General features: G+C 30.0%; 8 protein-coding genes and 1 non-coding gene across 10 annotated transcripts; 5 read left to right on the top strand and 4 right to left on the bottom strand.

Moving 5' to 3' along the window:
• The first annotated feature begins 675 nt into the window (after positions 1–675).
• On the top strand, positions 676–9626 carry LOC130817786 (tRNA (guanine(37)-N1)-methyltransferase 1). 2 transcript variants are annotated; one of them, XM_057683679.1, is made up of 9 exons: positions 676–1700; positions 3046–3144; positions 3641–3760; positions 3862–4028; positions 5554–5624; positions 5961–6103; positions 7442–7553; positions 9069–9181; positions 9296–9626. In XM_057683679.1, exons 1-9 carry the CDS (start codon positions 831–833, stop codon positions 9446–9448), a joined length of 1848 nt encoding a protein of 615 aa, XP_057539662.1. In that variant the 5' UTR covers positions 676–830; the 3' UTR covers positions 9449–9626. The 2 variants fall into 2 exon arrangements, 1 of the variants encoding a protein (XP_057539662.1); XR_009043854.1 differs by having other exon boundaries at positions 679–1700; positions 7442–7558; positions 9296–9331.
• Positions 9627–25580: 15954 nt separating this feature from the next.
• On the top strand, positions 25581–27734 carry LOC130818685 (uncharacterized). The gene is made up of 3 exons (XM_057684844.1): positions 25581–26082; positions 26213–26335; positions 27459–27734. Exons 1-3 carry the CDS (start codon positions 25654–25656, stop codon positions 27732–27734), a joined length of 828 nt encoding a protein of 275 aa, XP_057540827.1. The 5' UTR covers positions 25581–25653.
• Positions 27735–40363: 12629 nt separating this feature from the next.
• On the bottom strand, positions 40364–40437 carry TRNAI-AAU (transfer RNA isoleucine (anticodon AAU)). Its single transcript has one exon. It is a non-coding gene; the product is annotated as a tRNA-Ile (tRNA).
• Positions 40438–42230: 1793 nt separating this feature from the next.
• Positions 42231–42869, bottom strand: LOC130818684 (zinc finger protein CONSTANS-LIKE 9-like). Its single transcript, XM_057684843.1, has 2 exons — positions 42557–42869; positions 42231–42472 (listed from the first exon to the last, which is right to left on the bottom strand). Exons 1-2 carry the CDS (start codon positions 42867–42869, stop codon positions 42231–42233), a joined length of 555 nt encoding a protein of 184 aa, XP_057540826.1.
• Positions 42870–50172: 7303 nt separating this feature from the next.
• Positions 50173–54601, bottom strand: LOC130818683 (uncharacterized). The gene is made up of 4 exons (XM_057684842.1): positions 54270–54601; positions 50657–50789; positions 50471–50545; positions 50173–50397 (listed from the first exon to the last, which is right to left on the bottom strand). Exons 1-4 carry the CDS (start codon positions 54599–54601, stop codon positions 50173–50175), a joined length of 765 nt encoding a protein of 254 aa, XP_057540825.1.
• Positions 54602–58151: 3550 nt separating this feature from the next.
• On the bottom strand, positions 58152–59708 carry LOC130817685 (calcium-binding protein KRP1-like). Its single transcript, XM_057683532.1, has one exon. The coding sequence runs from the start codon at positions 59351–59353 to the stop codon at positions 59000–59002; it is 354 nt and encodes a 117-aa protein (XP_057539515.1). The 5' UTR covers positions 59354–59708; the 3' UTR covers positions 58152–58999.
• Positions 59709–68928: 9220 nt separating this feature from the next.
• Positions 68929–88606, top strand: LOC130818682 (uncharacterized). The gene is made up of 15 exons (XM_057684841.1): positions 68929–70359; positions 71254–71352; positions 72354–72523; positions 72794–73004; positions 78364–78607; positions 78733–78883; positions 79387–79676; positions 79798–79866; positions 81940–83255; positions 84527–84625; positions 86301–86464; positions 86592–86802; positions 87049–87289; positions 87376–87526; positions 87789–88606. Exons 1-15 carry the CDS (start codon positions 69084–69086, stop codon positions 88092–88094), a joined length of 4998 nt encoding a protein of 1665 aa, XP_057540824.1. The 5' UTR covers positions 68929–69083; the 3' UTR covers positions 88095–88606.
• A 9847-nt stretch (positions 88607–98453) lies between these two features.
• On the top strand, positions 98454–99229 carry LOC130817656 (calcium-binding protein KRP1-like). Its single transcript, XM_057683488.1, has one exon. It carries the CDS (start codon positions 98770–98772, stop codon positions 99112–99114), a length of 345 nt encoding a protein of 114 aa, XP_057539471.1. The 5' UTR covers positions 98454–98769; the 3' UTR covers positions 99115–99229.
• A 6087-nt stretch (positions 99230–105316) lies between these two features.
• LOC130818078 (NAD(P)H dehydrogenase (quinone) FQR1-like) lies at positions 105317–109025 on the top strand. The gene is made up of 4 exons (XM_057684111.1): positions 105317–105593; positions 107422–107515; positions 108238–108500; positions 108591–109025. The coding sequence occupies exons 1-4, from the start codon at positions 105571–105573 to the stop codon at positions 108820–108822; spliced, it is 612 nt and encodes a 203-aa protein (XP_057540094.1). The 5' UTR covers positions 105317–105570; the 3' UTR covers positions 108823–109025.
• The last annotated feature ends 1378 nt before the right edge of the window (positions 109026–110403 follow it).

Below are 110403 nucleotides of genomic sequence, written 5' to 3'. Positions count from 1 at the left end.
CATGTATTATTATTTCTAATACTTGATACGATGTTTGGTCTTCCTTCTATTTGTTGTGATATAAATAGGAAGGGTGTGCACACTAGAGTTACCTGAGAATGCTCTGTTGCCTTAAATTATTTGGAGTGATGACCTCTTGATGAAATGGTATTGGGGTAAAGCCTCGGTTCCCTCAAATTAATAATTGGATATATGTGTTGACATTATTAATAATCAAATTAAGTAACTGGCCAGTTTATGTGATTATGTTGTTTTCACAAATTGATTTTTAACAGTTATATATTATTTTCTAAAATTATTTTCAACTTAATTATAATTTATTTTCTTAAACTATTTTTTTAAACTTAATTGTTTTATGGAATGGAGTTAGAATTACTCAATAATCTGATTTTAGTAGTCATATCTCAGTTTTTGCCGGTTATTAATCGCATGAGGTTTGTGGGGTGAGGTTCACAAGAAACTAATTTTTTATTATATATTTTTAAAAATATTGTAGGTAGGTATTAAGAATAATGTAAGTAGATAATTAAAATATTAAAATAAATATTAAAAATATGATAAATAAGCATTAAGAATAATATAAATAGACATTAAAAATATAATAAGTAGACAATAATTTTTAATGGCTAGAGTTACTAACTCAAACTAAAGATATCTCAAGAGACTAAACGCTTTCTCAACATTTTGCATTTTCATTAACATTTGACCATGAGTCCATCACCTTCATGACCGAAAAGCATATGCTTCTATAGGCAAGCTCATTATCCATATTTTGTTTTCCCGGGCAACTCCATTATTGCAGTTCCACCATTTCTTCAACTGTGATACTGATGATTTCAAAGAAGCTAATGCTTCTTCGAAATCACTCCTATTTTCTCAATCGTTCCAGTTTCTTCCCAAAATTTCTATATTCACATTCTTCTTTCTCGCTTGCTGGCACTGTATCAACTTCCATAACTGTAATTTCATCCCTTTCCGTCTCTTATGGCCCTTCTCTGCAAAAGGGTACTATTATTTCCAAAACCCATCAAAACCCATTTCTAATTACTCCTCTTAATACCACACAAAAACCCCAAATCAGCGAAAATGGTGAAGAAATCCCATTTGAAGAGGACCAATTTACTCGGGTGTTTGAAATTTCTGCTCTTAGGGTTCCTTCCGAGAAGTGTTATGAGTTAGAAGGTAGACTTCGTGGGCATTTGCTGAATTGGGCGCGTATTCCGAATGTTGCTAGGGTTCCTGGGGATGAAATTGATGGAGAAATTCAACAGTTTTTGACGAGAAAGGAAGAAATTGGGGATGAAGACGGGGTTTTGAAGGGTGTGAGTCGAAGAATTGATGGGAAAGCTGATGGGGATGGGGAGGAATTAAGTGGGGTTTTGTATAGGGATAAGCTTGTTAAGGAGTTTAATGTTAAGGGTTTTGTTAAGTTTAGGAATTTAGCTAAGATTTCGAGACCCAATAAGAAGAAGAGGAGGAACGAGGGGCGCCGCGACGAGGATGGGGAGAAGAGGAAGAGGAAGGGGAGTGTCATAGTAGAGGTTGTGGAAGAGGGAGAGGATATTGGTGATGGTGATGATTTGAGTGGGTTATTAGGGGATGAGTTTAAGGGAAGGAAATGGAAGGATTCTACAAGGTTGTTGCTTTTAGATGAATATTGTGCTGGGAAGAATTTTCATGAGCTTCCTGAAGCTGTTAAGGTGATGATTTAGCACTTTTATTGTCATTTAAATTCAATAAGTGGTTCCTACATAGATGGGTTTGGAGCAGCGTAACATGATTCGCCATTTAATTTATTTTTGAATTTATGATCGCTTAAAATGACCCTAAATAGACAAAAATTGATCATAATTCGCTTTTTTTGATTTGCTATTGACAGTGGTCTGGAGTCGAGTGTATGCAGCTTCACTGTTGTTATGAATAGCAAAGACGTTGTTTTTGATCGACTTATTTACTGTCATTTCATTACCCCAATGCCATTAGTTGTCGTTTCATGTTCTGTTTCTATATTGTTCTTACCCCAATGCCATTAGTTGTCGTTTCATGTTCTGTTTCTATATTGTTCTCAAGTGGAAACATTGATCTTTGGTTCAATAGGACTTTCTATTAAGTATTGAAAGTGATTGTAAAAAAAGTATTAGAACCGAACCTAACTTGTTTGAACTGAACTTGTACAAAGAAAGTAGTGGAAACTTGAATTTGTTAGGGAGGGGCTTATGTCACTACAAACTTGTGCGAGAAGTGTAGGGTTGTAAAAAGTGGAGAGTGGAATGTTTGTAACTAAACACATAGATCTTTGACAATGTTTGTAAGTGGTCTCTCAAATTATTAGTGATTAGAATTGATGCCATTGACTTTGCTCTTTATATTGCTCATGGTCATGGAATATATGACGTGACAACAACAGCCAGGTCATATGTGACATGAAGTCCTTAAAAATTTTGATGCCATTGACTTTGCTTTTATATTGCTCATGGTCATGGAATTATACTTATCCTCGAATCACGGATAGAAATTCCCTTAAAGTTATATGCTTTTATCTTAAGGATTTATCTTCAATTTTCAAATTGTTTAATATGAAGATTTTACTTACTCTTGGACCGTCTTGTCTGGAGGAGCAAAATTATGAGCTGATTTGGCTTTATGATTTATAATGGAGGACTCGCCGTATAATGTGTGGGTTAGAATGTGAAGGTTTAACTCGTCCTTAAATGTATTATATAGAGTACAAAAGACCAACTACTGAAAAGTCCCTCTCATCCTTTAATATTCTGCAATATTACTTTTGGATATACATCTATCTGTAGTTGGGTTCTATTACTAATTGGTCTACTTTTCCTTGTAAATTTTGCCAAGAGATTTTTCTCTTTCACGTGATATTTAGTGCGGTTGTGCTTTAGTTTGTTCTTTCAAAGTGTATTTCCTTTCTACTGAACTTTCTGGAATATATCCTACATACCCTTCTTGTATAATTTATATTTGCTTCGAAGGTATGAAGTTATTGGAGTTCAGATTTTGTGTAACATTGCTAACCTCATTTTGCAGGCAGTTCTTAATGAAAGTTCAAGTGAGGTTACAAGGTTAAGCTATGAGCTAGTGAGGTGTAAGCTGACCTTGTTGTATGATTACTGGTCAAGTGATGAGGTACTCAAACATTATCTTCAAAAGTGTCTGCCATTATTGTCTACTTGATTTTGCCTCAAATTTTCTTCTTAAGGTCAAATTTATCTTGAGTTGATCCATTTGTTGTTTGCCTTAAATTGGGATGATTTCATTGGGATAATAAGCCATATTACTCTCTGGGAAGATTCAATAACTAGTATAGTGTAAAAATGCGGTCACATTCGCGGTAATGACACGGTGATCCGGTTTTCATCCCGCCATATATTGGTCTAAATCATGAGATACTCCTTGATTTGACCTAAAATGCTTTTTTTTACACCTTGACTACACGGGTATGGTCGGTGATTTTGAAAACTTGTACAAGCGGCCGATACGATACGAAACGTTACATATTTAAATGAGCCTGACATTTCTCGGACAATTTTAATCTAGTGCTACCTTGGGACATGGCTTATATGATTTTTGTTATGGTGTACTATGAGTTACTAACCGTGATTAGTGAAAAACTTGCCTGCAGATCTTAAGGGCCTTGTTGCCGAAGGACATGGACATTCCTTCAGCTTTTGAAACTGTTGGGCATATTGCGCATTTTAACTTAAAAGATGAATATTTTCCATACAAAAAAGTTATTGCTAAGGTGATTAATGGGATTCAAACTATTTGCCAGTCTTTTGGGATTAAGGCTCTGACATTGTTGTTGTTACTTTAACTTTGTTAAGTGATAGCTTTTGGTTTCAGGTCATTCTGGACAAAAATAAACCAAAGATCAAAACAGTTGTAAATAAAATAGAAGCTATCAGTAATGATTACAGAACAATGGAGCTAGAGGTACTAGCTGGTAATCACTCCCTTGTTACGACTGTCATCGAGAATGGATTGCGTTTTCAAGTTGACTTGGCCAAAGTGTATACTTTCTGCTCCTGGCATCTTATCAACAGTCATATCTGTTTCTTTTGAATTTATTATTTCGTGATGTGCACACCTGCTTTTAGTCGTATAGAACTTCTGATTTCCGTAACATGCTTATTTTTTTACATATCCGAGCAGATTTTGGATTTTTTTTTCAAATTACACGTTATTCACATCATTCTTCTTTTACGCGTATAATTTCCACTGTTCGTCCTCTGGTTATCTGTATACGAGTTATGGTTGTGATACTGCAGTTGATCTGTTGTAGAATTAATTAGTCGTTTAGGCTCGGCATTCCTCTGCATCCTTTTAATAATTGGAGGTGCCTATACCATGTGAGATTTTTTTGAGGAAGTTGATCCAAAACTCTAAACAATTTATTGTTGACATTTAGTTACCAAACGATATTGACAAGTGTTCCTTTGAGTCTCAGTAAATTATCTATCAAAATTCAAACATCACAGTCCATGGATGATCTTGCAATTGTGAACACCAGCTAAAGTATGCAGTTCCCTTCATTTGTCTTTGTCTGGTTCATTGACTGAGCTTATTAGTTGAGGAAGTGCCAGACTGTCAGCTGTGAGCTGCTGCTTACGGGATAAAAAGTTACTTTGACTATTGATTATATAATGCTGTCCAGAGTGTATCTAGCAGCTGAGTCTGATTACTTTATTGTCCTCAATTTTGAATTCAGTTTGATTTTCTGTGTCTCGCCTTTTGTGAATATTCCTCAATCCCAGCTCTCAGAGTGACTCCACCTAGGAATGGAGGTTTTCTTGCAAGTATTAAGTGTTATTAGCCGAATTTGAATTTGTACTTAAAAAAAACTATTGTTGTTTTGTCAAAAATAATTGGATTTACTACAACTTGCAAGTATTTTGTAATACTATCCATTATAACTGTCTTTCACTTAAAACTATCCATGCCATATTTGTTGTTTTGTCAAAGATATTGGATTTCTATAATAATATAGTAGAAATTAATTAATATTGTTTTCATATGATGTTTTTTGATTCTGAACTAGTATTGTTTAAGTTATCTCTATCATGTTTTCATTATTGACCATTTCTTCAACCACAATGCCGAAGTCTTAATCATACCAATATGGGTATAAGTTGATGTTAAACATATGCTATTTTTTCTTCAAAAAAGTTACTATAAAGTTGATGTAAAACATAGGTGGTGAAGTAGGTGCTATGAAAAAGTCTAAATTTGTGTTCAATTATATTGTAAAAGTTATTAATAGACATCAATAAGATTGTTGTGTTATCATTTTGGCTAGATTAGTGTAATACTATATTCTTTTCTTAGATGTGATATATTTCTGCTCTCCGTCATTAATTTTGCTTTTCCACTTTTGCTTGCTACGGTTGCTTGTATGACTTTGCCTTAACTGATTTCATTGTTTTTTTTTTCTTCAAGATAGTTTTTGTTTCAATTATAGATGATTATTCTGTTTTTAAATAATAATCATATTCTTGTATAGTCAATATAAGTGATACCTTGTTTGGTACTATGCAGCTACTGGAATTCCAGGTTATCAACTGAAAGACAAAGGCTCATAAGTTGCTTTACCAGTGACGATGTATTATGTATGTTCACTTCACAATAGTTGTCTCAAAGCTTTAAAAGTTTGTTACCTTTTTCTGCTTATTTAACCTAATTTTCTTTAGGGCTGATTCTATATTATCATATTCCTTCCACTGTGAAAATCTTGATGTAACTTTATAGAAATTATCGTTCATTTCTAATCAATGTCCATTAGTATTTTGAAGAACTGTCTGTATTTGATAGGTATAGTATTGAAATCCGGTTCGATAATAGAGGGTGCTAATTATCTTTTTTATTTTTGTGTTAATTGAAAAAAGATTCTTAAAAAAGGAAGTTCACACACTCACTATGAAGTTTTTTTCTCTCTTGAATTACAGGTGATGTTTTTGCTGGAGTTGGCCCAATAGCTTTATTTGCAGCAAAGAACGTTAAACGTGTATACGCAAATGATCTGAATCCTTGTGCAGTTGATTATCTTGAAAGAAACTGCGTCCTCAACAAGCTAGATAGGAAAGTTAAGGTATTGTATCTGAACTAGTAGCATCTTCCCGGCTCTTATCCTTTCTCTTTGCCACCTACCTTCTATGTTCTTTGAATGTGAACATTACCTATGTGAGTATCATTTTTCCACGGAATGATCCTGCTGATTTGAATGCTTCATTAACAAGTTATGAATTACAATTTATGATTTATGTCATCCGTGCTGGTAGTTTGGGACGATGTTTCAACATCATTGGAAACCCCTTCTCCCTCAATTGCTGGAAAAAAGAGTATAGAGTATACTTCAATATATATTATGTACATGATTGGGCCCCTATCTTTATGTCAGTTTAAAATCGCTTCTTATTCCGTGAATGGTATCTGATAAAATTTCACCATGATGTCTTGTTCTAAAAAAAGTTTTATTACAATTTTATGATATTTTTAAAACACTATAGATGTCATAGTGTTTATTACTTCATCACTAAAATTTTTTGGAAACAATTTTCGGAAATTGGACCAATTAACGACTGTTATTCTCTGAGGCTTTATAGACCTCAGAGGTGTGCTTCCAGCACCTACAAGTTTACAACCATATCCATTCCAGACTTTTCCCTTTGTGGTGGGCGGTTTTCATGATTCTCCTAGGAGGGTCACTAAACTAAATCATGTTTTTTTCATGGCTCAGTTAACTTCATATGCTTAAACGGCATAGAGAAGTTGCACAGTCTTCATGTTACCTTTTCTTGGTGCATAAAGATATATGATCACCGGGTTGGCTTAGAGAAGTGGAGGAGGCTAGGTGAGAATCGAATCTAGGACCTTACTTGTGAAAAGTGGTTTTGTCTTCAATTGAGACAAGACCCGATTTAATAGTTTTTTGATTTTGATTTATGATGAACTATAATAAAATGATCCATTCAATTACGTGCATGTCTGAAATATGTGAAGTTGTACATTATGTTTGTAATCTAAGGTTAATCGAAAACAATCTCTTTCTTAATACAAGGGTACGGTTGCGTACATCCAACTCCCATTTATTCTACATGGGTGAGAGCGATGGGGTGGCTTTGGAGTAATGCAACTCTATTGTGTAATGCTGGTTTTTCATTGCATAATATGCTTGATGCTATTAGCTGGATGTTCATGCACGGTGCACATGATATGTGTGTTAAATCATATACCTCTTGTCATGAGTGTTTCTTAACCTTGTTCATAATCAATGACCATTTTACGCAACGTTTCTTGTACTTCGCAACCTGTGTGTTCTTAATTTACCATTGCATTGTGCTTTCTTTTTTTCTTGAATTAATTGTGCTTTATTTCTACTAAAGAACATTTGGGGGACTGCATTACTAACTCTTATTTTTGTGTATAGATATATAACATGGATGGGAGAAGGTTTATCGAGGCTATATTCACGAGCGACCAAATCCCTTATGTTACACAAGTAATCATGAATTTGCCAAATAATGCCGTGGAGTTCCTAGGTCTGGTAACTTTCTTTAGACGGAATTAGTTTGTTCTTCACTTACATGACCTGTTGAAGTCATTTTCTCATGTATTACATGTGCTGATGATAAACATCATGGAACAAAAATCACGATCATGAAAAACTATGGTTCAACTAGACGCTGGTTGTTGACTAAGGCACTTGAGCCGCCTTTAGAGGTCCTATAGAGTTAGCCGTAAGGTATCAGCCGTGTTAGACTCAATATTGCTCATAGAACATTATAGTTCACTTTACAACACTATAGTAGTCTAGATTTACATAATGTGATCTAAAATCTAAGTAATCCAGCTTCTGTGAATGAGGAATCTAATTAATAAGAATAAGCTAGTGCTCTTTTTTTGAATCTATTAGTTCCTTAGATTTAGGAGGTGTTTGGCAAAATTGTTTATTTAGCAATTTTAGCTTATTTTGATACATATAGAGGGTTGGGTGATCAAACCATCTATGCTAGTGTTTGGTAAATTAGCTGGTTGAAACAACAACTTATTGTTATGACTAAGTTGTTCTTGAACAAGCTGCTCATAGCAGCGAGTTTGGAATCAGCTAGTCAAACCAATCAATAAAATTATCTGGTCAAATCAAACAATGTAATCAATCGGAGTTAAGATAGGTTTATTCTTGATACGACATATTATGAAAAAAGGATTGCTGTTAAAGTTTCTTTCAATGCTGCTTAGGGCGAGTTAATACAAGAAACGATATACTGTAGGGAGTGTTGGTCAAGTTGACAAGTATGAATGTATGATAACCTCCCAACTGATAGCATCACAGCGTTATGCTGCTCGGTATTATTCTCTGTATTTTTGTGATATTGCATCGAATTCAACCTTCTAATTAGATATTTCCTCGGAAATTCATTTTTGTAGTCTCGTAATTTAGGATTTCACATTTATATAATAACCCAATATGATAGGTAGTTTATGTCCAGCCCCTATGCCTGCCATAGCTTAAGTACATGTATATTTTGAGATACCAAAACATTACTATTTCAGAGAAGACAATTGCTTCAACCCAATTTCATTCATTATTCTGTTCAAAATATTCACTTCATGCTTTTTAACACATATTATGTTCCTTATATTAATGGGGTGAAACTGTGAAATGTTTATATTCTTTCGTTTTGGATTATCATCATCATCACACCCAGTGTATCCCGCTCATAGGGATTATAAGCTGGGTCTGAAGAGGGAGGAAAGACAGCAATCCATACACCATAAAGGAGGATGCTGCCAAAGAATCCCCCGACTAAATTAAAATGACTTGCTAATTTATGTGCACTTTTTATTTATGTGAAATTGCTTATGATGTTTGCTATCAAGGGAAATGTTGTGTACATTCGACCCCTTAAATCCCGTCTGGGTCTCAACTACTTAATGGCTTGGGGTAACAGAATTTTAGATGCTTTTAACACTTATTTTGATCTATTGATGTACTCTCATTATAATGACTTCTGCACTCTCCGTTTACCCTTTTCTTACTTTCCTTATTTCAGACGCATTTCGTGGGATTTTCAAAAACGTACGTAAGGATAGAAAATTGACCTTGCCAACAATCCATGTTTATGGATTCTCAAAGGCAGAAGATCCCGAGTTTGATTTCCACGAGGTTTGTCGTACCCCATGCATTTATCTCTTGCTAAGTGACTTCATTAGCCTCATTATATCTCGTTTTCTGTTTCGGTTATCATTCATAAATTTCTCTCTTAACATGAAAACACAGCGGATAAGAGTGGCGTTGGAAGAGGCGGCCGTTTCTGTCGATATGCGACGTGTTCGTGCTGTTGCACCCGGAAAATGGATGCTGTGTGCCTCATTTGTACTTCCTGAGAAGGTGGCTTTTAGCAAGGAGATGGATAATGTAGACTGTAAATAATCATCTAATATTCCAAAATTAATTAATTAGTTATAGGTCAATTTGTATTTTGTTGCACATTATTTTCCCATAATTAATTATTTGCTGTAAAACTACTATGCAATACACATAATAATGGAAATTCCCCAGGAAAGTTCTGGAAGTTGTGGCTTGAAAGAGTTCAATTTTATTGATTCACCTTAAAAAAAAGTTATCAGTAGAAATAAGTTTGAATAGTAAAATTAATCAGCAAAAAATTAGTTACATTAAAGGAAAATTAGTTGAATCAGGAAAAAATCTGGTAAACTAATCAGGGTTTTATTTGTTTATTATTATAAGTTGATATTGTATGACTATGAAATCAATGGACGTGTTCTTCTTGGCTTTTTTGTTTTTTATATTGTTTATTTTGGAGGTAAATAGATTAAAGTTCTTTTTTTAGATGGTACCACTTGAATTTAAATTATCAGATAAAAGAAAAAATCTTGAATCACTAAATTAACCCATGATTTTCATATTGGTATTTTTACTACTTTTTTGTAATTCAAATTTTTTTATAGCTTTATTTATTTTATATTAATAATCCAATAGTTTTCATAATTCTCATTAACAAAACATTTTTTGCAATTATTGACAAAATTGAATTTACAAGTCTTTATTAAATTACTTTTATTGACAAACAAACCAATAAAATTATGAAGTAATGATATTAAGAATGCAAATTTTTGTTCCTCATATCAAATAATAGAAAATTAGTCAAAGGTTTTTGTATAATAATATGATTTATTTTTAATTATAGAGTTTATTTTGAATTAATAATATCAAATTTTCCTTAGAAAAGTATATACATAAAATAATTAAATATAGGTTAAATCTATTATTTTTTGATTCGTTTGAATTTTGACATTAAATTCGATTAAAATGTAATGGGTCATCATTTAAAAATTTTGAATCCTTAATATGTGACTTATTTGTAAAAATAGAAAAGTAGGTCAAAATATAACCAAATATGAACCACGTATGATCATATGATTCATTATTCCTATTTTGTCATTATTTAATTTTACATCATCACTTTTAAGTTGAAACTAAATATATTTCACGCTAATCAATATTTGTTTTTCAAGTCAATATTTACTCTTTGAAGCTTATTGAGGTCTATTAAATTATAAGAAAGCAAATAATTTATAAAAAATTAAAATTATTTTATTTTCATACATCTTTATAATAACAAGACAAAAAATAGTTAAAAATTTATTGATTAGTTAAATCCATTTAAATATGGTTACACCCCAAACAACAGTGACTCAACCATGATTAGAAAATGACAAAATTTTAAAATAATAACACAATTTAATGATTTAACAACACATTAGCTATGTCCTCAGGCAGAGAGTAAACAAATTTTATTAATACGTGAGAGAATCACATATATAATGTAATTAGTAGATTAAGTGATTTATATATGACTCTTAGAAACCCTAACAAGAATAGAATTTTAGAAATTACTCCATCCCCGATCATATGTGAAATGAACAGATAAAAATATAACATATTATCACAAAAATGTAACGATGGGATTTTATAATTTACAATTTTCCAAATGAGGGTTACATGTAGAGGTGTGTTCCATTGGATCAATTTCAGGTCAGTTTCGGTGGGTTCAAAATCAGTCTTGTGTCCAAACATTAAATTTTATATAATTTAAACTCATTTGAAGTTGGATAGACTCAGTTTTAATTATAAAGTCGGATAAAATTATTAGGTCTATTTTATATGGAGTATGTTTTAAACTTAAAATGCAAGAAACATATGGTATGACCAGTTGATGATCACTATTGTTGTGGGTTTTGAAAATGACAGTCTAAACTCTCAATACAACACAAAAAGCTAAGGGTTGGTTGGTACACTCAGAAAATATCAGTATTGCAATCCTTAGTAATATTACAGATTTATATTTTAGACATCGAATATTTAGCATACAGATTTGTCACTTAAATCGACGGTCATCATTCCTCTTTACCTTTTGATCTTGTCATCTCATAAATTCTACAAGTACTTGTGGACCCCATTTCAGTTGCTGTCTTTTTGTGATCAAAAACTGCAATCAAAATAGCCTTCTCAGTTCTCCCTCTCTACCAATCAAATGAATTACTAATATGTACTTACGTAAATCTATACGAGAGCTTTTAAAAATAAATATTATAATTTTAATGGGACGGATGGAGTATATAACATAGTGTAAAAATACGGTAACGGAACGTTGATGTGGTAACGGGATTAATGCGATTATCATATCGCCTATCGGTCGAAACCATAAGGATATCCCTTGATGCGGCCCAAGAGGCGGTTTTTTTACACTTTTATAACGCGAGAAATATCGATTCGTTTGTTTTGAAAACCATTATAACGCGGCCGATATGAAGCGATGCGGCCTTGTTTTTACTCTATGGTACATACAAAGATTAAAAAAATATATATAAAAAGCTGTAAATAGAGAGGATGAATTATATGAGTGATATTAAAAGAGAATTTAAATGTATGATTGAGATTAAAAGAAAGTGTTAAGGTTAGTTTTCGAATATAAGGAAATGATAAATTGAAATATTCTAAAATAAAAATTGATGTAAATTGAGTGTGACTCAAGGAGTCTTTTGCATGAAGGGTAAAATAGTAATTTAAGTTTTAATGTAGGAGTAGGAGCATATCTCAGTTCAGATCCCAAATCTTAATGACATTTCAGGAACGAGACAACATGTAGGAGAAGCTTGGATCTCTGGTTAGTTGTTACTCTCACTCCAATATTGTCTTATACTCCTAAGAAAAAAAAAGTTAGTTTTTAGTTTGTTACACCTTTTATTTTAATCCTTGTAATAAAATTGCTATATTTTTTTTTAGATATATATTTTTAAGAGTGATTGTTTATAAGATTTTTTTCTTTTAACTTTTTATTATATGTTGTTATGTATAATTCAAGATAAAAATATCAAAATAACGCAATAATTTGCCTAAAAAGAAAATGTAGCAAATATAATCGATTAAATATAATATTTATTAAAGTACGTAACATATTAGCTTAAATTTTTTATGTAACTAGTCCATTGATATGATATTTATATTATATGTGATAAAAAACTCTCATGTAAGAAGGCGTAATGGAGTATATTCCATAATTTTCTAAATGATGTTCCCATGTGGGGAGGCATATTAGAGCATAGCAAATATACCAAATTCAATAGGATGAAAAGAGTATTTCTTTTACCCTAATAAATTTGCTATATTTAATTTCTAATTTAGCTTATCTAACCCATTTTGTTAAACTATTAATTTGTTTTTCTTTTTATATTTTTAATCTCATTTGCAAATTTAAGTTTTTTTTTGTTCATCTAGTCTTAAACTTACCTCTTTTTATTTTTTGTTCATTAATTAATCAAACACTGATAAATAAAATTATTAAATATAAAATAATTTGAATGTGAGAGTAGTATTAAAATGGTGGGCAGACAAATTAATAAGCAAAAGGATGTGAAAATAAAGTCTTATTTCGGTTGAAGAGTAAATATGACTTTTTTGAAAAATGATATAAAAGAGATTTTGTTTGAATGGTTTAGCAAAGAAAGGAGAAGTGGTTTGACATAAGTTGAGTAAAGGTGGAATTAACAGTTACCCTAATTAATCTTATAGTTTGTCCTTGTGACAATCTAATAGGAAGCACATTATTTCTCACCTACTCATCATACCTTAAATTAACTACTCTTGCTTCTACAGATTCTTGTATCCACACTTTATTTTATTTAATGGCTTTAAATTTTAGTTGCAAGTGTGTGTTATGCATTATTTTGCCATCTTTAGTTAAGTTAAGATAATGATATCCAACTTATTCAATGTGTTTTATAGGATAAATTAACAAATAAACCTTCATTCTTTTGTTAATCTTTCGGTTTTTGATTGTTGGAATTAAATAATTTTCATGGTAATGATTCTTATTCACGACCACACGTATATTTTTCTTTAAGTGGTGATGGATAGAAAATAAATTTTACAAAAAAATGATTTGAGTATGATAAACATAGTCGTAAATCATCATCCTCGTCATCATATTCAGTGTATTTCACTCATAGTAGTTTTGAGTATGATTTTGGGAGGAATGAAGCATGACATATTCTACTCTTATTAGTTAAGGAAATAAGGAGCTTAAGCCGGTGAGACTCTTGACTCGAGACAGACTTGCAAATGAAAATAAAAGACTTAGAACATGCTGTACAGATGACAAAGTAAGAGATAAGACAAGTATAAAAACTAAAAACATAAACGAAATTAATTTAAATATAAAAACGAAAAACAATCATAAAGGCAACATGGTCGTAAATATTGTCAGGTAACTTTCCAACCCAAATTACTTTTATTATTATATTCACCAATTAATACCAGCAATCACGCGGATCGTTTAGCCCATTTTGCAATCTCTAATAAATTTATTAATAGTGTATTTATCTATTAAAATTGTCCAATTAATGAAAATATGGTTTCATTCTCAATAAAACCAAAGCAATATTGTTGTTTATCATGTCTCTTAAATGATAAAACTAGACATGATTCTCATTGGATTTGCTTGTGTCATGAAAAAACACTAGATTTCTCATAAAACTCAAACAAAGTATTAACTCAACAAATTAATTTGAAAACTTAAGAATGAATTTACATGAAGAAGAATTGGACTCACATGACTAACCTAAAAATGCAACACACTCATAAGCAATGTTTGAAGGGGCATGGCATGGCTTTCCATGTGAAAGAGTTGAGGTCCCCACATTTTGGCAGTGAGGCCCATTCAATTCTTAGTTCTAATTAGCAAATATCTGCTTTTCAGACTTGGGAATCCACCTATGTTTGCACATTATCATTAATACATTTGTTGATTTAGATGTTTGGTGGAGTTTTAGATATCATATATATGTTAAGTTTTTTTTTTTTTTTTTTTTTTTTTTTTTTTTTTTTTTTTTTTTTAATAAATATTATGTAAATTTAATCTCATTATTGAATAAATGAAATTAAAGAAATTGAATCTTGTTTTAGTTCGACTATGATTTTATTCTAACCTAGTTCAGCTCATTTCCCAGTCAATGGGTTAAAAGCTTTTGAACCCAATACATATACATTAGCGCAATACATAAGGCTAACTGGCCAATAGTACCATTAATAAACAAACTATTCTTTTGAATCCAATTGAAAGAGTTATGCTTACAAAAATCATCTTTTTTTTTCATACTAAATTTTCATCATCACTTTTACAAATTGAAAGAAATATTTTTAAGGAAAAATTGAGAAAATAAATTAATTTTTGCTCGATCTGCTGAAAATAAGCTCAATTATTGATCATTTTTAAATAAATACACCTATTTGGCATAATTGTTAAAATAATAAACTCATTTATTGTTTATTCATAATTGTTTGATCACAAAAAACTTTTAAAATGTCTATATACAATAGCTGAATTTATTTTTACCAAATATATTTAAATATACAAATTTTTTTTAAAAAATAAACCATATCTGAAATAACCATTAGGCAAAAGTTGGTTTTTATCAACAACTAGTCTCTATAAAGACTTATTTCACGCCCAATCCATTAAAGATTAATGTCTACTTACCATATTCTTAATAGTTACTTACATTATTATTAATGCATATTTGCAGTATCCTATATGCCTACTTTTAATATCGTAAATTCTCTACTTATATAATTTTTAATGCCTACTTACAATATTTTAAAAAATATATTATAAGTCACTCAGTTATAAATAGTCTCTTGAAAATACTGTCTTTCACATGAATTTGTGTTTTATCAATCTCCCAAACAGCACCAACGTGGTCTACACGTGCCAAGAGGCCCAGCTTATATCATCACACGCGCCACACGGTCCTTTTCATAACCCCTCCCAGCCGTTATTCGTATGAGCCAAGTTCTTAGGTAGGGAGTAGCTATTCCTACCAAGTACACATATTAGGCATAGTATGACTGGACCCACTTTCTATGCTGGTGAGTGGTGTTCACAAAAGTTTATCTTCCTCTTCTTTGATAATACTTCGGTTGAAAATTACTTCTAGGATAAGCACCATAACTAGTACTTACTATCTTTTTTTTACTTCACAAAGATTAAAAAATTATATAAAATGAGTTAAACAGTGATGCATTTAGAGATAAGAGAGATAAAACATAAAAGTTATAGGGTTATAAAAAAAAATCTCATTTAAATGTTTCATCTGAACGCTTATTTCTTATTCATTCAAGTTCTCATCTGAATGTCTCACTTAGTTAATCTCTACCTACTCTCACATTCATACAAAACCCACCCACAACTTTAGACACTCGATCAATATCTCAACTTTGTCCAGACGATACTTTTAAAATCACATCATTTAATATCGATTATTAAATACTCTCTTAATTTCTTAAAATTGTTCACATTTGTCATTTTAGGTTGTTTCAATTGTTGTTTACATAAAAAATCTTTCTAATTATAATATAAATTTTAGGCAAAAATAACCCTTGTTAATCCTCATTTTAATATTTTAATATGTTTATGATCAACACATGTTTTCTACTAAATTTATAAAAATATTTTTTTTATAATTGTAGTCTTCATATATTTTTCACTAACGTTCTAAGAATTTTTTAACATTTATGATCCTCACTTTTTTATATAATTTATTATTTAATAAAATAATATTATATTTATCATATAAAAAATTTTCTTTTTTCTTAATTTTGGTAAAAATTTTGTTGTGGAAATTTGTTTAAGAAACGGAAGAAGTAAATGTTAATAGTAATTTGAATATGATGAATGAAGCCAAGTATAGAAGGTAGCTATAGCCTATAGAGAGCTAAGGTGCATGAGAGTGGGATATCCTTTTCATTGTAGAATAGAGACATATCCTTAACAGTTGAGATTAGTAAATAAAAAAGGAAGCACATGGGTCAGCTTTTTGACAAAAATTCCAAAAATGAAGAAGCTGTTGCTCCTAAACTCTATGTTTGGAGTACCATCTACCAGCATCCCATCATCAAAACCAGATCAAATATATTCATGACTCAATCTTCCTCTATATTATTGCTTCTTTATTGACATCGATATATCACCCATATTCTTTTTATTTAAGTCTTGCTACGTTTAAATTTATTACTAATATAATATAAGTAGCCAATGTAACAAATAATTATGAGTTCGAATTGCATTTATTATTTTTTATTTTAGAACATTTAATATTAAGTATGAGAAGAGCAGGATCGTCTCGTTTATTTTTAGGCTTCAGAACGAAAAATGGTACTGTTTTGTTTTGTATTGCTAGTATATTAACTATTTTATAAAAAAACTCTAATAATTTATACTATTACATAGCAAAAAATATAAATTATACAAATTTAATTTTTTTTAGTATCAATATTATACATAAAATTTTTTTGAGGCCCTGGGTGATTGACCGCTTTGCCCTTGCTAATCAACGGCAATAGAAAAGAGCATAAGTTGCTTCTCGCTGTTAAGGAACCAATTAAATCAAAAATTTATATTAATGGTTGTAGCCCAATGATATGTAATGCATTCTATCACGCTCCTTTACAGAATAGCCCTTTAGACTAGCTACGTAAAAATGTAAATGCAAAACTTATTCATCCACGTTTAGAAGAGAGAAAATTATTAGTACTCTTTATCTATTTAAAATTGTCACAATTTTATTTTTATTTCGTTCTTTTCCTTTGCTACTATAATTTCTAAATGGAAATGTTTCAACAACTATTCATAACTCTCATAACACATTTTATTTTTAGTGCATTTTATTTTTCTTTTAATATAATCCTTATAACTTGAATAACCTTCCAATCTTAATATTTGCGCATATGCCCCTCGCATGAGTGCTCGAAGAGCTAAAAATGGATATGCAATACATGTCTCCCGAACCTTCTTATAAATAGACTTTTATATTGCTGAATATTCCACTGTAATGAAGGGTAAATAAAATTTGAATTTATCACTTCTTATCACATTAGCTTTGATATCATATTCAAAAATCAACTCAACTAAAATTTTAAGACGATGATTATTAAAGGGAGATAGTATTAATTAACTCTTTAATAATAAGAAAAAAGGAAGATTAATAATGAAATGATTACCGGAAGAAGGGTGGGTGGAGAAAGGTGGGATAAAAAAGAGCCACCTGCCAGTTTAAGTAGCTACTGGGCACTGGCTACTGGCTTCTGCTACGTGATCCGGGTTATCTTTTTTCGACCCGACCATCTTCTGTATTCCGCGCCTCCTTCTTCTGCTCACTTTCCCTACCTTCTCCTCCCTCCTTCCTTTTTGTTCTGGACCACTTTTCCTTATTTGTTTTTATTTATTTTTAAAATTTTTTTACCTTTACTTTCTAATTATATTCAATTTCTTTTTCATTTTTTTAAAATTTTATTTTTCAATAAGAAAAAGAATCTTTTAACTATTCCGAGCAGGTTAAAGAAAAGCATTAAGTGAAAATCGAATTAATTAAATACCTTTGTTTGAAAAAATATTAATTGTTTTAACTAGATTATTTGAAAAAAAAATCTTTTGATACTCTTCACTTGTTAAAATTTTAAATTTGATATATATACTCATTTTAGACAGTATTATGATTAATTAGGAACTACTTATTAGAAGTATTATTTTATATAAGTAAGATTAAAAAAATAAAAATATGTTACCATAAAATATGCATTTTTTTACGTTTTACGTGGTGAATTGGTGATAATATAATTGTATTTTATTGTCAACTTTAATTTTATAAAATGTGTTATGTTATATTATCTTATATCTTATATAAATTATATAATACTAAACTTTAATACTCCCTCCGTTCCTATTTGTTCTTCCTATTTGGGTATTTCACAAAGATTAAGAAAAAGAAAATCTTTGGTGGTAGTGGGTATTATTTTAATTATATAATAGTGGGAAGTAATGATTGTATTGGAAGTATGAGATTGTAGTGGGTATTATTTTAATCAAATAGTAGTGTGAAGTAATGATTGTATTGGAAGTATGAGAGAGAAAATAATTATAAATAAAAGAAAATGGGTACATTAAAAGAAAAGGGGGATTTTAAGGGGTAAAAGTGAGATAAAAACTTTCTAAAAATAGAAAGTATTCTAAAGTGGAAGAACTTTTGAAACTACCCGTTATAGTAATGTGGAAGATCAAAAAGGAACGGAGGGAGTAAATTATATCATTACTCATTCATAACATCTGATGATATTTCTTTTGATACGGAACATATATAAATTATATACGGAGGGAGTAAATTATATCCTTTTTCCATCAGATTTTTGTTTTTGATTTTGCTCATATTGAATTCTTGGTTGATGACCTTGATTGTGGTTTGATGCGTACATTGATGCTGATTCATTAATGAATTCTGATGCTGCATGAACTTCTCTTTGCTTCTCTTCTTGAGATAATAAGGCATACGCCTGACTTACAGAAGGCAGAGGTTTCATCATTAGAATATTCCCCCTAATGTGGTTGTAATCACTATTGAGTCCCATAAGAAATTGAACAAGGCGTTGATCTTCATTGAATTTTTGCATGGCTTGTGCAGATTCGCAAGAACAAATAGGCAAAGAGGACAATGTGTTCAATTCATCCCAATTTTTCTTCAATTTTGTAAAATAACCAGCAATGTCATTCGTACCTTGTCCTGATAATCGAATTTCTTTCTCCAATTGAAAGAGCTTGGCACCACTTGCTTGACCATAACGATCTTCAAGTTCTTTCCAGATCTGATGGGCTGAATCTGAATAAAGAACACTTTCAGCTATGTCGTGAGATAATACATTCAAAATCCAGGAAGTAACCATATCATTGCATCTTTTCCATTGATGATACTTTAGATCAGTGGGATTAGGCTGGGAATTTGGACTGAGGAATAGCAATTTGTTCTTTGCGGACAAGGCGATCGACATGGATTTCTTCCATGAGCCAAAATTCGAACCATCAAAAGGTTTTGATACCAATAATAAACCAGGATGATCAGCAGGATGAAGAAATAGGAGATCGGAAGGATCAAGAAAGCTTAAACTAGAATCTTGATTTGTCATTGCAAACGAACAAATCAATTGAAAAACGAACCAAAGCAATTGAACCAATCGAACGAACAAATGAACAAACCAAACCAGAAGATAAACCAGAAGCAATTTGAACCAGAAGATAATCGAAACAATCAATTTTCAATTGAAACAATGAGAAACAATCGAAACAATCAATTAATGAACAGAAACAATTGAGATAATCGAAACAATTTGAAACAATGAGAACCTTCACATCTGAAAACTTAAACTAGAAACTTGATTTGTCATGGCGGAAGACCGATTGAATCGATTATATCATAGAAGAAACAAAGAGAAGACCAGAAACTTGATTAGATAAAGCGAAAAATCAAGAAAAAGAAAGAAGAAATACCTAAATCAATGAAGTAAATTGAAACAAGCAGAGACGAGATGAATGAATGGAAAGATGATCTAGGTATTCAATTTTGAACCTTAACATCTGATACCATGTTGATTTTGATTGATGAAATTTCCAGAGAAATCAGAGAAAGAAAGAAAAGAAGAAGGAGGAGGAGAAAGAACTCAAAAAGAAAAACTTATTTCAAAATACTTCAAAACTGATTATTACAAAACAAGACAAAAAATAAGAGGATATATATACTAAGCATACAAGGAAAAATAAAAGGACTAATTATTATTTCTAACATTTACTGAATTTTAATAGTTGCTACATGTTCTTGTAGTAACTACTGTTCATTTGATCTTATTTGGTATATATTTATCCGTGTATAATGTAAAACATAGTTAAGTGAGATCTTGTTTAATTAGTTTTAATGCATATTTTTATAATATTAACATTTTAGAATTTTTTATCATATAAAACTAATGATATTAAAATCGTGCATTTAACAAACAGAACAATAGCGACTACTAAAACTAGAAGAAGTACTAAGAAAGTTTTGTGAAAAAGTACCAAATAATTAAAGAATTATTACTTAGCAAAAAGTTGGATAAAGGCTATAATCACAATTTACGCATGTTATTGATATTAGCTAGTATTCTCTCCCTATATAAAGTAAATAGTCTAGAAGAACAACTGAACAGTTTAACCTAGAATTTCTTAAAGTTACTTTAATTTTATAAATATAAATAGATAAATTAAGATTATTAAATTAATATCTAAACATGATAATCTATATCTAAGTACTCGTAAAATCTAACCTAATTAATTTTTCTACTCATTATATTATGTAACATACTTATAATTTGTCAATTAGCTTGGAACAAAAAATACTTGTTATCATGTATTAGTTTTAGTAACACTAACATTTAACAATTTTTTGATAAGTATTCGAATTATTGGATTTAGTGTTAGATATGATACTTCAAGTTTAGTTTTTTTCTGTAACTTAAATACTTAGCCAACATCATTATCATATTTAGTGTATTCTGCCTATAGAAAAATCATTAGTAGGGTCTGAAGAGAGAAGGACGACAACAACTCATACCCAGAAAAGAGAGTGCGACCAAAAATCCTTCAACTCACGGAATACAAGAAAAGTTCCTGCAATGAAAAGAATTAGATGAAATTGAAGCCACCTCCGCAAGCCTATATCTGAATAATAATAATAATTATAAAACAAATGTGAAAAAGCCAGAAAATAAGAACGCCAACAGAGTGCAAGGGAATTAGTAGTCTAAAACACTAATAAGGCGTCTCCAACTACTCTTATCTTAGTCAGGTCCTCAGAGAGGTGTAACTCATACATATCTACTTTTATTGGATGCATGAATTAACATCAAATTCAAGCTTATTTGGATTGAATTTGTCTCAGTCGGAGAAAATACCATTTTTTTTAGGTAGGATTTTGTGGTACATTCTCATTGAGGCCTTCCCTATTCTGAGGCTACATTATAATCTCAAAAAAATGTTGATTTTTTTTGAATAATACCTGTGTCATTATTATTGCATGTTATTTTCCTCCATATGTTTTATAAAAGTAATTATTAAATTAAACCCTAATCAATTCATTTTAACTCCGATGAGCCAAACTATATCAATTGCAAATTTATCGATTATCAATTCAACAAATCATGAACGGTGCATATCTGACGAGAACTTTTGAAAGTAGGCTAGGGCATCCAAGTTCTAAATTTTTATTAACCAATGTATATTGTATAAATATGTATTAATAGTAAATCGACTTTTGTTTAAATTAAAAGGTAATTATTAATTTTTCAGATAAAATTTTAAGTTTAATTGATTAACACTTAATTTTTCTTTTCGTCCATATACTTTTTTTTTTTACCTGATTTTCTTTTTCGTCCGCATACCTTGTAATCATATAAAGGTAACCATAAAACTTTTTAAACCTTGTACTATTTTTTCTTTTTCCTCTACAATATTTTTTTTTATTAAACTAGACTTAATTTCATTAAATATTTTTTTCTGAAATAAGAACACAAAGTGCTTACAAGCCGCGAAATTCAAAATACAAAGAATAAAAGAAAAATAAATATCAAAATAGTTTTTTTTTGCTACAAAAAATAGTTATTTTTTTAATTTTATCAAAATTTAACAAAAAGGTAACTCTCCCTTTGCACAATTTAATTAACTCCACTCCTTAACTCTCCATCAATTAAATTACACCCACTTGCCACCATTAACTGCTTATTAAATTTAGTTGGATTATATAATCGACTCTCCAATGATTATCAGCATATATTAATTTTTTTTGGTATTTTTATAAAAGTAATAATTAAATCTAGCCCTAGAACTAAACTTTACTAATTGCAAATTTATCGATATTCAATTGATCAATAAATCGATCAATAGTAAATCCGATTTTTTTAAAATTTAAATTAACCAATATATTGTATACAAGCATTAATAGTGAATAAGATTTTTTCTATATTGAAGATCAAATATCATTTTTTAGATAAGATCTTGAGTTTTTACTTACTTTTCACTTTTTCTCAGCGTACCTTGTAATCGATCATATAAAGGTAAGCATTAAAAGTTTTTAAACCTTAGACTAATTTTTCTTTCTTCCCTACAAAATTTTAACTAATTAACAACATTTGTTTTAAAAAAATTTTAGGGAAATTTCACATGATAATTCTGAGGTTTTGGATTTTCAATGTAATAATCAAAACTTTGAAAAAAATCAACGCCGTAACTCTGAGGTTTACTAAATTGTTCCACTGTGATCTTTTTGCACATAAAACGTTAGCAAACTTTAATTTCGAAGCTTTAAGGCTGTTGTACGCCTATTTATGCGACTCACCATTTTAAATTTTATCAATTTCAACATTTTTTTCCAAAACATAAACCCTATCTCACCATTTCAAGTATTATATTTGAATTTGGAAAAAAAAAATGTGATTTGGATAAAAAATAGTAAAGTTACAGTTTATGATTTGGGGAAAAAGGTTGTAACTGATGGAATTGAAAAAGTGAGTCGCATAAATACGCGTACAGCGCCTTAAAGCTTCGAAATTAACGTTTGCTAACGTTTTATGTGTAAAAAGGTCATGGTGGAATTCTTTGGAAAAACCTCAGGGTTACTGCTTAAAATTTTTTAAAAGTAAAAGATGTTAATATAGCTATATCAAATAAGATTGTTAATCTAAAAGTTTCAATTCAATAGAATTAACATTTTTTTTTTCAAAATCATAAATATATATATTTCCCATCTCAATACTAATAACACGATATTTTATATTAATTAATTTATACAAGATTGACTCTCTATTTTATTAAACCACATTCTATAAATCTCACTCCACTTCTCGGTCCTCACTCTTTACTTCATTAATTTACACTTTTTTCCCTTAGAAACTTAAACCTTTGAAACTGAAATATTTTTTTTTTTGTATTTTCTTAATAGAACGTCTCACAAATAAATCGTCCTAAATAAAATCATCTCACAAATAGAATGTCTTAGATGAGAATTTGTTTTCTTTGTTATTAATTAATGATTGAGATAATAGCCAACTTAAATAAAAGTGTCACGATAAAATCATCTCTATTGAATTGACGTAATAAATAATTATGTCTTAAAGTGTTATGCGCTTGTCTCTTGATGAAACGATCTCATATGAGACACACGCTGAAAATGATTTTGATTTATATAACTGACCCAATCTTAATTAACAAATCCTTTATTGAGATTGTGTCACGTGAAGTTGATTCAATTCTAATTTATTTTAAAAAAAAATTTATACATATTTTAAATTTTTTTAATATATATGATTTTATGTAGAAAATACACTAATCATATTTTACATGTAAGACAAATTCTTTTGTTACATGAGATAATTTATTATGGGCTGACCCAATTTTTATTTATTAAAAAAATAAAAACAAAGTTTAAACTTAATTTTAAATTAATTTTTTAAAATATAAATGATTTAGTCTTCTTGTTGGACATGTTTATCGTGAGACTAGCATATACAAACAATAATAAAAAATTATGAGATAAAATAAATTCTGAATTAGATTCGTATAAAAACTGATTTTTTAGGAGTTTGAGTTGATTCAATAATAAAGAAAATAGTGTTTTATAATTAAATGTTCTCTTCTGAGATAAGAATACAAAGTCCTTATCAATAGTGAAATTCAAACTACAAAAAATAAAAAAAGATTAAATATCAAAAATAATTATTTTTAATCATGATGTAAAAAAAAAGGTAACACAACTTAATCAACTTTACTCCTCGTTTTTCACCCTACTTAATTATACCATTTACTCAAGTAGATCCCCTTTATTCGCCCATTGACTGCTTATATTAAATTTAGTTAGATTATATAATGATCAATGGTGAATTAGATTTTTTCTAAATTTAAATTATCCAATATAAAATTTTATTTGGAATGAATCATATTGTTATCTAATAAAATGACCGAAAATTTCATGCGTCATTCTCATGGAGTTCGATAACATAGAAGAATTTTATTGATTGATGTTGGCTTATGTGGCAAATAAAATACAATCTAATAAAGAGACTGAAAAATTTCACATGTCATTCCCATGGAGTTCGACAACATGTAAGAATTTTATTGTTGATAAAATTATTCAACCTGTCCTTTTTAACTAATCTTAAAATTAATTAAATCGAATAATTTAACATTTTTAAAAACAACAGAAAATAAATAATTTTTGGCTTAAACTGATCTATATTAGGTAAATTACTAATTTGAATTTATTATATACTGTAAATTTACCATCATCTATATAAATTTAATAATTTAAATATTTTAATAGTTACATAGCATTTAGATTGGTCTATGATACCAAATAATCTAATAAAAAGAATGAAAAGTTTTTACATGTCATTTTCATTGAGTCCAATAAGACCGGAAGATTTAATTAGTTGATATTGATTTACGCGGCAGATAAAATTAATTAAAAGAACACATAAAAATACAATTTAAATTAAATCTGTAAGATTTAAGTTCAATTTAGTATTTATGATTTATTATTGCATATTTTTGTTAATTTTTTTTATATATCTTCATACTTAAAATTTCGTGTATTGCACGGATTTTTATACTAGTTAACTTTTATATATATATATATATATATATATATATATATATATATATATATATATATATATATATATATATATATATATATATATATATATTGTGTATAAGCATTGATAGTAAATTAGATTTTTTCTAAATTGAAGAACTAAATTTAAAATTAACCCACAGGCCATAATCGTATTTTTAACACGAAAAGATCTCATCTAAAAAATACAAAAGTGCAATTCTTAACTTCTTATACTATATTTCTAAAAATTATTCCCTTTTATATATTTTTTGCATTTTTTTAGTTACACCCAAACATTTTTTTACAATATTTATTATATAGAATCTTATTTTTTTTTTTTTTTTGGTTTTTTCAGATATTTTATAAATATCAAATTTTAATAATTTTAAGTTGTATATAATTATTAAATATAAACAACCCGATAAATCCTCAAAGGGTTTGAATGCAAGTAAAAAAAAAAAGCTTCCCATATTATATAAGCACACCACGTCCACAAGTCCACAACACACCATACCACCCCTTCATCTTTTTCATTCTCCTTACTTTGTCTCTCTAAAAGCTTAAAATTGCTTTACTTTATCTCTCCAAACAAAAATGGCAAACCATCAACTCCATTTTTTCACCTCAAATGATCAACACACATCCAACAACAATCCCATGAACCGAACCCAATCAACTACTAATCTCAGACCCATGCCAAACCCGAATCCGAATCCAAACCCGATTCGAGGCCGGAGAAGTGGTGGAAGACCTCAAAGGGTTAGAGATAGACCTGCACAGAGAGGTCCAAGTATTGCTGAACTTGAACGTCTTATTGAACGCAGTCAGCCAACTATTCCTCCTTCCAATATCCGACCCGTTTCTGACTGTCGGGTTAACCCACTTCCAGGTGTACCTGTGATCGGGTACTGTCAACCCGTTTCTGACCCGAGGCTGATTACTAATCGGGTGGGCATTCCCCAGTCAGAGCTTCCTTCAATGCCAAATAACGATCCTTTACAACAGCCGCCGTTTTCTTTCAAGGTTTTTATTTTTATTATTTTTTTGTATTACTGTTCCATCCAATTTTTATCTATTTTTCCATAAAAATTAAATTATTGAGAAATAATAAATGTGGGATTTTCTTAATGTTTGTTTGGATTTGATGTTGAAGAAGAAAAGGACGAGTGATGAAGAAGTAGGGTTTGCAGAAGGGTATAATGGTCATTTTTCTGGAATTCACATGAATATTGGGGATAATCACAATAATCCTCTTCCTAATATTGGTGGCAGTGAGGTAAAATCAATTCATAGTATTTTTTTCTTTTTGTTTTTTTAATAGTTTATGTGCATTAGCATTATCAATCTAAATTACATGAAAAAATTTTGGAATTTATAAAAACTTCAACCATTATTTAACTTTCTTCAACTTATTATTAGATTGGTTTTATAAAATTTGCAAAACTTTTATTTTATGCATTATTTAATGTAAATATATTTATTTTATTAATAAACTTAATGTATTTTTTTTTATGATTAACTTTTTTATATATGGGAGAAAGAGAGGCCTTGTGCAGTCGATTAGTTCAAATATCGTAAAAGACCCTCTACTTATTATCATCTCAAATTTTAATAAGAATTTATATATGTAGGTCTTTATTTTATATAGTGATTTGCTCAAATATTTAATTTGAAGCTCATCTTTTTAAAAAAAAAAAAGGAAATTTGAAGTTTGATTTATATACCAAGTAAGACTATAGATGTAAATTAATAAATTTAAATAGCAAATAACATTTTGATTTTATGAACTTTTGATTGAAAAACTAATATTTAACGTGATATTAAACTTTAACATCATTAATTTTGTTACATTTATATACAACAAAGTAAAATTTTTAAAATTTCCCACATAAATTTACAACCCTTCTTTCCCTTTTTTTTTTTTTTGGATCTTAGGTTTATTAATTAGAACTAGATTCGGGTTAAAAGGAAGGGAAATTTAATGATGAAGACCAAACCCGTAAAAGTCTTCAATCCAACGAATAAGGATTCTCATTAAACCCCACTTATAATAATGAGAAAATTATGAAAAATTTTATAAAAATTCCAACTTTAGGGGAGAGAAATTTGATTATTATTTTTTAACACATATTTAAAAGATAAAATGAATCTATTTATGTGTTCTTAAAAAATATATATATATTCATTGAGAACTCGTTAGATTTGTTTTAATTTATAATTTTTATTATATAATTTTTATAATTTTTTTATAATGCTTATTGAGAGAGATTGAACTTTAAAATTTGTTTTAAAAGCTGTACAAAAGATAAACAGGAAGAATAAAAAATCGAACATAATATTTTTATTTTTTAATAATATATTATATTGTCTCGTTCAATATATATCATATTTTCAAATAGGTATTGGCAATTCATCCGAGAAGATCGAATGGATCAAATATAATGATGGAGTATGGATTTTTCCCCAGAAAATCAGAAGAAATCATGGAATTAAAAAACCATGAAAAATATAATCCTGACATGATCGAAGAACAAGAACAAGAACGAGAACATTATTTGAAGTTAAAAATGGGATTTACAGATTCTTCATCTCCATCATCATCTTCATCATTATCTTCTCTTACAACTAATAATAGTAGTAATGATTCTTCAATAGATTTATCTTTAAAGCTTTAATTTCTTTTTACTAAATAAATTATGCCCTAATTAATTAACTTAATGGGTTTTTGTTGAATAGTTTAATTTAATCTTTTTGGGAAGTTAGCAATTAACATTCTGTTAGTTTACATATTTTAGTGTAATGTTCAGAGATGTTAAGTTGAAAGTACTGCTTTTTATTTGCTTCTTTTGTATCCTTCTTTTAGGTGTTATAAATATGTTGCTGTTTTACTGCAATTACTGAGTCTCATTAATTGTTTTTATTTCCATATAAAATACTAAAATTAATTAAAAAGTATCTTTCTTGGGTGTGGATAATTAATTGATGGGTGAATCTTACTTTCTTCATTTTTTTAATAATAATGAACATAATGCCTTGACATGATCCAAGGAAAATCGTCTTCGGACTTGTCTATTTTATGCTTTCATTGTAGGCATTTCATTAAAAACCCTTCTCATACAAAATGCTATTTTTTAAATATTACACATTTTCTTTATCTTAAATAAATCCAACTTTTGCATTATTATTTTTTTTTCAAATGATTTTGTGACTTGTAACGATTGGATTTTTAAAAAGAAAAATAATGTTAAAGTCTTTTAAATGAATAGTGGATATTTGAAAGGTAATCAATTAAAGGGTTTAAAAATTAAAATTTTCCAATTAAAACTAAATCGTGTAACATATTCATTACAAATGGTAATTGAATTGGTTAAGTTCGCGTGCAGAGATGAGTGTTGGTCGTTATTCGATGCACCCTAGACCCTAATCCTTATATTAATATCTTGAATTTATCTGTGTTAACATCTACTAATCTATAGACCTAACTCTTCTTATTTTGTAACACTTAATTTTATTCTTTTATTAAAATGAGAGCGGAAATAGTGGGATCAAATTAAACACTTCAGAAAAGGAAAAAAAAAACAAATAAAATTTGTCTGAAAGGAGTTATAATAAAATAAATATGATAAATATCTAAAAGTAATCTATAAATAGTGCAAAATAGTCTAAAAACTAAAAATATTGCAAATAAGAACGGATAAAATACAAATATATTTATGGATCAGATGAGTAATAATGCTAATGCATGACTTGTCTAGCTTCATAACGTTATAAATTAAAGGTGTTCAGAATCTACGATTCAGTTTTTAGATGGCCAATGCAATTAGTGTGAGTGTACCTTTTTTATGCTATAAACTGATTTGTTGTTTTGTAATTTAAGCACATAAAAGCAATGAAATTTATGTCATCTATAGAAAGTTATAAAAATATTATCTATTAAACAACTCTCACTTATCTCATCATCAACCCAATATCCCACTTGAAAACAGGGTCTTGGTGAGGAAATATAACAGACAATTCATAAGCGAGTACTAGAGGAAAGAGGACAATTTTACCCCCAAAGGTGATAGCTGCATAGGGAGGAATGTGATTAACACTGTTGCCTCAAGATTAAAACTACCTGCAGAAAAACAACATTAGCCAAAACAAGGGTTCAAATAAATATAGTAACCACATTATTAATTATTATCCTACACTCATCCTCTCCTAAATAAAATTACAAGGTAGACTGAGAAAAGGAAATACTTCGGTGAGCATTATATATGAGACATGTGCCTGAGGAAGTGATATTTTATCTATCTGAGACAAGACCCTATTCTCGAGTAACCTCATTTTTATTTCCATTTTTGGCATGACATGACAATTCTCATTATCTATACAGTTAACTTACATTTTTATTTCATCTACACATTTCTCTTTCTTTCATAGAATAAACATAATTTAACATTTTAAAAAGCTAATCCTTTTTTTTAATGATTATCGATTTGATCGGAATTTTATCGGGAAAATAATACTTACTTCAACTACAATAACAAGATAAAACTCAATTCTCGTGAAAAGCCAAACTATTAAGATTCTGTTATTTTACATGATTTAGAGTAACAGCTAGTCTTTTGAGAGACCGTCTTTTTGAGCGACGGTCTTCAAGCCCAAGCCCTTAATTCTGATTTCATTAATAATATAAAAAAAGAAAAACTTAAACAATATTATAACTCAACAACCAACAGAGTTCCTTTATTAAGACACTTTCCATATTCTAATGAGTATCATTAATCTCTCCTCTTGAAAACCACCCATGTAATTATTACATTAATCTTTAAAAAAAAGTTTCATATTATCAATAAATATCATTAACATCTCTTTTTATATTATCAGTAGAAACACCATGGATGCTTTCATGGAAGAATTCGATATTCAGCACAATCGTTTCTAAATTTTGCGATATTTTTGAGAAGGAAGAAAAAAGGTTAATACTTGGTTCTTGATTTTTTTGAAATTAAATCCCCAATTGTTATTTTATTTTTTGAAATTATTTTCTATAAAAATTAATTGAAATAAAACCCCCAGTTGTTGTTGTGAGGAGGAAGAAGAACACAATGACGTTGAACATGACGATGAGAATACAATATGTATTAAGTATACTGTAAGTTGGCATTAAGTCTGACGTAAGTAGGTATTATGTGTATTGTAAGTTGGCATTAATTATGATGTAAGTAAGCATTACGTTTTATGTAAGTAGGCAGTACGTCTGATGTAAGTTGGCATGTATTAAGTGCACTGTAAGTTGGTATTAAGTCTGGTGTAAGTAGGTATTAAGTGTGCTGTAAGCTGGCATTAAGTCTGACGTAAGTTGACATTAATTTTAATGTAAATAGGCAATAAGTTTGATATAAATTGGCATTAAGTATGGTGTAGTTTGGCATTAAGCCCAATATAAATTGGCATTAAGTCTGATGTAAATTGGCATTAAGTATAATGTATATTGGCATTAAGTTTGATGTCAATAGGTATTAAGTGTGCTGTAAGTTGGCATTAAAACTGATGTAAGTTAGCATTCAGTTTGATGTAAGTAAGCAATAAAGTGTACTGTTAGTTGGTATTAGATATGATATAATTAGGTATTAAGTATGAAATGTAAATATATAATATAAATTTACATTAAGGTGATATAAGTAGGTACTAAGTGTACTGTAACTTGGCAGTAAGTTTGATGTAAGTAGGCATTAAGTGTGCTATAAGTTGGAATTAAATCTAATGTACGTGTGCATTAAGATTTAAGTCTGATGTAAGTATGCAATAAGTGTGTTGTGGGTTGGCATTAAGTTTGATGTAAGTTGACATTAAGTCTGATCAATTTGGCATTAAGTATACTATAAATAAAGATTAAGAATGATATAAGTAGGAATTAAAACACAAAATTCTTAAAATGTAAACGGATTTAAAATACAAATTCTTTGTCATAACATATACAAATAATAACAATAAACGATTTCACATAATTTAATAATCATAAATTTTCTTAATACACACAATTAAGTTATTTTTTATTCAATCCCCTACACACTACTTCTTCTTTGAGATGTATTTTATCGCTCTGATTTTTTCTTCGAACCATTAACAACCATTGAAGCCTATTTAATTCACAGCAACAATCTGTGCAGATGTAAGCTTGGCCTCTTCTTTACCATTACACAAGAAGAGATATGGTTTGCAATTAGTATAAATGTGTTTGTCAACCTTGTGTATACAAAATAATCATAAAAAATAGCATTAAATGACATAAACAAATATTAACAAGAATAATCATAAATGTAATATTACAATATACTTAATGCCAACCAGTACGCTTACGGCCCGTTTGGTACATGGTATTAGAGGGCGGTAATGGTAATAAAATTAAGTAATAAAAAAAGTGGTTGTTTGGATGCCTTCAATGGTAATGGATGGTAATAAGATAAGGTAATAAAATTACCAAAAAGAGCCATTTTTATTACCATCAAACAACCTGGTATTAGGCTGTAATGGTAATGAAGTATTACTGTGGTAATAAAATAAGGTAATGTTGTTTCGAGCTGAAGGAAAAAAAAATAATGAAGAAAAAAAAATAATGAAGAAAAAAAGGTTATGTATTTAATCATCCAAAAAAATATTATTATTAAAAAAAATCATTAGATAGAATAATTTAGATACAATAATGCTTTTAGATAAAAATATACAATAATGAAACTAAGAGTCATTACCATTTTTTATTACTAACAACCAAATGTAATCAATGGAATATTATCTTCCATTACCATTCTTTAGTCATGCACACCAAACAAAAGAATCTTCATTACCAATTCTCATATCCATTCCTTCATTACTATTGCCATTACAACATTTCATTTCCATTACTTCATTACCATCAACAAAACGGGCCGTTAATGTTTACTTACATCATTCTTAATGCCTATTTATAAAGACTTAATTCCTACTTAAAGTATACTTACATCATTCGCTATTGATATGATTATTCTACAATTTCAGTTTAATTGTATTAAATGATAGTATTCTTAATGTCAGATTACATCAGACTTATTAATGTCAACTTATATCAAACCTAATGTTATTTATATCAACTTAGAACAGATTAAATGCCAACTTATATCAAACCTAATGCTATTTATATCAACTTAATGTCAACTTATATCAAACCTAATGCTATTTATATCAACTTAGAACAAATTCAATGCCAACTTATAATAGATTTAAAAGCCAATTTACACTAGATCTAATGGATATTTATATCAACTTAATGCCGACTTACATTAGACTCGGTGATAATTTATTTTAAGCTTAAAGTCCACTCATATTAGACTTAATACCCACCATATCATACTTAAAGTCAACTTACATCATACTAATGCCAACTTAAAATTTATATAATTTCAACTTACAATAAACATAGTCCCAACTTAAAACAGATTAAATACAAACTCACAACAAACATAATCTCAACTTAACACAGATTAAATGTCAATTTAATTTTACTTAATGCCAAATAACATTAGATCTAATGCAAACTTAAAACAAGAAAAATTTCACTTATATCAGATTTAATTTCAACTCAGAATAAACATATTCCCAATTTATATAAGAATAAATTTCAATTTAAATCAGACCTAATGTCAACTTATAATAAACTTAATATCCACTTATATCATATCTAATATTGATTTACAATAAACATAATCACAACTTATATAAGAATAAATGCCAATTTACATCAGACCTAATGTCAATTTACATGAAAATAAAAACACTAAAATGAATCAAAGGTATTATAAACATCTAATTTACTTACGATCCTTCATATGTTTTCATTTTCACATAGCATAGGTTTGTCTTTTTGCGCTTAGGCTTAAGGCTTAAATATTACACTCCTTTCCTTGTAAAATGAGATTTTTCAAGTTCTCCATGACAAAGCCTAAAGTTTGTTCATCATCATCATTATCATCATCATCATCATCATCATCCATGACTGGAATTGACAAATATTACATATTAAATGTAATAAAATAACAAATTGAAAATTTATATCAAAACACGAAAAAAACCCAAATGCAAAACCTAAAAACATAAATTTGTTTTTGACAATTTTAAATACCTGATTTAAATGATGAAACTGATGAAAGAGAAGAACTCAAAAATGGAAGAAACTAAGCAAGATTAATGAAGTTATTTTCATTAATTGGAACATGATAAAACCCACTTTTGGCCTTTGGGTCATGAAGCTTTTTTCATAAATTGGGTCATGATAAAACCAACTTTATAAATTGGGTCATGAGAAACACGAAAATGGTAGAATGACAAAAATGGTGAACTGAGCTTGACAAGATGAAAACCAGATAAAAAGGGCTTTGAGTATGAAGAGAAAGAAAGATCAGTGAGAATTCAATTGGTGTTTTAGTTTAATAATGAGCAACTTACCACATTAATTGGCGCGGGTAACTATGAGACAGCCAAATGATGGGTATAGATTCCAATTTAAGTAAATGCATTTAATTAATTAAACAAAAATCAGTAAATTATAATTCTGATTTATTTTTTTTGGGCCGGCCCATTTAAAGGCAGTCCCTTAAAGAGACAGTCTTTCATAAGATTTTGTGTTAGAGTAATGTCCTGAGAGCTTGAGTTTAAAGTACTGCATTTTCTTTGCTTCATTTGGATTCCTCCTTTGTTGCTGTAAGTCTGTTAGCTGCTTTACTGCCAAAACTGAGTGTTATTAATGATTTTTTTTCATTAAAAAATAATATAGTGAATTAATAGTAGTACAATAATAATTAATTAGTAGCTTTCTTGGGTGTAAATAATTAAATGACTAGATACATTCCCGTGCCAAACACAGTTTATAAATTATTTAAATAAAAATTACTAATTTTATATGTGTAACTAAATTATTTTATGACTCCTAAGCATATTAAAATTATTAATTGATTTATTTTAGAAAATGTAAAAGTATTACTGTCATATTAAAATACGTATTACTAATATACTACTATATAAAACATAATTATAAAATTATGCACTAAACTATATAGATTATAAGTAATTAGATAAAATAATAGAAAATTTCAACACATAAGATAATATAAAAAATAATTTATGTTCAATGTCTTTGTAAAAGCTTAAAGTAAGTTTTCAGCCTGATGAACACATTTTTTCTATAATAATTAACATATAACTTAATTTATTTATTTATGTATTTTAAACTTGTCAAACATAGGTGATTAAATCATCATTTGCAATTTATTTCACCGATATCTTTTCCTAATTATTTACTTAAATAATTAATGTGTAATCTATTTAATTTGTATAGTTTTTTTAGTATAGCCATGTAAGTAATTTATATGATTGTCTATGAAAAACTATTTCAAAACTATTTTCTTTCTTAATTTATTACAAAATTATTTTAATGAAAGTTAATTTTGTACATAAATTATTAATATCTTATTTGATAATCATCCATTGTATTTAAAAGATATTACATAACTTAATTGATTGTATATGGCAAAAATTTTGTAAATAAGGTGTATTTTAAAATCTTTTGTAACTAATCAATTAAACAAATCTAATTAAAAAGATATTACGTGATATATTAAAAAAATATTTGCCTAATAAGAACATGAAAAGAACGGAAAACTTTTTATTGTAAAGTTAACATATGTCCTAATCGTTTTTTCATTAGTATATTGTATAGATATAGATAGATAGATGGGTGGAAAATGTTTTATTTATTTCTATAATAAAGAGCATCTACTATATTATGGATTGATTCATAGATAAATATGCTAATGCATGACTTGTCCATCTTTAATGTCATAAATTTGAGATAAAAGAGAAACATTTAATATGTTTTACTTAGGCATGTGAAATAATTGAGTATTGTTAAACAGTTAAGAACAATACTACACCAAAAAAAAGCTCGAGGAATATTGAATATTATCTGAAAGGAAGAGTGAAAAAGGATATTTAAAATGTTGAGATGCTAGAAAAACAATATGAAATATGACAGAAGGTCACATATTTTTATTTTTTTATATTTATATTTTAGAATATATGCTATCAATGCTTCAAAAGAAGCAAAATTTTGAATGTTCTACGTAGGAAAAATATATCCTTTTTATCGTCTTCTTTATATATTCCTTTACCCTTGCAAGATTTGTTTAGAGACTAGAGGCCATACTCTAGTAATCACCACACACGCGCATTGGGCTCGGGCGTGTGCGCATTGTGTGTGAGAATATTCTTTAAACATTAGAGACTTATTTTTACAACGTTTTAAGTAGTTCTAACTTTTATGTGGTTCACTCTACAATCTTCGCAGTACACTGTACCATTGAGGTGGAGGTTGTGTATCTCTATGGTCACTTACCAAGATTTCATGTGTATTGTATAGGGCAATTTCGACTTTAGTGCTGAGATTTTGTCACGTCACGACGTGTTCAGTAACTAAGATTAATCTTTGACTCATTTTCTTAAACTAGTCTATATTTACAATTTTAATATTTTTAATTATTTTTTTATTTTCACTTTATTTGTTTTTGATATTTTTTTTGGGGATAGATAGAATACTACCTAGTAGGCTAGTACCTTGCTAGAAATCAAAACCCTAGGCAATAAACATTCAGTGTCTTTAATTTGTCCCTCTTATTCATAGGCAACATAGGCTAACTTCAAACAATTTTGTAGGCACCTTATTTTGGTTTCTTTATTTATGCTTATAACATTCATTTAGCTCATTTAGTCATTTTCGTGATTCATAAAAAACCGTGAAGGCTAACATAAATAATAATAGGTAAAAAGAGTATAGTAGTAAATGTAAGAGGGTCATTACACCGTCGTTTTTTTTTAATAATTTTTAGCCTAATTATCCTTTAATACACGTCACAAAAAACTATAAAAATATATTATAAAAGTACTTAATCAGAAGTATTTTACGACATTTCACATGAATATATTTTATCTTCTATATATGTCTTATAAACTTTGTTAAATTTCTGTATTTTTAAAGTGAAATATTCTAAAGGGGAAGAAAATTCAAAATGCAAGTAGTATTTAATCATTGTTAAAGATTTTTTTTAGGAATTTTTTTGTAATTTGAAACCCTCCAATCCATTTTTAATTTTATATTCAACCCAAGAGATATAATCTATATTTGGTAATTCTTTATATTTGTTTATTGGTTGATATTTGACTTTTTGTTCCTAATTATTCAAACAACCAAAAAAAACTAATTTGATGAATGACTTTTAGATTGGTGGAAAAATTAGAGGCTAGCAATTTAACATTATCAACTATACACGTCGAAATTCTAGGATCTTAAACTAGCAATTAAACTAGATAAAAAGTAATCTATACTAAAATAATTTAATATTCGAAATTCTAGAATCTTAAACAAGCAATTAAACAAGATAAAGAATAATCTATACTAATATAATTCACTACAACATAATTTATTTTTAGTAGGATATATTTAACGACAAGTAATTTAATTGTTACTTACTTATAGTATATATAATGAATTTAGTCATATTTATTAAATCCTTTAGCAACATAATAAAAAATTCCTACTAAAGCTTTTTTGCGACATATAATGTAGTGATATTTCTCATAAATGTTATTATAAATTATAGTAATAATTGCATATGCCACTAACGGGCAAATAAAGTGTCACTAAAACACTTTATAGTGGAACTTAAATTAAAAACTAATAATTAATACACTACAAAAATATAAATCAGGGGCTTTTTTTAATGCCAATAAATTTAATGTCGCGAAATGTTAAATTTGTTGTAGTGTATTTAATATTCGAAACTCAAATCTTAAACAAGCAATTGAACTAGATAAAAAGTAATCTATACTACTCCCTCTGTTTTCATATATTTTTCTCAAACAGAATTTATAATTTTAGTGTCAAAATTTGACTACGATTTTTCGTTGATCTATAAAAAAACATATTCATGTGGAATTTTTTAGATTTGTTTCAATATATATATATATATATATATATATATATATATATATATATATATATATATATATACCAACTTTTTAGAATTTTTAAAAACTCACAATTAAAATTAGTTGATTTTAAAGTTTGCATTGAAATTTGCAAAAAAATAAATAAATCGGGAGAACATTTTCTAACAGAGGGAGTAATATAATTTAATAATCCAGATTTGTGTCATAAATAATACACCTTACAGGTACCTAAAATCACATAGGCCATTGGTGGTTAATACTTCTTTCTATTTAGTTCAATTGTTCTATTTTAACTCTTAATATCTCAAATTATTCTTAATTAAAAATTATAAAAAGTTGATATTAATAATTCTTGTATTGAAACGAATCAAACAAGATCCCACATGACTATGTATTAAGAGTGATAAATGAATAGTGCCTAAAAAAATAGACAATTAAGCTGAATAGGAGGTAGTATTATTACAATGCTCAAATTCTATAAAAATAAACTAATTTTTTATTAAGACTGTCTCATCGTGAGACGATCTTAAATGAACCTGTCTTACGGTGATACAGTCTCATACAAGACTTGGTGGAATACTAGTAATGATTAAGATTTCCTTCTATCACATATTGCTATCCTCTAATGAACTTCTCTATATTTTGGGTTGAAAATTCAGAAAAAATTATTTCGATTGGGCCAAGTTATCAACTCATTTGATATGGCCCAGTCCATCAACCAAATCTTTTGCATTGCACATAGCCACATGCATTATTAGACCCTCTTTTGAAAGACCATCTATAGTATAAACGTCTCTTAAGAGCCCAGTTCATATCTCCCTTTTAAATTCTTTTTTTTATAAAAAAAAGCCTGCTGCTTTCTTCGAAAAAAAAAGCCTGCTGTTTTCTTCCCACACACGTGTATTATATTCTGGAATATGAAAAGTCTAATCATTAACTGTCTCTTCCCCACGTTAACTTATCCCTTGAAAATGAAGAAATCAGTTTTTCATACTACAATGGAAGATTTAGTGCTTGAATTCGATTGTGGATTTTTTTAAATAAAACTTCATCAATGGTGGAAAAACGATTATGTTGAAGAAGACAACAATATATACTATTTGGTAAAGTTAATAAAAACTATTGTGGTTCTTCTGATTTAAAAAAAATTAAGGTTCATCAATAGAGTAAAACAGTGATGTTGAAGAAGAGAACTATGGCTAATTTTTGGAGAATTGTAATAAAAACATTTGTGTTTATATGTTCATATATTTGGGGATATAACCAAAATATAACTGGTATTATAGCTGTAAACATTTGACATAGGTTGATGTAGTTGAGAATAAACATTGTGGGGTTATAACATAATATATCTGTCGTTATAATATAATATATTTGGGGTTATAACATAGCATATTTGGTGTTATAATAACTTATATTTAGGATTATAACATAATATAATTGGTATTATAAGTGTGAACATTCGACATAGGTGGATGTAGTTGAGACTATATCATTATGTAGTCTGGGTTATATCATTTTTAGTTGGTTTTACAACATAATATAGTTGGGAGTATAACATTGTTTAATGGGTGTTATAATATAGTTTAATTGGGATTACAATATAGTTTATTAGGGTTATAGCATAGTTTAATTGTCATTATAACATTGTTTAGTTGGGGGTATAAAATTATTTAGTTAGGATTATTACATTACTTTATAAATTCAAAATATTATAAACTACGTACAATTATAAACACAAATATAATCTATTATAAACCAATATGTACACTATTATAAATCAGATACACACTATTATACTTCCAACATAATCCCAAATATGAATACATAACAATACGACAAATACCATTATTTTAAACTCAAATACACAATATTATAAATCCAAATACATAATATTATAATTCGAGCTACTATAAGCCTTTTGTTTGGATACTTAATCAACCACCTTTGATTGTTGAGGGTTGTCATTTTGATCCTTAGAAGGAATCTTTATGATCTTTTTTGTGAATACAGAAGCCAGGAACCTTTTTGATCCTTAGAAAATATCTTTCTGATCTTATTTGCGTATATAGAAGTCAAGACAGCATCATCATTTATCTTTTTCATTTTTTAGACCTTAAAACAAGAACAAGTAAAAATCAAAAAACAAACAAATTTAACCCCAAAATAATAAAAATGAAAGCTTTAAAAACGAAAATGGAGAAGATGAAGCATAAATATATACCTTTAATGGAATTGCAAATGTTGAAGATCGAAAATGAAAATGCAACTGGAAAAGAAAAAGCATAAAATACATAGCTTTGATGAGAACCGCAAATGGTGAACATGAGAAAGAGAAATCGAAACATGAAAATGGAAAGCTTGAATATCAAAAATGAAGATTGTAAGAGCAAAATTGAGAGAAGGAGATAATGTTTTGGGAAGTTTAGTGATTTGTCAGGTAAGAGATTGAAAAATGGAAAATGAAAGTTGCAAAGTTATTGAAGAGTGAGTAAGAAGTGCGTTAGAATCAATTTTCATTTTATTTTTTTAATTTTTTTTAAAATTTAAAATATGGGCCAGCCCATATATTAAGAGGTCTATACTATAGACCATCTCAACTAAGAATTTGTGCATGCACTACACCTTGGGACCTTGTCCATAATATTAGACTTTAGAAAAACTGTTTCTTCTTGAGACGGATCTATAGTCTAATTTTTTAGTTTATTACTTTAATAGAATCACTAATTTTTTATTCAGTCCGTCTCACCATGAGACGATCTCAATTGGGTAAGCCCAAATGCTTTAAAAAAACTGGTGCCCTATATAATTCAAATTTCATTGTTTTTAAATGTTTTTTTTTTACTAATGGGCTACTGGTATGGAATCGTCTCACGGTGAGACGGTCTCATACAAAACTTGTTGTAATATAATAAATGTATATAAGACAGCCTAATAGAGATAATCATGACACCGTCTCTTGTATTAGAAGTATATGGCTTGAATTCAAGTAATAACAATTAACACTCAACAATCATTACTATCATCAAAAATTTTTTGGATTTCAGGGAGGTTATAGAAGCCCTACAAACAAAAAATGAGAGATAATTAATTATTGATTTAAGGTGTGAGAATTAATGATTATTTTGCAAAATTAAATACATTTTTGAAAAATTACTAAAATTAATACAAAATATGGAAGATGAGAATTGACGGATTCAATGGATGGAATATAACTAATAATAATTTTCAACGTCGGAGCTTTACAATTGGATTGTTAATAATTTTGGGAAAAAAATATTAATGGCCTATGCAGGTCTCGAACCTGCGACCTTCGCGTTATTAGCACGACGCTCTAACCAACTGAGCTAATAGGCCAATTGGTTATAAATATCCTGAGCAATTTTAAATATTAAGGTTATGAATATCCTGAACAATTTCTGCCTTCAACTTCGACAGGCCATAACTTCTTCATCCGATATCCAAATGGCAATTTTTTTTTTTCATTTTGTATATTTTATTTAGATTTACGTACCTATAAAATTTCATAATTTTGCGTGTCTGTTTGCTATTAATTAAAGTGAGCAGAATTTTTCGAAACTATGCAAATATGAGTGGTATTAATAGCAGAATTTTATTATAATAACCTTAATTCTTTTCAATTGGTTTTTTGACTTGGGCCAAGGCCTTAAACGCAACTTCTTGCATTTGTAGTTTTGTATTAATTCACTTTTTTTTTTTTTTTTTTTTTTTTTTTTTTTTTTTTGCAAATATCAAGTTAAATTTAAATTTCAAATAATTTTAATTGTAGATATTTAAAAGTTTGAAACTATTGATTTTTAAAAAATATACATTGATACGAATTTTGGTTAAAACCAACTACTTTTCTCTAGTCCTCCCTATGAAGGAGTACGTATATGAATTTTCCATCACCTTCCCTTACCCAGACTCTACTTCTGAGTGGGACATTGATCGGGTACGATGATGATATTAAGATGAATTTATTAAGATCGCATATGAATATGTTTTTTTATATAGATCGATGAGAAATCATAGTCGAAATTTAACACTAAATTTGAAAAAATTTATTTAAAAAGAACAAAAAATATGTTTGAATTTTCTCAAAAGAGAGGAAAATCATTCATTCGCCCGTGCCCAAAAACACCCTGCTTCTCTCAACCTTCTAAACACCAAACACTAATTTTTAAATGAGACGGTCTCACGATGAGACTATCTCTATCGGGCTGGACTAATATATATATTTTTATCTTAAAATGATCACTTATGAGGTTAAAGTGATCACTTACAAAATTACTTTTTATAGTCTTATAATGATTACTTATACCCTTAAAACGATTACTTATAATCTTAAAGTAATCAAGTAAAGAAATAACCTACTATATGGACTGATCTCATGGTGAGACGGTTTAATACAAGACAAGCTGAACACGAAATAAGTATCGGATCAAACTCAAATAAAAATTAAAATCGGTGTAAATGGACCAGGCCCTTCAGCCTGCTCCACCAGACTCAAATTGTTTATAATTGAATGAAAGTATGAAACTGTAGTAATGTATCCCGTTTATCTCTAGTTACATTTTTTTCTTAAATACAAAACTTGTATAAAGTCTAATTCAATCCGTTTAAAACCTGCATATTTAAGACTCAGATTAAAAACCTAATGCCATGACTCGTTGCACAACTCTAGTCTAGAGAAAACAAGGGGCTAATCATAGCAGCCTCTAATAAGTAACCAAAATAAGAGAGTATTTACTCCCCCGTATTCTCTTTACTTGTTCTATTTGATTTTGTCATATTTGTCGATACACGTTTTCAATCTTAAATATTTCTAATTGTGCTCGAGTAAAAATTATAAAAAGTTAATGTTAATAAAATTTATAATAAGACGAATCAAACAAGATCTCACGTGACTATGTTATAACTTATAGATTAAAAATAGATTATATAATAAAAGTAATTAATGAATAATATTAAAAAACAAATATAACAAGTAAAGGGGATAGGGGGGAGTAATAAACAAACAAGTAAAGATCATCCATGTATTAATGTAACTATGTCATGTATATAAAACTATATTAATCCTATTAATTTAATTAGTACAATAATAACATTTAAATTAACAATTAGAAAAAAATTTCCAATGAAATTAATCAGGAATCCATATAAAACTTCCTCCTACACTTTAATGATGATGGTATCATTGATACACTCTTTTCACCATCCTCCTCCTCATCATCATCATCATCATCAACACCATCAGTAGTAATACTAGTGTTAGAATTATTCATAGACCCAATTGATGATGATGGTAGAGATGAGCAATTAGATGTCAATGGAACAACCTGATTATCATCATCATCAACATGAATGGAATCATCTCTTTCTTCTTCTTCTTCATCATCATCATCTTCTTCTTCCTCCTCTTTATCATCATCCTCATCCTCATCCTCATCCTCATCCTCATCCTCATCATAACTATCATGCCCATCATCATGACCATGACCATCATGATGATGATGATGTTGAGGCATGATCATGAGATGGGTAGATTGAGAAGAAGCACAAGCAAGACAAAAAGATAAAGAAGGAGGTAAAGTGGGACCAGAAGCAGTCCAAGGAGTAGGATTTTGACAAAGATGACAAAGAAGAGTTCTAATATGTTTAATAACCAAGAAATTTGCTTCATGAACTTTGCCATCACAATGCCAACATAAGCTTGCTCTATCTGATTCACAATATGTTGTGGCAGGTAAACCACATAACTCACAACCTTTCTTCATGTTCTTCATTTTTTTTTTGTTTAGACTTGAAAGAATTTTTTTTAGATTTAAGTAGTGAGAAGATTATAAATTTGGGAATGATGTAGAAATAGAAGTATTTATATAAATTGGGTCAAAAAAAACTATTCTCAACTTGCCTGATTTAGGGGTATGTATTTTTTTATATTTGATATAAATTGAGGGTTTTTTTCTTATAATAATTGAGGGTGTGTTTTGGATTGGTCTTAAATTACTTGTATTTGGGGTGTTTGGTAGGGACCAATTCCGAAAAGGTAAGTGTGTGATGTGTGGTGTAGATGTTATACACGTGTGGTTTTTTTTTTCCATAGAATTTAGAAGTATATTGGTGGTTTTCTATTTTATTTAATTAAGTTTTGTATCTATTGAAAATTATAAATTATTTTAGTAGTTGAAGGTTTTTTTTAATTGTGAAAAAGTTTAATTTCATAAATATTTTATTTGTAGAGATTCTCTAATTCAGAGCTAAAACATAAAAATAAATATCCAATAAATAAATAGATAAATATGGGTATAAGATTAAAAGAGATTTTGAGTTTTTTTAATGAGATAATGGGAGAAAATAGTGGTCATGTCTAAATATTAAATTATACCAAATTGATTAGAATAGTTTTTTTGGTTTCAAAAGCTTGATATTGATTGTAAAGGGCATATTGTGTATCTCCTATTGTTTTTTAAAATGTTCTGTGGTTATGAACTATGGCACAAAATTTGTACTTCCATCAATTTAATTTAGTTATTTCATTTGGTTTGGATACAAATATTAAGAAAATAAGGAAATCATTTAAAATATTAATAAAATATAGGGACTATCTAAAATAATAGACTCATATGCAATATTGAGTATTTTTAATATTAAGAATTGAAGGGGACTACCTAAAATAATAGACCTATAAATATATGTCTTAAAATGAAAATGAAATAATGTAGATGAACTTTCCAAATAAGAAAATAAGACAATTAAAAAAAATTAGAGAGAGTATTACTTTAGATGTGATTTTTTTAAGTTAAGTCCTATTTAAAGTACTTCTATTACTATATGTAATATACAACTTCCTAGGCTTTGAAACTATTTAAATTAATTAAAAACATGTTACTTTATTTAGTACAAAAAGAGTTGAAAATAGACGAATAATGTAGATAATATCTAGTCTTTTAACAATAATAAAAAATCATAAATTAAGTTGTCAAGATAATTCCAGCTACGTAGTGACTCTATTGTTAGATTTTTACAACGCTTTGTGCAAATTTTGTCAACAACGACAACATTAAATTTTTAATCTTAATAATAATATAATCATCAACATTATATTTAATATATTCTACTCAAAGCAGCTATATTAGAATTTAGGAAGGAATGAAATACCACAAAACACACACATTATACTTCTATAGTCTCATATTAATCATTATCATGTGAGATAAAAGAAGGTTACGTCTATAGACTCTAACTCCTTTAATCTCAATAATATACTTTTACTATTTCTCATATTAATAAAAATTTTAAAAATTAATTTAATTCCATATTTAGAAACTTTATTAGGATTATTTAGTTGATTAAGTGATAAGAAAAGCAATGATTTCCAACTACTAATAATAGCTATACTAGTAGCAAGTGGCAAGACGAAATGATATTTCTAGTAAAAGGATCTGGTTCACGTATTAGATAATGGGCCCACTGTAATCCGGTGTGCTTACGTGGAATATATTGTGTCCGCTTAAAGTAGAGAGCCCAGGTGGCAACAGTATGGGCTCGATAAAGATCCTTGACGTGATCCATTGGGTTATTCAATGTATTTTGCACCACTTAATTATCAATATTTTATTTTCTTCATTATAAAGTTATAAAATACACAAATTCTTCCGAAATACGCATTTTTAATTGAACAGACTTAATATATATTTTTAAAATATTTTAAGTAGGCATTAAGAATGATGTGGGTAAACATTTAAGATATTGAAAGTAGCCATTAAGAATACGATAAGTAAAAATCAAGGATAATGTAAATAGGCATTAAGAATATGGTAAATAGGCACTAATTTTTAATGCATTAGGCTTGAGATATATTTCTCAAAGAGACAGTCTCTCAGGAGACTAACCGTATGCGATATGCTATCTTGGGATTCCTTCTTTTATTTTTCACATATTTATGAATGGTCAATTCTTTTTATCTTTTCATTCCTCACAATAAACAAAAATTCAATACATTAAAATATTTCAAATTCTTGTAGTGAGATCGTCTCACCATGGCACATGCCTTATATTTGGATTAAATAGCTCAACAATAGAAACTTATAGCTTATGGGCTACTTGTTATAAGATCGTCTCATCGTAAGACGGTCTCATACAAGACAGACTGTTAAAATATAAGACATACAAATTAATAACATGAAAATTTAGAGTATACAATAGAACTTGTGTATTTTTTATAATTATATTTTAGGAAAAATTGCTTTAAATAATCAAATTTTTGGTTGTTAATAATTTTATTTTTAGATTATTTTATAAATAATTCAATATTTATTCTTAGTTCGTCGTGAATAATCTAATATTTATTTTAATTTGCTGGCAACATACCCTATTATTATGTATAATAAAGAATATGATATGTTGTAGGAAAATATATGAAAAATGTTAAATTATTAGAAAACAATCCAATTATGAGATTCTTTACAACAGATTGATAAAAGGTTGAATTACTAATATTAATTTTTCTTATTTTTTATTACTGAAGTTTTTAGATGATTAAAAATGTTAATAATTTAATTTAAAGTTACTAGGAATACACATTACAACTTGTGTATTTCCTCCAGTAATGAATAATAATGTGGTGTTGAACACTTTGTTTTAATAAAAGTGAAGTGATAAATCTTATTAAAAAAATCCTAAAAACAGGAGATATATTTCAATAATATAATTATTATCAACCCTCATATCTATATCTATAGAAGAATGAGGATGGGGCCCACGGGTGATGGTTGTTGCTGACATGGCATAACATCAACCACATCATTAGCTCTTCACACATGATTCTATTATAGAGTGGTCTTAAACTTTAGCTGACATGGGCAAAGCCATGTGATAGAATCCTACATGGCAAGTAACTATTGGTCAGGGGACATTCGTTCATGTGTGAATAAAGCATAAACGGATTGACTTAAAAACTAATTTAAGGAATAGATGGATAGGATGGGGTCACCCGTCATAGCCCATAGGGATAACAAATTCTTTGAACAAAGACTCATTTCGGAATGGAGGCTGTATAAGGATTAACGTGTCTATAATACACGTAAAGTTGTTCAAAATAAAATCAGCTATTCTTTTAAGAGATTGTCTTTTTAAAAGATGTATTTTAAATCCAATTTATTAAAGACTAATAACTACTTATATTATCCTTAATGTTTATTTACCGTATCCTTAATGCCTACTTTCAATATTTTAAATGAAAACTTATATCATTCTTAATGCTTACTAATAATATTTCAAAAAATATATATAATAGATATATCTAATTAGAGATACTCTCTCAAAGAGACGTCTCTTATAAAAATTTGTGAAATAAAATTTGTCTGACACTTATTAATGTTGACATGAAATTCGATTTTAACCTGATTTGAATAATTTGGTCTAAAGTCATTTGATGATATGAATAGACATTTGTCCAAGCTTAATATAGCTAGCTCTTGGTTATATACTACTCCCTATGTTCCATGAAAATTACTTTAACTTCTCTTGTATGAGACTGTTCCACCGTGAGATGGGTCTATGGAAAAGAACTATCAGTAAAAAAACATTAAAAAAAACAATGAAATTTGTATTCGTACTTGTACATGAAGCAATTTTGTTAAAAACGTTTGGGTTGACACAATTAAAGTTGTCTCACGATGAAATGAGCTTAATAAAGAATTTTTGTCATTACAACTACTCGTTTGTTGTTTTTAAGAAATTCATATTCATATGTATGCTGATAATTTATGAGAGATTGTTTCATATAAGAATTTGTGAAACCTTAGATTCTCATATATGTATGAGATGGGCTGTTTAACCTATGTATGAGACGTGTCTTTTGATGAAATCATCTTATATAATAATTTGTATTAATTAGACTACTCAACTTATATATGAGTGCGTTTCCAGTGTGACAGTCTCATATAGTGTAAAAGAACAAATCCATCATTGTTATTTTTCAAATGGGCTTACGAATAAATGGGCTGCTAGTCTGCCACCAATTCAATGGGTCGGAAGATGGCCTGCCTGTTTTAGATTTATAGATGGCTTATTACGGGCTTAATTTGGATTAGCCCAACCGATTTTCAATTTACAAATTCTTATTCTTGTATGAAATGGTCTCATCGTGAGACACGCTTTATATATGAGTTAAATAGTTTAAATTTATAAATTACAAGCATATGAACTTTTTGTTTTGAGGTTGTCTCACCGAAAGATAATCTCTCACAAGAATAACTCTTTTCAATTTGTTTTGTTTTCATTTGTATTGTAAAAATTTTGAAGTTATAAATATTTTCATTTTCATTAAGTTCAATTTATAGTCATAAATTTCTTTGAAATCTAATTATTCACTTTTGTTATCTTTAGTTATATGCAACCTATTAATTGTTTCTAAAATCAAAAAATTGTTTCAAATTAAGTTTGTGCCAAACGTTGATGATATATAAATACACAACAAGAACAATGTTAAAACCTTAATTTAAAGATCTTTTTCGTTCTTTTTTTGTTTGTCCATTTAAAATTTTTTACTTTAGGAGAGAGAAATTAAAATTGTAAAGTATATATTGAAGATAAAATATATTTATATGGTATCTTGTTATATTTGTCTTGATGCAAAGTTTTTTTTAATATATTTTAATAATTTTTTATAATGTGTACTCAAAGATATCGAGTTCAAAATTTGCTTTAAAATACAAGAAGTAAAATAGACAAACAAAAAGAAACAGAAGGATTATAATCCACAAGAACTATTTTTAATACCTTTGTTCAATTTTGTTTTTGGAAAATTTGTGGCTTAAATAATAAGTAATTAAATAAAGTAAAATGAATCATCGTCATCATCTACTCAGTGTATTCCGCTTATAGTAAAATTATGATCAGGTTTGGAGAGAAAAGAGAGACGAGAATTCATACCATTAAGGAGAATAAAGTAAAATGAACGTAAATTAATATTTGAAATCACAATCATTAACACTGTAACAGCCCGTAAATTCAAAAACGCTACTTAAAACATAAATAATGATATATAATAACAGAAGCTGGTAATTTAGAAGACTGTTACTTCAGTAATACTAGTCAAACTTATATCACCAAAAGGGAAAACGTTTCATTTTTATTTAAGCTGTTACAAAGGTTCTTACAGACTTTAAATAATTACATAAATATATAGATAATATGTTATGTGGCTAAACATAATATTAGTTTAGGAAAGATAATTTTACATAATATATTATAATATTTCACAAATTTTACACGAAAAGCTTGGTAACAATCGAGTCTGGTATCATCATTTTTATCTTGAGCTTGTCTCTTACTCATTTTTTGCCAAGTCTTCTTCATTATTTGCTCCTCCCCATTTAGGAACAGGTTCAAAGAACAAAAAACCACATAGGTCAGCTTTCGCTGAGTATATATATCACCAGATTAACAATGAACAAGTACCTAAATTTAATAATCATTACATATTTCTTTTCTTTTGAGTCTTATTTAAGATCCTAATTGCTTAGTATCTTATTAATGTTTTAACTCCTCCCACAATCACTTATATAATTGTAGAAGTCTAAGGTCGTCACCTCAGAATTTTAGTGCTTGCAAGCGTGCCAAGCCAGTTTTTTATCCGCATGTCTCTTAGGTTATCACGAACATGCAGTCTCACCGGAGTCATAAAGAATGCCACCGCCCTAGACTGGTACTGTTTGTCTGGGTGTTGCCCACATTCTGCCCCACTTAGGTGGACTAACACATTCTATTCCTCCGGAAAGCCTGTTGGTCGAAAAAATAAAGTCAGCATTCCCTTACGGCACCGACCTTGGACTTTCTTACTGTCTTTTGCGAATTCCTTCGCTTCTTATAATTCGCTATATTTGTTTAATATTTTATTTGGAAGTCAAAGCAAGCTACTGCCCCTTTTCTTCCCTACATATTCCTTCTTGCAAGTGTGCAAGGGAAACTTCTAATTATCTGTCTTTTATTATTGTCATATTTGTATCTTAATTAAACTTCTAATGTATTCTTGGTTTTAATATTTATTATTATTACTTTTATTTATTTATCCATTTATTTTTTTAACCACATATTTTTATCCATTTATTTATTATAATCATATTTATTATTTACTTATTTTAATCTATTATTATTATTATTATTATTATTATTATTATTATTGTTTTAATATCATTATAATTATTTTGTTATTAAAATAATTAGTTCATGACGTGAGATTTTAAATTTCTCACTACTAAATATATACACCATTTTAAGAGTGTATCTAAAGTTGATTGATTAACTTTACTAATGATAACTCTAGATACTAACATAATTTAATACTCCTAAATAACTTCTTCCAAAACAATTTACTCTTAATAGCCAAACAAGATTACAACAAAATAAAAAAAAAAATTTAAAAAAACAACAATAACTAGTATTCAAGTAATATACCTCAAGACATGCAAGCTCATCAATTACTTACGAAAACACAACGCTACTGTAAACAATTATTTCTACTTTTCTTAATGATTAAATTTTACTAAAACATATTGTTAACCACATATTTGTAAGAAATTTTTTAAATGGGGATGTATACCTCGGTTTATAGGAATAACAGCTCGAGCTCAATATCGTTACGGTCGTCGACGTTAGTTAAATTTTGCTAATGGAACAAGAGAGGATGATGAACATAGTTTAAGAAATAGGAGAAGCTTATGATATTCGTATAGCAATTTGGTCTTTGTATATAGTATGTATTACACTATAGTAGCTAGAATACTTGATTAGAAAGGAAAACATTAGGTTGAGGTGGAAGCATTAGGTTGAGCTTGGTGTTACAATTTGCTTTCTAACATGGATCTATACTACTTTCTTTTATTTTATTTATTTTTTATTTATTTTTTATTTTTTATGTATATATAAAATAAATAATATATTATATATAATTTGTATTAGTTTATAATAAAATTCATGAACAATTTAAAATAAAAAAAAAACATATGTTACAATATCCTTAACTTTAAAAAGTTTCGTCCTCGAAACTTATAACGAAACTTATAATAGGTGTAAAAGGTTACCTCAAAATAATTGAGGGAAGCGTTTACGCATATTTAACTCTCTTTCCCATGTTGCTTCTTCCACTCTGTGATTTGTCCATAGTACCTCGACTAAAGGAATGGTCTGATTTCTCAAGACTTTGTCTCGTTTATCCATGATTTTTAGTGGTCGTTCTTCATAACTGAGGTTCTCATCTAACTGTAGATGTTCAGATGTTAACATGTGTGAGGGATCATGGAAGTATTTCTGCAATTGAGATACGTGCACATTGTGAACCTTGGATATTCCATAGGTAATGCTAGCTCATATGCTACTTCACCTCATAAGGACCAATGAACTTCGGACTGAGCTTTCCGCCAATCCCAAAACATTTAACGTCAGGAGTAGGAGATACCTTAAGAAATACTTTGTCTCCGATGTCAAACTCAAGCTTTCGCCTCCGTTAATCTGCATCGGATTTTTGCCGATCTTGCGCTGCTTTAATCTTCTCACGAATTATTCGCACCTGCTCCATGGATTCTTGAATCAATTCGGGACCAACAGGAACTATGCGATCTAGATCTTCCCAACAGATTGGCATTCTACATTTACGTCCATATAGTGCTTCATACGGGGACATCTGAATGCTGGAGTGGTGGCTGTTATTGTATGAAAATTCCACCAACGGTAGTGTAACAGACTCAAAATTCTTAATCATAATCTTTCGATTAATTATTCCGAATTTTCAATTCAAATCTCTAATCCTTTGGTTATCCATTTCAAATCATCTTTAATTCCTAAACCTTTTCAGATTTTGTACTTTCTTTCAAATATTAAACTTTAAAAAATATTATTTTGTTTAAAATCTTTTTATAAGCACTAAAATATTATTTTATTATATTATAGTACGAAAAGTAAAATTTTATTATTATATTCACGGTTTTGTAAAACGTTACGTTTTAACTTTCTTCCTTAAACTAACATTACTATTTGTTATTTTAACCTTATAATTTTGATTTAATTATTTTATATATAAAAATGAGTCGTATTTTTATTATTAACTTTAAGTATAATTTAAGCAAAATTTTCAAAGTAAACTACATTGTCTACATATTTTCATTATCAAATTTACCCATTATTTTAAAGTATATTTACTTGTACATACTAGAACAAAAATTTGATGAACCAAAATCCTTTCTACAGTAACCCATGATGTTCATCACTTATACAAGTTATCACCATTTCCATACACAAGCTAACCTTCTTCTACACTCCAAACTCTTACACATTTACTTACATACTCTAACACATTTACTTACACACTCTAAAATCTAAATCACTTACACAAATTAACCTTCTTCTATACTCCTAAAATACTTTTTCATACAATCTAATGAACTACAAAGTTGCCCAAACCCATTATAAATACCCCCTTAGCTATGAGATCACTTACACCACCATCATGAAATCTTTCTAACATTCTTTTTTATATTTTCACTTCATTTAAATCTTACTACCTTAATACCTTTATTATTAGTTGAAAAATTACTAAAGATGGAGCTTAGAACACTCTTTATTTAGCTAAATCATCAGCATTATGGAGCATTATTGGGTTATTACTTTGGGTACTTAATGTATTATTATTTTTGGAGTTTGGATTTAATTATTTTAGGAGCTTAGAAGATCATCATTATTTTGGGAGTTTGGATAGACTACCTTTGAAGCATTAATATCTATTTTGAAGGGTCTTATTTCTTACTATTTTCCTAATTAGTACTTAGTACTAATCCTTGGTGTTGGTATGGTATAACTTCTTACCCTACTCTTTTTGTGGAATTTTACATTATATTTACTTTATAATATGCAAAGTATGAAATATGTTGATATGTTTTATTAGGAAGTTAGTTTAATGAACTTATGATCAAGATTATATTAAGTATGTGTATGCTAAAAGTATTTTTAGTATGTTAATTTAATAATCTTTGAACAAGTTTAGGAAGTTGGGTGCAAAATTATATTCTAGTGATATTAAGTATGATTTATGTTATAAACTAGCGCTAGTATGTTTATGAGTTAAGTGTTACATTAGGAATGTTATTAATTTTTTTTTATGTTAGAATTTTTATTAATATGTTTATGTTAACCTTCAAACTAGTTTATAAAGTAGTAAGTTATTTTATGAACGTATTTTACTAAGTATGATTATATTAAGAATATTGTTATTATAATTTATTTTGAGATTTAAGTTTATCCTTAAGGTTATAGTAAATTTCTATATTATTGCGTAAAATTTTTATTTTTGTAAGTGGTTATGTTAATTATTTAAATCTAGAATTTAATATGATAAATTAAATTAAGTCGTTCTTTTTATGTGAAAAGGGCACAAAACACTCATAGGCCATTCGGCCACTATCATATAAAAAAAAAAAAAGAGTATGATTTACTATTTTAAATTATTACAACTATTTTTGTGATAATAATAAGATAATAATTTAAAAACATATTTTTGAGAAATTTTTTATAAGTTATTAAATATTGAAGTGTTTTTCTTGAATACATGAGATTTTATAATAAATGTAACTTTTAATCACTATTTAGTATAAAATATTTCATTTGCTAACTATTTGATCAAAATTTATGTAAAATGATGTAAAAGTATTTTAAGTAAACTTGCCGCTCAAACTATATGTGATATACTGATTTTGTGAAATTACAAGTTTTACTTGTTTTATAATTTGAAATATTGACTTTTGTGAAAATTATAAGTTTGACTTGTTTTTTAAACCAGAAATATTAATTTTTGTGAAATTATAAGTTTTATTTGTTTTACGACTAGAATGTTGATTTTTGCAAACCTAATAAGTTTACTTATTTTTCTAAACTTGAAATATTGATTTTTGGTGAACTTGTAGAATTTTGAAAACTTATCCAAATGATGCAATTTTAATTTGAATTTTAATTAGAATATTTGATTATTTTGAAGAGAATAAAGTTTTATTTATTGTAAAGTTAAAAATGTTGATTTTTGGAACTTATTTAAACAGAAAAAGATTTTAGTAGCTACTTGTGGAAAAAATTAATTTGAAGAATATTAAAAATAAAGTTATAAATAAAATTTAATGTGTAAAAGTTTAATAATGAATGTATAAAGACATAAAGGTTAATTTTACGTTATGATTTAGAATTTTATTAAATAAAAGAGGTTATCACCTAAGTTGATCGAACATTGATTGAATGACCCTGATAGTTAGGTAATATCGAACCATGGACCGGCATGTAAAATTCCGGTGCTTGTGTTGGCCGGCACGTAAAATGCGGTGTAAGACAGGGGGTTAGCTACCTATCCTGTAGAGCTCGAGCATAAATTGCATTGGAGGGGTGACGACTCGCACCACTGTTAGGGTTTAGGACTATGGTCCTCATCTAACCAGACCCTTATATATCAGGTATCATATTGATGTACTTATTGATCAGTGATAAACTTGATTAGTGTTGATGCTATGATGCATGGTACGGTTATGAATATTAACCAAATGAACTTACTTAAGTGTTGAGATTACCGAATTGTATAAGTGGCAGTAACGTACTTCTATCATGATCAAGAATGGTATCTTAATGACTTAAAAGTTTGGAAAAGAAAAAGAATATGGTAAAAGTATACAGTGATCTCAATTAATTATAAGTTCATACTTAAATTATTATTTTGTAAATGTAGCGTATAATTTTCGTATTTTGAGCTAGATAGGAAGTTATGCTCGGCGTTAAGCTGACCGATTCAATCGGCTGTCATCCGTATCACGGATGGCAACATTTGCAGGATTTAGTTCAGGTTCCGATCCAGGCCGCAGCAATTACTATTTATCGAGAACTTAGATGCTTTATGTATCTTTATTGATGACTTGATGATGATGTATTTTTTCAATTTTTAACAAACAATATTTCTTATCAGATATAATATGTAATTTTGTTTTAAACAGTTGTAGTTTTTATGATTTAAAGTTTTTAATAGTTCGGCATTTTGAGACTTCTACAATATTCTTGTATTAAACATTATTATTAAATGTTAATTATGTATCAAAATTGCTGCTTTTGTTACAGGTAGTCTTTCTTCCCATGATCCTTGAAATTCTAACACACACAATCTCAACATGTCTTCCAATGTTTGGATTGTTCTCTCGGTTTGGCCGTCAGACGCTGGATGAAAAGCGATGCTGAATTTCAATGTTGTCCCGAAGGCTTCTTGTAATTGCTCCAAAAAGTGTGACAAATGTCGAGGGTCTCTATCTGAGATGATACTTTTAGGTATACCATGAAGTCGAACGCTTTCTTTGACGTATGCGTCGGCTAGCTGCTTCATGCTCCACGTTTCCTTCATCGGAATAAATCTCGACACCTTAGTCAAACGGTCTACCACCACCCAAATTGAATCAAAACCCTTCCTTGTCCTGGGTAATCCTACTACGAAGTCCATTGATATTGAATCTCATTTTCATTCAGGGACTTCCAATGATTGTAGCATTCCTGGGGTCTTATCTCTTTTGAACTTTACCTTTTGAAAAATTAAATATCTTGCCACATGGCATGCTGTATCATGTTTTAATCCTTTCCACCAAAATTGTCTCTTGACATCCTGTGTCATTTTGTCTCTCCCAGGGTGAACACAATATTGACTACTGAGAGCTTCTTTTAGAATTGTCTCTCTCAGTTCATTGTCTCTAGGCACACACCATCTTCCATTCAGTCGAATACTTCCATCATCATAATATGTAATCCTATTAAATGTTTGTAAGCTAAAAAAATTGTTTCAAATCAGGTTTGTGCCTATAAGGGCGTTGATGATATAAAAATACACAAAAACAACAATGTTAAAGCTTTAATCCCACAAAATTGAAATATAAAAATACGCAAGAATAATACTTTCTCCGTTCTTTTTTGCCTTTTCCATTTACTTTTTACATAGTTTTCAAAACAAATTTTGTGCTTTAATATCTCTAAAAACGCATTATAAATAAAAAAAATTATTAGAAAAATATTAAAAAGTACACATGATCAAAACAAATCTAATTAGATCTCATATGAATATACTTAATATAATATCTTTTACATCATCATCATCATACCTCGTGTATTCCGCTTATAAGAAACTATGATCAAAATTTAGGGAGAAAAAAAAATTATAACACATATCCATAAAGAAGAATATCATAAAAACTCTCTCGTAAAGATCCTCTAATATCTTTTACATATATCTAAAAATAAGAATATAACATTATAAAACGAGGAAAAGGTAAAATGGATGTAAATTAATATTTGAAATCACAATCGTCAACCCCATGCTAACCTGATTTCAGACATCTTTTACTGACTTTTAATACTTTCATGCTAACACCACATGTCATAAAAATATCTTTCAAAAGCAATAATATACTACTGTGACCTCTTTTATTTAGATCATACATCAATGACAAATTGAGTTATTTTTAAGAAAATTATAATAAATAAAAAAAATAAAAAGTTATGTAGACATAATTAAAAGAGAATTAAATTGTATAAATGAGATAAATGAAAGTGGTGATCTATTATTCAAAAATTAAAATAACATATATTAAATTGGACAGAATAAAGTGAAAAATGATGCACAATCGTTAAAAGTTACCATCATTCAAATAATTCACTAAGAGTTAGGGAATTGCACAATCTAGTCATCATTCCTTAAAGTTCTGTCTTGCTATTATAAATCCACTGTGCATTAGCTGTTTGTTAGGGAATGTCCTTGAAGCTAAAAAAAACATAATAATCGTTTGTTTATATTATTGAATTTGCTAACTTAATTTACTTTTGTTGATAAAATATTCATACGTCCTCCATTTTGGAAATACTCACGTTCGATTAGATTATTATGTGAAAAAATATCACTATTAGGAGCAAGCATAATAGAACAGGGGTAGTATGTGATTAATATCGGCATTTTAATGAAATATTCACTACAACATAAATTTGTTGGGCTATTTCTGATATATCCATATGGGCTGGCTCACATATGTGGGAAGCGTTGAGAAAATACCCACATGTGATCTCAAATGTGTGATATAGAGAAATATTGACTAGTATATAAGCTAGCTTGTTGGGCTACTTTTTATACTACCATATAGTTTTAAAAAGAATCCTTATCAATTTATGTGTAGTCAACTGATCATTTATATATGGACTTGTCCATACGAACCTATTAAAGGTTGTGGACTAGTCTACACAAACCCATGCTAGCTAGACTAGTTTGTCAACATCGTTACTTAAAATCTTTCGCACGAACTATTTTTTTTGACTCAAGCAAGTATAAATCAAGTCGACTACCAAATAAGTTCATTCTCCATAGTCCATATAACTCGACCTTAATGGGCCTAACATTCAATCAAAGTATATCATCAATTAACAGCAAACTAATTAGCAATTTAGCACATAGTAATCCAATTGTGCTCGAGGATGAGCATACTTCTAACTTCAAATTAATATTTACAAAACTTTGCAGAGGCCTAATGATTAATTTAACTAACATTTCTACCTCCAACTGCTTGATGATCCAACTAGTGGAGGCGAATCTAAAATATTTGCATAAGGTGGGCCGAATATTTATAATTATATATGATGAACCAATTCTACTACTATTTTTTTGTGTTATACATTACACAATTCAATATTAATAAATTTTTTAATCAAATAAGTTAGATTGGACCGTGGTTACCGGCGAATCTATTAGGTAGCTTTGTTGGGCAAGTGTGTTGACTATTGGAACGAGATGTTTAGAGAGTTGCATTCCTTTATTTATTCAATCAGTCTCATGAGACACCGTCTTTTTGAGAGACGTCACTAAGACCAATCCAATAAAGTTTGATGCTTTTTCTTACTTTACATTTTTTCTTTATAGGCCAACCCAATCAAAGATGATCTCTTAAAGGGGCCGTCTCTCACAAGAATTTGTGTCATTTATAACATTTTTTTCCTTGTAAATACATTAAACAAAGCGGATGTTCACAACTAAAAAATTAATTTTTAGCGAGATAAGATTTAGTGACATTAAAAATGTCTCTAATTTAAATTTTTAGTGTACTAATTATTGATTTTTATTTTAATTTTCACTATAAAGTGATCTAGTAACACTTTCTTTTACCTTAAGTGACATATATAATTGTTCATGTAGTCTATAGTGGCATTTATGAGAAATATTATTAGATTATGTCGCGAAAAGCTTTAGTATAATTTTTTATTATACTACTAAAGAGTCTAAATCATTATATATACCATAGTGACATAATATAAATTAAATGTCACTAAATATAACCACTAAAAGCATATTATGTTGTAGTAATTTTCGCCTAATTATAATTTATGCATATTTGTTTTTATTGCCTTTATTTTGCCATTTTATAATTTTATTTCATGTTTTCAAAACTCTTTTTGCCTTTGTGTTATTTTATCTTAATTCAATTCTTAATATCAATAAACTCAATTATTTTATCGTCCTCTCAATATCCATCCAACTAATGAGGTTATTAATTTTAATTTGAGTAAAATACATTTATCTTCAACAACATTAATAACTACGTACTTAATTTTGTGTATGAGTAATTATTGCTGCACTTGGAGGAAGTACTCTACTTCTAAGCTTCTAAGACTAAAGGTTCTAAGTTCCATAATTTTTTCATGATATGCCATAATAAATGTCAAAAAATCAACTTAATCAAATTAAGCTTAAATTTATGGTTGAGTTCCTAAGATATACTTTCTTTGTATCTATAAGGAACTCTAACATATTCCTTTACATGAGAGCTATCTGGGCTAAAATTTGGATACAACACATGCTCTCCTCATACCTAACTCGATATTTTCTATTTTAAGGTAGGAGTTGGTGAGATTCAAACTCTCGTAACTTTTAATCACGTTGACTTCTGATATCATATTAAGAAACTAAGTTAATCTAAAGGTTAAATTAATGCTTAAGGCCCCCACAATACACTATATAATCGATCAATAAGCTAAGTGTACTTAGTAACTAACATTCCAACGGAGAAGTTCAGCTAAAATTAGAGAAATCGAGAACTTTATGATGAATTAATTAAGTTGCTCAATGAACACAAACGAAAATTTGGGACCATTGAAATGTCGTGGATCGCTTAAATTATACTCCATATGCATACATATGGTTGTACCATCATGGGGAAAAGGTTAGATAGGTGCATATGTAATATAGTAGTAATATATAAATTTATTATGTGTGGATCTTTTTCGAGTTGAGAGACTCTTTCGCTGCACTTTTCTTTATTGTTATAATTAGTTGTCGTCTTCCTTTGCTCTCCAGATCTTAATCATAATTCCTATAAGCATGATACATAATTCCTATAAGCATGATACACTCGTATGATAATGAGGAGTAATATATAAATTTATCATCAACCTCAACTTTTGATTAATTTCAAGAGTAATTATAAATTCCACTACAAATAAAGTAAGACTCATTACAAATATATACAAATGCATTTTTATTTATGCATGAACATGAGCATAGAAACTAACAAATTAAAAAGTTAAAAACTCTTAAATAATTTCATTTCTACTATCCTTAAACTTTATACTAAAAAATAAAATCATGAGTTTATTTAATGGCCGATGATAATTTTCTATTTTATCATCCTTACGATAAGAGTTCAATTCTCACTACCAACAGAAAAGATAAATTCACCCTCTTCAATCTCCATGCTTATAGAGATTCTTCAGCCATATCCATTAAAATTAAACTTAAATAAAAGATTAATAACAAAAAAAAAAAAAAAAAAAAAAAAAAAAAAAAAAAAAAAACATGAAATGGTAGACAAAGCTAAGCCATAATAGGAAGTCCACCACCAAAATCCATCATACAAAGCCTAGACTCATCCATAAGACCAGGACTTAACCTAAACATAAGAATACAAAATTCCATTTGACTAAGGGCACCATCCCCATCTATATCTCCTTCTTTAAGCATACATAAAATCTCTTCATCTCCCAAATCATGTAAACCCAACAAATATGAGTTCTTCTTCAAGCTCTCAAATGTAATAACCCCTTTTTCAACATCCATTAATAGAAGAAATCCCATATATAACTCATTAAGAAATGCTTGTGACCCTAATCTTGTAATCATTGATGGAAAATAGTCCTCAAAATCTAGGATTGTATCAATTAGAGCCATTTTTTGGGATGAGAATGTTCTAAGTATAGTTTATTATGGAAAGGGATAGAAGATAAGATGGGAAATGGAAGAAATGAGAATTATTGATGAATGAATTGTAGTAGATGACAATTGAAGATGATATATATAAAGGGTAGTGATAGTAGTAGGATCTTTTGGCCCTCTATCTGGGGAGGGGTACGGGTATGAATTGTCCGTTATTCTCTCTTACTTAGATTTTGTTTTTGAGCGAGATATTAAATTGATGATGATGATAGCCAGTAGTGATAGTAGGAAACCTTTGGTGTGTTATTTTTATGAGGTAGTTAGGGGTGAATCACTCCTTCCTCGAAGTTGCATTTTGTAAAGGTTTATTTTCATGGTCTATATTATGTCTTGTAGCTGTAGCTCTATAATTGGCACGTAGACAAATATTAAAAGCTTTATCTTCTCTTTGTAGGAATTTTCGAGTCTATCCTAAAACAATCCTTGAAATGATTAATGTTATAGTTTTTTTATTTTTTTTATTATTATTTTTTTTAACTAAAGAGATTCTCAAACCTAACTTAATATGAAAAAGTTATGTCTCTCAATGAAGGAAATGACCACTACAAAAAACGACAACTTTCTGACCACCCAAAACAGTCGGACATCAGTCAGTATAGAGCTATACCGACTGATTTCCGACTATTTTGGGATAGTCGGTTCAAAATGGTCGGAATTTCATTTTAGTAGGAAAACAGTCGGAATTTCCAACTAACCATGGTTAATCGGAAAATTAGTCAGATATTTCAACTATCAAGTTAGTCAGAAAATAGTAGGAAATTTCAAACTAATGAGTAGTCGGAAAACACTATTTTAGAAATTTATCCCAAAATGACAAGAATTTTTTTTTAAAAAATTTTCTGACCACTTTGCCGACCGAATTTCAATCACCTATTTGGTCGGGAAAAAATGGCTGTAAAGAAGTGCCATATATGTCTTGCACACATGGCAGCCACGTAAAGCCCAGGTCACGGCCACTACCTCCCACATCACAGGCACCTACATGGCACTCACCACTTCAACAATACCTTCCACACAAATGCCTTAGGTAAGTTTCGAAAGTTCAAAAGCAAAACCTCATGGAAATTCTACTAACACTCCAACCAGTAAGACATCTGTTAATTAGTGATGCTCTAAGCAATGTTATTATAGTTATAACATAACACTCCTACCACTTAATATATTATTATTATTATTATTATTATTATTATTATTATTATTATTATTATATTAGTTGTATTAGCATAATATTAGTCGTATTAGTGTAGTATTAGTATTATTATTAGTTGTATTAGTATTTTATTAATGCATTATTAGCTATATTAGTATATTAGTATAAGTACAGATTAGTAGTCATATTAGTGTATTATTAGAATAATATTACTCGTATTAGTATATATTACTTAGCTAACATTTATTAGTATTAATATATAATTAGTCAAGTACTCGAATTAGTGTACTATTAGTATATAATTAGTCGTATTAATTTATTGTTAATAGTATTGTATGAATAGTCATCTTAGTGTAGTATTAGTATATTATTAGTTGTATTAGTGTATTATTAGTCGTATAAATGTATTTTTAGTATGTAATTAGTCGTATTACTATAGTATTAGTTTATTATTAGTCGTATCGTATTACTAATTAGTCGTACTACTTGTATTTGTGTAATTAGTCGTATTTTATTACTCCTACTACTTAGCGTAATATTTTTATTATTGTTATTTTTATTATTATTATTATTATTATTATTATTATTATTATTATTATTATTATTATTATTATGAACTGTTATTAATAATATTAATAATATTATTATTATTATTATTATTATTATTATTATTATTTGTTAGTCGTATTAGATTATTATTAGTTGTATTGATGTATTATTATTATATTATTAGTTGTATAATATATTAGTACTTGTATTAGTGCATTATTAGTACATTATTACTCGTATTAGTTGTATTAGTATATAATTACTCGTATTAGTATAATATTTGTATATTAGTTGAGTGAGTATATATTATTAGTCGTATCATTTTGATGGGTTATTAGTCGTATTAATGTACTCTTAGTCATCGTATGATATTACTCATATTAGTATATTATTAGTTATATTAGTATATAATAATTAGTCGTATTAGTAAATAATTACTCGTATTAGTGCATTATTAGTATATTATTAATTGTATTAGTATATAGTTAATCGTATTAGTATAAGTGTAGTACTATTATTAGTTGTATGTTATTAGTTGGAATGAATTGATGACGAAAGATAATATAATAGTACACAAACAGTAGGAGATTCAGTCAAACAAATTAAACAAATGAAACTAATCAGACAAATTATATTTTTCGAATACTGACAAATTAAACTAATAATATAAGTTAAACAAAATAAATAGAAATATTTAGTGCGTTTTAGTAGGAACTAAATAAATACAAATTTCTCAATAAATATATAAAAAAGTAATTACAAACTAAATTTAATAAAAGTAGTAAAACCAAGTAATGATTCACTCAACTGTTGTTAGACAAAGTTGTCAGATAGTTCCGACTTAAATTCAGTCGGAGACTGTTTATTTTAAATTTTCCTTTTTTTAATTTAAAATTCCAACCGAATAATGATTCTGTATCAATTTAGTCGGAAACGCCGACTAACGCTTGTCAGTTGAAAATTCAGTCAAAAATTTTCAACTGTTTCAATTAGTTGGAACTTTTGAGTCAGAATTTATGTTTTTTTTTTTAAGTGGACACAAAGATGAACTAAGCTTTGGAACATTACAAATGTGTGGATATTGTTAAAAGAGAGAAATTATATGAATGAGATTTAGAGAGGGTAGAAGTGACATTTTAATAAAAGAAAATATTACAAAGTTGAAAATAAAAGTTGTTGCTAATCCAAAGAGAAAAAAATAAAAGAAAAAAAAACCAATCAGGAGGTCACATTAGAAAAAAAGCATATCATAAGGTTAAAAAAAATTTTAAATCGTTATTTTTTTTTTTAATTGAATTTCGATCGACTGAATCAAACGTCCGCTCTAATATTATTGCAATTGAGTGTGTAATAAATAATTTGTATACATTCACTTTTTCATTTCATACACTTAATTTATTAAAGTTATCAAAATCATTATTTTGCTTTGGTTGTAATTTATTTGTAAATGATCTCAAAGTAGTTTTTAATTACAAAATAAGGTACTCGTTTATTATTGATACCAAATTTAAATTCAATCAATTAGTTCAATAATATAATAATTATAACCTCATTAAAAAAAATGATCTTGTACCCATTATGAATATTAGGGTTACTAGATAAAAATATATACACAACATAATACATCAAAAATTGAAAATTATAATATAATGTAAAATTCATAATAAAACTTTTTCTAGCTCCTTTCTAATGGAAAAACACATTTTTGTAGGGTCTGAATGTTTGATCTAGTGCTATTACTTTCTAACTAAAGTGAAAACTGAAAAGGTATATTGTCAATGATTTGGCAGACTATGTACCAAGTATCTTTGTAAACTATTCTATACAATATTAAAAAATTCTATTGTGTTATTGTTTTTTAGTTTCTTTCCATATAAATGGGAAGAATATATAAAATCGAAACAAGTATATTAAATTTGAATAATTTAAATAAATTTCATTTTCCTAGTATGAATTAATTATGCTACACTGTTTTCTAAAATATAAATGATAAACAATTATTTTTTTTATAATACTCACTCCATTTTTTTCTTTCCCTTTACTTTTTACATAGTTTTTAAAGTAATTATTGAGCATAAATATGTCTAAATATGCATCATAAAAATTATGAAAAATATATAATAAAAAATTATATATTAAGACGAATTTCATAAGGATGTATTTTATTTTTTTATATCTCTTAAAATATTATTTAAATTTTTCTCTCCTTAAAATAAAATATTTCAAATGAAAATAACATTAAAGAACAAAGATAGTATATATTTAGCAGTTTAATTCCAATTGGATTCAGTGTTCAACATTAAAATTTTGAACCATATATGATATGAGTATATGACTCAACTCCAAATGGTGAATATATGTGTCAATCGTAATCCAATAAGCGTCCAAATTTAATGGTATCTTCGTTTTTTGTGGCACATCACAATTTGTTGCTAAATGCTAATGACTTATGCATTTATTCCAAATAATGATCCATCTCCGAAATTTTTTAGAATTGTTGTGTAGTAAAGTGTACTATTCTGTCTTTTTAAAATATTTTTTGTGAGAATATTTCTGTCAAATAAGACAAACTTTAAGAGACTGATATAGTATAACATAACTTTAACTATTGTTAACAAAACAAAACTCTAAAAGATAGATACTTTCCTCATACTAATACACTACTACAATAGTTACTACCTTTGTGTTTGTACTTTGTCTTAGTTTTTGGTGCAATGGAAATTTTTATTCATTCTCAAAAAAAAAAAACAAAAGAAAAAACAAAAATAAAATATTTAGTACCACCTACATACCTCTAACTCTAATATAACCCTCTTCATACCATTTGACAACTCTTCACAATTTTAAAATCGAGGATATAAAGTTTATTAATAACTTTTAGTAAAAGAAAATTTTATTATCATTTTTTAATATAATATAATTAAATTATTATGTATGTAATATGTAAAAAAGTTTAATATGTGAAAATTTAATATGTAAACATAACTAATTAACTATATTCACACGTACATATTTCATTCAAAATGTTATGTATACATAGTATATAATCAAAAAAATTAAAAAGAGAAGAAATATGATAAACTTTTCAAAAGGTTGAATAATATTTATTTTTATATGCTATTTGTAAACATATATGATAAAATTTATAATATATTATGAAACTTTAACCACTAACTTAATTTTTGTTTGTGTTTGTTACTTTGACATGGTATCAAATCTAACAACAATAATAACAACAATAAACCTTAATGCAAATATACTGGAGACGTGTTATCATAGTCAAGGTGACAAAAATATCACGGGTCAAATCACATCTATCTCTTACTAGAAAAAGAATGTTTAACGTCAAATATGAAAAGAGAATATGTTGGATTCACATTTATAATCCAAAAAATTCATATAAAAAGGCGTGATAAAGTATATAACGTATAGTGTTAGTCTCTCGGATATAAAATATACTTTAGCCTAAAGAATTTTGGTATAAGCAAGTGTGGAATAGTTTATCAATTACTCATACAAGTTGCGAAATGTGGGTATTCTTACACTTATCAATATTGTTTTTGCTATAACCAACCCAAGGCCAAGATAGCAATTTTATTCTCACTTTAAAGAATTATTGATAACGACAGATAATTGTCCATTACAAAAATAGCTTGAAAGGAAATACAAGTCGATCCTAAAAAAGTAATTAAAAGGAAACCACAGTTATATTCTCTTATTCTCTAGCAACTAGCAAGTATAGAATTGAATGATCAATTTATGGACCAATTGATAATATAAATAATATAAAAATATTTAGATGCTTAAACAAATACATACTTCCAAACCCATATATAAGAGACTATGAATAGTACAATTTAGAAAAGACTTCTGCAAAATCTTTGTGTTACATAATTGCATCACATACTTTAATATTTCTGATCTGTATCACTCATTTTGTATTATTTAAAAAAATAATTGTATTATAATTTAAAATGATGCAAAATAAAATCGACACGTATAATGTTACTATTATACTATTATGGCTTTAACATTGGATACTTGAGTGAAGTTGACTATTCTAGCTAACAAAGGTTTTGGAATTGCTTAAAAATGAAGTATCACATAACTATAAGTGATACTACATGTATTCTGAAATATTCACTACAAAAATATTATTGGTAATGATCTTTATTCGATTTATTTTATTTATTGAGACTAATTTATAAGAAAAAGTATAGTTAAGTGAAATCATGTTTGAATCGTTTAATTACGAATTTTCATAATATCAAATTTTTATAATTTATAATAAAAATTAACTCTAGACATGCATCAAATTACATAATAAAGTAAAATATAACTAGTCTAATGAAATGGAGAAAGTAATTTTTCTTTCACTTCAGAGCAAATGTCCCATTTGAAATTTGCACAAAAATTAAGGCAAATAAGGGATCCTAACAAAAAGATGTTTATATCTATAATTAGGAAGGAATGAAAATAAAAAGGCTTCAACACGAGAAACTCTTGTGAAAGACTGTCTCTCGATGACAAGAACTTAAAACAAGAAACTTATATGCATTAATTTGCATTAATGGGTTATTTAATCAATATATAAAATACGTCTCATAGTGAAACCGTATTACGGAACAACTGTTTTATACAACAATTTGTTTTTCACTTGCTTGGACAATTTATCCGAAACTTTTATCCCAGGGCATAAAAGCAGACACTTCATTGGCCCAATTTTTAGATTTTCACAACCACAAGGAAGTGTATTTTTATTGGGTATAAGTTTAATTTTAGCCCAAATACTTAGCCTCAGGCCTAAAGCCCAAAGCCCCAAACCTATCCATACCAAAAAACATTAGACAAATTTTCATATTAATTTTATAGGGCTAATCTAAAACGTTAAATTGATTATTTCTATAATCTTAGAATGATTATATATTATATATATATATATATATATATATATATATATATATATATATATATATATATATATATTTTAATTTATAACTTAAAATCTTAAAGTGACTAATTATAACATTAAAGTTATCACTTATAGTTTAAAAGTGAATAGCTTTAAATTAATCACATATAACATTAAATTGATCATTATAATCTTAAAATAATCAATAAGAAAAATAAAATGATTATATAGGCTCATTTCATAATTAATGAGACAATCTCATACAAGAATTTGCTAAAACTTAAACATTCGCCTATTAAAATTAGTGTGACTGTGTGATAAATCATTATAGACACTTCTCATTCTGGTTTTTATATGTGTCCATATTTTTATTAGAGGAAGTATTAAAATCATAGAATGTTTATTTTCGTTAAAATACTCTTTATATTTTTTAAAATTTAATTTTCATGATGTTGGGAATATAACCTATTTATCAGCATAAGAATTTATATTATGTGCATTTATAATTATATATTAAAAATTTTATATTTATTGTTAAAATGTAATTTAATTGAATTCGATTATAAATTAATGTAAATATTGAATCGTGATATTTATTTCAAATACATCTTTATGCATATGGAGTAAAATTGTACTTGACCCCTCAATCGGCCAAGTCTTTCTCTAGATCCAAAGATGTGGCCTTAAATATAAGTTTACATTACTTTCTCTAGGATTATAAAATATTTTATGTTGTGTTGTTCATCGTCATCAAAGTTTAGAAACCTCAAAGTAGACTCATATGAACGTTATACTTATTTTCAAAGATATAAAGTATAAGATTAAAATTGAGATTGTCTCGATTGAATTATATGTTACTTTTTAGATAAGCTTTTAAATTTGATTTTTAGTTCCTTCTTCCTTTTCATTCAACATACTTTATACAAAAAAAAATAAATATATACTTTTTTCGTTTTTATATATTATTCTCAAATAGAATTTACGAATGTTAGTGTCAAACTTTGATTACGATTTCTGATCGATATATATGAAAAAACATATTCATAATATCAACTATTTAGAATTTTTAAAAACTCACACTAAAATTTTTTTTAAGTTTACATTGGAATTCATGAAAAAAATATTCATAAGATTTTAATATGATTAAATTGCTTATAAATTAATTTTCTAATATCCGATAGCTTTTTATTTGACTCTTTCTACCTAATCTAATTCATTAAAATGAAAGATCATAAGTCTCATTTTTTTCTTGATCAACGTGTTAACAGATATTTGATTTTTTATGTGGAAGGTATCAAATTTGTCTAAGAAGTGTGTAAATAGCATGGAAAATTTCATCACTAAAGACTTTTTGGCATTAATCCAATTGAATTTTACTTTCTAGAAGTAGTTTCATAGACTTGTCTCTATATTGCCATTGGATGAATTAATAAAGTGCATGCATTTTAGAGGTGAACACGGTTCGGTTTGGTCTGATCTGATACTAAAATCAAACCAAATTAGAAATTCCGATCTGAAAATTTTTCAGACCGAATCGGACCGTTTAAATCACCAGACCGGACCGGACCAAACCGTTTTACAACGGTCCGGTCTGGTCTGGTCTATGATTTTTTATTTTTATATTTTCATCCAAATTCATACATATATTTATGCAAATATTTCACACTTACAATTAAAAAATATAATAATTTGTAATTAGTTGATAACATCAACATCATTCAAGTATATATTGCTATATAAAAATAACTACATCTTAAAATATTTAGGTAGCAACTTAATTTTTAAAATACAAAATTATGATTTTTGACTATAGTACGGTTTGCGGTCTGGTCTGGTCTGAAAAATAAAAATACCGAGACCAGACCGTAAACCGTAATTTAATTTGAAAAAAAAAAGACAGGCAAACAAAACCATTTAAACCGTAGACCAGATCAAATACTAAAATTCCAATTCAGTCCAATTTGATTTACGGTTTTGACCAAACTTTATTTAACCCGATGCATCAAGCTATAATATTAGCTCATTCTTGTACTTTTCAACAACGGTTGCATACCACTTACTATTTATATAAGAGCAGTCCAGTAAGTTTAATTTTGATTTTTACAATACACAAGCACTAATAAATTAAGCAACTTAAGATTATAATTGATGCTTTTAAAGTCAAGATTAAGTATTTAAAAAATTATAATTGATTATTTATGATTTATTACTTGAAGGTTTGAAATAACCACATTAAGATTATAATTGATTTCTATAAGGTTATAATAGACTCCTTTAAGATTACAAAAATTAATTGATCACTACATATGTATTGACTTATAATTGGTACTATAAGCTTTGAATTGATTCTTTAAAGTTATAATTGATTAATTAATAATTGATCACTTTAAAAAGTCATAATTGATCAATATGTTATATATACCTTAGTTGAAACTGATCACTTAAAGGTTAAATTGATCCCTTTTAAAGATCATAATTGATCCATTTAATGCTATATATTTTATGTTGTAATCGATCACTGTGAAATTAAAATATATCACTTTTAGGTAAAAATTGATCACAACTACAGCAACATAAAACCACCAAATTGAAAAGGACCAACCTATATGTGCTTGGTTTCGCCGGACAATCTTTCATGATAGTTTGTGATAAATATTAATATAATTCAAGTATACTTAGATATAATTATAAAAAATACATCCAAATAAGCTCATTAAGGTAACTCACTTACAAACCCAAATAAAATTTACTACTAAAATCAATTATTAATTGCTTTGCAAATCTATAAAATATTATTTTTATGATTTTTTTTTCGATATAAATAATCCGAAGACGAAAATAGTGGGACCGGATTGGTTTCATACCCTTTCGGCCTTTCATAATAGAAGTGGTGTTCTCAAAGTCGTCGCAGCAAATTTGGAAAATGTGCATTAAGTCAAAATTGATGACAAACCAAAAAAGTGAACAAACTCATATTACTTTCATACTAAACAGCATAAATTTGATTTTATTCAAAAAAAAAACAACTTAATTTGATTAAACCAGTAATTACAATACTTAACCAACTACCAATAATGGATTTCTCCATTAAACTTACCTTAACATCCTTATTGTTCTTCATTCTAACCCCATCTATCAATGGTAGAGATACCATTACCCCAACTCAACCACTCAAAGATAATGGGGAAAAAATAATTTCCCCAAATGGGAAATTTGAATTAGGGTTCTTCAACATTAGTACTAAAAGATATTTAGGAATTAAGTACCATAATTTAGCTCAAAATACTATCATTTGGGTAGCTAATAGAAATACCCCTTTAAATGATACATCAGGAATCCTTAGTATTAACTCTCAAAACGGTTCGTTATACTTAACAACCATATCTTCCAATACACTAATTTGGTCCAATAACATTAGTGTAACTATCAGATCAAAAAACCCGATTGCCCGTTTGCTCAAAACGGGCAATCTAATTATAGGTGGTTGGAATTCAACCCTTGAAGATTATTTATGGGAGAGTTTTGATGATATTGGGAATACATTTATGCCCACAATGAAATTAGGTTGGAATTTTGTAATGGGTTTGAATAAATTTATGTCATCATGGAAATCAGATGATGATCCATCACAAGGGGATTATATTTACAAAATTGATCCATCTGGGTATCCACAATATTTTTTGATCAATCAAAATGCTATTTCTTATAGAGCAGGATCTTGGAATGGGGAAAGGTTTAGTGGGGCCCCTAATTTAAACCCAAATGATATTTACACTTTTGAATTTGTTAGAAATCAAAAGGAAGTGTATTATGTTGAGAATTTGATTGATTCAAAAGATGATATGAGAATAGTTTTAAGATCAAACGGGATCATAGAAAGATGGGTTTGGAATGAAAAAACAAAATCTTGGAAGAAATATTTGAAATTTCAAATGGATTCATGTGATTCATATAATGTTTGTGGGCCCTATGGGATTTGTAGTATAAATAATTCTCCTATTTGTGGGTGTTTAGATGGGTTTAAGCCTAAAGATCTTATAGCTTGGGAAAGAGCTTATTGGAATGATGGGTGTGTTAGGAAGATGAAAATGGAGTGTAAAAGTGATGGGTTTAAGAGAATTTCTGGGGTGAAATTGCCTGATACAAGAAAAGTGTATCATAATGAGAGTTTGAGTTTGAAAGAATGTGAGAGATTATGTTATGAGAATTGTACTTGTAATGGTTTTACGACATTAGATGTTACTAATGGAGGGAGTGGGTGTTTGATGTGGTTTGATGATTTGATTGATTTAAGATATTATAGTGATCATGGGCAAGATCTTTATCTAAGGGTGGCTGCTTCAGAGTTAGGTAAGTTCATTTTTTTTAGTAAAGAAGATATTAGTACCAAATTATCCTCTTTATAATTGATTACGAGAGAATTTAGGTTCGGGTCTGTTTAGGCTATGACCTTAATCATTTGAATAAAAACGTATAAATAACTTGCAAATTATAGCCTTAAAGTTTAAAAATTTTGCGAATTACAACATTAAAGTTTAGGATTTTTGCAAATTATAACCTTAATGTTTATTTTTTACGAATTACAACCACCAATGTATTAAAGTTTACAACGTTCATGCTAAGTCCCAAAATTTCGACCACTTAATTCTAAAATTCCAACCACTAAAATGGAAATTTCAATTGTAATTCTGACCAAATTTTAAGGCTAAATTTTAAGCGTTTAGGCGAAATTTTAAGGCTATAGTTCTGACCAATTAACTTATTTATGTAGTATTAGCACATGAACACTGGCAGATGTACGTTGGAGCTTACGGGGTCACGTGACCCTAGGTGTTTTTTAAAAAAAGTTCAAAGCAGACTTTTTCAATTGGTAATAGCGTAAAAGTGTAAAATTAATACTAAAGTCTTTTGATGATAAATACTTCCTCATTTTAGTAATTTTATCTTATATATTTCTTTTGTCTCATTTTTTTATTAGATCAGTTGATAATTTTGATCCATTTCCTTTCATGGATATCATATTTAGAAATTTTAGCAAGTAAAGGTAAAATATCGTTAATTCTACAAACGAAACTCTATTGTAATTTTGTTCATCAGTTGGTGCCCCTGACTCCCTGAGACTTCGAACCCTAGATCGTTCACTGCACATGAAAATAATAGTTGTTGGTTAAAAACAAGATGTTCCATCCACTAGTATTTTAGTTTTGCCGGTGATTGACTTATGATCATTTGTTAATAATGTAGGTAGTTCTTCAAAGACAAAAAAGTTAGTGAGCATTCTCATCCCTGTGCTGACCTTGGCTTTTGGAGCTTGTCTCTTCATACTCTGGCGCAAAAGAGGACGTAAGAAATAATGGTTTTTGCTATCTTAGGGATTACTTGCAAAAGGGAACTATATAAAAGTATAGTTGACACTATAAGTTTCAATTTTTTTGAGTTGATTTTTTCTTAAGGTATTAGAGGCATATATAATGAAATGTCAGTACTTTAACTTGTAGGAATTTGGGCTCTTCTGTTTTAGAGGTTTAGGATAGAAAGAGTTGCAAGGGAATGCTTCACTTTTTCTGGATAATTAAAATGGATTATATGACTACATATTTATAGTTGTCTTAGCCTAGTCTTACAATTTATGTAGAAGAATCATAATTCTACAAGGCTTATTCATGTGACTAACTTCTAGATATTAGATACTTCTAAAGATAATTCTAGAACTACATATAACACAATTCTTCTACCTTTCATTATTACTTGTAAACTATTTAACACTATGTAATATGTATAAGAAAGATATGCGTACATCCACAATTCTATACAAAAGGCTCTCGTATGAGAGAAGTGTGACAAAATATAATATTTCATAGGGCGTTCACAATGAACTTAATATTTTAGTTGAGTTGGTTTATTAACACAATATTATTATTATTAGAACCTTTACATAATTTTTTTGACTTTTGGTTATTACATTTTTAGGAACATTTTTAAGAACATTCTTAATACTATGAAAAGAAGTAATTACCATAGAATTTAGATTTTACACTATCCAAATATTTCTACTAAATTTAACCTAATAAATGTTGATACTTAATTAATTAATTTCTTGTCTTATTTTTCTAAAAAAATTAATAATATCTTTAAGTAAATTTTTTTCTTTCACTTGAAAAAATTCACTATTAGTAAAAGTACTACCCGTTTTGTTCATAACATTGAAGCAACAATTGTTTTTTATGCCCTGTTGATCAATTAATCTTATTTTTGAAATTTTAGATCCTTAATTAACCTTAGGAATAAGATGGAAAATTGTTTAATGTTATTTAATTAAATATTTTACTCTCATGATTTTGCAGGAAAATGGAGAAGTAGTGAACCAACTACAAACCAAGATTTATTAGAAACTCGAACAGAGGATAGAGATCTTGATTTATCATTATTTGATTTTACAGAAATATGTAGGGCTACTGATAATTTTTCACTAAGGAAGAAGCTAGGAGAAGGAGGATTTGGGCTAGTGTACAAGGTTTGATCTTAATGTGCATTGTGCACAACTATATTTTTTAGACTCTTTAGCTGTATTTTTTTTTGTGGGTATGAGTTGTTGTCCTCTTTTCTTTCCTAGATCCTGATCATAGTTTACTATGAGCAGAATATACTGGGTATTATGATGATGATGATTATAGCAATTTCTCTAACAACGTACTTTGAAAATTATAGCAATTTATATGGATATAGAATGTAAAGTTTTATAAAATATTGAAAGAATAATTGTGTTATGATTATTTATGTTTAGGGTATATTAATTGATGGACAAGAAATAGCTGTAAAGAGACTTTCAAATAGTTCAAAACAAGGAGTTCAAGAATTTAAAAATGAAGCATCTTGCATCGTAAAGCTTCAACATCGCAACCTTGTAAAACTTCTTGGATGTTGCATACACGAGAAAGAGAAGTTGTTGATTTACGAGTACATGCCAAATACAAGTTTAGACTTGTTCATTTTTGGTATGTATTCTCCCCCATGTTTCTCTTAAACTTTACTACTTAGAAATCTAAAACTCTTAAAATTAACAAATATTTCATCTTAAAATCATATAATAATCATTTTTGATTCAAATTTTAAAGATTTGACAATAATTGAATTTCTGGTTTATCAAAGTACAGTTTCTGTTTTTTTTTTCTTGTTTATTACAAAGTATTATATTCTATATATACATGAATACAACACCATTCAATTATAGTAACTGACAAAATGTAACTGTTGTAACTGCAATGTAACCGCTGTAACTGCAATGTAACTGCTGTAACTGCATAATATAAACATCCTTTCCCATACTCCCCCTCAAGTTAGGTCGTGGGATTACCGATGCCTAACTTGCATAAAGTGCTATTGAAGATCTCTGATGAAACTGCTTTTGTGAGAATGTCAGCTAGTTGGTCTTTAGATCTAATAAAAGGGAGACGGATGACCTTGCTTTCTAGTTTCTCCTTGATAAAGTGTCGATCGATCTCTACATGTTTCGTTCGATCATGTTGGACTGGATTTTCGGAGATGCTTATTGCTGCTTTGTGATCACAATATAGAAGACTTGCCTGTGTCTGGTGAAAACCTAGCTCTCCTAGAAGTTTCCTGATCCACAGAATTTCTGTAACTCCTTTCGCTATCCCTCTGAATTCTGCTTCAGCACTAGACAGAGCAACTACCTTCTGTTTCTTACTCTTCCAAGTGACTAGATTACCCCCTACAAGAGTGAAGTACCCCGAGGTAGACTTCCTGTCGTCCCGATCACCAGCCCAATCTGCATCTGTATAACCAATAAGATCAAGATTATTATTCTTTGAGTAAAAAACTCCTTTATTACTAGTTCCCTTTAAGTATCTCAGGATCCTCAAGACTGCTGCCATATGTTCCACTTGAGGTTGATGCATGAACTTGCTCACAATCCCTACTGCGTAGGCAATATCGGGTCTCATGTGGAATAAATAGATCAGTTTTCCCACCATCCTTCTATAACGATCTTGATCTGCCACTTCTGCCCCTTCAACAATTTGTAGACCATGATTAGCTACCATAGGAGTATCTGCTGGCTTGCAGTCTAACATGCCTGTTTCTGCTAAGAGATCTAAAATGTACTTTCTCTGATTGATGAATATCCCCTTCCTTGATCTTAGGACTTCTATTCCAAGGAAGTATTTCAGTTGTCCCAAATCCTTCATCTCAAACTCTTGGAATAATTTGCTCCTGAGTCGATCAATTTCCTTGGAGTTGTTTCCGATAATCACCATATCATCTACATAGATCACGAGGCATGTAATTTGGTTTCCACTCCTCCTGAGAAATAGAGTATGGTCTGAGTTGCTTTGTTTGTAGCCAAATCTCTTCATTGCTGTAGTGAATCTCCCAAACCACGCTCTAGGGGATTGTTTTAAGCCGTATAGAGCTCTTTTAAGTCGACACCCCTCTCCTTGGCTAAACTTATCTGTGTACCCGGGAGGTGGCTTCATGTATACCTCTTCTTCAATCTCTCCATGTAGGAAGGCATTTTTTACATCAAATTGAAACAGAGGCCACTCTTTATTTGTTGCTACTGAGAAGAGGACCCGAATGGTATCAATTTTAGCCACAGGTGAGAATGTTTCCGAGTAGTCTACCCCGTAAGTTTGTGTGTACCCTTTAGCAACAAGCCTTGCCTTATACCGCTCAATGGTTCCATCAGCATGATACTTGACTGAAAAAACCCATTTGCAGCCAACCGTCTTCTTATCATCCGGTAATCTACACTTCTCCCACGTTCCATTTTTCTGGAGAGCTATGATCTCTTCGTCCATAGCTTGCTTCCACTTTGGTTCTTGGAGGGCTTCTTCAGTGGTTTGCGGAATAGTACTGGAATAAAGGGATGCATTGAAGGCAACAACTGTTTGTGATAGTTGTTCATCACCCGGTCTACCAATAGGATATCGGGATCTCTGGGATTCATACTCAGGATCATACCGCTTAGGAGGCATTCCTCTTGTACTTCGAGGGGGCAGATTATATTTCCTGGGCATCACACTACTACTTGGCACAATATGGTCAGTGGATATATCAATGAAAGGAGCAGTAGGACTCGGTGTTACCTCTTGTTCGACCGGATGCTCAGGGACTGGAGTGGTAGTCTGAGGAGATGATTCAGTAACAATTTCGGTGGCAATATCGGTGGTAGTACCTACTTGCTCTTTGGGAGCTCGACTGTCAGCCAAGGGATGAATCAACCAGCTGAGATCCTCATTCATAATCTCCCCCTGAGATTGAGGCTGGGTGAAGTAAGGAGATTGTTCAAAGAAGTCACAGTCCATGGTGGTATAAAGTTTGTGATGGACGGGATCATAACATCGGTAACCCTTTTGTGTAGTGCCATACCCAAGAAACACACATTTGACTGCCCGTGGTTCAAACTTTGTTCGGACTCTAGATGGAAGATGGACATACACAACACATCCGAAGATTCGAGGTGGAAGGGAGTGAGAAGAAGGAACAGGAGTAAAGGTATTGAGTGTGGCAAGAGGAGTCTGGAAGTTAAGGATTTTGTGGGGTAGGCGGTTGGTGAGATATGTGGCAGTAGCAATAGCCTCAGGCCAATATTGGACAGGTACATGAGTGTCAAACATGAGAGCGCGTGCTACCTCAAGAAGAGTACGGTTTTTTCGTTCAGCAACCCCATTTTGTTGTGGAGTGTCAGGGCAGGATGTTTGGTGAATAAGACCATTATCAAGAAAAAATTGTTTCATTGCAAGAGAGATATATTCACCACCATTATCTGAGCGAAGGATTTTAGGTTTAACATGGAACTGAGTGAGGATCATGTTATAATATGTGACAAAGACATAAAAAACCTCAGATTTGTGTTTCAAAAAATAAACCCAGCACATCCGAGAGCAATCATTAATAAATAACACAAAATATGAAAAACCATGAGGGGTAGTATGTGGGGCTGGACCCCATACATCAGAATGCACTACATCAAAGGGTTTGGGAGCACGAGTATTACTAGAAGAATAAGAGTGTTTATGGCTCTTAGCGAGTACACAAGTTTCACAATCTAAGGATTTAGTACAACTATTAAGAGAAGGAAAAAGTTGTTTTAAATAACTTAGGGATGGATGACCTAAGCGACGATGCCAAGTCCTCAATTGGTGAGCAGGAGATCCATGAGCAAGCATTGCACCACTATTTTGAATCACCTCATCGACATAGTAGAGTCCATCTCGTTCAGTACCACGCCCAATGATCGTCCCCGTCTGAGCATCCTGCACAATACAATTGTCAGAAGTTAAAAGCACAGTACAATTTAAGTCCTTGGTTAACTGGCTAACTGACAATAATTTATGAGACAAAGTGGGAATAAGTAAACAATTTTTAAGATGAAGAGAAGGAGAGATATTGACTGCTCCAGCGTGGGCAACCGGTACACAATCTCCATTAGCCATCCGAATATGGGTTCGGTTAGTAGGATGGGTGGATAAAAAATCACTGGGGTCGAAGGTCATCGTATCGGTTGCCCCACAGTCAAATATCCATTGAGAATTTGTGTTATGACTAAGGAGCCCTTTGGAATTGGTGTTTTGTGGGCCAGAAGAGTTATTGGGCCTGGGGATGGAAATTGGGCCGGAAGATTGTGAGGGAGGAGTATTTAGGGTTTGAGGGTTATAAAAGGGGGTGGTGGGACATTTAGGGTTGGGCGTCCCTTTCCCTTTCCCTTTCCCTTGCTTGACGGCTACTGTTCCTTTCTATTCCCATTCCCGTTTCTCACCATGGTTGGCCTCCTGTTTTGTAGTTACGGTCACTTCTCCTTCCCCTTTGCTCCATCCTTCTGGTTCACCTGATTTCAGACATGATGTCGGTTGATCGGCAGTACCAAGGTTAGCCTTGCCGCCGGTCCGGCTTGCCGGTGCCTTGGTGGCGGCTCTCCTTTTCTGTAGATCGTCCCACCACTCAGGGTACCCCACAAGTTTGAAGCAACCCTCCTTTGTATGCCTGGAACCACCACAGTGAGTGCATCGGAGTTTCCTCCGGTCATCCTCTTCTCGGCTTCTTTGGAAAGGTTTGTTTCTCGTGGCTAATCCCGATCCAATCTCTGAGGGACGAGTCCCCGGTGATGAGACGTCGTTCATAATTTCCGGCGTGTGATCTCCCTTCTAATTGATGCATAGGCTGTCTCCACCATTGGTAACGGTTCACTATTAAGAATTTCCCTTCTTTCTTTGTCTAGGTTGTCGTTAATCCCCGTGAAGAATTGATAAAGTCTCTGTCTTTGGATGTATTTATTGAATTCTGTTATATCCTGTGGGCATGTCATTGGATTTGGCATTCTCCGATCAATTTCTTTCCATAGTATGTTGAGTTTACCGTAGTATCCTTTGATAGTATCATTGTCCTGCCTTAATGTCGCTGCCTTTGAACTCAAATCAAAAATTTGCAGTTCGTCCCGACCACATCCTAAAAGAGTTTCAATCCCTTGCCATAGGCTGTGTGCTGTTGTGTAGTCCAGGAATTGATTTACGATATCTCCATCTATGTTTTCAATTATCCATGCTATGACCATGGCATCTCTTTGTTCCCATTGGATATAATTTGGGTCTGACGGTGGTGGGGGTCCGGCAGTGATGTGGCTGAGCCGCCCCCGACCTTCAATTGCGACGTGCATTAACTTGCACCATTTTGTATAATTGTGGTATGTAAGTTTCTCTGAAATTTTGAGTGATGTTGGATTTTCAGTCTGATTATTTGCTTTGTTGAGTTTCTGGAACATCTGAAACATTTGTTCCATCTGTTCCATTGACATTAGGGTTTGCTGTGTTTGCTCTTCTGATAAATCTGATAAATCGGTCATTTGCAAGGTAAGAAACGGTAGATGATGATGCCTTTTCCGGATCCAAACCCTATGGCTCTGATACCATGAAGATTTGACAATAATTGAATTTCTGGTTTATCAAAGTACAGTTTCTGTTTTTTTTTCTTGTTTATTACAAAGTATTATATTCTATATATACATGAATACAGCACCATTCAATTATGGTAACTGACAACATGTAACTGCTGTAACTGCAATGTAACCGCTGTAACTGCAATGTAACTGCTGTAACTGCATAATAACTGCATAATATAAACATCCTTTCCCATAAATTTAACATTTTCGGTCAACTTATTATATTCTATATATACATGAATACAGCACCATTCAATTATGGTAACTGACAACATGTAACTGCTGTAACTGCAATGTAACCGCTGTAACTGCAATGTAACTGTTGTAACTGCATAATAACTGCATAATATAAACATCCTTTCCCATAAATTTTACATTTTCGGTCAACTATTTCACAGATAAAAATAAAAGCAATCAAATAGATTGGCCTAAGAGATTTAACATCATCAAAGGAATTGCTCGTGGACTTCTATATCTTCACCATGATTCAAGGCTAAGGATTATACATCGAGATCTCAAAACTAGCAATATCTTACTTGATCAAGACTTTAATCCTAAAATTTCAGATTTCGGAATGGCTAGGATATTTGGAGGAAATGACATTGATCATCAAGCAAATACTAACAGAATTGTTGGAACATAGTAAGAGCATTTTTAAACCTTTCCTTTGTTCTAATATTAATTTTTTATTCTATGTGAGTACTGTCAAACAAGAGTATGATAAAAAAAAGTAGGATAACTTTTAGCATTAAATATTTTCTTTGCAGTGGTTATATGGCTCCGGAGTATGCAGTTGATGGGCACTTCTCTATAAAATCTGATGTCTTTAGCTTTGGCGTCTTGGTGCTAGAGATAGTAAGTGGGCAGAAAAATAGAGAATTTAGCCATCCTAATCATGGACTCAATCTTCTTGGACATGTAAGAATCTTACATTTAATTTTTTTTGACAAAGATAGTTTGTTTATGAATATATATTGATATTTGACAATTAGTTGTTAACTTTTAAAATTGATTTGTATGACAACGTAATAACATTGTATAGCTGAGAAATATTATGCCAAAAAGTCACAAACCAATTATAAAAACTATTGACTTTGATTTGTTTTTAAAGTCAGCTTTCTAGTTACGAACCAGAATAAAATTCACGAACTAAATTTATTTTTGACTTTTTGTTAGTAAGCCAAAAAGTCAAAACCCATTTTATAATGCAATTGACTTTGCTTTTGTTTTCAATGTTAGCTTCCCAATTCCCAACTAGAACAGAACTCATGTAGCAAACTTATTTCTTTTAACTATTTGACGAACCATCAAACTAAAAGCCAATTATATTTAGGAAGTTAATAAAAAAATCATTCGCTAAACATACCGAACATTATCTTAACTTAATATTGCCTAACTTTTCTTTGGTGAATCAATAATAGGCATGGAGACTTTATAATGAGGAAAAGTCATTGGACTTGGTTGATGAATCAGTAAAAGAATCAACAATTGTTCCTGAAGTGATACGAGCAATTCAATTGGGTCTTTTATGTGTGCAAAAATCAGTTGAAAAACGCCCCAACATGTCATTGGTTGTTCTAATGTTGGAAAGTGAAGTCTCTTTACCTATTCCTAAAGAGCCTGGTTTTTTTATTGAAAGAGAAATTAAAGATCCATCTTCATCTAATGCAAGTGCAACTAACGAAATTAGCATCACATTTTTAGATGGTAGGTAAATGGTAATGCTAATGCTCTAGAGAAATTTGTACATAATTATATGATCTGGTTTATGCTTCCGTTCTGAAATACTCATATTCGATTATGACATATTGTATGGAAAATATAACTATCAGTAACAAGTATAATGGAACAGAAGAAGTATCATACAAACAGTTTGATCTAAGATCTCATATGAATAGCTTGTGATATTTTTATACGAGTTTATTTTTTATTTCGGGATAAAGCTCAAGAATCTTTGTACAGGGCAAGAGGGGGAAGGGTTCGAAAAGGGATTTGATTCAAAGATGAGGAGAAAATGTTAGATCAGTATATAGCCAAACTTACTATATTAAAGAACCAACTTAAATAAAATCATAAATTAATGGTTGAGCCCTTATGATATATATATATATATATATATATATATATATATATATATATATATATATATATATATATATATATATATATATATATATATATATATATATATATATAAACAAGTCAATAAAAAAAGAAATATGTTAAGTTTGTTGATAAAATAAATATATTAACTATAAATAAGACGAAAAATAAAAATTTTACAAAGGACACCTAAATTTTTCAAGACGGTTAATCTAATTAATTGAGGATTAAGTGTGAAAGCAATTGTTGTACTTATTTAGTGTAAATTATTACCAAAATATTATGAGCACGAATAATATTGTACATCAACTAATTTGGTGGTTTCTACTTTCTACCATTGAATGTCAAAGTATTTGAAGAAAAAGAGCTCAAAGGAGCCAATAGTGATCTCATTTAAACACTCAATTAGGAAACATTGGTGACTATGGTGAGCCAAGTTGGCAAGCAAAATTGGGGCACCACGAACCAGCAGAGTCTTTTTCACTCTTGTATTTCTCCTATTTTACTTGTACCAAACTAATTTTTACACTATTTATCATTCTATAATAATTTATATTTTTTGGCTATTATTTGAGAAAAAACATAGTCATATGGGATCTTGTTTTATTTGTCTTGTCGCATTTTTTTAATTAAGTATAACCAATGCCGCGCATCCCAAGTAGCCGATTGCCTAGGTCCCTCGAAATAAGGGCCTCAAATATTAATTGGTGCTATTCAGGCCTGGTCCCGAGCAAAACTTTTTAAGTGATTTGTTTGTAAACCTTGTTTATATTTGAAGTAATATAATATTACAATACATTTTATCTTGGTGTTTTACTTGAAGTAGAAAAAATTTAATTTTTTAATATAATGAAGGGGCTCATTTTAAAAGATATTGCAAAAATAAATAGAACCTCCAAAATCTTTGCTTCACCCCTGAGTATAACTCTAGATATAGTCGATTCGACAAATACATTAGATTGCGCAAAAATGTATTTTGTGCAAGTATTTGAAACGGTGGAAGTATTTAATACGTATAAGAAAATTAATTTTTCCCCAATCATTCAGATAAATGATAAAAATCATAAAATAAAGCCAAAGGGGTGTTGGAAAATGATTGTTGGACTTTATAATTGACATGTTGACTATCTGAATACATTAACTTTTAAATCAGTTAGATAAGTCAATTATTTAAAATGTTTAGTACAATTAAATTTTGACATGTAGTTATTCATTTAAATAAGAACGAGCTAAAAAGCCAAAAGCCCCTAAGAAACAACTAGAAAACTAAAAAATCATAATATCAAATAATTTGTTTTTTTTTTTTAATCTTTTACCAAAAGCTAAAAACCAATTAAAATAAACCTGTATAACTCATTTAATAAAACGACTTGATTTCAAGTTAAATCAATAATTTTAACCTAAATTTAATTCATTTAATATTTTCTTATTTTTCTTAACAAACACAATATAATCAACTTAAAAATAAAAAGTTTAAAATTATGGCTAAAAAATTAGTTGTGATCGATGTTTAAAACCACAAAATGAAAACAAAAAACTTTAAGTGAGTTAACTAAATCGAAATCAAGTCAACGTGATTTGTTCACGTTAGGTTAGGGTTGTGATTTTTGACCCAATTAACTAAATGAGTTGCGTTTGGTTCAAGGGATTTCTAACCTGTTTATATATGATCTGAACCCGAATTTAACCCAATCTGATCTGTTTGATAGGCCTATATAAAATAGATTATAGTTCCTAGTTTTCAAAGTCGTCGCAATATAATTGTGATCACAAGCTAGCGGTCAAAAATGGTAGCTGACCAAAGAGCCAACTGTCATCATTTCATAGACGCACTTATTTTAAGCTCAAATCCCAACAAATAACACTTAAACATATGCAAACCCGATTAGATCCATGGATATCTCCACCATTTCCAATTTCTCATTACCATTCTTAATCTTCTTCATTCTAACCCCATTTATCAATGGTAGAGATACCATTACCCCATCTCAACCACTCAAAGATAATGGTCAAAAAATCATTTCCTCAAATGGGTTATTTGAATTAGGGTTCTTTAACATTAGTACTAAAAGATACTTAGGAATTAAGTATCATAATTTTGCCCAAGATACCATCATTTGGGTAGCTAATAGAAACATTCCTTTAAATGATACCTCAGGAATTCTTAGTATTAACCCTTCAAATGCTTCCTTATTTTTAACAACCATATCTTCTAATGCACCCATTTGGTCTGCTAATGTCAGTTCATCAATCATACCAAAAAACCCATTCGCCCGTCTTCTTAATACGGGCAATCTAGTAATTAGTAATTCGGATCCGGGTCCGGGCTCAAGTGATTACATATGGGAGAGTTTTGATTATCCGGGTAATACCCTAATGCCCACAATGAAATTGGGTTGGAATTTCGTAACGGGTCTGGATAGATACATGAATTCATGGAAAACGGATGAGGATCCATCAGAAGGGCAATACATATATAAATTTGATCCATCTGGGTATCCGCAGATTTTCCTAACCCGGAAAGAAAATGGTATTGTATACAGGTCGGGTCCATGGAATGGTAAAAGGTTTAGTGGAGCACCCAATTTAAAACCCAATGATATATACACATTTGAGTTTTTTATGGATGAAAATGAGGTATATTATCAGTATAATTTAACTGATTATAATGTAATTTCAAGGATGTTATTAAGAACAAATGGGAATATTGAAAGATGGATATGGAATAAAAAAGCTAATAATTGGATCTTATATTTAATAACCCAATTGGATTCTTGTGAAAAATTTAATCGTTGTGGGCCCTATGGGATATGTAACATAAATAATAATCCTCTTTGTGGGTGTTTAGATGGGTTTGTGCCAAAAGATCCTATAGCTTGGAATACAGCTTATTGGAATGATGGGTGTGTAAGAAGGATAAAATTGGAATGTAAAAGTGATGGGTTTAAGAGGATTTCTGGTTTGAAATTGCCTGATACAAGAAAAATTTTTTATAATAAGAGTTTGAGTTTAAAAGAATGTGAGAAATTGTGTTATGAGGATTGTTCTTGTAGTGCTTATACAAATTCTGATGTTAGAAATGGTGGAAGTGGGTGTTTTATGTGGTTTGGTGAATTGATTGATACAAGATATTATGATAGTGATGATGGACAAGATCTTTATGTTAGGATGGCTGCTTCTGAATTGGGTCAGTTGTGTTTTTCATGCTCATTTTTACTCTCTCAATTTTCTTTTCTTTCTTTAATCATACAATTTTATAATACTACAAAACAATTGAAAAATTACAAATAATAATTTTGTAGAAATGAAAGCTTTTTTACAAGTTAAAATATAATTGTGGGATAATATGCAATTGCATTTTCTTTTAAAAAATTTTGTGGGTCGTAAAAGTATTATGTGGGTTTGTTTTGAAAAATATGTATTATATATTTAGACAAATATTTTAAGAAATACTCTCATCATCTTTAAATTTATCCCTAAAAATATAGTCCATATCCGCCATTTGCATTTCTAACAAATAATCTCTCAGATTTCATTTTATTGGTTAAGTTTAATATTACATACATAAATGAAAAAATTTTAAAACATAAAATGCTTTAAAAATCATGTAAAAAACAAACATTAGTTACATCACCAATAATATGAAATATAGGAGTAAGTGTTTATTTAAGAGGTGGAGTAGTGAGCTTTAAGGCACATAAATGCTTCTGAAAATTGTGAAGTATAAATTTTTTAACCTTTTTTATTGGGTAAGTTGTGTTTTTATAGCTTTTACTCTCTATATTTTCTTTTACTTGCTTTAATAATAAAGAGGGTCATAATTTATAAATGTTATATTAACTGTGGGTTTGTTTTACAAAAAAATATTTTTTCAAAAAATATAGTATGAAAAATATTTTGAGGACATACACATACTTTAGGTATTACTCTTCATCTTTGGACTTTGAGTTTGTCCCTAAAGATAGCATATATGCCATTTTCTCTTTCAAAAAATACTTTTTGTGTTTTTATTTTATCGATTACGTTTAGAATATTACATAAATAGATGGATAAATTAAAATTTTACAAATATTGAAATATGAATAATGCTTTGAAAACTGTAAAAAGACCGTTACAAACAGTATAAAACAAACAACCCCTCTTGTATGAGACAACTTTGCCTTGAGTCTAGTCCATACAAAAAGTCCATTATGCTAAAAGTTTTTATTATTAGACTATTTAACCCAAATATAAAATATATCTCAAGGTAAGATTGTTTCATACAAAATTTTCCATTAAACAAAGCAATTTAGGGAGTAAATGCTTTTTGAAGAGGTGGAGTAGTGAGCTTTAAGGCACATAAATGTTTCTGAAAAAGTGAAAATTGTGACGTAAAAATTTGTAACCTTTTTTATTGAGTCAAAAATAATATGCTGACATTTGACAAAGATATCTTAAATCATGATCCTTATATTGCAGGTAGTCATTCAACTGTGAAAAAATTAGTGAGCATTCTTGTCCCTGTGCTAATCTTGACTTGTGGAGCATTCTTTGTTTTTCTTTGGTTAAAAAGAAAAGGTAAGAAACTAATTTTTTTTCTAATCCAGATGAATTAGAAAGATTTTTTTAATATTGCACCGTGTCTAAAAAATTTTCATTAATGTAAAATAAATATTTCAAGTAAAAAATTATTAAGATATCCCAATAGAATATTCAACAAAAAAAATATAGCACAATAGAGAAATTTTGTTAATAATTTTTTTTTCACTTATTTGCAAATTGCTCTGATTTGAGTTTTATTTTGTAACATGTTTAAAAATTTATTTTTTTTAATATTCCACCATGTCTAAAAAATTTCATAAAGGGATTAAATGTTTCACTAAAAAATTAGGGAGGACCCTAGTTAATTCGTATATGCGTGTTATTGTATTTTCAACTTGGTCTCTCATACTAATCATAAGATATTATTGTATAAGAGTTGTTTAAATATCACAATATTAAGTAAAGTTCAGTGGTCAAAATAATTTAAATGAAATTTAAGGTGTGTGATTTGATTTTTTATACAAGCTAAAAAATTTAAAATTTGTTATAATTCTTTTAAATGATAATTTAACATAATTTTTGTCTTGGATTATAAATTTTCTTATTTTAAAATAAAAAAATTTTATTTTATTTTCTTTTTATATTGTTATTTTGTTTGTGTATTGACTGTTTGGCCCTCAGCATATACCTTTTAGTTTGGTTAATTTTTTATTCTATAAAAATTATAAAAGTTTGATATTAAAATACATCATTATCAATTCTAGAATTTACACATGTTCAAACATTGATAGAAGGATGACCTCATGATTTAGGAACTTAGATAAAATTAAAAATATTCATTTTATGGATTGATTTCAAAAGTAAAACTTAGTCGAATTTTTAAAATATTGTCAAATCAATAATAATGGAAGGATATTGTCAAAAGAGAGAGCAAATTTATGAAAATTGATTAGGATTGGTGTGTATAAGTTAGTTTGTTTACATCACATACTTTTCAATTAAGTTGAATATGGTATAAATTATAAAATTGATATACTTATAATTTGAATATACACATTGTCAAACTTGGTAGGATTTTTAAAATATTGTCAAATCAATACTAAATGGAAGGATATTGTCAAAGAGAGAGCAAATTTATGAAAATTGATTAGGATTGGTGTGTATAAGTTAGTTTGTTTACATTACATACTTTTCAATTAAGTTGAATATGGTATAAATTAGAAAATTGATATTCATATAATTTGAATATATACATATTGAACGGATAGTAGATAAATACGAGTATAAAAAATTTTATCTGTCATTACTCATTAGTGGTGAATAGGTGACAAATGTAAAGGCTTATTTGCATATTTGTCCATTATGCAATGGCATGCCTTATGCCCAAGATAAACTACCTATAAACATTCTAATTAGTTAATCAATATTAATAAAATTTAACCCAATGATCATTGAAAGTGAATAGGGTGTCTTCCTGATAAATAAGTGTGAGTATGATATCTTTATCGATTGTATCGTGACTAGTGACAAAACATTTCTATATAAATATGAAAAATATTCTCCATTCAACTCAATTTAATTACTATTTCTATTAAATTGAGTGTCAAAATATTTGGACAGATAAGTACCTTTTTATGTTACTAATAATAATAGCTATTTTAATTTTTATATTATTTAAAACATTACATTTTGAGTGATATAATTATCATAGGAAAATGTAAGGGCTTTATAAAAACTACAAAACAAGAATTATCAAGTTCTCAAACACAAGATAGAGATTTGCCTTTATTCGATTTTGAAGAAATAGATAAGGCAACTAATAACTTTTCATGGGGGAACAAACTTGGACAAGGAGGATTTGGATTTGTTTATAAGGTAATCATCCTAATCCTAATTATGATCACTACATCTTTCTACTATTTTTTAAATTTTTTTGGCATTTAGAAAAATAAACAAAAAAACCTTATATAAGAGAAAATTAAAAAAAAGACTAAATTTGTAGGGTATATTGAGTGATGGACAAGAAATAGCTGTAAAAAGACTTTCGAAGGATTCGAATCAAGGAGTTCAGGAATTCAGAAACGAAGCATCTTGCATTATAAAACTTCAACATCGCAATCTTGTAAATCTTCTTGGATGTTGCACGCATGAGGACGAGAAATTGTTGATATATGAGTACATGCCAAATATGAGTTTGGACTTGTTGATTTTCGGTTTGTATTCTCCCTATAAATCTTATCAACATTATTCCCTTTAAATTATAAGATTAATACTCCTATATACGTATTTATTGCCTTTTTCTTTAAAGCGTGCTTAGATTTAAGATACTTTGTATAGTAGCTTTTAAGAGTAAATATTACAATCCAAAAGATATGAATAGAGTATGAGTTAAGGTGTTACTTTTTGTTTTTTCGGTGCATTTACAATATTCAAATATTTATCCAAAAATAATGTTGCAGACAGAACTAAGAGCAGTCAAATAGATTGGCCTAAGAGGTTCAATATCATCAATGGAATTGCTCGTGGACTTCTTTATCTTCACCATGATTCAAGGCTAAGGATTATACATAGAGATCTCAAAACTAGCAATATCTTACTCGATCAAGATTTTAACCCTAAGATATCAGATTTTGGAATGGCAAGGATTTTTGGAGGAAATGAATTTGATCAAGAAAATACCAAAAGAATTGTTGGAACATAGTAAGAGTCTCAAAACCTTAATCTACTTGCAATTCATTGAATTTTAATTAATTTAAGTAAAATTTATAATTTTCTTTTTCTTGTAGTGGTTATATGGCTCCAGAGTATGCTATAGACGGACACTTCTCTACTAAATCCGATGTCTTCAGCTTTGGCGTCTTGGTGCTAGAGATAATAAGTGGAAGGAAAAATAAAGATTTCACCCACCCTAATCACAGCCTTAATCTTCTTGGACATGTAAGGATTATTTTTTGATAATGACACCAATGGGTGATCTCTTATTCTAGTCGGTCGAAATCAGGTTGACCTGATCTATTGCAAGTTAGGTCAAGATTGTAATTTTCGACCTAATAAACTAAATGGGTTAGTTTGGGTCAAAGAGTTTCTGACTTGTTTATATATAATCCAAACATAAATCCGATTCAACTTAATCCATTTGACAGGCCTAATTAAATTTATAAAAATGTACTTGGTGTACATCAAATTTTTTGAATTACAGGCATGGAGACTTTATAATGAAGAAAGATCCATGGATTTGTTGGATCCATCAGTGAAGGAATCAGCCATTGATTATCAAGTGAAAAGAGCAATTCACATGGGTCTTTTATGTGTGCAAAAATCATCAGATAAACGTCCAAATATGTCATTTGTGGTCATGATGTTGGGAAGTACAATACCATTGGCTGATCCTAATGAGCCTGGATTTTTTATTGATAGAGATATTAATCATCCATCTTCATCTTCTAGTATGCTTAATGATAAATCAATTAATGAAATTAGCATTACATTTATGGATGGTAGGTGATGTTCAATACATATTGTAGATATATAATTGTATAATTTTTAGAATATTATATCTTGTGATAGGATTTTAATGAGTTATGATTTTTTTTTCTTATTCTAGTAGTTAGAATTCATCTTTAAATAAGAATTTGACTTAAGGTAGTGTTTATAGGCAAAAAATGGGACAACAACGGAAGAAAAGTAAGAGCATAAAAGACGACTTATTCGAGTGCACTTAGAGTGTTCGTTCGAGTAGTTTTAGTCAAAAGCATTTATTTTTGTGTGAAGAGAACTGCTTATTCGAGCTGATAAATCGCTCGTTTTTGCGGTCAAATATTATTTTAATGCTCTAACGCTCTTAATTTAAAAGTTTAAACTTAATTAGGCTAAGTTAAATACTAGGATGAGATTCGATTCACCTATCATAACAAGAGATAGGCCAAATGCTATAAATGATTCAATTTCTCAAATAAAAAATAAAAAATAAGAACTTAAATGATGTGATGTGTATTTTGTGCCTTTTTGAGAACTATCCTCCTCATTTCTTTAGCTTGCCTATCATTGACATCAATATTTCCCTTTTAGAGAGGAAAACTCCTATGTTTCCATTCATCCGTTATAAAAAGATGGTAATACTTCTTTAAAAAAACAAAACAAGGGATGGGATCAATAAGTACTATATAGAACTAATTATTTAATTACATTTGGACTATTTTATACAAAGAGAAAAAATTTAAATATAAATTTTTCATTAATATATAAACGTTATAATATATTCATTTTAATATATATTTTTTATATTTTTATAAAATATATTTATATTTATTAAAATTCAAATTATGCTTTAAATATTGTTAAATAAAACAAATGTGACTAACAAAATAAAACCGAAAATACTATAAATATTAATAAGAAATATATATATATATATATATATATATATATATATATATATATATATATATATTATTTTATAGATATTAAAACTCGATCGCCAGCTTATGATGTATGCAATATGGTGCGGCGTGATGATGGTCCTAGATGAATCAAGGGTATTTATTTTTGCTAATATTTCATAATACATAATCTATCTTAAGTTTTTTTAAAAAAATTATATATATATTGTTTCGGTGATGAAACGAAGAAGTGGGATACACTTGAAATACCGTTTAGCAGAAGCGTTATCAAGAGTAGCGACTCGTGGAAGGAAGCGACTTGAATCCCTGCAAATCAACACATTAGCCTTGTCAGGGGGGTGATCTCCCGGAAAACCCCTCCGACGCTCAAGTTAGAACGTGGATATGAGAATATGGAGTAAGTGATTACAGAATACAAAAAGATGCAGTGGGTGATATTATTGGAGTGGTGGTAGGCTAATGAAGTGGAGTATGAGCAAGGATGCTTAAGAGGGTTATTTTTTAGATGCCCCCCCCTCTCTGATGGTTGTCCATATTTATAATATTGAAAGGAGGAAGTTACTTCAGAGAGGAGAGGTGGAAGATCATGGGAGTAGTGGGAGTAATGGGAGGTGGACTGGTCATGGGAAGAATGGACAGTTATTCACCTTGAAACAAGGAGAGCCAAGCATGATTGAAGAGTGGAAGGTGGTGGGCGGTTATTCTCCTTAAAAGGAGGATGGCCAAAGAAGATAGATGACAGGGAAGTTAAGTATTCTGAAGGTAAAAATCCCATGAGCCCTCCAAGGAAGATGGGAAGTCCAGCAGAAAGCCCATTGACCAAAAGTCAAAGTCAATCCGGAAAGGTCAAAGGGTATTTTAGTAACATGATGCTAATTAATAAATAAATAAAATAATTGAGTAAACAATACCAATTGAGTAAACAATACCATGACATTTAGCCCCACGCATGAAGGATGATGTGAAAAGAGAGCCACAACGACTGGAAACATCCTCCTTTATGCGGAAAAACAGGTGCCCGTCGGAGCTTGATTTAATGATCGTAGAGAACATTTGAAAGCCCCATGAGGTAAAACATATACCCAACCTGGCGAATCTCCTCATGGATCATGAAAATTGAGCTTGCAAGCTTTGAATCGACAGTTCTTGTGCTGAATTCCGAGTTGTAATGAAAAAGATACGACCTTTTAAGCTTGTCAGGTGAGAACGTATTGAATCTGGATCAAACAGGCATATGAAGCCGCGGCTTGAAGTATGCCGCGGAGTAGCCCCAGACGTGTTATAACACAACAGCGAAGTAGTGAATGTGGGATCTTGATTCCGCGACATCATGTCTCGGCCCTTGCTTCACTGATATCGCAGAAATCCCCACACTTAAAAATGTTTTCAACAAAACACCAAAGGAGGGTCCGACTTATCTACTGTGCGGATTAAATCAACTGTCTGTTTTGAACTGATGCCGCGTAACGCCAAGGGTATTTACGAATCGGATCCCTAGTAAGGACGCGGCATAGCATTCTCAAGATATTTCTACACCTATGGTTGAACTATGCCGCGAACTAATAGTTTGCGTCTTCACTCGCAAGTTCAGCACGAGAATCCCTCTTCAACACTTAGAATATTTTGAGAAAGAGAAGGACCACCTAGGGGTCCGACTTATCGACCACACAGATATCCTTGATATTTGTGAAAAAATAAAAATGTTCAGTACTCCGTCAAAGCAGCCCCCTTTATTCTAGCATGATACGGAATGAGCCCCATAACTCGCATCTTCAATCCCACGGACACACATGAGAGGTTCTATACTTAGAATTTTTCACCTGGACTAGGGTCATTTGGGGGTCCGACTTATCGACCATACGGATGAATATGGGAATCAGCCACTTTACTTTTCACTCCTCATCTTTCATGACGGGGAACCAGCTCGCAGACCCGTGTCTTCAATCATACAGAAATATGGGACTTCTCTCATACTTAGAATTTCTACATCATGACTGAGTGCACCAAGGATTCCGACTTATTGACCACACGGATTTCCTTCGCCCTTGAGATATTTTCATATTTCCTTCCATCACATTTCATCCGCCGTGTCCATAAGTCGGACGGTTGAATGCGTAATTTCTATACTTAAAATGATTTTCCTTTCTGGAGGTTCAGTTTAGGGTCCGACTTATCGACTCTCCGGACATATTCAAGTGCTAAAGGACTTGAATAATTATCTGCTCCACCCCTCCCTGGGGGTCTGATTTGTCGACCCACCGGTTGGATGGCTTTGACACTCAAACAAATTTATGACGTTCCTCTCTAATTGGGGGTCCGACTTTTCGACCTTCCGGCTATATTCAAGAATTAACACTTAGAAAAATTTCGCAACATTACCCTTTCAGCTAGGGTCCGACTAATAGACTTCACGATCATTACTAAACACTTAAGAAAAGTCTGTCTTCTCCTTATTGGGAGTCCGACTTATCGACTTCCCAGCTTTCCTCCGGAATTCCACCCTTTCGTTCGAATGCTCAACTCCCAAGTGAAGCATTTATTGCTGCAATAAATAGGGTAGTTGGAATAGTTCCATTTCACCTAATCTTCATTAACTCCCTCAAATCTTCAAATTGCAAGAAAGAGAAAGTAGAGAGAGACACTCGGACAATCTTCATCCCTCCTTCAAACTTCTGATAAATCCTTCGAAGATCTTCAAGGTTTCTGACAGATCTTCATCAAGTTTCTGACAAATCTTCAAATTTCTTTTTAAGGTATTCAAACTTTTCCCAGATTTTTCGAATTTCTTCAAGTTATTCTTCAAATTGTTCTTGAATGTTAGCCTAGAACTTTGAATTTGTTTATGAATTTAGTCTCTATTCTTTACAAGTTTCGATAGTATGAATTTAGTCTCTATTCTTGAATGTTAGCCTACTAACTTGCCGGAAACTCCTTTGATAGTACGTAGGCGTCTTAATAAAAAAGGGTTACCAATGAATGACTCGGATGAAAGTAGTTCGGTGAGAATTACCCCCCATTATGAACCAATAAAAGCTGGGGATGAGTCGTCTGTATCCCCTATATACCCTCCGGAGATTATGAAAACTGCTCCTTGGGAAGTGAGCATTGCTTTCTTTCCAAATTACTTGCCGCGAATAAATCCTGACCTAGAAGGGTTATTGTATGTAGATATGGAAAACCTTGAAGGATCAGCCGAGTCTTCTGGAAGGGAGAGTGCAGCGCCAGTTCCTCCTCCGTTCTACATTCCAAACGGCAGGCCCCTAAACTACTTCATTGATTTACAGACCAAAAGAGATCTAGACAACCGTCGGGAGGCCATCTCTCAAAAATGGGGTTTGAAGGACAATATAAACATTATTACCCCGGGGAATTATGACACCGTTAGGTTTCCTCCCCCATATTGTATAGCTGTATACTTTCCTTCTTTTGAATTAGGGCTCAGATTTCCTCTTCACCCGTTTTTTAGGGAGGTGTTAGAGTTTTTGAACATTTCAGTGCCCGAGTTATACCCAAACGCCTGGGGTTGTATGGTGGCCTTTTTGATCTTATGCAAAGTTTTGGCCGTGCCACCAACACTCACAGCTTTTAGATATATATTCAGAGCCCGCCTATGTAATTCGCAATCATACGGCTGTGGCTGGATTACTTTTACACACCGTCGAGGACTGAAGATAGTCCAAGACCTCCCCGATAACCAGAAGGGGTATAGGACGAAATTTGCATTTTTATATAATTCAGAGGGATGGAATACCAAGACCTCTTTTGACATTAAACCCAACCTCGCGGGTTTTAATAATGGGATCCCGCAGTGTTGTTTTAGTGACGCGGTGATCATTGAATACGCAAAGATGGACGTTCAATTGGGAAGGAAACCAATGAACGTCCAACTTAATTGGATACCCGGTCGTCCTGAGTTGGAGAACGAGAACCTCCTCTCAGCATTCGGCATCAGCTTGGCTATCGATCGGAGTAAGAGTTGCCGGGTTTCTTCCTTCTCTTTCTTATGACATGTTTAACTGTTTCTAACTTGCGGTTTTACAGGGATAGCCAAGGAGAATCTTCGAGCGAAGAGTCCGGAGCTGATGAAGAAATTCAGCGTTCTAAGACTTGCTCAAGGGGCCATCCAGCGACCCGAGGATAAGCCTCTTCCCCTTCCTCCGAAGGTATAACTTCACAAAATTCTTCGTTATGAAAGACTTCTGTTGATTCTTCCTAACTTTTTCTTTTGTAGGACTCGGCGACTGTAGAGAAGGGTCTGGAGGACGTGCCCTCAGAGCAAGAGGCTCTCCGACTTCTCGAGGAGAGAAAACAAATTCACATCCCCGATGAATCTGAGAGGGTGATTCCTCCACAGACAAGGGGGGTGAAAAAGAGTGGGAAGAAGAAGAGGAAGCGGGATTCTTCTTCCCACAAGGAGAGCTCGGCCAAGAGGCCCTCTGTGGGTACGATCCCTACGGCCGTACCTCTCCGCATAAGGTCGGTTGATGAGGAGGCGTCGCCCCCTTCGGACTCTCCACGGCCAGCTTCGAACAAGGGGAAGGAGAAGGTGGGGGAGTCTTCCGCGGCTCCCTCATCGCAGTTTGCTGAGGTTTATCGTCGTTGGGAAGTTTCCCCTTTTCGACACGAGACACCCTTTCCGGAGTTGGGGCATAAGGGCTTAATTGTTCGTTTTAACAGGGCGACGTCCAACTTAATCAGCAAGGTGGACGTCGACCTACTAGAGTCCATGCCCCCCCGTGATAGGGTGCGTCAGGCACAAGCTTCGGCGGCAGAGGTAATGACTTTTTTATGCTTAGTGGTGTGATTACTTGGTTTCCGGATTTCTTTAGTTGCCGTTCCTTTTCAGGCGTTCATACGGTTGGCTTTTGAGCTCGACGCAAACCGTCAAAGTGCCGCAGACCAGGAAACCATGGCCGCCCTTACCTCCCGCTGTGAGGAGCTGAATGACGAATTATCAAAATTGCGGGAGGACCTGCCGGGCCTAAAAGAGAAACTGGCCAAGTGTTCTGAGCTGAAAGAACGCTTGGTCAGGACCGAACAATGGCGGGAAAGGGCAAGGAAGCAGCTGGACCAGACCGTCGAGAACTTAGATGCTGCTTCCACCAGGTCTGCGAGCCTCGGCCATGAAGTCGGCTTGCTGATGGATACCCATGCCAAGCTCGTTCATCAGAACCAGCAACTTATGCAGCAAGTATCGACTGATTCTGCCCACTTCAAGATGATCCTATCCGCGGCTAAGGTGTATAAACTGTGCTTGACCAGGAAGGCCCGGATGGCTCGAGACTGGCTTCTTTCGGATGAGCCGGAAGCGTCGAAGTTTCTTGGAGATCTGACGGCGGAGATGGTGAAAGCCGGAACCCTGATCAGTGACGAAAAGTATCGTTTGGCTGCCGCAGAGTTGGGCATGGATTTTACCTCCCTTCAGCAAACTGCTGATCAGAAGGGGAGCGAAGCCTTGTCCAACCTTGCTCCTGTCTTGGACGGGGAGTCGGCGGTACTGGTCGACGCTGCCTGGGATGCGGATGAAAAGAGAGCCTGGTCCGAAAGGATGGATGCTGAGGCTGAGAGGCAGGCTTTATGTCTCGACTTGGATCAGCTGGCTCTCTCTTCTCCTCCGGCGTCAGATGTCCCGGAAAACTTGACGCTCTCCAACCTGGAGGTTTTGTGCCTTGATCTATCGAATCTTATTATTGATGTAGGGAGGAACCTCCAGGGCTTGTCCCGAGAGCTGTCCGAGATCGGGGTGGAGCCTTTTAACGTTGAAGATTATGTAAGCTTCACCCCCAGTCTTGAAGAGGGAAGGATCGGGTCTCCTCTGCCGCCGGATCAAGACGTCGAGGCTTTTTTGGAGAATGTATAGTCTTGTAATATTGTAATTTGATTTTTGCAAACATCCAACTCTGTATTCTGAATATTTTGATGCATAATATTCCTGATTATGGAGTTTATTCGTGGTATCCATGCTTTTATTCGTTGAGCCGTGGCTTCTCTCATCTGAGGCCGCGGAATATTGCTTAATCGTATTAGCAGAGGGCGTGATTTTTCGATGTCACGCGCAGGCGACATCAAGGAGATTTGTACTTAGAATATTTTCAGCCCTTAGACCCCAGTAAGGGGGTCCGACTTGTCGATGTCCCGGTTGCGGGGTATCTTAGTGGGAGACTTGGGATTTTTTGAACTCAGGGACCCCAAACTTGGGGTCCGACTTATCGATGTCCCGGTTGGGAAACATCATTTAGAATATTTTGAACTTTAGGGACCCCAAACTGGGGGTCCGACTTATCGATGTCCCGGTTGGAAAACATCATTGTTAAAACTTAGAATATTTTGGACTCTAGGGACCTTACTAAGGGTCCGACTTATAGGTATCACAAGTTCGTTAGTGACAGAATAATTTGATAATGGGACCCCTCTCAGGGGGTCCGACTTATGGATATTACTGATTTAATAAGATTTGCAAAAGAATTTTACTAAATATTTGCGAACATAAGAGCCGGATAATCTGAAAATAAAAACCTGTTTATTAATGATTGATAAGGATACAAGCGATGATTTGAAGTAATTTTGAATTACAACGCAACTATGTTGCTGAATGACTGATGTCGCGGATTGGTACTGATGATTGTCCATATTTATAATATTGAAAGGAGGAAGTTACTTCAGAGAGGAGAGGTGGAAGATCATGGGAGTAGTGGGAGTAATGGGAGGTGGACTGGTCATGGGAAGAATGGACAGTTATTCACCTTGAAACAAGGAGAGCCAAGCATGATTGAAGAGTGGAAGGTGGTGGGCGGTTATTCTCCTTAAAAGGAGGATGGCCAAAGAAGATAGATGACAGGGAAGTTAAGTATTTTGAAGGTAAAAATCCCATGAGCCCTCCAAGAAAGATGGGAAGTCCAGCAGAAAGCCCATTGACCAAAAGTCAAAGTCAATCCGGAAAGGTCAAAGGGTATTTTAGTAACATGATGCTAATTAATAAATAAATAAAATAATTGAGTAAACAATACCAATTGAGTAAACAATACCATGACATATATAATTAACAAGATATATATTTAAAAAAATTAAGGGTGAGAATCCAATCTCCAAGAGAGATTTGGTTGGTGATTTGATTTCTTGAAATCTACCTCTATCCATTTATTTAAGATTTGTTGTTTATCGATGTTGTTAATATTTACACCGGCTTAGGCTGGCCTGCCAGCTGTCACCAATGAGTAGTAGACACGTTTGTTAATCCTTTTATTTATGTTGTTTGTAAGTTGCTGGTGAGCTTCCTAAAACTTTCGCAATAGTTAGATGCTTCCCAAACATTCGGACAATCCCTAAGCAATTATCCATTTAGTGTTCCTTTGTCTTTTCCTTCTCTCTCACCTCTTGCTTCTCCAATCCCTTCATTTGTTCATAACATGAAACATGGGGAGCTAGGTGCATGAATTATTAATTACTCCCCCAGTCGGTCCAGATAAGGTGTTCAATGGGTCGAATAAAGGTCGAGTCGGATTTAACTAAATATGGACCGGGATGAATAAGGACCTTTTAAACATTAATTATGTTATTATATAGGCCAGTTTTCAACCCTTATTGAGCCTTTTATATCCCCCTTCATTCTAATTATAGTAGATACCGTTTTCGGCCCGATCCTTACAAAGCCCTTCTAAAAACGTGCCGGATAAGGGCTTAAACAGAGGCCCGACCCATTGAACACCCCTAGTCCCGACCTATGCGTTCTGTTTAGTAATCTTTTCGTCTAACGAATTCATAATGATCTTATTTAACTATATTTTAACTTATAAATTAAAATTAAAATATAAATTAAGATTGATAATGTACATTGCAATAAAATAGAATGCAATAACTAGGACGAAAGAATTAAGTACATTACAAGCGAATTGAACCGATAAAATTGAACTGATAAAGAGCAAACATATGATATAATTAATTGCCAAACACCCCAAATATTGTATTTTTTTTACACTATCTTCAAGAAAGTTTATATTATCTGACTATTAATGCATAGGAAAAAATTTGGTCAAGTGAAAGCTCTATTAATTCTTTGGTGACGTCTAATTTTATTTTATAGGACTATGAAATTATTCTTTTTATGATTATTACTTAAAGACAATTAAGAAAGTGACATTTAAATTTAAAATCAAATGCCAAAAAATTGCAAAAATCCAAATATTTTCAACTATTACTATACACACTAATATGAAATTTTTTTCGCAATTTGCCATATATACCTCGTAAATTTCATTTCAATTAGTTCCAAACTTCCAACTAAGATTGTACCTTGTCAAATTAGTGAATTTCAACAAGTAATTTCTTCATGCCTTTTCTATTATAAAGATGATCATTATAACTAGATTTTTGTGTTTTATATATATATATATATATATATATATATATATATATATATATATATATATATATATATATATATATATATATATATATATATATATATTTATATATATATATATATCAGAGGATTGGATGAGTAACACATAAATACTCTTATTAGTAAAAATATAATTAATTTTACTTTCCCTACAAATACAAAAATTAATATTCTTGATTTAGTCACTACTATTTAATTCTTATAAATAATCAAATCCTTTTGATTATAATGTTAAACATTTGTTGTAAATATATTATGCATTGCTATTAATTTGAATATATATTTATGACAAAAATAATTTGTATATATCATCAAAAACATTTATCTTAAAATAATGAAAACAATTATTTGTTGAATATATATGTTTTACAATGATGATTTTTAAAGAGAAAAAACTAATGTGGATGCAAAACGCATTAATAATAATAATAATAATAATAATAATAATAATAATAATAATAATATCAAGAATCACGATTTAATCTAATGGTTGACTGTTTGTGATTTCACTCTAACAGATGTTGATGCTTGATTCTCAATAGCTACAAGAAGGATTAATTTACTCTTTCTTTTACTTATAAGGATTTTTTAGTCTACTCTAAATTTTTATATGATTTTTCATATATATTTAAATTTTAATATATATTCATATGACATATAGTTAAATTCGCTTCGATGTATAGAATTTTATTATATTGAAATACTTTTTATAACATTGTATAAAAACATTTATATATAACATGCCTTGAACACATGCTTAGTAATAATTGTGCCAACAATAAATAGTCATATTCATAGTTATCAATCCAGAATCCTTCATAAATTAAGGTTCGAAGTAGAGGTGTTCAAAACAAGTTTGATGAGACGATGACTAGACCTTGTAATGAACTCAATTTGACCTGATTTTAAAAATGATTTACAATTATATAAAAAATAATATGGACATAAAACTTAATTTCAAACCGACCTAAAATACATAATCCGAAATTAATTCGATTGCCCAAATAAATAAGAATAAGGGAGAAAGGTAGATCAAACGGAATGCCTCACTTAGGTGCTCCCCCCAAGAAAATCCTATAAATTTTAGTGAAGCTTCCTTATGAACAAGTTGACCCAAAAAAAAAATGCCTTATTCGAAATAACAGAAAGATGTACCCAAAATCGGCCGACCTGACCTGTTACACGGAAATTTGGAAATTGTGACTGTCTCTTTCTCCGCAACTCCCCTTCTTTTTCCTTCTTCCTCTTCTCACTTCTTCCTTATTTATTCTTCCCCAAATCTCTCTCAATCTTCAATTCATCTTCAATCCCCCAAATCAAAACTAATTAAATCAATCTAAAATCCCTCAAATATCATTCAAATTCCTTCCCAAATCCCATCAATGGCGTCCAAAAACTACCTAGAAAATTTCGAAGACCACTTACCATTAATGGCGGAAAAATTAGGTGGGGATGCTTTAATTGGAGAATTATGTAAAGGGTTTGAATTATTAGTTGATAGTGATAAAGGGGTAATTACTTTTGATAGTTTAAAGAAGAATGCTGGTTTGCTTGGATTACAAGATTTTACAGATGAAGATTTAAAAAGTATGTTAAAAGAAGGTGATTTTGATGGTGATGGTGCTCTTAGTGAAATGGAATTTTGTGTTTTAATGTTTAGATTAAGTCCTGAATTGATGGATGAAGCTCATGATTTAGTTCATCGTGAACTTAAATTGTTTTTCTGATGATGATCATCATCTTGATTTTGATTTTGATCTTGATCTTGTTGTTATTTTCCAGTTTATGGTATACTGTAATTGATGATAATGATTCTTTGGAAATGGAAATTGATTTTACAAATAGGTTTTTGGTTGTTTTTGAATTTTTATTAATTTAATTAGAAGTATATCTGATTAATTATGAGATTAATTGGTTGAGATGTATATACTAGTAAACTGAATTGTCAATGATTCAACTTTACTGGAAATTGGTTAAAATATAGGGAAATATTATCAAAAGTTTTACATGTTGAATACTCTCATAAAATCAACAGTTGGTATTGTATGAGACCGTCTCACGAGACGAGATGTATATACTAGTAAACTCAATTGTCAATGATAATGATTTCCAGTTTTACATGAGACGAGTCTATATAATAACTTATTTTTTTAATTGATTACTTTAAAATGATAAATGATCGTTTTAAGGTTATAAGTAATCTTTTTAAGACTATAAAAAATTATTACATTAAAGTTATAAGTGAGCTCTTTAACGTGATTATTTTAAGACAAGAAATGTATATTGGGCCAATCCAATAGGACAACCGTGAGACTATCTCATTTATGAATTAGTGTAAAATAATTAGTCTTTTAAGAGACCGTCTCTTTGAAAGATATATATCAAGTCTAGCCCATTAAAGATTAATGTCTATTTATCGTGTTCTTAATGCCTACTTACATTATCCTTGATGCTTACTTACGGTATTCTTAATGCCTACTTTCAATATCTTAAATGTCTACTTACATCATTATTAATGTCTACTTACATTATTTTTAATGCCTACTTTTAATATTTCAAAGAATATATTATGGGCTGGGCCAATTAAAATGGTCTCTCTAAGAAACTATCTCTCACAAGAATTTGTGATATGTAATTTTATGGAAAATTTGAAATACTTGAGTAAAAAAATAAAAATTAATTAAATAAACTAAATTTTAAACTTATTCCAAAAGTAAGCGTGAAATTCTCAAACCTGAGATTTGGGGCTGTTCGCAATTACTAACTGCGAACAGGTGAAAAAAGACAAAATAGTTGTTCGCACTTACTAACTGCGAACAGCTATTTGACATGTTCTGACCTGTACGCAGTTAGTAACTGCGAACAGCAACAAGACAAAATAGTTGTTCCCAATTACTAAGTGGGAACAACTATTTTTGTCTTTTTCGACCTGTTCGCAGTTAGTAACTGCGAACAAATCAAAACCTCAGGTTTTAAATTTTCACGCTTACTTTTGAAATAAGTTTAAAACTTAATTTGTTTAATTATTTTTTTTTTTAAGTATTTCAAAAATTCAATTTTATGAAGGTAAGGCCCGGTCAAGTCTGGATACCCATAGTCAATATCTGATTGACGGGCCGGCCTGTATTGAAGTCATGCAACGTTTAATACTTTTGATTATTATCGATTTTTAACCAATAAACACATCTTGTGCCAACAATGATCTCCCAAAATCTTTATTTTTATTAGTATCGAATAGGGGGTGAGAATTAAGTGAAAATCGAATCTATAAAATTTTCTGAAATGTGATATTTTCTCTCTAACTAAGACAAGATTTAATTATCGTTTTTTTTAAATCTTTTATTTATAACACTCCTCATTAAAAAAAATAAATTAAGATTTTTTATGAAGGAGTCATGGATAGCTTTGTGTTGGCATTTTTTTTTTGGATTCAAAATTAGAGTCAACTCATAGTTTTAATAATTTGTACATAGATTCAGATACTACAGTTCTTATGAGTTTAGAATTCTAGATGGGTCTAAAAAAAATTTTCATGTGCTTAAGGTCTAATTACGTATAAAATGAATTTATAGAAAATTCATATCAATCATAACAAATATTAAAGCCATATTAAATTATAGACTACTTTATCCTTTTGAAATTACTACTAATTGTGATATTTTTCTTTACAATATGTAACTATACGATAATCAACCAACTAAATCTAGATCAAAGAATGCAACAAGGAAGGAACTAGTAAAAGGGTACTCAACAATAATGAAAGTATAGAAGTATTAGAGAATAAGCAAATAGGTATGACCAATTGTCTCACTCAAAATGTCTCTTTCCAAAGAAATGGAGTATCCAATAAGGAGGGAACACTCATGCATGGAAAAGAAAAGAAAAGAACACAAACAAATAAGTAAAATACAGCCAAATGGGACTATACCATGTGTTTTGGACTTACCATAATAACAATGGTCTTTATAGTGCTTAACATAGTGACCAATGTAACACTTAATAGAATATACATTATTACTTTTTTAATTGTGAATTACTTTTAGGCTTAAGCATGTACTACATATTAATTATTTCAATGCAAGCTTTGTCCATATAAATTATCAACATACCTATTCTACTTATCTATCACATTACTTGATAATCTTACTTCGCAACTACATCCGTTAAAACAGTTCATTGAGTTGATATTTGGTAGAGTATATAACATATTTTAAGATCTTAATTATCAATTTAAACTTTTAGTTGGGTTGCTTGTTTCTTGAAATGGTATCTTAATCAGCATAACAAGAGCTCACAGGTTCGAATTTCAAACACTCATTTTTTAAAGTGGAATATTCAATGCTAAATATAACGGAAGACATGTGTTGCTCCCACATTTCTAACCCAAAAAGCTCTCGTGTGAGGGGGTGTGTTTGAGCATATAACATATCATTTGGCCTCAATCATCAACTTAAACTTTGGTCTAAATCGTATTCTGCAGGATATGTTATAGTGGTATATTTTATCAATATTCAATTAGCTAGGTTTAACTCAATAAATATTTGCTGTATATAAGCTAACCAACTCGAAGGTATTTTATCTAAAAAAAGGAATAAATATGTACTCCGTGAAATAATAGTAATAGTAATATTAATGTGTGCCTTAGTTATACTATTTCCGTTATATTATACTTGGTATTAATAATAATATTTTTCCATATAATATATTACAATCATGTATGAGTATTTTAGAATGATGGAAATATGATATATGAAAATGATACAACTTCATAGTCTTGTTTTGATGAGGATAAAAATTGATCATTGACTAATTAGATATAACATTCAATTTAATTGGATGGTCAAACTTCAAAATTATTTTTTTTATTTCTTAGAAAAATAAATATATAAGTTTTGTAAAGGAAATTAAAGGAAAATTAAATGATTATGAATTTTATTTTGATGTTGATGTATTCATAATATACTACATTAAATAGAATGCTCACCTCAAAGTAATATCAAGTAATGAGTTTTATGGGTGTTTAGATGTTGACTTTTACATTGATTTTTTAGTTGGATTTTTGACTTTTTGATTTGTTTAACAATCAAAAAATATGTTTGGTAAATGATTTTTAAGCAAGTTGAAAAGTTGAAAAGTTGAAAAGTTGGCTTTTAAGTCAAAATAAAAAAGCTAGTCTAGTTAGTTTTTTTGATATCTTTTGGCTTATTAACATACTTTTTCTGTAATAAACAATCAACAATCGATACCTTAACCAAACATTTTCATAAACTTCTAGCTTAAAAGCCAACAAAAACAACCAATATTTCTAACTGGTCAAACAAGCCAACTAAGAAACCCAACTGTTAACAACCAACAGAACCAACAACCAATTGTTAAACATCCCAATCTTTGCAATATGGCTTGGAATAGATAGTATAAAATGTAGATTAGTTTTAAAATAGAATTACATAGTTCATGATGTAAAGAAAATGAAAAAGGTTTAGTCAATGACTCAATGGTGTTCATTTTAATGTGTAAAATTGTCTTGAAGTGACATGTATCGTTTATAATTAAATTCTACATCGATGACATATATGAAAAAGAAAGTATTTCCGATGGACTATTCAAAAATCAATTACCAAGGGCTTTGAAAATGTTAATTATAATAAAATGAAAATATAATATGTATCGATTTACAATGGAAACCGATGAATATTTGGGAATGAGGAATCTTGATATGAGCAATTTCAACATTTATCATTTTATTTTTGTGATATCTTGAAAATACTAACACATCTCAATTTTTAACCAATATCCCATATCAAATATCGATAGAGAATGAATTTTAGTGTTAATTTTGATAAAATAAATTATGTCAATTCTGTAGCAATGAAGATCTTTTGAGTGTTAATAAATGAGAATTAATTTTTTGGGAGAAAAAAAATTATCAATGAAGGATAAGTTTAATCATTAATTATAATATATTTTTATTATTGTTCTCATCATCTAATACCAACTATTAAATAGACCGTAATATTTATAAAACTATATTTCGTCCCTAAATCAAAATATGTTGAAAATATTGATGTCCTGGTCAGAACAATCTGATGGGCTAAAATCTTTCATACAATAAATAATGATGAACGTATACACGAATATAGGAATTAAATTTTGTTTAAGAGGAGGATGTACTACCTTTTCAGGCTGTGCTTTCCCTTATTATTCTACTCAATATTAATAATGATATTAATTCCTAATCTTCAAAAAAAAAATAATGATATTAATTTCTAAAAATTTTGAACTAATGGACCATATGTTACTCAATCAAAAGCTTAAGTTGATGATTAAGACCCTAAAATATTTTATATATTCTAACACACATCTTCACATGATATGAGAGTCCTTTAAAGTAAAAGTGTGGATGCATTACAGGTGTTCTTCATACATGACGCTAAATTTTCGACTTTAAATAAAGGGTGGTTGAAGTTCGAGCACGTGACCTTTTTGTCATGCTGACTTTTGATACAATGTCAATAAATTAACTCAACCAAAAATTTAAACTAATAGTTAAACTTCAAGATATGTTATATATAATTGAAATATATGAATCTCAGGTAATTATTTATAATGGAAGGAAGACACATAATTTTATAATAGTTGTTGCACTTTCTTTATTTAATTGTTTCAAAATGTACTTGTTATATTAACATTTTTGGCAAAAAAATAATTATGTAAATTTCTATTTTGCTTTTAATTCATTTTTTTTATTTCATACTTTACCAACTTTTACACTTAATTTAATTTCCTGTGCAAAGCCTTGAATAACTAAAACAAATGGATAAAATATCAAGAATATTACTCACTATTTTGTAGGATATTATAATAATGGTGATTTACTCCCTTCCTCTCCTTCATTAGCAACATTTGCTATTTTGAACGATAATCTATCATTTACTTTTTGGATGCTATTTATCTCTTACTCTTAATTTGTATTTTATTATTAATCTATAAGTTAAAACGTAGTCAGGTGGAATCTTGTTTGATTCATCTCAATGCAAGAATTATTTATAACAACTTTTCATATTTTTAATTATATATAATTAAAGATATTAAATATTGAATAAGTGCATTTAATATAGTGTATAAAACAAATGAAATATTAGTAGTGAATTGAAGAGTATTAAATATTCACATTTTTTTAATTAGTCGCACTCTTTCCGTATCCGAATGTTCTTCCCGTTTAGAATATTTTATTTTGGAGAGAGAAATTTAATTAAGATTTTTAAGACATAAGTAGATGATAAAATATATTCATGTGAGATCTCATTAAATCCGTCTTAATGTATACCATTTTACTATATAGTTTTTATATGTTTTTATGATGCGTATTTAGAGATATCACATTCAAATTTTACTTTAAAAACCATTCAAAAAGTAAATAAAAAAAAAAGGAGTATTTCTCTTTGATACTCCCTCCGTTCCTATTTGTTCTTCCTATTTGGATATTTCACAAAGATTAAGAAAAAGAGAATCTTTGGTGGTAGTGGGTATTATTTTAATTATATAATAATGGGAAGTAATGATTGTATTGGAAGTATGAGGTTGTAGTGGGTATTATTTTAATTAAATAGTAGTGTGAAGTAATGATTGTATTGGAAGTATGAGAGAGAAAATAATTATAAATAAAAGAAAATGGGTACATTAAAAGAAAAGGGGGATTTTAAGGGGTAAAAGTGAGATAAAAAATTTCTAAAAATAGAAAGTATTCTAAAGTGGAAGAACTTTTGAAACTACCCATTATAGTAATGTGAAAGATAAAAAAGTAACGGAGGAGTAAAATATTAGAGACGAAGTAGTATAGCTTAGGAAAGACGTGACGTGACGTGACGGTGAATAGCATGATGATGATAAGCGTGACATTGTGATAGCATCATTCTAGTTTTTCTCATACCAAAATTCAAAATCAATGAAAGCCAGCGAGACGGCGTCGTTTAAGCATTATGTATCAATTACAGTATAAGTACATTAATTACATAATTAATTTGTGTTAATCCCAAACAACAGCTCATTCCTATAAATATCTCCTCGTTTCTACCTATCTTTTCGTCAGCGCAAATCAATTCATTCATTTTCATAACTGAAACGAAGCCGAAGAATTCTCCCTCGAGAGAAAAATCAGTCAAATCACCTTCAAAACTACTTCAATGGCGACCAAGGTTTACATTGTGTATGTTTCCCTCTCTATCTTTCTTGCTTTGTTTATGTAGGTAATTTTAGTTTTAATTTCATTGCTGATTTTGACTTTCGTTTTTGATCGTGCTTGTTGTCCATTTTCTGATTCGATGTTGATTTTATTCATTTTGAGATTTTTGTTTTGGTTTTGAATGTCTGTAGATTTTGGAAGATTTCATTCAAATGTGTCAAAATTAGTAGGAATGTAGTACATGGAATGCTTAATTATTTGTAGAAGGATATTTGTACGAATTTGTGGTTTTTGGTGTCCATTGCTTAAACATTTTGCTGATTTAGGTAAAAGAGGTAAGATCTGATTGTTTTATATTTCGATTTTCGTGTTTGATCGTCTATGTTCACGATCTTCCGAGACGCTAATGATCTTTAATTTGAGCTTTTATCTTTTGGTTTTGAGTTTCTATCTATGTTGGAACCTTTCATTTAAATGTGTCAAATTTGCTAGAAATATATGGTGAGGATTACTCAATTATCTGCAGAAAATTTGTTTTCAAAATTTGTCATTTTGTGTTTGAGTTTATGACATTTTGTTGAATTAGGTAAAAAAAGGTATGATCTGATTGGTCAACTAGTGACTGAGTGATTATCTTTGGATTTATTTAGAAATATACTATGAGCATTTCTCGATTAATACCAGTAAAATAATTTTACGAATTTGTAATTCTTGTGTATAATTCTGACATTTTTCTGATTAGGTTAAAGAGATATGATCTGATTAGCTTAAACTAATGAACTAGTGATTGAGTGATGCTTTGGATTGATATAGGAATAGTATGAGGAATGCTCCATAATTTGTAGTGAAATAACTCTACAAATTTGTTATTCTTATGTTTACTTTTGTGACATTTTGCTGAAAATAGGTAAAAGAGGTGTGTTTAATGTTCTGATTGGTTTACTGATCAGCTAGTGATTAAGTGATTTTTTTGGATTTATGTGATTAAATGCTTTGTTAAATATGAGTGGAGTATGTGACAAGATTTAATTTCAGTTTTATTACCTATTTCTAGTTCATCTTGTGATAATAATGGTGGACTATATCAATAACAATAATGCTATTTATCCAGAAAAAGTGGAGTCAAAAGGTGTTCCGTATCAATGAAAAGAAGTTGTGGCTTAAACTAAGTGTAACCTTGATTATTTGTACTTTATTCTTTTACTTTATCTTGTAGGATGATCGTAGGGCTTAATTCATGATACAGTGATTCAATCGATTGTAGCAATGGATAATTTTAGTGAATTAAGTGGTTTTTGCAATCGAGCATGGTTGACTTATGGTTGCAATTTTGGTTTTCGTAGACATTTTTCTGAGTTGAATTTATCTTGCTTATGTTCTAGTGTTTCTTTTATGATTAGAATCATCTCCGTCCTCTGATATATAGCGGAGCCTTTTTAACAAGAATGATATTTGATAAGGATAATGTAGTATCTTATTACTTTTTTTGGTTCTTCATTCTAATCGTGAGTGGATAAACATTCTACTGATTTTTGTGTTTGTTAAATGGAATTATGAAGAAATATGTTTATAATTCATAATTTTAGTGAACTCTACCTATGACCCGAATGAGTTAGAATCATGTATAGCTTCTTTGAAACACATTGACTGAGAAGATTGCCTGTGCATTTGAGTGATCTTTGTTTCATTGCAAACTAGAGTGAGGTTTATGACTCATTTTAAATGGATTAAAAATCACTTGATGACAATAGAAACAGAGGAAAAAGACCACCTGTGTACAAATGATTAGTATGTATAAAAGCCTTTCTGAGATCTGAGGTGGTTGCTAACATGATTTTTACATGGTTTTTAGCTATTACTCTATGTACGGCCATGTACACAAACTCGCTGAGGAGATCCAGAAAGGAGCTGCATCTGTAGAAGGAGTAGATGCTAAACTCTGGCAGGTAATGTTCGGCTTTTCTTTCTGTAATAGTTTATTTCTGTGATTTGCTATACCATCGTCTCCTCGTTACATGCATACTTTTGTCCAACTTACTCCTGGATTATCGATAAAGCAAAGGTACAATATCCTGTAAACTTGTACTTCGTGTGACCCAATTGGTTAATACTGGCCCGGACACTCTAAAGCTTTGTGCATTGATATTTGTTTTATTGCCTGCAATATTCGCTAATTTCGGAGGCCGGAGAGCCTAAAACTTTTTCACTCAAATCCTATTGTCTTGAGGCCCTTGTCCTTGTCCACTTATATTATCATTTTTCTTATTATAAGTGAATTGATAAACATTTTACTGGTTATCTTCCCTACATGACGACATCAATTTATATTTGATGCTTCGTTGGCTGTCCAACAATTTTATTTAATTAGTTGATTAGTCTGTTAACCTAAGCATGTGCTGACTTAGTATCATAAGCTATTATAAAACCATTTACAAAATATTATTTATCAAGATTATATGCCAGAGTTTGAAAATCAGGTCTCAGATGACATATATTTGGTTCTATACATCACAGTGTGTCAATGTTGATTGCTTCTCCCCAACACCCGCCTTATAGTAGTCAAACATCCTCAAGTCAGTCAGAATTGGCTATTTAATCAATAGGTTATTGCAATTCTTACATGTATAAGTATTTGTTTGTTTCTAACTTTGCTGAGACAAATACCCAGGTCCCTGAAACACTGTCGGATGACATACTTGGTAAGATGGGTGCACCACCAAAGAGCGATGTTCCAATCATCACCGCAAATGAGCTAGCTGAAGCTGATGGCTTCATTTTTGGCTTCCCCACAAGATTCGGGATGATGTCTGCCCAGTTTAAGGCTTTCCTTGATTCCACCGGTGGTCTTTGGAGGACTCAGGAGCTTGCTGGTAAGCCTGCTGGGATATTCTATAGCACTGGATCTCAAGGTGGTGGACAGGAAACCACTGCGTAAGTTCACTGATCCTTTTCCGATTTTACAAGCATATACAGTACACGCCTACACAGAATATAAATCATATTTTTCTATACTTGTTACAGTTTGACTGCCGTCACTCAGTTGACTCACCATGGCATGATATTCGTCCCAATTGGCTACACATTTGGTGCTGGTATGTTCGAGATGGAGAATGTGAAGGGTGGTAGCCCGTATGGTGCTGGAACTTATGCGGGAGATGGTTCCAGACAGCCTACAGAACTCGAATTGAAGCAGGCATTCCACCAGGGCCAATACATCGCTACCATTACAAAGAAGCTCAAGGGCAGTGCTTAAGTGACGCTAAGAATAACATACATACAATGGATCATACTTATTAGAATCACACATTATTTGTTTTCATTCAGTTCACATCTTGATTTTGTGTCTTTAAATTTCAAGTGCTTGTTCTTTGAATAAATGCTGTAAAAATGTTTTGACTATTGAATCATAAAGGTTGTTGTGCTGTTTTTCATTCAATGAGATTGTTTTCTAAGTAATTAATCAATTGTGTTGATGGAATGACCATAATTCTGACTACTAGTTTGATTTTAGCTATATATGAATGGAATTTCGATAAGTTTCTATTTACTCAGTTTGATTGGTAGTATAAAATGGTGCTATAAATATAAGAAGTGCGGAAGCTATAACCTAAGGCTAAGAAAGTATTGAATATTATGACTTAAAAGTATACTAATGAACATGGTAAATATTGCAAGCATAATGGATTTGTGGAAAAAAAAAGGCAAATAATAATACTAAATTTGACGAGATTCACCAACTTGGCTTCATGTTTGCTCTAAGCTAGTATTTTGAATTATGAGTTTAAAAGATAAAGGAGCAAATAACTCAAATATAAAGAAGAAATTTTATGAACGAAGATAACATGATAAGGATAACTAGACTAGTACAGAAAAAGGATGTTTAAAAGAATTAACAACCAGTCATTTCTGAAAGCCTAAATTTACCCTTTTTGAGAATAGATTAACAAAACTAATAAACATACTTATTTCCCAAAGTCTAAAACTACCCCTCTAGAATATTTGATATAACAAAGTGTCAAATATACTATAGTGCATGAGCCAGAAATTCATCTCTACAAGTGAATAAAATCAACTTGATTGTCATTTTATATGTATTATACGTAATGCACTGTAATATTATTACAGCTCGTTTGGTTAACAATCCTAATAAATGGTGTAAATTTTTATAATATGTATCATGTTATTCCTATGGTAATGAAAGTTTGATCATAAAAAAAATTTCTCACAATTTCTCATTACCATCTAATACCACATGTTCAAATTGCAACACATTGGAATAAATTTTGTGAAGAAAATGAGATTTTGAAGAAGAGTAAGGATGATCATTAAATTTTTCAACAAATATTCATACCTAGATTAGGCTAACTTTTCATTACCATCGTCACCGTTTAATAACAATTAGTCGATTACCAAATGGGCCGTTAAGATTTTCCATTAACGACATGAGCCGTAATCATAGTAGATTCGAGCGCTGCTTGTGGTGGCTAAATTGTGCTTTCTACCATCTCATCTTTGTTCAAATTTTTATCCCTCCCATGGTGAATTTATTGGGCCTAAACTTAATAAATTTCAGCATGCCTTTAATTTTCCTTTCAACAAGCCAAAATATATCATGTTATCCAACCGGTGATTCAGTCGCGCTCTCTTTCATGGGTATGAGTTGCCGCCATTTTTCCCTTCCTAGATCCTGTCCTTAGTTTTCTATGGGCGGAAGACACTGGGTAGGATGATGATGATGATCCAACCGGTGATTCAGCGCAGGACCCAAATTCAAATAGGCCTCGTAATTCTACGAGCTGTGTATTGATATAAATTTTATTTCATCAACTAAGAT

This window comes from Amaranthus tricolor, chromosome 7 (genome assembly GCF_026212465.1).
Source record: "Amaranthus tricolor cultivar Red isolate AtriRed21 chromosome 7, ASM2621246v1, whole genome shotgun sequence".
NCBI lineage: Eukaryota > Viridiplantae > Streptophyta > Magnoliopsida > Caryophyllales > Amaranthaceae > Amaranthus > Amaranthus tricolor.
Note: the sequence above shows the minus strand (reverse complement) of the source record. Positions and strands in the feature narration are given on the sequence as shown.

Coding starts and splice junctions, on each gene's coding strand:
- LOC130817786 (XM_057683679.1), top strand. CDS start 831: ATGATTTCAAAGAAGCTAATGCTTCTTCGAAATCACTCCTATTTTCTC. Junction 4,029..5,553: donor CAAGTTGACTTGGCCAAAGT/GTATACTTTCTG, acceptor GGTACTATGCAG/CTACTGGAATTCCAGGTTAT. Junction 5,625..5,960: donor TACCAGTGACGATGTATTAT/GTATGTTCACTT, acceptor CTTGAATTACAG/GTGATGTTTTTGCTGGAGTT.
- LOC130818685 (XM_057684844.1), top strand. CDS start 25,654: ATGGCAAACCATCAACTCCATTTTTTCACCTCAAATGATCAACACACA. Junction 26,083..26,212: donor AGCCGCCGTTTTCTTTCAAG/GTTTTTATTTTT, acceptor TTGATGTTGAAG/AAGAAAAGGACGAGTGATGA. Junction 26,336..27,458: donor CTAATATTGGTGGCAGTGAG/GTAAAATCAATT, acceptor ATTTTCAAATAG/GTATTGGCAATTCATCCGAG.
- LOC130818684 (XM_057684843.1), bottom strand. CDS start 42,869: ATGAAGAACATGAAGAAAGGTTGTGAGTTATGTGGTTTACCTGCCACA. Junction 42,473..42,556: donor TCATGATGATGGGCATGATA/GTTATGATGAGG, acceptor ATGATGATGAAG/AAGAAGAAGAAAGAGATGAT.
- LOC130818683 (XM_057684842.1), bottom strand. CDS start 54,601: ATGGACTTCGTAGTAGGATTACCCAGGACAAGGAAGGGTTTTGATTCA. Junction 50,790..54,269: donor TTGGAAGACATGTTGAGATT/GTGTGTGTTAGA, acceptor ATACAATAACAG/CCACCACTCCAGCATTCAGA. Junction 50,546..50,656: donor TTCAAGAATCCATGGAGCAG/GTGCGAATAATT, acceptor GTATTTCTTAAG/GTATCTCCTACTCCTGACGT.
- LOC130817685 (XM_057683532.1), bottom strand. CDS start 59,353: ATGGCTCTAATTGATACAATCCTAGATTTTGAGGACTATTTTCCATCA.
- LOC130818682 (XM_057684841.1), top strand. CDS start 69,084: ATGGATTTCTCCATTAAACTTACCTTAACATCCTTATTGTTCTTCATT. Junction 78,884..79,386: donor GACTCAATCTTCTTGGACAT/GTAAGAATCTTA, acceptor AATCAATAATAG/GCATGGAGACTTTATAATGA. Junction 84,626..86,300: donor TCTTTGGTTAAAAAGAAAAG/GTAAGAAACTAA, acceptor TAATTATCATAG/GAAAATGTAAGGGCTTTATA.
- LOC130817656 (XM_057683488.1), top strand. CDS start 98,770: ATGGCGTCCAAAAACTACCTAGAAAATTTCGAAGACCACTTACCATTA.
- LOC130818078 (XM_057684111.1), top strand. CDS start 105,571: ATGGCGACCAAGGTTTACATTGT. Junction 107,516..108,237: donor TAGATGCTAAACTCTGGCAG/GTAATGTTCGGC, acceptor ACAAATACCCAG/GTCCCTGAAACACTGTCGGA. Junction 108,501..108,590: donor GGTGGACAGGAAACCACTGC/GTAAGTTCACTG, acceptor TACTTGTTACAG/TTTGACTGCCGTCACTCAGT.